General features: G+C 39.6%; 13 protein-coding genes across 30 annotated transcripts; 7 read left to right on the top strand and 6 right to left on the bottom strand.

Moving 5' to 3' along the window:
* Nucleotides 1-2,550: 2,550 nt before the first annotated feature.
* On the top strand, nucleotides 2,551-13,578 carry LOC120557548 (high mobility group protein HMGI-C-like). Of its 4 annotated transcripts, none has more exons than XM_039797995.1 (6): nucleotides 2,551-2,729; nucleotides 4,827-4,947; nucleotides 5,465-5,548; nucleotides 8,062-8,112; nucleotides 8,245-8,280; nucleotides 10,097-13,578. In XM_039797995.1, exons 2-6 carry the CDS (start codon nucleotides 4,843-4,845, stop codon nucleotides 10,178-10,180), a joined length of 360 nt encoding a protein of 119 aa, XP_039653929.1. In that variant the 5' UTR covers nucleotides 2,551-2,729; nucleotides 4,827-4,842; the 3' UTR covers nucleotides 10,181-13,578. The 4 variants fall into 4 exon arrangements, with proteins under 4 accessions (XP_039653929.1, XP_039653928.1, XP_039653926.1 ...); XM_039797994.1 differs by having other exon boundaries at nucleotides 4,824-4,947; XM_039797992.1 differs by having other exon boundaries at nucleotides 4,778-4,947.
* A 38-nt stretch (nucleotides 13,579-13,616) lies between these two features.
* Nucleotides 13,617-24,927, bottom strand: si:ch211-161c3.5 (calglandulin). 6 transcript variants are annotated; one of them, XM_039797991.1, is made up of 6 exons: nucleotides 18,332-18,748; nucleotides 17,066-17,497; nucleotides 16,791-16,816; nucleotides 15,664-15,793; nucleotides 15,229-15,263; nucleotides 13,617-14,215 (listed from the first exon to the last, which is right to left on the bottom strand). In XM_039797991.1, the coding sequence occupies exons 2-5, from the start codon at nucleotides 17,324-17,326 to the stop codon at nucleotides 15,258-15,260; spliced, it is 423 nt and encodes a 140-aa protein (XP_039653925.1). In that variant the 5' UTR covers nucleotides 17,327-17,497; nucleotides 18,332-18,748; the 3' UTR covers nucleotides 13,617-14,215; nucleotides 15,229-15,257. The 6 variants fall into 6 exon arrangements, with proteins under 6 accessions (XP_039653925.1, XP_039653924.1, XP_039653921.1 ...); XM_039797985.1 differs by lacking the exons at nucleotides 13,617-14,215; nucleotides 15,229-15,263; nucleotides 15,664-15,793; nucleotides 16,791-16,816 and adding exons at nucleotides 19,635-19,735; nucleotides 20,027-20,171; nucleotides 22,565-22,739; nucleotides 24,845-24,927 and having other exon boundaries at nucleotides 17,384-17,497; nucleotides 18,332-19,152; XM_039797986.1 differs by lacking the exons at nucleotides 13,617-14,215; nucleotides 15,229-15,263; nucleotides 15,664-15,793; nucleotides 16,791-16,816 and adding exons at nucleotides 19,635-19,735; nucleotides 20,027-20,171; nucleotides 22,565-22,739; nucleotides 24,845-24,927 and having other exon boundaries at nucleotides 17,384-17,497; nucleotides 18,538-19,152.
* gnb1b (guanine nucleotide binding protein (G protein), beta polypeptide 1b) lies at nucleotides 24,863-38,011 on the top strand. Of its 3 annotated transcripts, none has more exons than XM_039797982.1 (11): nucleotides 24,863-24,995; nucleotides 31,265-31,364; nucleotides 31,532-31,570; nucleotides 32,137-32,243; nucleotides 32,561-32,624; nucleotides 35,417-35,579; nucleotides 35,684-35,750; nucleotides 35,865-36,066; nucleotides 36,201-36,417; nucleotides 36,586-36,701; nucleotides 37,352-38,011. In XM_039797982.1, the coding sequence occupies exons 2-10, from the start codon at nucleotides 31,308-31,310 to the stop codon at nucleotides 36,690-36,692; spliced, it is 1,023 nt and encodes a 340-aa protein (XP_039653916.1). In that variant the 5' UTR covers nucleotides 24,863-24,995; nucleotides 31,265-31,307; the 3' UTR covers nucleotides 36,693-36,701; nucleotides 37,352-38,011. The 3 variants fall into 3 exon arrangements, with proteins under 3 accessions (XP_039653916.1, XP_039653915.1, XP_039653918.1); XM_039797981.1 differs by lacking the exon at nucleotides 24,863-24,995 and adding an exon at nucleotides 25,153-25,291; XM_039797984.1 differs by lacking the exon at nucleotides 24,863-24,995 and adding an exon at nucleotides 29,354-29,376.
* A 2,855-nt stretch (nucleotides 38,012-40,866) lies between these two features.
* Nucleotides 40,867-46,002, top strand: tardbpb (TAR DNA binding protein b). Of its 4 annotated transcripts, none has more exons than XR_005638980.1 (6): nucleotides 40,867-41,630; nucleotides 42,246-42,409; nucleotides 42,504-42,644; nucleotides 42,725-42,913; nucleotides 43,006-44,069; nucleotides 44,738-46,002. XR_005638980.1 is itself a non-coding variant. In XM_039797976.1 (6 exons), exons 2-6 carry the CDS (start codon nucleotides 41,390-41,392, stop codon nucleotides 43,495-43,497), a joined length of 1,227 nt encoding a protein of 408 aa, XP_039653910.1. In that variant the 5' UTR covers nucleotides 40,867-41,177; nucleotides 41,294-41,389; the 3' UTR covers nucleotides 43,498-44,675. The 4 variants fall into 4 exon arrangements, 3 of the variants coding, with proteins under 3 accessions (XP_039653910.1, XP_039653909.1, XP_039653911.1); XM_039797976.1 differs by lacking the exon at nucleotides 44,738-46,002 and having other exon boundaries at nucleotides 40,867-41,177; nucleotides 41,294-41,630; nucleotides 43,006-44,675; XM_039797975.1 differs by lacking the exon at nucleotides 44,738-46,002 and having other exon boundaries at nucleotides 43,006-44,675.
* Nucleotides 45,720-50,763, bottom strand: cenps (centromere protein S). The gene is made up of 5 exons (XM_039797980.1): nucleotides 50,625-50,763; nucleotides 48,932-49,055; nucleotides 46,386-46,419; nucleotides 46,182-46,248; nucleotides 45,720-45,971 (listed from the first exon to the last, which is right to left on the bottom strand). Exons 1-5 carry the CDS (start codon nucleotides 50,652-50,654, stop codon nucleotides 45,861-45,863), a joined length of 366 nt encoding a protein of 121 aa, XP_039653914.1. The 5' UTR covers nucleotides 50,655-50,763; the 3' UTR covers nucleotides 45,720-45,860.
* Nucleotides 50,764-50,819: 56 nt separating this feature from the next.
* On the bottom strand, nucleotides 50,820-52,523 carry rbp7b (retinol binding protein 7b, cellular). The gene is made up of 4 exons (XM_039797979.1): nucleotides 52,398-52,523; nucleotides 51,871-52,049; nucleotides 51,592-51,693; nucleotides 50,820-51,341 (listed from the first exon to the last, which is right to left on the bottom strand). The coding sequence occupies exons 1-4, from the start codon at nucleotides 52,468-52,470 to the stop codon at nucleotides 51,288-51,290; spliced, it is 408 nt and encodes a 135-aa protein (XP_039653913.1). The 5' UTR covers nucleotides 52,471-52,523; the 3' UTR covers nucleotides 50,820-51,287.
* A 14-nt stretch (nucleotides 52,524-52,537) lies between these two features.
* LOC120557543 lies at nucleotides 52,538-54,318 on the top strand. Its single transcript, XM_039797978.1, has 6 exons — nucleotides 52,538-53,031; nucleotides 53,152-53,214; nucleotides 53,314-53,393; nucleotides 53,497-53,627; nucleotides 53,707-53,773; nucleotides 53,866-54,318. Exons 1-6 carry the CDS (start codon nucleotides 52,781-52,783, stop codon nucleotides 53,943-53,945), a joined length of 672 nt encoding a protein of 223 aa, XP_039653912.1. The 5' UTR covers nucleotides 52,538-52,780; the 3' UTR covers nucleotides 53,946-54,318.
* Nucleotides 54,319-54,994: 676 nt separating this feature from the next.
* On the bottom strand, nucleotides 54,995-63,185 carry h6pd (hexose-6-phosphate dehydrogenase (glucose 1-dehydrogenase)). Of its 4 annotated transcripts, none has more exons than XM_039797971.1 (5): nucleotides 63,129-63,185; nucleotides 57,685-58,351; nucleotides 57,463-57,580; nucleotides 57,064-57,333; nucleotides 54,995-56,944 (listed from the first exon to the last, which is right to left on the bottom strand). In XM_039797971.1, exons 2-5 carry the CDS (start codon nucleotides 58,324-58,326, stop codon nucleotides 55,599-55,601), a joined length of 2,376 nt encoding a protein of 791 aa, XP_039653905.1. In that variant the 5' UTR covers nucleotides 58,327-58,351; nucleotides 63,129-63,185; the 3' UTR covers nucleotides 54,995-55,598. The 4 variants fall into 4 exon arrangements, with proteins under 4 accessions (XP_039653905.1, XP_039653907.1, XP_039653906.1 ...); XM_039797973.1 differs by lacking the exon at nucleotides 63,129-63,185 and adding an exon at nucleotides 60,774-60,949; XM_039797972.1 differs by lacking the exon at nucleotides 63,129-63,185 and adding an exon at nucleotides 59,192-59,336.
* An 8,544-nt stretch (nucleotides 63,186-71,729) lies between these two features.
* Nucleotides 71,730-85,061, top strand: epha2a (eph receptor A2 a). The gene is made up of 17 exons (XM_039798757.1): nucleotides 71,730-71,921; nucleotides 72,790-72,857; nucleotides 74,327-74,963; nucleotides 79,055-79,210; nucleotides 79,320-79,652; nucleotides 80,276-80,403; nucleotides 80,506-80,683; nucleotides 80,802-80,904; nucleotides 81,181-81,233; nucleotides 81,358-81,483; nucleotides 81,596-81,781; nucleotides 81,892-81,953; nucleotides 82,049-82,258; nucleotides 82,457-82,606; nucleotides 82,885-83,078; nucleotides 83,716-83,871; nucleotides 84,233-85,061. Exons 1-17 carry the CDS (start codon nucleotides 71,846-71,848, stop codon nucleotides 84,339-84,341), a joined length of 2,925 nt encoding a protein of 974 aa, XP_039654691.1. The 5' UTR covers nucleotides 71,730-71,845; the 3' UTR covers nucleotides 84,342-85,061.
* Nucleotides 85,062-86,491: 1,430 nt separating this feature from the next.
* On the top strand, nucleotides 86,492-88,080 carry LOC120557361 (heat shock protein beta-7-like). The gene is made up of 3 exons (XM_039797620.1): nucleotides 86,492-86,594; nucleotides 86,773-86,906; nucleotides 87,926-88,080. Exons 1-3 carry the CDS (start codon nucleotides 86,516-86,518, stop codon nucleotides 88,058-88,060), a joined length of 348 nt encoding a protein of 115 aa, XP_039653554.1. The 5' UTR covers nucleotides 86,492-86,515; the 3' UTR covers nucleotides 88,061-88,080.
* A 1,300-nt stretch (nucleotides 88,081-89,380) lies between these two features.
* cplane2 (ciliogenesis and planar polarity effector 2) lies at nucleotides 89,381-92,436 on the top strand. The gene is made up of 5 exons (XM_039797619.1): nucleotides 89,381-89,523; nucleotides 90,387-90,539; nucleotides 90,632-90,756; nucleotides 90,898-91,037; nucleotides 91,147-92,436. The coding sequence occupies exons 1-5, from the start codon at nucleotides 89,409-89,411 to the stop codon at nucleotides 91,331-91,333; spliced, it is 720 nt and encodes a 239-aa protein (XP_039653553.1). The 5' UTR covers nucleotides 89,381-89,408; the 3' UTR covers nucleotides 91,334-92,436.
* Nucleotides 92,437-92,484: 48 nt separating this feature from the next.
* On the bottom strand, nucleotides 92,485-96,992 carry si:ch73-15b2.5 (rho guanine nucleotide exchange factor 19). Its single transcript, XM_039797618.1, has 12 exons — nucleotides 96,495-96,992; nucleotides 96,256-96,414; nucleotides 96,103-96,167; nucleotides 95,736-96,001; nucleotides 94,503-94,663; nucleotides 94,258-94,410; nucleotides 93,780-93,909; nucleotides 93,613-93,687; nucleotides 93,344-93,436; nucleotides 93,045-93,190; nucleotides 92,796-92,951; nucleotides 92,485-92,717 (listed from the first exon to the last, which is right to left on the bottom strand). Exons 1-12 carry the CDS (start codon nucleotides 96,692-96,694, stop codon nucleotides 92,672-92,674), a joined length of 1,650 nt encoding a protein of 549 aa, XP_039653552.1. The 5' UTR covers nucleotides 96,695-96,992; the 3' UTR covers nucleotides 92,485-92,671.
* A 1,199-nt stretch (nucleotides 96,993-98,191) lies between these two features.
* ddi2 (DNA-damage inducible protein 2) lies at nucleotides 98,192-106,995 on the bottom strand. Of its 2 annotated transcripts, XM_039797617.1 has the most exons (11): nucleotides 106,867-106,995; nucleotides 106,538-106,711; nucleotides 105,628-105,757; nucleotides 104,631-104,927; nucleotides 104,412-104,538; nucleotides 104,012-104,139; nucleotides 103,447-103,575; nucleotides 102,853-102,956; nucleotides 102,514-102,706; nucleotides 100,506-100,554; nucleotides 100,111-100,193 (listed from the first exon to the last, which is right to left on the bottom strand). In XM_039797617.1, the coding sequence occupies exons 2-10, from the start codon at nucleotides 106,673-106,675 to the stop codon at nucleotides 100,544-100,546; spliced, it is 1,257 nt and encodes a 418-aa protein (XP_039653551.1). In that variant the 5' UTR covers nucleotides 106,676-106,711; nucleotides 106,867-106,995; the 3' UTR covers nucleotides 100,111-100,193; nucleotides 100,506-100,543. The 2 variants fall into 2 exon arrangements, with proteins under 2 accessions (XP_039653550.1, XP_039653551.1); XM_039797616.1 differs by lacking the exon at nucleotides 100,506-100,554 and having other exon boundaries at nucleotides 98,192-100,193.
* Between the last annotated feature and the right edge of the window lie 8,771 nt (nucleotides 106,996-115,766).

The raw sequence follows: 115,766 nt of genomic DNA, 5'->3' as shown, positions 1-115,766 counted from the left end.
AGTGGTAAATAATAACGAGCAGTATTTGTCAACAATTGTAACTCCTCCTTCTTCATGTTTGAAGACATATTTTACATTATTACAACTGTGTTTTTACTATATATTTTCATTCATCATGTACAGCAGCCTTCACTTATGGGGGCCCACTGGAGGAGTCATAGTTTTTCACAAATACATTAATAAACACTGCTTACACTCACACTTGCACAGCTACTTTATAGTGAATTATCAACCATTTATTAAATGTGTATATACTGCTTATAAATGCTAAATGTGGGGACTTAAAGTAAAGTGTTGTCAATTTTTGTTATTTATTCACCCAAAAAGGATGCAGGGGCAAAAACTAATTGTAGCAGAGGAGAATAACTGAGAGTAAGTGACTCCCAATAAGGTGTGTGTGTGTGTGTGTGTGTGTGTGTGTGTGTGTGTGTGTGTGTGTGTGTGTGTGTGTGTGTGTGTGTGTGTGTGTGTGTGTGTGTGTGTGTGTGTTTGTTAAGTTTCTAACATCCCCTGGAAATGCACCCTTTACCACAAAACTGTACGCCTCCCCTCCTCTCCCTGGCATTGAATGGAGCTCTGAAATACCTTCTTTGCCCCCAGCCTCTAAAGAAATCCCTCCTCTCCTCTGTCTTTTGATGCCTGCCCCCACCTCTAAAGACATGCCTTTGTGCCTTATGCAGAACTGTATGCGCTGCACATTCTTTCTATTTCTATAGGAGGATTTTTGTAACCCGGTCCTGATGAGCCCACGGAATTCAGCTTAAATAAACCTCAAGATCAGAGTCCGACCGAATCTCAGATACACCAGCCTGCAGAGGGCCACTGAACTCACACATAGACACACACACAATTTCTGTCATGGAAACCCTCCTCCCCCCTCTCTCTCTGTCTTATTCCCCATTCTAGCTCTCTGTTTTCTGTTGCTTGGACATTTTCAAACCAAAAAATTTTTTCAGAAGACATTTTATCTTTTGCAGAACTAATAGGACTAATAGGACTGAAGTGTAAAAGGTGTTCCCTTTAGCTAATGATGGCAATTATCCTCCTGCTGCACACAGTGTTTGAAAATGGCAGGTTGACAGTTATGATTTCAATGTCATTCTGCTCACTTTCATTTAGTAATATTTATAGTGGATGACTAATCTAATTCATATATGACTATGGGTTTTCACCAACTGTTAAAGCTTAAAGTTCTGGGAAACCCGAATCAATTTGTAATAAATGCTGCCACAGAAATATGCAAATAGTTTCTTTGTTATTTTGTTTTATGCATCTTATGGTAATGGCAAAAATGTTTTATCTTTGAATGCAACATTTGATTATGATTTTTATCTCAATGTAATGTCATGTAATTCATGTTTCACAGGATATTTAATATGTGAATTTCTGAATTACATCATGAAATTTACACTAAAACTCATTCAAAATGATCCCTGTGCTTTATCTTTGTAACTTAAAGCTTTATATTTTGGTCCCATGCCAGCACGCTCACCTGACATGACTCTATGAGTGGTCCGGCATTAGCCGTCCCTGGAATGTGTATTCACTGTAGTTCAGACATTTCTGTCTGTATTTATCAGTTTGTGCAAAGTTACAAAATTACCTCTTGAAAATCACAAAGACAAGATTTCTATTTTTTTTTTAGACCTACACCCAAATATGCAACAAAAACTACAATGGGAGAATTTAATTCCAAAAATACTACGTCTACTCTAGGAGGATGTGATTTTCAATTTTTATTTCACTATTTGAAAATAAAGAGAATAGCTGATTGGAGGATAAAAGAATAGAAGAATAAAAGACTAGAGATGGTGTCTAATAAAAACTTTTTACATCTTCTATGTAAGAAAATTGAAAGGGAAATTTGCCCTTTTGCTCACATATCTGTCACATCTGTTTTTTTTTTACTGTTTAAATGCCCCGCATGATTAAATGTTTTTTTTACATTTGGATATTTCTGTCCTTATTTATGACAGAATAATATATCTAAATATCTAACACTGTAGGTGTGGACCTAACAAAGAGAGAGAGAAAGAGAGAGAGAGAGAGAGAGAGAGAGAGAGAGAGAGAGTGAAACCTCTGCTCGAAACAGTCTAGACATTCTGATCTCACCAATTTCTACTGAACCTTTTTCTTCCCTTCTGTGGGGAACTTCCCAGCCCCCGGACTCCACTTTGGGAACCCCGGAACCATACTACCCTCCTGTCTGATGCCCGTCTCTCTCTCTGTCTCTCTCTCTGTCTCTCTCTCTCTCTCTCTCTCTCTCTCTCTCTCTCTCTCTCTCTTTCCTTCTCTCAAGTGGGTGGTCCGGTGAACTTTTCGGGGCGGGGTCCTCTGTTTCAACCTTCCTTCCCTCTTTCCCTCTTGAAACATGCTTTAATAGAGAAAGTATGCAATGCATATACTGCTCAGCTACAACCCCCAATTATACTGCAACTGGGGTATTCGTGACTGGACGTCTGGGGGGGATCACACACACATTTCCGATTAGAGGAGGAGAGAGGGAATGTGTGTGTGCGTGAGAGAGAGATAGAGAGAGAGAGAGAGAGAGAGAGAGAGAGAGAGAGAGAGAGAGAGAGAGAGAGAGAGAGAGAGAGAGAGAGAGAGAGAGTTTACAATTTCAATCCAACCAATGAGACGGTCGATACACTAGGATTTTCATAGTTGTGCAGGAGCACAAAGTGAGCTGATTGTGTGAACTTCCAGGTAAAACTGCAAACCGTCTCAAGGTAAGTTCAACTCTCTCGGCTCTCATTGTTGCATTTGGCGCTGCCTGCATGAACAGGGGCACTCAGCCTGAACATGGAGCCTATAGCCTGAATGTATGTAGCCTATGTGTGTGTGTGTGTGTGTGTGTGTGTGTGTATATGTGTTTGTGTGTTCATGGCTGGTTTGATAGGAGAGCTTTTGCACCTGTGTTCCTCGCCTTTGTCCTTCTTGGTAAAGTTTTTGCAGCTCTTCGGTTCGTCCACTTCGGCGGACCTGTTATCACTGCAAAACCCAACACATTAAAGATCGATTGCGCAAGTGATGGGAGAAGGGGGATGTTGTGTAGTGAGAGCAGACTTAAAACACTGACGGTGTCGACTTGTATGGCGTTTTACGTGTGCCAGTTTGTCAACCCAAAGTCGGGAAGGTTTGAACACACGGGCTCGCCGCACGAGCGCTTCGCGCACCTTCTCTAAAGACTGTAAAATAATGTGTTTTTATGGTTGCAATTGCCGCCCATATGCAAAAAGTACATTCAGTCCCAGTACTTGACTGCCAGACACAGAAGCGGACGGTCTTCCGCTGCAGAAGAAGTGCAGGACGCTTGTTGTGTTGCTCGGGAAATCATTTTAATAGCGACGAAACGACGTAGTGCGTCTCGTTTGGCTTTAAATCTTTTCAACGAGGACGTAGATTTCTCAAATGACACCAACTTCCTGCTTCAGTGCGGCCGTTTTGATAGGCTGTGTTGGCAATTAGTGTTTGGCACATTCTTTACAGAGCTAGACCTTATGGTAAACGACCAACTTGGGACATTACATTACCAACAGCCAGTTTAGGGTTGACATTTGTGGTTTACTCTCTTAATAAAAAGTAGCCTAAATATTATATTTGGCTACTTTTTCGGAAGTTACCAGAAATATGATGTTATAAAGGCATACTGTTGTTTACATCAACATGGATGCTATTAATCAGACCACTATTTGTTAATTGATTGATCGTTTCAGTCGTTTTCAAGCACAAAATGCCAACTGTTCCCTAGTCTCAGATTCTCAAAAGTAAGGCTTTGCTGTCTTTCTTTGTCTTATGTGATAGGAACCTGAATATACTGTGCGTTTGGAGCACTGTTTTCTGACTGATTCTGTTGATGGACAAATTATCATTTAAGGAATTATTGACAGATTAAGACATTTTCTTGTCAAATCAGTTATTTAAATGGTCTGTAAAATGTCAGAAAATGGTGACAAATGTCCATCTAAATTTTCTAAAGCCCAAGATGATGTATTTTTTGTGACCTACAGTCAGTTTACTTTAAGTCAAAAAAAATCATCAAAACTGAGAAGCCACAGAAAGTTTGGCATTTTTTCTTGAAAATGTCTGAAATCGTTTAATCAATTATCAAAGTAGTTGCAGATAAATTTTCTGCCGATTGACTGATCGACTAAACATTGCAGCTCTAAAGTTCACTGTAGGCTTAAAAAAAAGGCAGATTTGTCAATAGTTTTTCATGTTGTCATGATTCTTTCCATTAAGATTTTGCATTTAGTAGTTCTGTTTGCATCTCATTCGCACAAGTTTTAGAGTAAAAGTTGTCGCAGCATCAGCACCCCTACAACATGCACAACCCCATTGAGAAATACCTCACAGAGGGCAGATGGAAAGGCAGCGTACAGTAGAGCAAATGCAGATTTTGGATGGTAGATTGAGTTGTGAATATCTGTGCTACTTTTAGTCGCTGGACACCACTCTCATGTTTCCCTGCGTCTGCCAGACCCCTGTTTGTGTTCCGATGAACCTGGTGCCAAGGCTTATGCATAAGCAGTTCCCACGCTCGCTCTTGGAAAAGGATCCTGTGTAATTCTGAATGATCCTTTCAGTGATATTAAGCACTGATTGAAAGTCACTGTGGTAATTGTGCAAAAATAAATGAGATTTGAAGTGGTATAATAAAGCTGATTATCCCAGATTCTTCAAAGATGATTCCTGTAATCAAAAGTAGCACTTTTTTTCTTCATGTTTCTTAGCTCACATCTCCAGCTCATGATACTCAGGTCTTCTCCTCTTTAAGCCCTCGAGGCTGCTCCTCCAGGCTTTGATGCCCTCACTCTTTGAAGCAGGTGGACAGACGCAGGCATGAGTAACAGTGGGACCAAAGAGCCGTCTCCCCAGCCGAGCACTGCCCAGTCACCTCCTGAGCCTCAGCGCAGAGGCAGGGGTCGGCCACGGAAACAGCAGCAGGTAGGACTTCCGTCCAAGAACAATTTGATCAACATTACCCCTTGTGTTGTCCGTCTGTTTTGCACATATGAAGTATAAACTATCACATCTTTTTAGCCAACTTCATTCCAACTTATTACCAGTTTATTTAACTTATTACTAGTTTTACACTTATTTTTGGATTGAATGATCAATAAACCTAATTCATATTAAATTATACCTAATATTTGAGTTAAAAAACTACAGTAATTATGAATAATCTTGACAGATCAGAGAAATGTATGTTGATTGATAATCACAGCCTGTTTTGTGTATGAAACCATCCGTGTTATTTTTGGGCAATTTTGGTTAAAAGAATCCCATATTTTTTTATATAGAAACCTTGAAAACAGGACAACAGGAGGGTTAAGTATCTAATGAAAAGGTAATTCTGAAAGACAAAGATAGTTAATGATGTGTCTGTTTTCTGGCTGTAGAAAACAGCTCATTCAAAGAAATGTTTTTCACTGGTTAGTTATGGCTCCACATTTCTCTACAGGAGCCTGTTGGACCACCAACTCCAAAGCGCCCGAGAGGACGACCGAAAGGCAGCAAGAACAAAGGCCCCAGAACTGCACTAAAGGTTGAAACTGATCAGAGGATCTTTATTGAACTTTAATTTCAGAATTGTCACACCTTGTGTCTGCGGTATAGTACTAAGTACTAAGTAATCTAAGTACTAAGAATTGTTATTGGGAATTTATGGCAAACATTCTAATATTAGAAAATATTTAAAGCTTTCGTGCATAACTTTTTAATATTAATGAACGTCCATTACATCCAAGCCATTGCCAAATTAGTTGCTACAAAGCTAATTAATTTAATAATAATAATAATTTATACTGTTCATTGATCCCCAGTGGGGAAATTACAATTTACACTCTGTTTTTTTTTAAATCACTACACACAGGCCTGAAATACACACACAGACATGCTCAGGACCTATTCATGCACAAATGGAGAGATGTCAGAGTGAGTGGGCTGCCAGTGCTGGACCAGCGCCCTGAGCGGTTGGGGGGGTACGGTGCCTTGCTCAAGAGCACCTGGCAGTGCCCAGGAGTTGAACTGGCATCTCTCCAGCTACCAATCCACACTCTGTACTTTAGTCCGTACTGGGACTTGAACCGGCGAAAAACTACGCTACAGCTTTAAAGAAAGAAATTATCTTTAGTAAATTTTGATGTATCTGTGACTTCTTAACAACCTTGATCTTTATGGCTCCTGAAAAAAGAAACCAGTACCACACAACATATTTGTCTTACAATTGATGGCAGAACTTTCTATTTGAGTATTTGTACATCGTACATTGTACTTTTACTTAAAGGATACTTTTCCCGCCAGTGTGCTTAAAGTGACAATGATCAAGATCATTCTTACCAATTGGATCTCATTTCCAATCAATAAAAAGAAAGCATTTCTAAATTCACTTATAGCCTAAAAGCTCACTGACAAATACACTTTTCTCTTTTGGTGGTGTCTTTTGGTGTATTTGTGTGATTTTATAAAGCTTACAGGCATTTTGTGTGCCATCGTTTTTTAATGACAGCTGTTCAAATAAGAATTTACTGTACACCTGTGCAAACATGCACTCAGATATATCATTATCAGCAACATTGCTGTTTGCATTGTTATTGAAGAATTTGTTAGTATACAAAAAATTAAGATACCCATTGTAATTTTGCTAAATCTTCTCTTAAAGTTAAACGTTGAGGATTTTCAGAGGCTTCTTGTATCCATAGACAGTATATATAGAATGGACCAACAGACCCTGTTGCTCTGGACGGAGACCAGTGAAGGATATTAGAAGCACTTTTCCGGTGAGCGCTGAGCGTTACTGCGCAGCCTCCAACTGAGCCTGAAGACGCAAATGTGACGTGAGCAACCTGTCTGAAAGTTGTAAGTCTTCTGGTAGCTGTGCCAAGAGAAATCTCAATCATTCCCAATCTTGCAGAGACGGAGAGCGTAGGTATATGTAAGGAGATAACATAGGCACAGGCTAATTATTGCTAACTAAAATGCTAGTTAACATTAGTAATTAAACTTAAACAGCTAATATTAGTCGAAACTGCCTGCGAGCTTCTCCTGTACTATACGGTAATTCCTCTACTATGCGACAGTAAGTCGCGTGGTTATGACACAATCGTTAGCCTATTTTTACAAAAACGTCTGCTACAGAGCCATAACGTGAGGTACAAGGTAATGGAGCCTTTTATACATTGTCGTGTTTCTTTAGAAATAAACAATGGACAAATAAAGTCTTTAAACGCTTCAGATGTAAAGTTATTTGCTGTCAAAGTGACGTCAAAATGAATGGCAGTCAATGGGATGGTAACAGGGGGTGAGTGCTTGTTAGCATCAAAATGGCGCCATGGGAGATATTCTTGCCAGACGCTTGCTTACCCCCTTGCTTGTATCAGGAGAAGAAGTTGTTGTACTGCCCCTGCTGGCAGTTTTCCAGTTTGCTTGTACATTTGTAGCATGTAGTTGATGTATAACACTGTAAATCAACTAGTCTTTTTATACAAATGTGAAACCTTTTTTCACACTCTTTTTTTTTAACATTTATTTTGTTTTGTTGGGAGAGCTTCATCACTATTTCTGGAGACAACTGACTTGTTCAACTTGTTACACCAAAGCAGAGCAACACATATGAGCCTGTAATTAGACATGCCAATCTCACAAATCAATTGTTTGTGTTTTGAAGTTTGGGAAAATTGAACATTTCTCAGAACAGTCAGATATGAAAGCAAATATGCCATAAATATGTGCACTTAGATTTTGATATTTTACTATCCGAGCAACACACAGTAAACACGGTTGCGTGTGCAGGATTTTATGACATACAGCTCTGCAGGCACTGCACATGTTGACATTTCAAGGGATGATTTGACTGAGAGGAAAGCTATTTCTGTCCCTGTTTATCACTAAAGAGTGTAGTTTTGTTGCAGTTCTGTTTTTTCTGCTCACAAAGTCTTAAAAATTACAATACTCAAATGAAAACGTATAAGCCCTTAATCTTAGTTAGTGATTAGTGCTGTATGACAGGACTGTTGAAATGTGAAACCTCCTTTTAACCATTCATTTGTTCTTTCTTAGAAAGTGGAGCCCGTTGGGGAGAAACGACCACGTGGGCGACCAAGGAAATGGGTATGGAGCAATTGTTGACAGTTAGAGACATCATGGTGTCCAAAGCCTCGGATGTCTGCTGGAGCTTTACAGTTCGACACAGGGTGGCCTTTCTTTCATGTTTAATTCATTCTGTTTCCTCTCTTTCCACAGCCCCAGAAAGTAGTTCAAGTAGCTGAAGAGCAGCAGGTGAGGAAAACCAAATCTTTAAAAAGTTGTCAGAGCTTTGTTCTGATGTAGCACTTTGAACCGCAGATTCCCTCGACAGAAAACCTATTGTGATTTAGTTGGTTGAAATGTCTTATAATGAGCAGCGGTTTGTTGCAGAATCTTTAAATCATTACAAAGCATTAAATCCGTTTAGCCTCTGAACATGTGCCCTCCTCAATTTAACAGTCTTCCACTGCAGATTTACCAAATTATTTTCAACAGTTTTTTTTTTTTTAAGAGATCACTAATTAGTCATTACATCCAACTGAAGCTGAAGTCACTTTGAGAGTTTGTGAATGAAGAAATGCAACCTTCAGTTGAACAGAAATCTCAGTTTGTGTCACACATTTTTACCTTTTGACTAATATCAGTCACATTTATGATAAGGGATGTGTAAAGGCAGAGCTGATCTCATTTAACTATTCATGAATATCTTATGCTTGTTAAGCACAGGGCTTATGTACATCAAAACTAAACTACATTCAAAAGCCCTTTGAACCCATTATAGTGGTGCTGCAGCAAACAAACCATGGCCTTCGGACCACTCTATCCTTTGCTAAACACTCAGTTACCAGTTTATTAGATATACCTAGCTAAGACTGATGCAGTTCATTATACGGAGAGGCATGAGGAGGGTGATGACATACAACAAAGTCCTCATCTTAGCTACCAGGTTGCTGTATTACAATGCAATAATTAAAGATGAAGTAAACCGGCAACTGAGTTTATGCTATTACATTCATATACGTTGTCCTAATTATTATTAGACTCACTCACCCAGAATCATACTAGTCTAAACTATTCCAGGTTCCATGCTCTGGCAAATGCCTCCACACCCCACAAACCCCACCAGACTTAAGAAAAAGCTTCTTTCCTCTGACCTCTGTGCATCCTCCAGCTTGTACATTGTCTACAGCAAATCCTTTGCACTGCCCTGCACATGGCATATACGTATGCACATGTGACGTATGCACATGTAACTATTTTGTATGTATTTATATTTTTTATTTCACTAGTCTTTAGCACATTCTTAGGAGCACGCCACATTCCATCTTAGTACATACTTACTTGTGTTTGTGAGAAATATATATTTGAATCTAGTACACCATGTGTTATGAGACAAATATAAAATTGCTATTGCTTCGGCACATTTGATGTAAATAGCAAACAACCAATGCACATGTTCCTTGCGCTTTACGTAAACTGACTTCATGAGGATATGAGGAGTTCTTGGAAAAATGCACAGATGGCGGTGCTGAATTCTCCAAATAACACCTCCAAACATCCTTTTGCGACATCCAGTTTTTGTGAAAGTACGCCGAGAGTTTCTGAGAAACGTTGGTTCTTTTAGACACATAGTTCGTTTTTCAAACAAAAATCAAACAGCTGTCACCAAAGCGGGCAGTTTTCTTGATGCCCCTCGTCTGCCTTATCGCATCATCTCCTCTGAGCAGTTTGCCAAGATGCTTCAAGAACTGAAACTGTTGAGACAGACTCCCTTTTTTCAGATGCACGCACATGAAGGGGAAGAATGAGTCAATGTAGAGAGGGGAAACCTGATCTAACTGTTCTCTTCCTCTGTCTTCTTGGTTTCCTGACATAACCGTCGTCTTCATCACATTTCTAGGTCTGACAGCTGGACCTACTTCCTCGCACGCAATCGCTCATTCTTGTATTCTCGTGCTCTTTCTAGTATTGATTCATTACCTTGTGCACAATGAGTCACTAGACTGAAAGAGATTAGACAATGACAGACAAAGTGACAAAGGTGTTTTTTGTCCCCCCAATGTTCCAGGGCTCTTCAGAAGAGGCTGAGGAGGGTCCCTCGCCGCTCGAGCCCTCAACGTCTCAGGTTCCAGCGCAGGAGGAAGGGGAGTAGATAGGATGCCTCTCTACCTACCTCAAGGTTTGGCCTCAAACAAACAGGGATACTGTCTGGCTCCTATCTGTGACTGGGATTCATAAACAAACAAACACACACACACACACACACACACACACACACACACACACACACACACACACACACACACACAAAATCATTGCAGTGGTTTCTTCTCCCGACCTGATACTGTATCCTGGTTTTATTGGTTCACTCTAAGAGTTTGGTGAACAAACTCTGTTTTAACATTGAATAAATTGATCTTTGGACATGTTTTTTTTTTAAGGGAATAGTTCGACATTTTGGGAAATACGCTTATTCACTTTCCGGCCGAGAGTTGCATTAGAAGATTGATACCACTCTCATGTGTGTGCGGTAGAGCTATTGTCAGCAGCTGGTTAGCTTAGCTTAGCACAAAAACTGGAAACAGGAGGAAATAGTTAGCCTGGCTCTGTCCAAAGGTAAAAAAATCTACCTACCAGCACCTCTAAAGCTCAGCTCATTAATTAACAAGTTATATCTCATTTGTTTGATCCGTACACAAAGTGGAAAACCGACAATTTTTTGTTTACTGTTTACAGAGGTCATGTGCCTTTTTAAAGGTGCTGGTAGTTGGGTTTTGTTTGTTTCCAGTCTTTATGCTAAGCTAAGCGTTCTACATTGTATCAATCTTCTCATCTAACTCCAGGCAAGAATGCAAAGAAGCATATTTACCAAAATGTCCAACCATTGTGTTAAGGATACCTGCTTGATGGACAGGCTTGCGGGTTAAAATGAGAGAGTGGGGTGGGGGGGGTTAAAGGAACCAACCTGAACCGTTTTATTGAAACATGTTTTTAAATCAAGTGACATGAATCCTCACATGAAATGGGAGCAAGATGGTGACATTTTTAGCAATGTCACAATATAAACATGGTGCGCTGAAGTCATTATTATGAAAGTAGACGTGAAGAGTTTTCTTCCAAAATGAAATATCCAATTTTGGAGGGGAGAAATATCTTATTTTCTTTGCTCAGAATAAAAAATGCAAAGAATTACTTTAGCTTGTCAGTGTGACAGTTCAGATTAATAATGTCAATGTTTTTTTTCCTTCCAACCAGCAGCAAGAAAAAAAGCACCCAAAGGTTTAAATGGATGTCTCATTTTTGGAAAGAAACCCTTCATATATACTTTAGTCAACAACAGTGACTAAACATTTTACCACACTCAGGATTTTACTATTACAGTGCTTTTACACCATATTGAAACCTCAGGTACAACGCTATTCAGGAACATGTCAGTCTACTCAGTAATTATTGTGCTGTGTTTGTTGTGCATTTCTGATCTGTATTTGACATTACCAGTATGCCTTGACACAACGACCTCATTTAAACCTCAGTTGTCCTCAGCTTCTTAATCTCTCATACTACCTCAGTAACACAAAAGATCTCCAACAAAGTAACTCTCCACTCCCTCAGCAGCACACATACACACACTCTCTCTCTCTCTCTCTCTCTCTCTCTCTCTCTCTCTCTCTCTCTCTCTCTCTCTCTCTCTCTCACTCTCTCTCACTCAAACAAACACTCAAACAAACACACACACACACACGTTCATGTGCAGATATATAACACAGACAGGCAAAGAGTTTTCAGGCCTACATACAAACACACAAACACAATCGGCAGAGGATTTTTACTATGGGTGTACAGATAAAAGCCTCAGTGTCATTTATTTAAAAAAAAAACTGTATTTGTTAAAAGCTGAAGTGAGACTTGGTTTATTCTTTTGGGAAATAAAATGCAGCCAATAGTTTACAAGAACTTGATAAAATACTTTCTTTTAGGGTGTAGTTCCTTATGAAATACTTTTTTTTGGGGGGTTGGGGTGGGGGGGAGGGGTTGTTACTCATTTCTCATTTTTACTACTTTATGTATTTTCTGACTCTTACACTGTAAATTGTATGTGTGACACTCTTTAATTTGTGTGATTTGAAAGGAAGGGCAGCAAATTACCACACAGTGCTGAAATACATGCCCCTTATGGGAAACAACAAGACAACAGCACCACAGATACCTTATGTATGACATCAATTGTGGAAACGTGGTTAATACTAAACACTTCATCAGTAACCCTTTGTTTTACCAATTTATGAGAGAAAAGGGTCCACGTTGTTCCTTCCTTTCCTATTTGGCTATTAAAAGGTAGTATGAAGGATAAATTCAAAAATAGTGTAATATAAGCATGAGTAGAAATAAGTTGTAAACTGACTTAGTAAAAGTTTTTATTAGTAACATTTTCCTACCAAGTGACCAAATGAGGCTGTTGCAGGAAACCCCCTGACAATGTTGACTTATAGTGTAAAATTGTGTAAAAATAGTGTACAAACCCACACTTTAGGGTTAACTCATTAAAAAACTAGTATGTTTTATCTGTAATGAATCAGTAATAGTATTTTTCTATATATAGATTACCAAATTCTTTTGTTTGAACATTTTTCAAAATAAAGAGGATTCCAGCCTCCAGTCTGTTTTCACTAAAATGTTTTTGAGACATTGTTTGTCTGGATAGTTGCACTTAAACTGACAGACAGCCTGTTGCAAATACTTCAAGCTCCTCAGATTCATTCCTTGTGTCATCATACGTGGTAGCCATTTATCCAACGTGAACTACATATCACTTACTAGTTGTTTATTACATGACTTGAATATCGCCCATCATTTACTGCATGTCAGGTGTTTCCTCCACGATATGTTGTATCCCAATACTTTCATGTATTTCTGCATTGTTGACTAAATTTGCTGCCAGAGGAGCTTAATTCATTTACATACAGGTATGTTTTCTTGTTCAATTGCATTGACTTTACTTTTTTTGCCATCTGGACTACCTCTGAACTCACAAGCCTTGGACATCTCTGAGGAAATGAGTTAGTTAGTTGGTTGTATCTGACCTTTTCCATCAGACCAGGCGATGTGCATCATGAAATCTTGAAATAACTATCAAACTAGTACTGTTGTAGTCCACTCATCTCATCTCCCTACATTCATTTCACCATAATGAATGAAAGTCAGCCTGAAAGTTGCCTCTTAATTGAACTACAGCTGGGTCAATGTTTGTTATTTACACAAGCTGCGTCTGGATATTTACTCTCTATATGGGGACGTTGTTCTTACTGATAATGATAAATAGTTACATACAGTACTTGATCCATTTTCAGCTATTGAAAAGTTGAAGTGTAACTTGAGAAATCATATTTTATGCCTTACTTTTAACACCATTTTGTAGTTATGTTATTGATGTGTCCTCCACTTCATTAATACAACTCACAAACCTGTGATATATATTTTTGTTATGATCCTTTACCATGTGATTTGTGTTATTCTGCTTCTTTATCGCGTATTAATAAAATATCGCACCTATCGACTCTCTTTTGTTATAGATTTGTACAACAACACTCTTTTTCAAATTGGTTTTAATGTATACAGACGGAAACAATCCTTCATTGCTCAATAAAGAAGAAACAAAATGGAGAGGGACAGTTCACTTAAGGATGGTAACACATCCGGAGTTCAAGCTTGTCAGAGACGAAAGAACACAAAATCAGTATAACACTCTCTTATCAAACATGGAAGTAGATATTGAAGCTCAGAATAACTTCACTGACAAGCTACCAAACATTTTAACAGCAATGACACAACATGATTCAAGAATAGTGCATTGCACTGCATTTGTGCGCCAAATGACAACAGTGCAAGATTATATGTGAAGCTTCCCGTTATGCTCCCTTATGATACATGCACCCTACGTTTGTTTGTTGTTATTGTTGAAAAACACGCCCATTTCAGGTACTGCGTGGTAGTGAGGAAAACGTTCACCAAAGCTCCAGTTGTTCCAAAAAATAGTCCAGTTGTCCCTTTGTTTTCCTTCCTGAGAGACAGTCTGTATATCGATGGATCAACTAATGGAAGAGAGCTGTTAAGCGTTGAGAGCTTTGGCTACATCTGTGAAGACCAGACGACTGGGCCTCTGCATGGTCCCCTGGGAGGTTGTGAGAGTCTGCAGAGGAGATGGGCAGCAGGACGGATGGGAGATAAAACTGTTAGTGACATTAACTCCAGCCTTGGATTGTAATAGTGATGACAGCTAGTTGTTCCAGTGCGACATTCTGTTTTGTTCATTTTAGGACCATCAAAACAGCTAAATCGACCTACAGATTTAGAGTGTGATTGATTACTTAAACCAGAGCCACATGTCTAAAACCATAGTATGCAAACTGTTTAGGGTATGTAATAAATTCACCAGTATTATTAAAAATGCCAACCTGCATTCTAAAAATTGGTTGATAATTGTAGTGCTGATGGACACATCATTGTTTTGCAATGCAATGCTCAACAAGGGTTTGACTAAATAATCTTAACCAAGGTCTACTTTCTAGCTATTTTGCATGCTTTCAACGGCATTACATGTACTTCATCAATGAATGACGTTTGCTCAGTTTGTTTCAGTTGCAACTTGTGAGATGCAGTTGAAAGCTATGGAAAAAGCCAGTAAGTGGGCCTTGAGCTTGTGAGCTTACGTTCGTCTTATGAGAGTTTGGCTAGGGAACAAAACATTTAAAAATTAATAAAACTGCATTTATAATTTAGCACATCACTCTGAATGTTCTCTACCACTGGAAGTCTTCAACATGCGATGGTATTAAACACATGAGTGGAAGGATTTGATTATTTGAAAATGAAAAAGGTGGTGTTTTGCATACTTTTTACTTTTTGTGCATGTGGCCCCTGGAAAATGTGACGTTAAAGTATTAAGTTGAAGGAACACAAAGGAAAGGATGAAAGATAATATAGATGTAGGTTCAAAGGTAAAGACTTTGATTGTGTTGGTTTGTGTCTCTGTTAGCATACTTTGATATAGATTAGTTTATATGAAATGACAACCATTACACATTACAAACATCTAACCTACTGGTTATTGTTTGAGATACTGAAATAATGAAAGAATGAGGATTGTGGGGAAAACAGAGGTTTAAAAGAGATGGTTCAAAAGACACTCAGGTGGTACTTTACCATGTTTTCCTGTTACCATTATGTCATTGTCAAAACTTAGAAGAAATCAAAGAAAATAAAGATATTATGACAAAAAAAACAACAGAAATGGAGAGTTACAGATTTACATCTATAAATGGAACAAAATAAACGGATGATCAGTAGCAGTAGCCTAAAATAAAGCACAGATGTACTGTGATATGGCAAAAACAGAGACTTTATAAAAAATAACAACATATGCAGCAACAACAACAACAACAACAACAACAACAACAACAAGCCAGAAGAATCGCTTCGATGCACCAACTGGAGCATTTTGATAAAAGTTTGTGTTTTGTTATTGACGATGTCATGGCTTTTGTGGTCATCAAACCATTCACCACTTGTGGTCTGAATGGGAGCACTTTCGTTCTAGTTAAGCCAGCGGAGATACATTGGTTCCTGTGAGAAGCTTACCTTTGCATTGGGACCTGTGAGGCTGCCTTCCCGGCCGTGGTCCAGTAGTTCCTGTTCCAGCAGGTCATCTTGTTCTTCAGCCGGGTCAAAATTGTACATGGGCATAAGCTGGTGCCTCAGCTTCTCCAACCTGTATGACAAGAGTTTCGAGGTGAAGACCAGTCAGCATGAAGAAATTAAGCCTCGTTGCAAATGCTGGATTACCTAGTTGGTTAAAAATGGGCAAGAATTTGCTGGCCCCTACTAACCCTCCATCTATGGAAGTACTGTATGTACACTGTTGTCTCAGTACACTTATGATGGAATAATACAATAATATAATACACTGTTTGTTTGTGTAGCAATATGTACCATGCTTTGGACACAAAATAAACTAAAATAATATAGCTTTTTAAACAAGATTTTGACACAGGCCCCCTGTCATGGTTGTGGTTTTCAGTTGTAGTTTTTCCTGTTTTATTGTGTTAATTTATTCCCCGTTTCCTTGTTGTTTACTGTCTCCTGTATTCTCTGTTGTGTTTTACCCTGTTCCATCCATGTGTTTTTTGCTTCAGTTTTCTGTTTTACTTTGTAGTGTCTGTTTTTTCCTGTGCCGTCTTGTTTTACTTCCTGCCTTGTGTTTTTCCCGCCTCTGTGATTGTCTGCCCTGCCCTGATGTGTTCCACCTGTTCTTCAGCCCTCATGTCACCTGTCTCTCCCTTTTACCCTCCTTACCTTGTGTATTTTAGTCTCTGTGCTTTCTTTGTCTGTTGTCAGATCATTGTGTGTGTTTGCATCCCTGTGTCGCTGCGTTCCTTGTGGTTTTGATGTCTTTAGTTTTCTCAGTTTTTTGGAACTCGTTTTGCCTGCCTGCTTGTCTCAGGACTCCCTTTGTTGTTTGCACCGTTTATTTTTATTAAATCCTCAAACAATCCACTGCCGACTCGTCTCTGCACTTTTGGGTCCAAGTCCGCTATTGCTCACCCACGACACCCCCTCTACAGGACAGGGTCACAACATAACCTGCAGGACTTGCCTTGTCCTTGATATGTTTTAGTGGTGCAAATTCTTGGTTGAATTACTGAAACTAATTGGAATGTTGTAAACTAAGGCTGGTTGTGGGAAAAAAAACATCTTTGTAAACTTACCGCTTCCGTTTCCGAATATACAGCATCTAGGATGGAGAAAAGACATATAAAGACAAACAAGCAGTGCTATTGATAGAACTAACTTGTCAAAACTAGATGACTGAGTGACGTATATGTTACATATGATGTGTCTCAAGACAAATATAAACACATGTAAACATATATATATTGGGGACAGAATCCAGGAGGTCAAGACATTCCAGTTCATTCATAGAAAATATAATTTCTATTGATTCAAAAGCTATTTTAGGGACAATATCTAAATGATTCCTTACAATTGCCACTGCCAAGCCAATGACAGTGATGATGCCAAAGGGTACGAGCACCATTCCCATTCCCGAGCCCTCGATCACCGCCTTCGGAAACGTCGTGGCGTTGAAGCTGGTCTCGTTTGTTGTTATAGTAACAGTCATTAATGATGTTCTGGAGGTGACATTGTCTCTAGCGCTTTTGCTCGTTAAGAGAAAGGGGAGTGGGGTGGTCGTGGCAGTTGTGGAGAGAAAACTTGTAGTTGTCTCAGCTGCAGTCACAGCCATGGTCAGGTGTAACAGTTTCAACTGAAGGATGTATTTTCAATCTGTGTGTGGATGTTGATGTATCGCTCAGCCTCTAGTGCGTCTCATGGTCATCGCAGGTGTCTTTCCCTCTGGTGTGGGGTCTGCTGAGGCATTAATGATGCTTTGGCCATATGAGCTGGATGATATAAACTAAAACAAAAGGATAAACAGTACATGATTGACAAATGGTTATTGTAGGGGTCATCAATACAGGTGAAGGGATTATTCTTCTGCCAAAATGCTAAAATAAAATTTCCAATTTGCTTCTGTGCGGTGATTATTTACTTAAGCCTTTGTATTAAACAAAATTCAAACTTTTGAATTTTGGCACATATCACCCTTTCATTTCATTCAAACCACGGTTGATTGTGCCAGCGGGGTTGCGGTAGGTGTTTTGGGGCAGGATGTGGGTAGCAAAGGCACAGGAGAAAAGTGGCATAACAAACTTGATAAAATACAGAGGAATACTAACCGCTCAAACTGTACCTTGCATTGTGAGGAAATGTGTTGGCCCACACACACACACACACACACACACACACACACACACACACACACAGCTTCCATAAATATCTACTACATTCAAAACTCAGTACATGCACCTCCCCGCCCACACACATACGCTGTACACATCCCATAAGAGAGAAGAGAAATGTATCCTGAAGATTTACACATATTGTGAGTTTTAAGAGATCCATTCCTCTCTCCTTAGTGCATTCTGTCTGTCTTATGTGCCCTTAATGAGGAACATGTGCAGCTGAAGCAAACAACCAATGAAAACCAAAGGCTGGATTCAGTCATTACTGTTGTCTAATTAGCAAGACTTCGTTGTTTAAATGATGTTATGGTCTTATTACTGCGTTACTGATACACAGCATGTTATTTTTAGTCCTGCTCAAACAGCTGAGCTTCTAATCCTACCAACGTGACCAGGTCCTACAGTAGGCCTACTCCTCTCAGATTAGAGATGCATACGTAGCCTACCTTAATATACAACAGGCATGACTTCAGATGTGATCTGCGGCAGGCCGGGGTAGCTAGAGAGGGTAAAATTTCATTGGAAGAGGCAGCATTTCCTCCAGCGGCTGCCCCTCCTCCTCTTTTGCTTCCCCCTTTAGCAATGCAGGTACTGCACAGGCTGTTTACATTGACAAAACAGCCATCTTTCTGTGAAGATGGACTCCACACACCAGAGTTACCCTATCCCGGCAGCCTCCACAATATCCCCTTCCCGTTCTCCGGTTGGTTCTTCGTTTCGTCCCCCGGTCTTGCCCTTTCTTGTATTTCACACAACAGGGGCTGCTTCAGGGATGCTGCAAACAGAGTCCGCCCTCCCCCGCCAACCTCCAATTGGTCTAATGGCTTCAAGATGATAGATGCGGTTGGCTCTCTCAGCTGTCTATTTGGCTTTGCAGGGATGAGAATAGGATTGAATGGCTCTGCACACCAGATGCTGTCAGACCCATGTGAATGACTGCATCCGGGTGGCAGCTCTGAGGAAATTAACCCTATGGTGTCTTTTCTTTAACTCTCAATTATCTGAATTTATTCTTGAACAAAACAGACAGAAACAAATCACAATTTTACTGTAATGTATTGGATTTGTTATTCACAAATCACATGTTATTGCACACATTTCCATTTGTACAACTATAAATGTTGAAGACCAAATATACTTGTCTTTTTTTCTTTCTTTTTTTTTTACAATTGTGTGTAATTGTAACACATGTTCACAACAGCTGCAGAATATCCACAAGATCTTCAGCTCATTTTGAACGAGTCCCCAGTCATCATGGCCACAAATTCTGAAAGAGTTCAAATCAGCAGTAAATATTTTTGTAATTTTCCTTATTACCCTGTCATCCCATTTATTTCAATTTAAGGACACATTTTTGATATTTAAGCGTATTTGGACATTTTTAATTGAACCCCCAAATGTAAACAAATCCAATGTAATTTGCTAATGCACAACATTATTTGACAGGTTAAAGAGTTCTGGAGTCAATCTGGCTCCAGTGGTCAATTCAAATGTCCACATACATACATACATAAATTGTAAAAACATAAAGGATTTATCTTGTTGAATAGTAATTACGTTTTGAGCTAGACAATTGATGACCTATACTGAATCGATATGACAATATGTATACGAAACAGAACAGCAATGCAGTACTGTCAAAATGTACACTCTGATAATTATCTTCCATTAACATTTCATTTATATTTTCAACCAAATAAAGGTTTTTATAGAGTTGTTATGGCCAGTCATTGAAATATACATTCAAACCTTCATAATTAATGGTTCCATCTCCATCTTTATCTGCCTCCTTCATCATCTGCTCTGCCTCAATCTCATTGAGTGGTTCCCCTGCGTTCATCAGTACATATCTGGAAATGAATATTAAACATGAAGGAAACACTGAAAGAGCATTATGACAAAAATAATGTTAACACTGAGTTAACAAAAACAGGGTGTGAGTTTTGTTTTTGTTTTTCATTTGTTTTATCTGGATTTTTATTTGGGATCAAAATAGATAATTATTTTTCACCTAAATAGTTGACATTGTAGTGTAATCCAGCATGCAATAGATCAAATTAAGAGTTAATAATAAGAATGTACTTATTCAGTATAAGGGAAATGTTTATGCTTTGCTTTTCCATCACTTCTGTTATTCTTACTTGAGTGAGTTCCAGTCGATGTATCCTTTGGCCTCTTTGTCAAATACTTTAAAAGCAGCTCGGAGTTCAGCATCCTGGTTCTTGGTTCTTTCTAGGTACAGTGCCATCAGACCCAGGAAGCTGTCACAGTTAAATATCCCTTTACCTGGAGTGTCATAAAAAGAATCTGTTTAAACAAACAGCCTGTGTGCAGCACAGTAACTTTTGTTAGTTTGGTGGCTAGACATATTTATGTAGACACAAAAAAAAAAAGCATAGATATTGTGGGATTATATTGCCAATGAAATTAAAATGAATCAAGTACAACATCACAGCCTTTACTACAATTATCCAACCCCAATGATCTGTATCCCAATATCTCTGAAACACCCTAGTGGTCACAATGTCCTGAATTGTCCTGAAAAAAAAATTGCTTTCAGGAAGAGAAATTGTTGGGTGATATTTTAAGGACATCTTCCGTTTTTAACCAAAACATAGTTTCTTGTATTTGGATAAAAACATAAGTTTTTATAGGGCTGAGATATATAAATCTAGCCATGTTTTACAGCTAGAATTGAGTTAGTATTAATCATTATTGTCAAGCAAAACATTTCAAGCAATACATCTTTGACATCAAAAGGCCAAAATAGAATTAATAGAAAAAGGCAGAATTATATTAGTTCTTTCCCCTTTTGCAGTTCAGAAAGAGGGGGGAGGCATAAAGAGAGACGGCTAAGAGTAGGGGAAATAAGAAACAAGAAAGGAAATAGCAAATTAGGGCAGCAAAAATGTCTGCAGACCCCTCACATCCTGGTCACAAACTGTTCAACCTCCTTCCCTCTGGTAGGCGATTCAGGGCACTGTTTGCCAAAACCAGCCGACACAGAGACAGTTTCTTTCCCCAAGCAGTCACTCTGTTGAACACTCAGAAATAGCCCCCACCCTTACACTGAACAAAGTCAATCATACTGTTCTGCCCATCTACCTCATGTCTATTTCAATTACAATATTGTTATTAATATACCACCATTGCTCTGATCTGCCTTGCAAATTTAAATCCTTAAATCTCAAGATTAATAATAATAATCAATAATTCGGTCAATAACCTCAAGACTATTGACCGATATTGCACTATTCCTTCCCTCTCTTTTTATTTTTTGTAAAATTGTAAATTCTATTGTATTATTATACTGTACACTAACCATATTATTATTATATATATATATTTTTTTACATTCTTACCGTCATCTCTGTTTTCATTCTTAATATGATAAGTGTTGTACTTTGAGAGCAAAGATTACTGGAGTCAAATTCCTTGTTTGTCTAACCTGGCCAAGAAAGCTGATTCTGATTATAAAATGTATCAGTTAAGGTTAATGTACAGGGGAACTTAATTTAACATAAAATGTATTCAAGAAAAAGTCCATTTAAAAGATGTCCTCCTTAAATTAGCTGAAGGTAGACAATCATGGTGCATTGCTGGGCACTTAATGAAGCCCCTGTTCATGTCACATGACTTCTTTCACAATATTTCTTTTGTTTTGTTTGTTCTTTTATGACTTTTCTGTGTGATTAAATGTCATAGTTATGACAATAAACTATTTGTTATTATTAGGGAACTAATGTGTGTGTGTGTGTGTGTGTGTGTGTGTGTGTGTGTGTGTGTGTGTGTGTGTGTGTGCGCGCGCGCGTGCCTTATAAACTAAAGCGCATTATACACAATTCACATATAGGGAAACACTGACACCTACTGATTAATGTGGTAACCTGCAGTAAAACAGAATACTGCAGTATTAGATAATGTTATGTTTTTTTATAATGCATTTTGGAAGATGTTACACTCTTAAAAAATTGCGCTAAATCCTAAATTTGTGTAGATTTGCAACTAAAATCCAGATTTGATCGGCTGCAAAGAGCAATTCCTAATGCAGTATGTCTCGGATTAATTGATCTCAAGCTTATTAGGACAAGTAGCAAAAACCCATTTGATCTACTTTCCTATACTTTATCTTAATAGAAAACTTTAGCTGATGTGAAAGCCAAGCTTTTATTACAGAGTCTAACTGAGCACATTATTTACTGACTTGGTTCGGGCTGAACTTTAGACAGATAAAGCTTCTTCTTCCATCCTCACCTCCAGGTGCAGCTCAGAATATATACAAGGCATTGCTAAAGGCATTGCTAAAGGCATTACTCGTTTATGGAAATAGAACCATCTTACAATAGTAACAGTCAAATACACCACCACCACCACCACCACTGGTCGCAAACATAGAGTTGAAACAGCTTTCTAACACATAACCAAAATAATTACCATTATACGCTTTAAAAATATCTGATTTATGGCAGGGCTGTTGTACTGGATTACATTTTATTTCACATATATACTTAATTAAGAGGAAGTTCAAGTGATATGCTGTCACGGGTGTGTGTAATACCTATAACCTATTATTTTAAACTTAGTCAGTGGCCCATAAAGGTTAAAAAAGCCAAGTTCAAGTGTTTTAGAGAATAATATTCCATAGTATGAGCTTTACTATCATTGCAGTTTATATTCACCATCTTTGTCCACATCTTTGGCCATCTGGCTGAGCTCTCTCTTTGTAGGATTGATCCCCATTAAACTCATCAGCCTCTCCAGCTCCTGTGTCTTCACATCTCCATTCCCCTCTTCATCGAACATCTCGAAAACTCCTTTGTACTCTGTGATCTGCTCTTGTGTTAACTTGCTGGCCTGAAAGAAAATAAGGGAGTTGTTTAGGGAGTTGCATTATTATATATATTATCAGTCTTCAAACAGATTTATCAAGAGGAGAGTTAGATCAGCACAGTAAAGCTTCTGGAATTACTTTATGTTGAATTTAACAATGTTAATTACTTATAATAGAATAAACATTTTTGTTTGTGAAGTTAGTTCCTTAATAAGATTCTCACCATTTTTTCTGGTAGTCCAAACACGGCTGAGGACAAACACTGTGGCAACACTTACTGTCGAATGAGAGGATGCCTTGGCCAAGTCATTACTACACTTCTAATGCTCTTTCCCCAGGGTTTAGAGGAACATGCTTTGTGGCCTTTTATGGCGCTTAAAGGATGGATTTGCTAATCACCCATGAGGAACATTTGGTTACTGATCTCAACTAACAAATGGTAAACAGCATAGTTAAACTTCAATATAATTTTGGAAGATAACTGGTTTGGTAAACTTGTAATTAGTTAAAATATGATGCTGTTCTCAAAGTAACCAAGACAGAACAGGAGAGAGATAAGATAACAAAATGTGAAAACTATCACATGCATTTTCTGACCTCAACATCACATGGTCCACTTATGGGAACTGCAATTAGCTTGCTGTTAGCCATTAGCAGGTGTCTGTGCAGCCCCTAGTGACTCTCATGAAAGCAGACAACCAAATAAGGAGGCACTTAAGAAGTTATTTCCAACATTACAGTGGTAACATTAAGAATGTCCCATTTGTTAGTCAAGGCAAGGGGAAGGGCTATGAATGCCACACACATATGATACATACAAGTGAAACAACTTCATCAAGGTATTGGTACATAATATTTACATGATCTGATAGTCAGCAAGTTAATCAATAAAAAACTATATTGTTCTGTCCTATATTCTATTTTTGTACACTCATGTTTAACATTTTCATCGTTGGGTCGTAGTTTGAGCCACAAAATAAGTCATTAAAGACAAAACTAGCCATAACAGAAGTTTCTTTTAGACATAATAAAGTTTGGATCAATGTTGTGGAAGAATGAATGAACAAATGAATGAATCAAAATTATGGTCAATTTAACTGGCTGAAATGACCAGATTACATTGATTGGGCTCCTTCTGACCTACAACTCAGTGGAAAAAGTGGAAAAAGTTTACTTGATACACCACAGGGTTTAAAAATTAAATATTAAAGGCAATGGCAGTGTTGTTGGTTGGTTTGCATACAGGTGCAGTGAGAGCTTGTGAAGGCCTATCTACAAAGCAAAATGGTTTATGATTAGGCAAAGCAATGCAGAAATAATGTATTCTTTCTGCTTCTACATCTTCAGTTGCAAGCCAATTAATTGTGAATTTTTTTATTGATTGCAGAAACGAATTGAAGTTAAAGACACTCATTCTTACTGTATGAGGGATTTTAACATTCTACTTTTTTAATAATAGGACTACTTGTTTTCTGTGTGATTATTGCTGTGTGTGGCCGAATTGTCTTGTAATGTTGTATAGCCATGTAAGTTCTCAGGTCTCTTGCTGATCTCAGCAAGACTTTCAGCACAAATAAAGCTTATCTTACTACCTATTTGTTTGAGGTATTGTACATGCTGTGACAACAAACAACAGCACATAGATCATTTATGATCATTTTGTGATATTTCAGGGGAATTGGTGATGTTTAACTGTGACAGCTTCCTAGAATTGCACCACAAAAGGAATAATAACTAGTTCTGAAGTGTCTATTATTTGTAGGCTATTCTGAGAAACACACCGAGAAAACAAAGTAAACTGCACTATACACATTAACATAAGAACACACTATTTCCTAATTACCTATGGCCAGATTATGTTGTTGTTGACAATGCTAAAGAGTCCTTTTAAATCAGTAATAGCCTACCACCACTTAGCCTACTTTAGGAACCAAGTTTGGGCCCGATTGACTAACTGACTCAGCCTTTCACTGGGTTGTAGGAAGATAGAAAAACGAACACCATGTGCTTTGGCTTTACAGTCCACTCTGATGAAATGCACATATACAAAATGAGAAGTGCTAAAACATTGTTCAAAGTGATTGATAATCTCCAGCTGTATATAAAACATCAATAGATGGTTCTCTACCCATCGCTGCTGCAGCGTGGGGTTTCCCAGCGCTGACTGCAGGGTTACCGCGCCCATCTCGTCGTTCGATGGCCGGACGAGAGTGTTACTACGGAAAGGGCAGATGTTAAGCTTGGCAAAAGGGAGACAGTAGGCTGTCTTGTTGAATGAGGTATAGTGACTTTAAAGATTAGCGTTTTTGTCTGCCTGGGCAGTGTCTACAGTACAAGGCTAGCTAGTGGGTGTGATTTCCCCCCCCTCCCCTCTTCGGTTGACTGAGGTTGTCAAGCTCCCTATAGCCGTAGCCTGCTGCGTTCGGGAAGGGCTGCTCCTCGGAAAACTAACGCTAGCTGGCTGGCTAGTTGGTAGGCTACCGTTGTGGTGTTCGTTGATGCGTGGATCGGAGGTATACGCCGTCTTGCTTTCCAGTCAATGCCAAAACGCAAAAACAAACGCAAATTGAATCAGGTAAGGTGAAAAAAGCGACAATCCTGCTGCTTCCACATCTTCCAGAGTAACTATGAATATCATTAGCTGATTAATTGTGGCGGAATTGGACTCTCCGGGGGTGGGGTAGCGAGACCTAGCTTCTTATCCATTTAGTTAGCTGCGGTTAGCTAACGTTGCGTTCGCTATTTTATCACGAGCAAATACAAGTGGCTAAGGTAACGTTACGAGAGTCTCTGCAGCGGTGGACCCTTGCAATCAGTATTTGCGATGGATAAACCGATTGCTACATAATGCTTTATGCATTCAGTCAAGTGAGTTAGCTAGCAATGTTAACTGTCAATGTTCAATGAAAGCTCCTGGCTGGCGTTGAAGCAACGTTAATGTTGGCCAGTGAGGCTTGATGTCAGTGATGGCCCTGCGGTGGTACGTCTTGGCCTAAAAAACAGGACTTAAAACAGTACTTAAAAAGTACTGGGTAGTTAATGGGCAAAAGACACTAGTGATTTTTGCACTTTTAAGCTTTAGTTGCTTTGTACTCGAATTGGTATATTTCAAGATGTTGCTGCCAGTCGATGACACACTGGGTTGGGCTGGAACAATAAATGTCCTGTAAACAAATGAACAACAATTGTTTTTTTGGCAATGGCAGAACAGCAAGCATCACTAATTAACGTGACAAGTGCACACTATACATCAGCTACGTGTTATGAACGTGAGTTATTGTAGCCGCGTTAACCTTATTTTTTTATTTATTTTTATTTTCACAAGCCGAAGTAACAAGTTAGCATAACGTTATTGCTGCATCCTGCAACGAAACGGCCGCGCCAGTGCAACGCCTTTAACTTAGGTTAGTAACTATCGTTCGTTATTTATCATTAGTTAGCTAATTGGCAGTTAACGTTATGCTCCGATGGGTGATAGGTGGTCATCTACTTTATGTAAAATCACCCACATTTGTTATTGCATTTGTTGCTCCTGAAGTCAAACAGGCCACCGCCGCCCGACCTTGCAGTTTTGTTACAGGCTCAGGTCCTCTTCAGGATTAGAGGACCAAATAAATACACTGGAACGTTGTAATCAAATCAACTGTGCACTGTCAGGTTTAACGAGATTGTTAGTACGCAAGTGGATTTCTGAAGGCCAAGCAACCGCCGGGTTTCTAGGTTTACCCACACTATGTTGGCTTAAAAGCTAACTACATGGCACTCCATGTAATTGCGGAAGAGCAGCTGAGTCTACCCTTAAGTGGCTGTGACTACGTTTTTTTTTGTTTTGTTTTTTGTTTGTTGCATTATTTGCTATAAGTGTTTGATTTCTTTGTTGTAACATTCAGCTTACGTTGTCTACTCTACTTGTCTACCGGACATTTGTTAAATCACAAGATAAACTGTTACTAATAAAGTGACCGTACATTGCTTTCTTTAATACTAGCTAGCTAGCTCTGCCCTGCCTGCAGGCCTATACTGGCTAGCCTGCTAGCAGGCTAACTAGCGGACAGCAGTCTGCAAGATGGCGTTTAGCTGCATCTTCTCAGATTTCCATCAGTGTAAGTCATATTTATCATTACACTGTGCAGCGTTAAGTAAATGTAGAAATTCGATTAGACGTAGTCGGTCTAATCCTCAGTATTCTGCCACATTATGGTGCTGAATTGCAACAAATTTTCTTCTGAATTATGTGTAGAGCCTCAGTAGCCCAACCCTCTAAACACATTAGGGTAAAAAAACTGACTTAAACCGCTAACCAGCAGCCATTCAAATACAATACAAACTAGACTACAGTTGTAGGCAAATCACAGTACTGCACACAGTGACAAAGTCAACTATCAGTACAGCACATACAGAGTTGGGTAAACCTGTGCATCATTAGAAAATATACATGATAGGTATGTTGATTCTATTACTTTGTGCTGTCATATCTTCAATCTGTCTGCCATACAGTAGCTTAATACATTATCTTTACTTTGTGCCAATTGTGTATGTAATTCTCAAATTAATTTAATATATACATGGCTTCCGTGAAAATGCAACTTCATCCTAGTTTATTAAGAATGGTACTAATTGTACAGTAGCTGGTCACACTGGACAACTAGAAGAGAGTGACTGTATTAGGCTTGTGATTTCACTGGCAGCGTGAAAATCCAGGCACTTGCTTTAAGCATGTTGTGTGTAAAAGAATTAAGATTAAACTCATCCTTTTATGATTGGGAAAACATATTTCTAATGCCTGGGCTGGCTTTGCCAGCTGTGTATGTTAGTGGACATGGATAGGATTAGAGACTCATTGACGGAGGTTTTAGCTTTTAGGATTATGTAGTTGCTCAGTGATATTGCTGGTTATGGCTTTTTCTATGATCCAGCTTTAGACCTGTGGAACATTGCATTATCATCTTTTAACAGTACAGATACACAGACGAACAGATGTAAAATATGGCAGAGAGGTAAAAAAAAGAATTTACTGGAAATGTAGGAGACACATTTTTTGAAAGTAGCAGGCATAGACTACCCTTAAGGGACCTGAGAACAGCTAGTGAGCTACAACTCCAGGCTGTTTGCCATTGCTCATTGTCTATCATGCAGTCAGCTGACCCTGATCAGGCGCTTTGAAAGGAGAAGTGATGAGGGAGAGGAACTCCTTAACTGTAAGCATCCACAGAGCCCTCTGTGGCCCTCTATGTGAAATAATATTTCTAACTGTGGAATAATTAAAACATGGGCCTGTAACATCACTCCAGGCTATCCCACTTTTGGATTTACCATAGCAGTTTTAGGGTTTGGTATAAAAACGGTCAAGAATGAAAATGAATTGCATCTTGTAATTTGATTGAGAACGAAGTGTGAATTATATCACTAGAGATTTATAAATTAAATTTGATTAATCAGAATTGCATTTTAAAGCTAAAAATGACTAGTTTAATTTAGGTAGCATTATTTTGCTAATAATTCATTATTGAAACATTCAGTATATTTTTATACTGTAACATTGTTTATAACTTCACCCTTTTTTGTTTTGCTTTTGGTTAAATACATGTTAATACATTAATTATACTGTGTGTAGAGACAGAAAACAACATATTTAACGTACACTACTTTGGGCATTAGTAAACTTTATTATCTGAAAATGCATATCGGCACAACTGATTCAACTTTCATTTTCTCACAGAAAAATAATTTATCAATTTGACAAAAGTTGAATATTGTTTTTAAATAGCTATCAACAATATTTTCAGAGGTTTTCAAGGTGAAAATGGCATTCTGCTGTCACTTGATGATACTGCGTAATACTTACAATTCATGACACGTTTATTTATAGATTAATGAGTGTAAGAGAATAACCGGTGTTAAAATGGTCAACCAATAAGGATAACTTAGTTGGGTAAAGAAGATTTTCAGTCTTGTCCTGAAACCCCAGTGACATAGGCCTACACCAGGTAAAGCAAAGTTGGTCTAGCTGAATGGTGCATTGCTTGCGATCTGCAATAAATCTGAATTAGATTGTAGTTTTCCTTTAGTCAGTTTATCACGTGTGCCATCTTTCTTTGTTCTTTTTCTTTAACATTCTAATATTACACTTTGAGCCGCTACTCGCATAATGTAAACATAGGTTATATGGTTTGTTCTTTCAAGATACAAGGGGGCAATACGTCTCTCATGGAAGACAGCTTGCACACACTCTTTTTTTTTTTTTTTTTTTTTTTAAACTACAAGTGATGAGAGTCACTATGTACTTTAAAGAATGTGGTTACTGGGTTGTAATCTCCCACTGTCATGTAAAATATCTCCGGAAAGATGCCTATTTTTTTATTCACTCAACAGTGTTCTTACTTAATCAGTAGAAAATCCCAATTGATGTTGCATTTGGTCAAATTTGTATGTGCATACTCAATTTTTGTTTGTGAGACAGTTTTCTGGGTGTAGTCTGTGTATGATTAAGTACTATAAACAAATCTGTACCATTTTAAAATGCACACACAAACTTGCACACATTAAGAGTATAGTTACACTGTTATTTTTTCTTTTCCTAATGTACTTCTGTACACATTTGAATAATTGATTAGATGGATCGGAGCCCATGGTTATCCATTTCCCGGAATGCTAGCGTTGGTAAGCAATCAGTGACTATTTCAGAAACAACTACTGACCTTATTCAAAATAAGATGGTTTATTCAGTAAGCTGTTCACAACTGTTTGTGGTCATGTTGCATTGTGCTTCCTTTGCAAAAACTATTTTATTGCTTTAAATAAGTAGACTTGGACTGTGCATGTGTCATCAAACAGATAGATTGCCATATGTGTGGCAGTATCCCTGTTTCTGCTGAATTATTTTCCCCAGCAGGGACGAAATGTACCCCCTCCCCAATGCTACTTCACCAATAGACCATATATTATATACCTAAGATAGAAGTATTTTAAACTAAGTAAAGCGCTGTAACGTGAACAGTCTATAGGGCGATAGAACAATAAAATCCGAGCGGCAGTTGCTAGAGGAGTTCAGCAGCCAATAGGTGACTGCGAGCCGGCTACAGGCACCACCAGATGACGGTCCTTTCAGGGGCCAAGGTAGAGGAGTTTAGCCGAGAAAAAGTGAGCGTCATGCAGTGACGACAGCAAAGTTAAGGCACCAAAACGACTAGTTAAGTTTAGGAAAAATATAGTGTTTTGGATTAAAACACTCCTGAGGAACGAACATGCGTATCCTGGGTGAAAGTATTTTGTTTTTCGCCGGGAAGTGAATTCCGCTCCCCTATCTTGAAAGCGCTGGGTTTTATGTTGACACCACGTTGCGCTATTTCATTTCAGAGATTATTTTCCATTGAATATTGAACTTCATAAATAAGTGTTTAGCATGCCTGGCCAAGTGGCTTTATCCATGGTTTTGGAATGGAATTGGATTTAATTCTTGCATGTTTTGTTGTGCATGATCAAAAAACATCCCCCCCCCCCTCTCTCTCACTGTTTTTTTCACACCCTGAATGTAACTGAAATTAGAATACTGGATTAATTTGCTTATTCTTAGTAAAAATGTTTACTTTTTTCTTTTGGTTTAGGAATAAAAATACGGTTTCCATGGAGTGTTGTTTTGTCCAGTAATTGTCGTAATACAGTTTTTATTCTGCTATCACAGTCCATGTAAATAAACTCAGTGTCTTGGACATCACAGGTCAACATGGCTGGGGGATTTGTTATGTTTCTGGCTTCCCTATAATAACTGTCATGAAATGACTTGAAATAATGTATTCCTTTTGATAGTGAGACTTGATGTAGTTCAAGATATCGTTATTATATTTGGAACATGTTATTTGGATCATGACTTTAAAGTCTTTCATCTAATTTTATTCCATCTTGTGAAGGGCTCATTGCATGGGTATTTTAGTCTTGTCACAAACCCTACAGTAGGCCTCGGATTGTTTTTGAAGGAGATTTATATTTGGGACCAGGTTCTACCTATGCAATGAGCCCTTCACACGATAGAATAAGCACAGTACACTTGAAGTATCAAAAGGGCACATGCATGTGATCGCCACAAAGAGCCAGCAGCGCTTCTACTCCATTGTCTTCTCTTTCATCTAATTTATTTTATTAGATGAACTTTGAGAGGGCCTCAAGGCTCTGTATTAATGGCTTATTGGTTAAAACTTTTGAGTATCCCAGGGATTGAGGTCAACAGGATAATGACTGTTTTTCGGATCATTGGGAAGTCATGCCTTAACAGGATTTGTCCGGCAATCTAAATAGTGGGTCAGGATTATGTTGGCGACTCTAAGGTTGAACCGTTACCTGTACATTGCATGTATTGTAGGTAAACCATTTAGTTGATTGAAAAGTGACAGCAAGCTGGCTGAAAATCCTCCCCTTCCCATCTGTGGTTAAGAGATTTGGTTTTGTCAGGCCCACTTTGCTTACGGTTGAAAGTATGACCTTGAATTTAAAATGAGGAAGATTTACTTGAATGATTAAAGTGCTTCTCTTTCTTCTTTTTTTAATCAACAAGTGCCCCAGTAGCTGGAGTAAGGTAATTGAAAAAGCAGAATAAAATGAGTGAACTGGACCAGTTACGCCAAGAGGCAGAGCAGCTCAAAAATCAGATCAGAGTAAGTAACAAACAGGTTGTTGTTTTTGTTTTTTTTAAACACTTTTTTATTTATTTTCCATACCATCAGTTATTAAAAATGCCATTTACAAGTTGAGTCAGAGTTAAGCCTATACAACTTAAGGTAGATGTGAGAAATCCTGCCCTAAATATTTTTCTTCCTTTCAGGATGCCAGGAAAGCATGTGCAGATGCCACACTATCACAGGTAACATTTAACATTAGGATCTTTGTCTTGGGTTGAAAAGCAATTGGTCTTAATATCACCTTAATATGTATCTGCTGCTATCAGACTGTACAACAGCAGTGTGAACCACAGACTAACAACACACAGAGGTGTGTGTGTGTGTGTGTGTTTATCTTACACTAAGTTATACTATATACTACATTAAATTGCTGCACTATACTTATACTCTTGTTATGTTGCTGCACTATACTATATACTGCTATATTGTTGTATTATACTATACATTATTAGATACTATTATTACACTACTGCACCTTACACTCTCATTTCCCTCACTATTTTATGATGTACCATATTATACTATGTTAATGCTACATTGACCCTTGCAATATATTGTATTAAGACTCTGCTGATATTAATCACACCACTGTCACTTTATCAGCACCACTCACTTTATCGTGTCATCTGTCTCCCAAATGCTCTATACTTATCTGTATCTATCTAATCTATGTTGTTAATGTTGTACTGCTGCAACAGCCGAATTCTCCCGCTCGGGATCAATAAAGGTGTATCTTAATGTTTTGCAGATCACAGCTAATATTGACCCCGTTGGACGAATCCAGATGCGTACAAGACGAACGCTGCGGGGTCATTTGGCTAAAATCTATGCCATGCATTGGGGAACAGATTCCAGGTAACCCAACTGCCAGCGTTTATGACTTATGGTGTAAAAGGGAGAGTTGTTACGTTCTGTTCATGCTTTATGTCAAATGTTGAGCAATGTGTAAAAGTAAGATGATGCCTAAATGTAAGTTGTTACACTGATGCAGTGAATATTGTATTCATACATTGTTTTTCAGCAGTGTGGCAGGCATCTTTTTTTCCTGCAGTCCTTCTTTTTTTTTTTTCTTTTTCAGTTTTTGGCTTATGGTTCTAGATAAAAATAGATTTTGTGTGGCGACTCTAATTGATGTTGTGTTGGTGTTAATATTGCTGTTCTCATTTTTGTAGGCTCTTGGTCAGTGCCTCTCAAGATGGCAAACTCATTATTTGGGACAGCTATACCACAAATAAGGTAAGTCATGTGTTTTTTGACAGGGATTAATGAGGTAATGTTTGAATCATGGCAATCTGTGTCATCTAATTGTAAAGCAAAGTAATAACCGCAGCAGTTCAGACACGCAGATAAAGGCATGTCAAATGTTGACATCTGCATGCAAAGTAATAGCTGCTACATTTTTTAAAACTTGAGGCAGGAAAAGCAATCTTTTTTTTTAAAAGCTTGTTAATATTGTTCCTGATGCACTATATTTTGCGGCATGCACCTATTTCTTTTGTGGAACTCGTAAAGGTTGTACTAGAAGAACAAGGAGGGAAACTAACTAACTTGACCGATGCTGCATTCATTTGGAATAAATTCAAAAAGTTTTTTTGTGGCCTTTACTTTGAGGCTGGTGTGTCTGGTGTGCAGTGAGTGAGTGGGATGGGTGGAAGTTGCAGAATTATGTTCTCATATATTGAAGAAGACATTGAGCTTGATACAGTGAGCAATAAATCCAACCAGGAATTAAAATCTCTAGACCTACTGAGAAGATTGCAGGCCAGATTGAGGTCAGAATTGTTTATGGGATACAGCGATGCAACGATAATAGATTTTGTTGGTACGATTATCGTCTGAAGAATAATCACGGTTTCACGATTATTATGCATTAATTTATTTCACTATTAATGTATAAAATCCCACAAACACTTGAATGTGTTATGCATTGCTGCCTTTTGAAACCGTTATAACACAGTAACAGTTTTGAATGTTTTGAAAATGATTATACGATCAACCATCAACTTTTTTTATTTATTTATTCAAATTCATCTGAAAATATTAGACTAGAGGTGACTCACTCACACCACAAACAAAGGCCAAATAGGCAACAACAGTGCTGTCCTTCGGGCCCTCAAAGAGCTAGAAACGGCCCTGCTAGCTGGTGTTTCTAAAAGTTGAAGGAGCTGCTAGACAAGATGCACCTGTCACAGGGAGATGCGCAGCATGTTGCCAAGGAGGAAATGCGATAGAGATCCGTTTGCAGCCATATGTCCAACAGGGGATGAAGAAGAGAAAGTAACGTCAGGGATAACGTCAGTGACATGATTGACCTGTTGCAGAGTCAGTGCACTCACTGTAAATGCAAACGTCGGCTTGTGCTGACTTTTTTGATAGCGCTAACTGTAACGTTACCGTTGACATTAAACAGGCCAACGTTAGCTAACTGGTAACGTTAACAAGCTTAACAATGAATTACGTTTAAAACGATTTAAGTCGCTAGCAAATTTACCAACTTGGGGTTGAATTCCCCCCCTTGCAGCTACAGCTGTCGTGAGGTCAGGGGCTGGCTCTGCTCCGAGTTTTCCTGCAGTTTGTTTACTTGATGTAACGTTAAAAAATTGCAGCAGTATCCCGCCACGGGACGCCGTTGTACATCACTCTGACAGTCAATACTTGCGGTGACAGGCATCTGATGTGCCACTGTGCGCACACATGTGTTTTTGTTGTCAACAAGGTTTAATGAGAAGAACTGCACACACTGCTACACATAACTTGCAGCCAGTTAACGCTCTGTGTAGCGGAGCCTTTTACGATTTAATTAACAGTGCCGTTTTAAAGCGCGGTTAACAGTGAGATAGGTTAACCGCTGCATCCCTAAATACCTTAATGCGTATAGGGTCTCACAAATGGACACACAAACACTGCTAGTTTCAGCTTTTGTTAAATTAAGCGGCCACATTACGCTGTCTGTGAATGCCACTGAGTGGCACTGCAGCGTATTGATTGATGTATACGATTTTTTTTTTTCTCCATCAAAATGGTGCTTGACTTGGTGACCTGGCCGTGTCGAAAAAACAAGTCTGGGGTGGACGGGTTGGTTCAGTGGGTAGAGCAGGTGCACATATACTTGCCTCGACGCAGTGGTCCAGGGTTCGAGTCCGACCTGTGACGATTTCCTGCATGTCTTCCCCCTCTCTCTCTCTCCCATTTCTCACCTAGCTGTCCTGTCGATTTAAAGGTGGAAAAAAAGCCAAAAAACAAGTCTAGCATTGGAGTTAGTTAGACCTTGAAATGTGTATATCGGACTAGTACCCACAGGTTGTTAGCCTGGAAATCTAGTCGCACCCTAGTGGCAGCAAATTTATTTGGCAGCCAGGGGGGTCTAGGCACTCTCCGTTGGCTTGCAAGCTAGAAAAACCAAACTCTGGTCAGGCCAATCACATTGTGTATAGAGTCGGTGGGCGGGCTTATGGTTGCTGCTGCTGGGAACAGCGGTCTTCTGGAAGACTTGGAGTTATGCTTTTCTTTGAGAAAAGAACAAATAACGGCACAGAAATCATTCTTTAAAAAAGAAGATGTGTTCGGAGTTTTGCCGGCCGGATACGGCAAAAGTTGAATCTATCAACAAGCTTCTATTCCTTCTTCGTTGCTCTGCCTGGTTGTAGTGCTATCCTATTACGTGCAGAGGGAATTTGAAAGACAACCGTTTATCCTGCCCATTGGATTGAGCCCTGTCAATGGTGAGTTCCCAGACCCAACATCTTGATGTGGGTCTGGCTTGTCAGGCTAACAGGTTGTGACATATGTGTATATTTGATGTGTATTTTACATCAACAGATCATAATGGCATCCTGGTATTTCCAGAGTGTTAGCACAGGGTGTCAAAAGTAATATTAAAAAGCTTGCGCTTTTTTTTTTTTTTATTTTATTTTTTTTTTTAAAGTTACCAGACTGGTAAAACTAGCTATCTAAAAATACTGACTTTACTGTACCATGACGTTTTTAAGGAAATTAACATTTGTGTGTGTGTGTCACTTTTGTTGTAGGTTCATGCCATCCCACTTCGATCTTCCTGGGTCATGACTTGCGCATATGCACCTTCAGGAAATTATGTGGCCTGTGGTGGCTTAGACAACATCTGTTCCATCTACAACCTCAAAACACGCGAAGGGAATGTACGTGTGAGCCGTGAGCTCGCTGGACATACAGGTATATGATCTATTCTGCTAGTTACCTTTCTACTGCTAGTTATATATCTGACATGAAATTCCATATTAATAACTCTCATTTATTATTTTTGTTTTTAATATCAGGATACCTGTCCTGTTGTCGCTTCCTTGATGACAACCAGATTGTTACAAGCTCTGGAGATACCACTTGGTAGGTAAAAGGATGGCCTATGCCTACATTGAGTTCAATCAAAAATGTTGTGCAAAACCTAGGATGTTGGAGAAATGGCAAACGGGTATCCTAATCTTGTATTTTACTTCATAGTGCACTTTGGGACATTGAGACTGGCCAGCAGACAACCACATTTGCTGGACACACAGGTGATGTCATGAGCCTGTCATTGGCCCCTGACTCCCGGTTATTTGTCTCTGGTGCTTGTGATGCCTCTGCTAAACTCTGGGATGTTCGAGAGGGCATGTGCAGACAGACGTTCACGGGCCATGAGTCTGACATCAATGCCATCTGTGTAAGTTATTTGTTTTAGTTGAAATTGCACTTTGGGGCATGTTTGTGTTTTAAACAACTTTTATATAGATGTACTTCTTGTTTTTGTGTCTATTGTGCGTTAACGATTTTCTTTTTTGTTGTTGTAATTTTCAGTTCTTCCCTAATGGCAATGCCTTTGCCACGGGCTCCGATGATGCCACCTGCAGGCTGTTTGATCTGCGTGCTGATCAGGAATTAATGATCTACTCTCATGACAATATCATATGTGGCATCACCTCTGTTGCATTCTCAAAGAGTGGCCGTCTTCTTCTGGCGGGATATGATGACTTCAACTGTAATGTGTGGGACACACTAAAAGCCGACCGTGCTGGTAAGTAGTTGAAGCATGATCTCCAATAGCAGCCCAATTTTTGCAATATGAAGGAACGTGTTACAAAATTGCTCTTGGGTCGATAATTAGACAAAGCGATAAAATGCACTTGCTTGCTGTTTTGTTTTTAGTCTTGTCGACTAAATTACAACTGTTGTACTTGTCTAGGTGTGTTGGCTGGACATGACAACCGTGTTAGCTGCCTGGGAGTTACTGATGATGGCATGGCAGTTGCAACGGGATCCTGGGACAGTTTTCTGAAGATCTGGAATTGAAGCCTGAAGGTTCTTTTTGTTTTTCTTTTTTTGGGTTATTACTGTTTCTTACATTATTACCTAAGGCTATTCTATTCCTAGTAAAGTAATAGTTCTAAACCTGTAGTTGCGCGTTTGTTGAAGCCTAATCTTTTGCTTGGCTGGAGTGGATACTAATGTGATCTTGGGCTACTTTTGTCCCTTATAGGTTTGAAGAGCGTTGTGGGTTCAATGAATCATTTTTTTTTTTTTAAGTGTTTTTGCTGGGCTGCATATTTGAGACACCTGTAACATTGAATGGATCTTGGAATTCTCTTGACTTGGTTTTGACAAACATTCTTGCTCCTACATTTTCAGCAACTTTGAATGTTGTGTTTACAAACAGTAAGGGACAATTCCTGCATATACTGTATGTAGGTTTAATATAATTTCATTTTTCATTAGACTAAATTCTTTCACCAAAAAATGGATGTCTTCATTTTGGTAGGCTCTTCAAAAGGCCAAGAAAACAAATTGCTTTGTAGCTGCAGGTTGCAGATGTACCTAATAATGAACACAAGCAGCCTCCTGCATTCTGATGTCTGTCTGTGTTATTAAGTCTTAAATTACATTTGACAGTTGGCTAACTGTAGATCAAGTTAGACAAGGTACATTCTAAATTGCATTTCTTTGTTTCCCAGATGTTCTTTTTAACTCCAAAGTTGACTGGAAGACCATTACAACTTCAGAATGTTCACAGCATCTTCAACACTGTTTAAACTGACTTGGACACCACAAAAACGAAGGGAAACCAATGCCTTTCCTACACAAAGAAGAGCACAATTGTTTATCACCTAGTTAAGAAAGGATCTCCTGTGGTATCGAATCAGAAACTTGTGCATTCCTTCTTGGACCATTTTATGTTACCTTGAAAGAGAAAACAACACTATCATCCCATGCAAATGTGTGAGTCTTGAAAGCAAATGTTGGAGTGTAATTGTACAAATTATTTAACTTTTTTTTTTTAAGAATTCTATTCTGATGTTTTTTTTTTTTTTTTTTTCTGGATGGCTTTCCTTTTGTCATATTTCTTTCGTGGTTTTAGATATGTTTGAATTACAGCTTGTCTTTCTAATCCAGTTAAATCATATAAGACCGATGAGAGAAAACATGCAGCAAGAAATGCGAGCAAAAGCTTGGATCATATTACACGAGCAGCTTTCAAAATGTCCATTATGTATTTATATACTAGCTGTTTTTGTTTCATCACAGCCTTTTGCACATGAAGAAGCTTTGCCTCTCAACTAATACTATGTTAACTAACCAAGCACATGCTATAAGTTATGAATGCTCATTCCAGTACAAAAAAATAAAGGAGTTTTGTGGGGGAAAAAAAAATTAGGTTGTTTTATTTATTAAAAATTTTTTATTTTTAATTTTTTTTTTTTTGGGGGGGGGGGGGGGGGGGGGGGGTGGGGGTTTCCGAGGTAGGTGCTGAGATAATTGGGGCATGGCTGAATTTTATTATATGGATGGGGGTTTGTGTTTAGTATCCACTTTGAGTGAAACCCCTCACCTGACTAAATAGACACTTCCTTTGCTTGGGACTGCAGTTGCAACTCTGAATGAAATGTACAAATCAATGTCTGAAAATAATGGTCTGATGTTTTGAGTTAAAACATTTAATTTTGTCTGCCATGAGTTAATTTAGATGTGCATGCTGTAGACTTGCTTTCAATGGTGCAAAATCCTAATTATTATAATTTTTTTTTTTTTTTTTTAAGTTGTTTCTGAAAAGGAGAGTAACCTATTGATTGAACCTAGAAGCCAAATTTTGTTTTGGCTCAAATTCTGCATAAACGTGTACTAATACTGGTAATGCTATGCACCAGAGTGAGCAAGAATGGAGAGACTTAATATTGACTGCATACTCAGTGTAAATGATGCTTACCAGTTCTATTGATGCCAATTTTTTTTAAATAATTATAACAATCATTGTGAGAATTCAGTCCTTTTTTTTAAATTTTTTTTTTCCTCCTTCAAATCTTCACACTCGATGGAACAAAAACACCCTTGCATACTGTCCATACTAAAACTTTTGTACTTTTTTTTTTTTTCTTTTTTTCTTGGTCTTAAATTTAAAATCAGAGCATCTGATAACATTTCACTGTATACAGAAGCACTTTTGTTAAAGTTGTGACATATTTTCACTTTTCTTTTTTCTGCGATGATGTACAATAAATGTGATGTATTTCGTGTGTGGCCACAAGTGAAAATGCAATTCAACTGAGATGGATTCCTTTCTCTTTCCATTAATATTATAGAGCTCTGCACCCTTATGTACCTTTTCACTTTTGTATTTCATTTGTCTGTTGGTGTTACACGGTGAGCTGGATGCAAGATAGATACTGTACTAAATTGTACTGTTATTGATTGAAAAATGTAATAAAACGCTGTTTGAGATCTCTCTTTGTTGAGTTAAATCTAAAAGCAGTATTTGGATGTTTATTGTATACATGTCATTCAGATTTAACATTCCTCTGCTTTCTGACAAGTAACTTGTAGTTGTACGTGATAGCGTTTTCACTATTGTTCAGGGAGGACAAAAATTAAAGCGAGATAACTAAACTAACCTATGACCAAAAGTAAAAAAACAACCAGTTGATTGTAGGTATGCAATTAAAGCTTTACTTATTTTAGATTCTGAGACCTGTGGGTTGGCTTCCTAAATTAAGACAATAAAATTCAGCCAATTAGATTTTGTCCTGGTCTATCTAGAACAAAGTCTAGCAAACATGACACTGGAATACAGTAGCTACTATTTTGTGAGTGTAATGAATTATAGTTTTGCTGGGTATTGCTCTCTGCTTTTGCCTTGTAGCGTCTCTCGTATTTTTACCACCATATACTTTTACAAGGTGTCTCATTGTCGACAAACAAGCACTACAAAATACTGTAGTTTTAGATTACATACTGTAAATCTGTTTCTGAATCAAAACTTAATCATGTCAAATTGACTATTCCATGTTAACTGTATTATATACTGTGTACAGGATTTTATTTCTATGTTAAAAAAAAAAGAAAACCGCTGTACAAGTAAATGACAATCTTGTTGGATGGCTTGGAACACATTTACAAATTATACTGACAAATGATTTGATATCTTCCTCTTTATAAACTTATTAACGTCTAACGTCTACTTAGCACGGACTTGCAATTCAATATATAATCGTTGACGACAAAATCGCCAGTCTCCTCTACATATCGCACAACTGCCGTTTGGCAACAATAAACCATCGACTCTTGACTGTCAAAATGTTTGAAGATGTAGCTCGAGTTATGCCTCATCATGTCAATACTGTTACTGTTACACATCACATTGTTCTCGTTTCAGAGAACAATGTGATGACACACGGCGCTGATTCAACAATGCAATCAATGTTTACATTTATGTACATCTGAAAACACGCATCGTGATACAGTCTGTGATCGTGATGCAGGCAGCGGTTATTATTGTTGAAAATAAGGCGATATAACAGAAATGAGATCATTTCAATTTAAGGTAAATCCTTCTGGTCAAAATAGTTATTGAGACATTTGCGTCAATGTGGAATGTAGGCCCAACTGTACAGATCTTTCATTCAAAGTTAGTACGGTAAACTTGTAGTAATGTTAACTGTCCCCATCTCTGCCATAGACTATAGATACAGTGTATAATGATCTCTGGCAACCAATGCAAGCTAGCTACCTAACGAAGCTATTGTGTTGTTAGACGTTATTATGTTATGTAACCCACGCAACTTCTAGGAAAGGCCTGCCGTTCAATAGCATTCACACACTACTATTGGCCAGGCGTCCTATCCCCTGCCCAATCGGCTATCCTAACCTTAACCACTCGAGGTCTATGCCTAAACCCAACCAATCGAGCTGCATCGTAGGGCGGGCCTTTCCTAGAAGTTACGTGGGTTTGTCATAATAACGCGTCATGGGTGTAGTGGACGTACTCAACCTGGCCTACCATACTTTTTTACGGGGGTAGGAGCTAAATAAAATTGATTATCAACAATACAACTAATCGAGTTGAATTACGTTCTATACAAATAATCACATTATTATTACAACGTTATACTGATGAATGATTTAGTTACTGCTTATATTAACGACACACCTCCATGAAATGAAACCGCCCAATCCAATGACGTACTTCCTTTTTTCGCTTAGATAAAGCCATTTTGGTAGGCCGTACATGGTGGTTTCACATTTCGCCTCGTGGAAAAAAAAGAAATATATTCCCTTACTCTGCGTTTGAGACGAGACGAGCCTTTTGTTCCGGTTGGATAACGTTATCAGGCTCATTCAAGCCATTTGGAAAAAATCTTGTTGTTGGATTAGCTACATTAGTTAACGTTACGCAGTTTTAATTAGCTAGCGCGGTCGTCGTTCAATTTTGACGACACAGATCCCCGTCCCCGTCTCGAACAAAGGAACAGAAGGCCGAGGCACGCTTGTTGGCGCGATCAGAGCGAGGTATTATCTATGAATTAATTTAAAATTAAACCCATCCTAACGCCTGTTTGTGTTTTATAGTATTTAAACTTGAAACGTTTTTTTGTTTTTTGTTTTCTTCTCAACTATCACTTTAGCCTGACTCCTTGCTATTGTGGTCAACTAGCGAGCTAACCGTTAGCTTTAGCATTGTTTTGATATAGCTAAGCAAGAAGTTTTATTTTTGGGGCAAAATGGCTGAAGTATACATTCGAGTAGCCGAGGAGGAAAATGAAGAACCCATGGAGATACCTTCCGAGGACGACGGCACTGTTCTGCTTTCAACGGTGGCAGCTCAGTTTCCAGGAGCGTGTGGCCTACGCTTCAGGAGCCCCATTTCTCAGTGCATGCGAGGAGTGCGTCTTGTGGAAGGGATTCTACACGCGCCAGAAAACGGATGGGGAAATGTCGTGTATGTGGTGAACTATCCAAAAGGTAGATATGAGCACATTACATACAATTTTTTATTTTTAACGTTACGTAACTCCCAAACCGAACAGGTGTGGAAGGGTATTTATAATTCATGATGTAGCTTCAGCACACTGAAATAGAAGACAATAGCGTGACCTGCAGTTTGTCCACGCCCCAGAAGTGCGCTTTGAGACATGAGCTCCATTCACAAAAAGAACTACAGCTTAAAATATTGCCATAAAGTTAAATTGACCCAAAAGAAAAACGTTGCTTTACAAAAACTTATAAAACAAGTTGCGTGTGTTGTATGTTAAGCTAGGTTTACCTAATAAACGATGTGCAACTTAGGTCCTGACAACTGCATAACCATTCATATTAAATCATGTGAAATGCATGCATGTTAAACCCCATTTTTTAATAATTGGTTGGACATAAAAAGTAACTGCAAAAAAATATTTGCACAACAGTGGAAACAATGGAATATATTGTGTATATTTTGTTGATAAAGTGAATTTAGTTTTGCTCTGCAGTTATTTACAGTCTAGAGAGAGAGTAGTGATGGCAACCAAAAGTCGTATCTCATAGCTGTAAGGTTAAAATACAATGAATTCCTTCCTCTGTTGATCACGTTTTTTTTAGACAACAAAAGGAAAATGGAGGAAATTGACGCCTCCTCTGCAGTGAAAATGAAGAGAGGGGACATGAAAACATCTGACCTGATTGTACTGGGTCTTCCTTGGAAAACATCTGAGCAGGACCTGAAAGACTACTTCAGCACATTTGGAGAAGTCATCATGGTTCAGGTATAACATTGGCAACCATAATTAAACACACATTGCTTTGGGTTGTATGTGGTGACAATTTATCTTCATTGCTGTTTTTGTTTCTTTCTTTCAGGTAAAACGAGACACCAAGACTGGAAATTCCAAAGGATTTGGCTTTGTGAGGTTCACGGAGTACGAGGCTCAAGAAAAGGTGGTCTCCCAGCGTCATATGATTGACGGGAGATGGTGTGACTGCAAGCTTCCTAACTCAAAGGTGAATTTGATAATGGCAGTGCTTATACCCATACAATATGGCAATACATGTTTTTGTTGTTAATACTCTATAATCTGTAGTTCCCTTTTTGGTTACAGCAAGGTCCAGATGAGCCAATGAGGAGCCGGAAAGTGTTTGTTGGCCGTTGCACAGAAGACATGACCACTGAGGACTTACGGCAGTTCTTTATGCAGTATGGAGAAGTTACAGATGTCTTCATCCCTAAGCCATTCCGTGCTTTTGCCTTTGTTACATTTGCGGATGATCAGGTATACTGTTAAAATGTGTGGAAACTACTCCCTGTTGTAGTGGTACCATTGCCCTGATTCATATCTTTATTTGTTTGTTTTTTTTCTCCCAGGTTGCCCAGTCTCTCTGTGGAGAGGACCTAATAATCAAAGGTGTCAGTGTTCACATCTCAAATGCTGAGCCCAAACATGGCAGTAGGCAGTTTGATCGTACGACACGGTTTGGGAATGGTTTTGGAGCTCAAGCGTTTGGAAGCAGCCGTAGTGGGTTAGGGAGCAGCACTAACAGTAGTCTGGCTAATTTTGGTTCCTTTAGTCTGAACCCTGCTATGATGGCTGCTGCTCAGGCTGCTCTGCAGAGTAGTTGGGGGATGATGGGTATGCTGGCTAGCCAGCAGCAGACATCCACCTCAGGCAGTGCTTCCAGTGGAACAAGCTCTAGTAGGGACCAGAGTCAGTCTTTCGGTACAGGCAACAGCAACTACGGCACCAGCTCAGCAAGTCTCGGCTGGGGAACAGGGTCAAACTCTACAACCAGCGGTAGTGGGTTTAGCACAGGTTTTGGGTCTAGTATGGAGTCAAAGTCATCTGGGTGGGGTATGTAAGTTAAGTGTTTGTATGGTAAGTATTGTGACGAAGATGAGTCTTTTTTCCAAATTTATTTCTGGTGTTGATGCGTATCTGAAAACTTAACACTTTTGTGGAAGATGTTTTGTACATTTGGAAAAAATGCTAAAGATTTAATTTAGAAAGTGTTTAAGTGAATTGTTTACCAGGATGTCTGACTAAAGTGCTATTTTTGATGTCTCATTTGTTATTATCCATTTCAACTGGATTCTCTAATGCATGTATTGTGAAATGTGATAACCATTTTGAAAATGCATGAATGTTTGTGGTTCACCATTATCCGGCTTTGTCATCGACTTAAACGGCAATCTTGCATTGGAAAGAATCTGGTTGAAACCTAAATGTTTTTAGTACAACTTTATTTGCAGTAAAGTACTGTGGAAAAGCCTTCATTGAAATCTCTTCTGCAGTTCACCTCTCTTCCATTTTCCTGTGAGGAAGCTCCTCTTTGGCAGCATTCTTGGGGTGATATCGGTATCATTCTCCCTCTTCCCACCTGTAAATGCTATGCCATCAAAGAACGGCTTCACTCCGCATGTTCTAAGAGACGGTGGGTGTTTTCACTTTTATCCACTTTTAAATGGAAAGAACTGCGCAACTGACATTTTAAGAACTGATGAGTGCGATTGAGGATGGCTTGTGGCGAAGAGTGAAGCGATGAGTGAGCGAACGGAGAGACGCGTGAAACGGACTGGTTGTGCAGTGAAAGAGCCCAATTTGACTGCTTTTTGAATGTGTGAGTGGAAGCTGCAGATGCTACGAGCGCCTCCCCCTAACATGGACTTTCTTTAATTAGTACTTCAAGAGATTTTTTTTTTTTTTTTTTTAAATCTTTGCAAGTTTTTCCTTACTCTTTAAGTATGTCGATCAAGTGCAGAAATATCAAAATGTAGTGGAATGTTGTGATGAATTTGTATTGCTTATATTATCTGATTTGAATGCTGTATGGTGTGTGTGCTTTCATGTTATTGAACTGATCTGTAAGTGTGTACTTGATGTGGATGACACCTGCTGAAGACTCTGGGGGACGTGAGTGATAGTGTGAGAACGTGGAGTGGTGTGTCCAATGATTCCCAGTAGCTCTTGTGTTGTTTGAGGTGTTTAAAACCTGTCAAATGAAGGGAGTTCTAATAAAGTTCATTTGAATAGATGCTTAGTTGATATTACTTGGGTCAGTTTGTCAAATAAAAAAACATCTAATTCGATTCACATATCTAGGGACCTTGGGCTCTGCTGGTCGAGGTCTCCGTTTGAACCCTGACTGAAGTCTGTTCTGAAGGACGAAGACGGAAGTTCCAACACTTTCAGTGTGTGGCCTTCTCAGACATGACATGGGGTAGTACCTGTCTTTTTGCTGCTTTTGATGGCTTGTCTGAGTGAATGATCCCCTTTTTGACTATCCACAGCTACTTTTAAGGTGGGGAGGGGAGAGTTATTTTAACCTTAAATAGATGAGTTCAACAATGTGGCATCACCTCTCCAAACTGTATTGTCTGTCCCTACTCTGGCTTAAGTAATAAGACCACTAATGGCATGTTGCTGAGCTTAGGAATTTATTTCACTTAGTGGTCACTTCATTAGGTACACCTGTACAATCTATTGCAAATCAAAAGTTTGCCATAAATTTTACCTTCATGAAGTACAAAATGCTATTTTGTTAAATGTCTAACATTAACTTTGAGGTCATAGTTGTTGTACTGGACTAAATTATATAGATGCATGTTTCCAATTAAAACTTGACCTATTTACATGAGGGGGGGCACAATATTAGAATCACCACTGAATATACTGCAGACCAGTACAACGCCACCACTAACTATGCAACTGTCATAGTTTATGAAAAATATCAATTAGGCAGGTGTATTGAATAGCACTGGATTATCCAGGTTTACCTAATAAAAGTGGTCACTGAGTATGTTAGTTTGCCTGACAGTCTTAATAGTACCTTTATGGTTTCCCAAATTGAAAAATACATGTTTAGTTCAGAGAAACGGCAGGTATATAATTTAGTAGTTGTAGTCCGTCACTTTGACAGAAAATAGCCTTTTTTGACTCAGTTCATACATAATCTTTATTGTATGTCAAACCAGTGCCAAATGCACTTATCACCTGACATTGCATCAGCAGGTCCTAAGTTATTTTCTCCAAATCATAAAACTAAAGTAATATAAAAAAAAATCTCATGCTGTGGAATACTTGGAAAGTTGAAATGCATCATTTCCCATAGCATCCTATGGCACATTTTATTACACTTAACTTATTGTCATGTATTAGTCAGCCTTCATGTTTATTTTAATGTTGGGCACAAGTGAGACACTGCAGGCCTGCCTTTGTCTTGTCCTTATTCTCTGCTCTCCTCCGTGTCTCTGCTCTTCCTCTTCCCAGCATTCTTCTTTTTCAAATCCCTCTGCTCCTGGTTCAGTTCTTCACTTTTATTTTGTATGTAGATGGACTGAAATAAATAAAGGCAAATTAAACATTAAGTTTGCTGTCTGCTGTAGAATATATACCCCTACATAGTACCAGTATGTTATATTATTAGGATGAAATGTTTGAGTGGTTTACATTGACTGGTATAACTTCATGTATTTGATTTTGTCACATTACTTGACGACATACATGAAGAGCTGTATCATTTCTGACAACAGCGGAAATAACTCACCAATGCAGTGCTGCGACGGGCTACAAGCTTTACATCTTCGGAAGACACTGTGCTTCTTTTAGCATGCCTGAAATCGAAGTTGAGATTATAAATCGGATGTATTATGAAAAAGATAATTATACTAGTCTAGTCCTATTTTATAAATTAAAAAAGGCAGTACATGGTTAACTCGTCCATTAATATAACAAAAATAAAGATTCTCACCTTGCAAAGGCCTCCAGGTCTTTAGCAAATACATCTGAAAAAAAAGTGAGGGGATGTTGAGTTTAGATTGACACACACAATTTTGGGTTCACTCAGAAATTTCCATTCCACTCCATTATAGACAGAATACCAGCTGAGATCAGCTGCATTGTTTTTTTTAATCAGGGCAGCAGTTTTTAGATTACAGTATGTGCTTACATAATTGCAAAAGGGTTCTCCAGTGTTTTCTCAGTTAGCCTTTTAAGATGATATCAGATTAGTAAACAGAATGTGCCTTTGGAACATTGGATGAATGGCTGCTGGTAATGGGCAGTGTAGATATTGCATTAAAGATCAGCCACTTCTTTCTACAACAGTCTAGAGTACACAAGTCAGAATATTAAAGTTCTTCATAGTCTGGATCAACGGAAGTACATTTCCAGGATAATAGACTTTTCAACGGCAGACATGTTGACATGTCATAGTAGGAAAAGCACAGGTGTATTCAAAACCATTACTGATGGCTGCATTCCACTTAGGAGAGGCCCTGGTATTGTGCATGCTGACTCACTGAAACAGCTCACTGGGACACTTGATGGAATTGAGCCATCGATAAGGTTATCAATTTCAGCTGTGCTTTTCCTACTATGACAAGTCAAAATGTCTGCTGTGAAAAAAAGGTCTATTGCCTGACATGTCCCTCACCTTCAGCTCTGTGTGTTGCCGTTCTCTAAGGCCCCGTTTACACGAAGGGAAGACACAGATATTTTCCTGCGGTTTGGACTCTCATTTACACGAAAACCCAGTTTTTAATCACAGAAAACGATTATTTCTAAAAACTCCGGTCAGAGTGGAGATTTTGGAAAACTTTGTTTGCATGTAAACTGACACAAACGGAGGTTTAGGCAGCCGAGAAAGAGGAAGTGATTGGTTGCTGTTGTTGCTATTGTCGGGATTCTGATTGGCTAACGTGGGCTTGCTTCGTTACAATGCCACCTACAGGTCTGGCATGCTCTTGACGGCATATATACACAGATACATATAAACAAACACTTTTCTGAAAACAGAGGCTGAAATGTCCGTTTATGAAAATAGCCGGCCACGTGTAAACGTAGCATAACACTGTTCGCTACGTGAAACAACCAACTTTGAGTTAGCAAGCTATACGCTGAAATGGCAAGTTTTGAAGAAAATTTGGATAGTGCAATCAGGCAGGTCTGCTTGGTTCCTTCTGGGAATAATAATTTTAAAGAATATGTTTATGGCGTTTACTATCTAACTGGGATGTTTTGGGAACGATTGGTGGTGATTGCTGTGGACGAAGTAGTCACGGCGATACACTGGTAAGAGCAAATTACGTTTACCCGTGTATCCAGCTAATTCAAATAGCTCACATTACGGGATTGTGTGAACAGTTAATATTTTATGTGGCGTTTGCTTTTGTGGGGTGCAAATGTTCCACCAAAACAAGTTCCTTCCCAAGGCCAATAAGTAAAGAATCCGTCGCTACGTCTGGAACTTAGACAAGACGACTGTGATAGGTTTAAAGAAATGCAAACAACCCAGACCGTTTTTATTGTTTTTCCTCCTATTCCAGAATATATGTGTGGAGTAGCCAGACCTCACTCCACAGCGCTGTGTAGTGGTAGAATGAGTTGATGCTGAGAAATATATATAAAAAGGTATTGGTGTCATTAGGGCATTCTGGATGGGAGATTAAATTGTTGTACCGAGCTGCATGCTGGTGGAGAACATGTGACAATTACGTAAACAATTATTTAAAAAGAAAACTGCATACACTACAATATAATCCAATTCAATGTAACAACAAACCTATAAATTATAAGCTTTAAAAGGTATTACATATTTCCAGTGGTGGAATGAGGTACCTTTCATGAGTATTTCCATTTTATGCTACTTTATACTTTTATTTCACTACTGTCAAAGGGAAATATTGTTATTTTTACTGCACTACAATTGATTTGATCTAGTTATTAGTTACTTCGCAGATTCTGATTATTAATACAAAAATATCAACAAATAAAGTATGATGTATTGGTATAGATTACTGTAACTTGAAATCAGCTCCATTTTTTCCAGCTGCAACATTAAAGTGATGCTTACACATTAGTGCATCACTAATTATAATCCAATAATCTAAATGACATTATTCTGAAATGGGTTATTCTGCATAGGGAGTGCTTTTACTTTTGGTACTTCAAGTACAGAGCAATTATTGGATTGCACAAAATGTACAAATGTACCCGATAAACTTGTAACTTAGATTCAGGTGACTGGATCTGCTGTAATGATATGGGAGTAAAATATTTAGCACACGTTGCACCTATAGAGATTTTAAATCCCTATGGTTCAGTTGGACAGATAACACTCAACAAAGTTTGCTTAACTGAACAAATATAAAACAAAAGAAATCAATCTATCCAAACAGCAAACTAGATGTGATTCATAAATTGAAGCTGTACACTTGACAACAGGATGCCTAGGAGTTTTACCATTTGGTATGCACTGCATGTCTCTGCTGGACTAACGTTAGTTGCGACACCCACCACACTGTCTGAATGCTGTCTCGGCTATCGCTGCTATGACTTGTCGACTGAACTCTCTCCGGTGGTCCTCTCCCATCCTCTGACACAGGCGTCCCACCGTATAATGGACTGCTGCCTTTAACCTCTGAAATTCAAAACATGAAATCAGATTACAAGAAATCAATAATGTATTAATATACATTAGGGCTGCAACTAACAATTATTTTCATAGTTGATTGATCTGTTGAGTTGTTTGGTCTCTAAAATGTCACAATGGTGAAAAATGTGAATCAGTTTCCCAAAAGTCCAAGATGACATCCTCAAATGTCTTGTTTTGTCCACAGCTCAAAGATGTTCAGTTTACTGTCACAGAGGAGAGAAGAAACTAGAAAATATTCACATTTAAGAAGCTGGAATCAAAGAATTATTACTTTGGTCTTAAAAAAAATTACTCAAACCGACTAACCCACGTGTCAAACTCAAGGCCAGTTGGCCAACTCCGGCCCCTTGCAAATTTTGATCTGGCCCTTCATTTCAATTTAGGTTCACAGCTAATTTTGCCCCAACTAGTTGTGCACCATACCCCCCCCAAAAAAAATAAAAAATAAAATAAAATCAAGAAACCGTTTTTCATACTGTAATTATGCGACACTGCCGTGCAGAATTTGACCAACTTTGAGACTCAGAATCCCCCCAGAATAAATATAAATATTAAGGCTGTGGTTGTTGTGAGTCGGCTGGGTGGTAATGTTTGTTTTTCATGACTTGCTAAATTCTACGATGGCTAAGAAACTTTTTTACTGACTTTTTTTAGGGTTTTATGTCGACCAAACTGTGTGGGAGAAAGCTATATGAGACATGCATACAAAGTTGATAGACTTTTTTTGTTAAATAAAAGCATGTCACTAAACTCAACATGTCTGGCCCTTATTGTGATCGTCATTTCCAGTGTGGCCCTTAGTGAAATTGACTAACCAATCGATTATCAAAATAGTTGGCGATTAATTTAAGAGTTGACAACTAATTGATTAATCTTTGCAGCTCTAATATACATTATTTTACCTGTCTGTTGCTCAGTGGTGGAACGTATCTACTGCAAGTACATTTACTCCAGTACATTACTTAAGTATACATTTGAGGTACTTGTACTTTACTTGAGTCTTTTCTTTTCATGCCACTTTCTACTTCTTAGCCTACTCCACTACATGTCAGAGAGAAATATTGTACTTTTTACTACATTCAACTGATAGCTTACTAAATTACTTTACAATTTAAGATTTTTGCATACAAAACACGTTTATAAAATACGACGTTTTGTTAAAAACTAAACTACGCAACAATATATAGCCTACCCTACAATTAACGTTAAAGCTGAACTGATTAGACAATTCATTAATCACAGGAAACACATTTCCAGTTTCTAAAATGTGAGGATTTGTCTGCATTGAGTACTTTTACTTGTAATACTTTAAGTAGGCCTACATCTTCCAGATGACACTTACATACTTTTACTTAGGTAACATTTTCAATGCAGGGCTTTTACTTGTAACAGAGTATTTTTACAGTGTGGTTATTAAAGGGTCGGAATAATTCTTCCACCAATGCTGTTGCTGTACCTAACCCCTAACGTTAAATCACAGGCAAACGGAAATATAGCTAGCTGGCTAGCTAGCTATATTGTTATTAGCCGCACAAATTAAAATAACGTTCTTACCTGTTGCGTCTCGTCTTTATCGACTGACATCTTCTTGCGGAGAAACTTTCGACCACAGTGGCATCAATTAAGTAACAACGTTGAAAAAAAAATCCACTAAGGTGTGAGAAACATATCATGTCAAGTTGTTTGCTTGAAGCTAAAACTAGAAAACAAAAACTCGCGGCACAAATTCACCAGCAAACCAACAACTCCTGAGTTTAAGTGCATGTTTAATATACAGAACCACCTTGTGGCCCGGAGGAGGTACTGTAATGTTTAAGAATTTAATCCATTGACTGTAGATATTAAAATTAACAGTCTATGATTTGATCAGACTCCTAGTCTATTACACTCAAATGACATGCTCTTTATAAAGCATATGAGACATTGTGTGGCTTATGCCAACTCATTTTCATTCAATACTGTGAATGCATTTCTCTGAAGTCTGACATGGTTTTAAAAAAACAAGATCACAAAAGAGGAAAAGAAATTAAATTTTGAAACAATCAAACAAATCTAGAGTACAAGTTATACTTAAAACACATCAAGTAATTGTTCATACTTGCATTTGTTAAAACATTTTGTGATTGTAATGAGCGCTATGTCAACTGGAAATATACCATGTTGTGATTGTACTGAAGTGAAAGATCAAAATAAACACAAAATAGAAAAAAAACTAGATCACAGAGTCCTTTTATAAACTTGCTTGCAGACTTGATCCTCACAAGTAAGTTCCTGAGGAGAGAAAACATAAAAGTTGTACAATTTTCCAACAAACAATGCTAAAAGTGAGCATGTGACTGAATGAATTGTATCAGTTTTCAGGGGAGAGCAAAATGTTCTAATGTATAGAACTAATTAACATTATAACTCTATGAAGCCTTTAAGTCCACACAATAGTATACATCAGCATATGACAAAGTGTTGATCACGAACACTATCTGGACTGTCAGGTGCCACCAGAATAAAAACTGCAGAGTCATACCAGATGAAGCTCGTCTCCCTGAATCCAGTGAGTCCACCCTCGGTTCTTCTTTTCTCCTTTCTGAACACACACCAGCTTATCATTTTCCCAGTTCACCACAGTCTGATAGAGAACAAAAATGAAATAACAAATAAAAGCTACATAGGCTATAAATATGGTTATGTTGCAGTAGCCTACAGCCACAGAAAAGTCATTTGCTTGCTTTTATTTTCTTATATTGTGTGGTAGTGAGCACACATTCACATACATTTTGTGACCACATTTTACTAATGTGATTACCTGGCATGACCTGTTGTCCATCCCTTTAGTCACTTCTGTGACCTCTTCTCCAATTTTGAATGAACACTCGTAATTTCTGAAAGTAGTGAATGTCCTGATTGTGAAACTGTCTCCATCTTGCTTAATCACTTTCTGAGGCTTCAACATCGAGGCAATCTTGCGTGTTGCAAAATCAATGCCTGAGTGTAAAAATCAGATGAATTTGTTAACTTTACCCTGCTACCACATCCATCATGTTCTGAGCAGAAAATAAATGAACAATTACTTGTTTCGCACAATTATAGACAGACAAGACAGTCAGACAGACACTTTATCGTCCTTTTCTTAGTACATTTTTGTCACAGTCTGAATCAAGTCTTTTCCATCTAATTTATAAAAATGATGCTGAGAACAATTTTACATTTACAAGAGATAAATACTCGGTCAACTAAAGGCCTACATAAGGGTTTTCATCATATCATAATTTAACATTCTTTGAAAGACAAAGCTCAAATATCAGTGTGTATGAAGAAACAGTGTCCACTTACCAAGTGAGACCATGTATCCCTCAAAATTGACATTGCTGACAATGTCCCATGTCCCGCTGTAGTTGACAGGCATCTTTAGATGTTTGTGTGACTCTCTGGAAGACTCAACAGCACCAGGAATTAATGGGTGGGATGCTTCAATTGTGTGTCAATATGGGGCAGGGGTGATATGTGGCCGGCTGCAGATATTTTGGACACACAGAGGAGCACTGGAGGGCGGAAACAGCACTTTTTACACATAATATGAGGAAACTATTCTGTTCCTGTTAAGCATGCGCCTCTGCACAGGGCATTATTCTTAAATCGTATGAGTAAAATGTATCTTTAACACTTTAATACAGACAGCCAAAGGCATAACAAAAATAATCTTCCAGCTTAAATGTATGTGGAGATGTTGGGCTTTCAGTGAATGTAATGCAGCAGCAGTCTTTGTACATGTGCAGCGTGACATACAATCCTTCCTCCTGGTCACATTTGGAGCTGATGGCAGTTCTTCAGCTGAACACATCCCACCATCCGGAGTAGCGTTACAGTATAATCTGCCTGAGTGTGTGACACCCATGTTTCTCTACATGCTAATCTTTATGGCGTATCATAGCAGCAGATGGATACCGAGGAATCAGAGGCTAAAATTGTAAGTTCTGTTTTCATAAGTCATCAAAATGTGTTAGGATCGGATGTCTGTTAATTTAAACATTCTCATTGCAATGTTGTTGTTTTTTTACTCAATACTGATGTTTTATTCCATTTGTAGTCAAATAGTGAATGCAGTGTTCACAGCACTTGTCCTGGTCCCTCAGTTCTACGTCATGGGAAGGTAACTAGGACACAGGTGATGGCATTGAGCCGTAGAGCTCATGGGTCATTTATACAAGAGGGAATGTGGCATTAATCATGGCGTCCGTTTTGTTTAAAGGCCCAAATCCTCAAGATACTGTAGGCAGCCTCTTCTGAATAACCTGTCAGCCTCAATTGCCTTGTCCTTCATAGCTTCAGGTAAATCCCATCACATCAGACACATTTCAAAAACACATGCATTACATACTACAAGCAAAAAACAAAGGATTAATATAGACATAACTTCCAACTCTTCCAATAGGGTTTTCAGTGATATTCACATTGATAGACCCAGTTCCTCAGAGCTTGTGGGCCTCCTATCATGTGTTTGGGCTGCTGACATGTGGACAAGGACTATGCACGACCATCCTGACTCTGACAGCAGCAGCATGTGTAAGAAAAATACTGAAGAGTTATTAAGTTCTATAGAGAAACTGCAGCATCAAAATTATTCATCTTTGTACATTTACAGGCCAAAACCACCCCTGAGCTGTACTACATTTCCCTGACTTTAACTGTCGCTTCTATTTCAAGTACAGGTGAAGCACATTTCTTATAAATTACAAGGGGCGATTCATACACTGGATTTTCAGTTCAAAGAAAGGAATAACACATGCTTGTGTCTGTTCAGGTTTCTTCATGGTGAGAGGAGCACTCTGGTTGACTAACAGGAAGCTTGCGCCGGACCCGAGCAGAAACAATGAGCAGTGAAGCAGTCCAGCTCTCCCATGTCGACATCTGATACTCCACCTATTAAAATTTCATGTGGTTTCCATGCCACTAGCAGCTGGTAACTTCAAACCTGGAATGTGACTTAATCCTTCTCACGTTTTAATGCTCACTTCAGAAAAACATCACAAAGCAGGTGTTTGTCTCAGCTGTTTGCTTTTATTTGTTGAAAGTGATATTTCATTGAAAAAGTACACTCTAAAACAACTGAAAACTTATAGTAAAAAGGAAATAATGCAATATTAGAGCTGGGCAATATATCGATATTATATCGATATTGTGATATGAGACTAGATATCGTCTTAGATTTTGGATATCGTAATATGGCATAAAGTATTGTCTTTTTCTGGTTTTAAAGGCTACATTACAGTAAAGTGATGTCATTTTCTGAACTTGCCAGACTGTTGTAACTGTTCTATTATTTGCCTTTACCCACTTAGTCATTATATCCATTATATATTTATCTAAAATCTCATTGTGTAACTATTTTGTGAAAGCACCAATAGTCAACACTACAATATCGTTGCGGTATCGATATTGAGGTGTTTGGTCAAAAATATCGTGATAATTGATTTTCTCCATATCGCCCTATATTACATCCCATGGTGCCAATGTGATGCTTCTAAGTGCTCACCTCAGAGTGCATGAAAAATATATTTTGTAGATGTAGTGAGTGTACATTACAAACACGTTTTCAGTCTCATTTCAACTTGTTCTTAACAGACCCATAATGTTTGTATTCTAAGACCGTGATGCAGGAGAAGGTCTCCTCTCTTCAGCTGAAATCAAGATGGATCAATCAAGGACACAATAACACGACTGCTGAAACGCAGTTGCTTTAAAATTTAGTAAGAAGGCAGATAAATCAGCCAACCTATTGATTGAAATAAACCTTCTCCTGTTTGGACTCTGTGTCTTAAAAAGCACGGGTATCAGATATTTTAAATGGAATGTGAATGGGTCAGGAACGTGAAGTATTGTACCAAATATTTTCAATTACCATGAAATTAACATGAAACATGTCAATAACAAATGTTTGTGTTTCTATTATTAGCGTACAAAGAAAACAATACAAATCAGTGTGTAGTTTACACAGCAAACTGCATATTTGCAAATTCACAAAATCACCTGAGATCATACAAGATCAACAACTTTCGTAGAAATTGGTTTTCTGTACCAGTTGTTTCTGACATCAGATATGCATATACTGCTATACATACCTATGTACATACCTTGTACTTGTAAATGCGGACATGCATACTTTATGTATTTGTCTAGATTGTCACTCATCTCACACAATTAGGTTAAGATAAACTATTAAAAATAAAAGTCTGCATATGCATCACACACCCCCACAGAAAAAGATTTGAATGAGGTTTAAACTTCCAATTAAAAAAAAAAAAAAAAAGGACCATACCAGTTGTTTTACCTCATTAACTACAAATTGCAAATACAAAAAATTCCTGCCACAAACCTGATAATGTTGCATAATGTAAAAAATTGCAGCAGTAATGTTAATGTGATTTGTGGTTATAAGTTAAAACTTGTAAACCCACTGGTCCTTAAGTGCTGGCTCATACTTTCCTTTCAACCAGCCAGCTGTCCAAAAACATCTGTCTGATAGGAATGTAATTCCTACCCTAAAAGTGCATCATAATCTATATACCAAACGAGTCTACCGTCAGCAGGCTTCACCCCGGTGACAGGCCACTTGTCTGGGTTGTCCTTCACTCGGCTCAGCTGGGTGATCAGTTCATGCTTGCCTTTGCCCATCACTAAAAGAGCAACCGTGCGAGCACGGTTAATGGCACTGAAAGTAAGGCTCATGCGTTGGTGAGGCTTGACAGGGCTCTCAGTGAGGGCCACCAGACTTTCCCCATGTTCATCCAATCTACTACCAGGGAACAGAGAGGCTGTGTGGCTGTCATAGCCGACTCCCAGCAGTACAAAGTGGAAGCTGGAGCCATTGACAAACTTGCTGACCTCTTTCTCATACAGCAGGGCTCCTCCATCCTCTTCCACACATAGACGCTGGTTGAGCTGCACTGGCATGGGGTGGATGTTGTAATAGGGTATCCTCACATGTTGCAGTAGATGGTCATGCATGCCGTGGAAGTTGGAGTCCAGTTCTGTCAGTGGCACGCAGCGCTCGTCCACCATCCACACGTGGGTGTTCCTCCAGGGGAAGGAGAAGTGGTGCAGGGCCAACCTGTGGAACAGAGCAAGGGGAGTGGATCCACCAGAGAGGGCAAGATGGAAAACGCCGCCCTCATGCACTGCTGCCTCCGCTGCTTCCTGAATGTCTGCAGCTAGCCTCTCCACCAGCTCCTCAGTCCAGGCCGACACCATGTCAGCACCACGAAATTTGCCTTGCATCACTTGGAAACCTTTTGCTGACATGTCGCCCATCTGATCAGGGCTGATTATCACCACCTCACTGTTGTAGCCAATGTCTTTCCCTTTCACACGAATGTCCAGAAGGTCTCCGTTGTCGGCACCCCCGGGGTAGATGCGGGGAAAGGAGTTGGCTAGGCTATTGAGTAGTGGTGTCCATAAGCCCCAGGAAGCCAGCAGGTTTTCAGTACTAATGAAACTGTTCTTACGGCCAGCAAAAATGTGGGAAATAAGTTCGGAATAAGCTTCTCTCTGCTCTGTTGGAGTTTGCACATAATAGTCTGAAATAGGCAAACCTAGAATATTGACATCTGTAGGCTCGGTCACTTCCTTCCACTCACTGTCCATTAAAACTGGCTTGAATAAATTCTTACTGACAAGAATTGCTGGATATTTAAGGCTGCCATGCCCAAAGTAGAAAACTACCTGTTTGGGCTTGCAGTGGACACTGTTGTGGTTCTGAAGACAAAAGATGTCATTCTTGAAAAGGATGCGTGCATATCCCACACGCTCATCCAACATCTTCCCTGAGATCAAAAGAATTGGCACACCTTCGTACTGGGCATCATCGATGTGGGCCAATACAGCTGGTAAGACACAAACAGGGTCACTTATTACTAGAACAACTACATTTGTTGTATAGCAAGTGTTTTACAGCAGCAAAGAATACATCAAGTCATAATGAATAAAAAGAAAAAGCGGTCACCTGCAAATGTTGGTGTCAGACAGACGTGATCTTTTGTCTTATTCAACTCCTGCTGAACTGCGGTTTTGTATGCTTGGTACTGGCCGACCACAGCTTGACTCTTCCCTAAAGGCAGCATGGAACTGAAGATCTGCAGCTTGTTTTGGAGGACTTCCTCACTGCTGCTCAGATTCATGGGAAGCCTCATGGTCAACTGGGTCATGACCTCAGTCATGTGGTTCTGGAGCACATCTCTGATCACCCCGTATTGGTCATAGAAGGGAATACGACCTTAAGGATCAAAGGGGGAAAGGGACCCATGATTATTGCATCTCAGGAATTCATATTACTTTTTACAAATCTGAAAAGGCTTAATTGCAACATCAATAATGGGTTTTTTTTCGTTATTTTTAAAATCACCTTTCACATCGAGGGTCTCTTTCATTACGATCTCCACTCTCTCGATGTGGTGCTTGTTCCAGATGGGATCCAGAAACTTCTTGTTCTCTATCCTGAATGGAAGTATCTTTGCAACCACCTTTTCACAAATGCAGAACAAAAACAAAAAACATACCATGAAATCAAAACATCTAAATTACAGAGTTACGGGTGAAAGGAACATACTGTGTAGGATTTTCTGACCTGCTTCCCCAGGTAATGGTCGATTCTGTACATTTCTTCATCCTTCAAGCAGCTCCCGAGCTGAGATGCAAGTACCTGAGCACTCCGGAAGTCGTGTCCGAAAGGTTTCTCTAGCACCACCCTCAGCCACGCCCCGTTGGTCGGCCTGCAACTGTTATTTATCTTTTCAGAAACATCTGCGTATGCAAAAGCTGGTACTGAGAGGTAGAAGAGCCTCCCTGCCTCTGTTATCCCCTCTTGTTGAAGCTCTTGCTCAATGTGCTTGGCCAATTCCTGGTAGTCCTCTAGGCTCTTCAGCTGCCGATACTGTGCGAGCCGCAGGTATTGATCTTTCAGCAGAGCGCAGCGATCCTGCGATACATTCCTTGAGCAGGACACCGCCTTTAGGATCTCAAAGAGGACCGGTGTGGCCGCGTCGGCCGGTGACAGTCCTCCGCCGTAGAAGGAAAAGGTGTTTCCACTACTGACCTGGTTAACGTACAGCTCAAAGAAGCCCTGCCACAGGTACTTCTTTGCCAGATCCCCTGTGCCTCCTACTATCACAACTGAGACATGGCCGGGTCTCTGTGCCTCCGCTCTCTCCTCGCCATTTCCTCTCTGGGCACACAGAGTGACCAGAAGCAAGAGCACAGTCACAAACATGCTCTGGTCCTAACCTTCCAAACTCCTGTATGAACACAGTAATGAGAGACATTACATGTAGGCAATTATCTAGAACAACTGAGCAATAAAGACATCATATCAAGGCTAAATATAGGATTGACCCCAAGCGTGAAAAATATGTTTGTAGGGTTGCAACTAACGATTATTTTTCACTATTGATTAATCTGTTAACTAGCCTATTTTCTTGATTACTTGTTTGGTCTATAAAATGTCAGGAAATAGTAAAAACAAAAAAAAATTGCCTATTATAATTTCCCAGAGCCAAATGTGATATATTCATACGTCTTGTGTCTAACCATCTGTCCAAAACCCAAATATGTTCAGTTTACTATTACATATGACAAAGACAAGCAGCTATCCATCTGGTTAAAAGAGGCAAGAACCAGCAAATATTTTGCATTTGTGATTGAAACAATCCATTATCAAAATAGTTGCTGATCAATATTCTGTTGATAAACTATTGATCAGCCAATCTTTTCAGCACTACACGTTTGTGATAAAAGGCTAAATAAACGTTAAAGACGCTCTGTCCCTAAAACTAAATGAAATTAACTGAAAAATATTTGAAATTTGCCTGAAAAAAGTCCCATTTACATTTTTAACAATGCACACATAAAACAAATAATTAATATATAATAAACTGCTGTATTTCTTTTGTAATGTCAGAATTTCATTAACATTACAAGTTAAAGAGGTCTGATTTAAAAACCTAAGCACCATTACAGAGACATACTTTGAATACTAATGTAAACGAATGTAAACTAAAGCAACAGTTTATATAACCTTAAAATACACTGGAACTTACACAAATCTCCAAAGACAAAATAGATAAGCAATAAATTACTTAATAATGTCTCTTTCTCCAGCTGTTTTAATGTCCGTGGAGAGCTGGTTATATGGTGCAGGAATATTGTCATGAGTGTAATGATCAGTGGATACTGGTGGAGACTTTGCACTTTGCTCAGGGGCATTTAGCTTCCCGTACAAACGTTCTGCTGTTGATAGTGTGCTGGGAAAGTCCGACCGACTTAACGATGGCTTTGCAACAACATAAAAAAAAAAATGTATTTAGCAAGACAGGAAAGGGTGCAGCAAAGGCGAAATCGTCAGTCAGATATTGAGGTATAAGAGGGAAAAGGGTTTTCAGTAGGCCTAAAACACAGAAGAGTTGTAAGGTCTGTGCGCCAAGACAATTTGTGCTTCGGTGCACAGAACTGCCCACCGCAAGCATGTGTGCATTTTGACTATCAACAGTTTAGTAATAAATCAACTACACACCCAGTTTTCATAAGACAAGTGACAGAAACACAGATAATTTCTTTAAACGTGTTACACTAAAAAAGACCTGACCAGATGTGACCACCAACAACAGTAACACACTGGTTTATATTTAATCAGCGATGCTGCAATTTAAACAGACTCATTTACCTGTTTAGTAGGTCTGAGAGTGATCAACTATGCATGGTGTGCAGGATAAGCCACAAGCCCAAAACCTACTTGTGTGCTATCTGAGGACCTTAAAATATCTAAAACCTTTGAATGCCTTGTGACTTAAAAAAAATCTCAAAAAATATTATTTCTGCATTTCATTTGGCAAGCAACCAATACAGAGAGGCCAGTGCAAAGCGAGATCTAGTCAGTGTTTGACAGGAAAGTAAGATTTCATGGGCACTCCTCAATTATTAATATAATAATAATTAAATTAAACTAGTGTCATTTATTATAGGTATCAGGGTCCCAATAGTTTCAAAGAGTTGCAGCCTAAACTATGTGGACACCCTGTCTGCATATACAGTATATAACTTAATATTTATAAAAAAAACAACCTTGAATGTACGTATGTGCACCAAATGGCCCCGGCCCCTTTAAGAAAATGGGACACCAACACACATTTCAAATCATCAGTGTCTCTATGTAGATAATACGTCTTCTTTTTTTACATGAAAACAGACTCTAAATGTAAGGAATCAAAGCTTGTATTAGTAGACATGCTGCTCTAGCAATACAGAGCAATAGTTAAACAGAGGCCTAGATGTTATAAAGCTGATTAATAACAGAAAACATTTTATCCCCCCCCTCTAGGGAGACTGAAAATTGTACACGTTGAACAGAACACCCACAGTATAAAGCTCATGTCATGACTGAGTGAAACATCTGGTATCCCTGCGTTCATGTTTACACAGTAGCAATGCAAACAGCAAAGGCCACCTCATGAGTGCTGACTGCTTCAACAACACCTGGATTTTAGGTCTGATTTACTTTGTTAAGGATTACTGCAGTCAAAATATGCATTTATTTCTTAACAATAACGTTTGCCACATCTTATATAAAGATTAACAAATTCCTAAAACATGTACAGAGCAGCTGGAGAAATTATACATTTGCCAAACACACTTTCATTTAATTGCTCATTTTAAACTACATACCACTAGTATATCTATTTTTCTATTGACTTCTGGGCTTTTACTTGTTCTGCTGGTTTCCCCACAGGAATCAGTAAAGTGGCATATCATCTGAAAAGACAGACATCTTCATTCAGCTTTTGACTTCATTCTTCCTCCTCAGAATGTATCCAGTTAAGTGGAACACATGATTCCTCCTCAGTCACAAGCTGCTTTCATTTTCTATCAACAACATATCACACCACATACAAGCACCAACTTGATTATTCCGGTTGGGAGGTCGCGACTCAAAAAGGTTGAGAACCACACTGTTCTGACGTAGCCTAGATATTAATCTTTAGCAGTTTGCCAGCTCCCCCCCCAAACATTGCAATATAAACAATATAGAAAAATATATACAATACACTAGCGCTGGGCGATATAGAGAAAATCAAATATCATGATATTCTTGACCAAATACCTAGATGTCGTTAATTGCGACAATATTGTATGGTTGACCATTGGTGCTTTGACAAAATGTTATTTACACAATGATTTTTGATAAATAATCTACAGAAATTATGTAATGACTTAGTGGATAAAGGTAAATAATAGAACAGCTAGAACAGTCTGGTAAGTTCAGAAAATTAAAAAATGGGAAAATGGACAGACAAAAATGTCAAATTATGTCTACCAAACATTTGCTTTGTTTTTCATACAATATGGCATATCTGCTGAATTTGAAACATGGTTTAGCAAAAAAAGATGTGCAGTATTATCCTTGTGAATAGCTTGTGTACGATAAAGGCAGGCACCAAAAACCTAATTTCTTTCACATAGTGAAGATTGGAAAAACTTTGTTTGGCAGTCAATTTACCTGCCATCAGCACGTTTTCCTTTTCTGTGCTTCTATGCAAATCAAGCTGAGATAAAGTTCAACCTCTTGGTTCAGTTTCAATAGTCCGTTAAACTCAACACGTGAATGAGAAGGTGAAGACATGCAAACATAGCAAACGCTCAAACTGATAACACTGAATGAGCATGGCTTCCTGTAGCTTCAGTTTATTATTCATTTTTACTTACTAATGATTAAAATGAATTCACAGACAAACTGATTTATGATAAACACAAGCCAAAATTTAAAGGTCATTGGACATTTCCAGACTTTATATACTGTATTCATTTTATTTTTTTCAAATTGCACAACCGAATTGCCAGACACAAAAATAAGCAAGGAAAAAGGGCATAGCTTACAAAGAAATAGGTTTGTGAAATAGGTTTACATTTTTTTAAATATATTTCAACATTTTTGTTAAATTAATATTTGGATTATATGTGAAAATACCATTTTCTTTTGCCCAGCTGTTCCAGTTTGAAATATTGATTACTTTTACAGATTTGATTCTTTCCATTTTTGTGTTGAGTTTTCATGTGCCAGAAATGTTTTCCTCCATTTCCAAATAATCATGTGTTAAGAGCAGCTTAAATCTGTGACTCAAATTTAATTATCAATAAAAAATGATTATTCAAACTTGTGCAAGGCTTGTTAGACCTAGTCCATAAGTAAACATTTTTTAAATGTAGCGTACTGTCATTTTTCTAAACACTGCATGTGTGGACGGGATTCTTTTTTTGGGAGAACAAATGAAGGAAAACCCCCATTTAAAAAAAACAAAAACACACGTGTATGTGTGTGTGGACTAGTGTCTGAGCCCCTGACCCTCACAGTGTGTGTGTGTATGCCACTGCTGCAGTTCATCTTAAAAACACAAACACAAATCCAGTTTCAAAGGTTCCCTGAACGCATCCAGTTTGCACGTGTTGCGCTAAATAATGTACCCCCTACAAAATGTGTTTCCCTGTGACTGTAGTCTCGCTAACCAGGAAACTAAACATCACAACTCATGAACTGGGGGGGGGGGAAGAGAGAAAGAAGAGAGAGATTATTTCTCGGTGAGGTTTTTCAAACGTTTGAATGCAACGACATTATCTACAGGTATAAACGTACCAAACGTAACGTTAGCGCTCGCGAACGTACGTTAGCAAAGTTAATGATTATATCTCAAACACAAGAGTCAATGAACTGTACATATACTGTCAGTTCGTATATTGAGCTAGCTATATATTGAGCTACTTAGACGAAGCCCACTGGTTATTTCCATTGACATATATATTATTTCTAACGTTACAGTCATTCCCCCGTAACGTAGATGAACGATTCCACCTGCTGGCTGTCAAACTTGACTTCCGCTATCGTTACAAAATACACAATGCTCCACAACCCGTTTTCTAACGTATACGACTGCAATATCGATAACAAAACTGATATACGACTAAACTATAAAGAAACACATGTAAAGGCAACTGACAGACTGTGCAAAAAGTTAATTAGATACGAACCTGCCCCGTAGCATTAACCGGCTTGGGCTTGAACAAATACGCCGCTTCCTGTACCAGTCACGTGGTATGGTCCTGCTGCTGCTGAACATCGATATATAGCCTATGGCTGCTGAACATACCGCAGCTGTGTACCGCAGGCCACTGTCTGATGCAGAGGTTATAGGCTACTACATTTGTACTTTCAAAGAAAGATATAGCTATAATAGCATGCGTTAGATGGATAAAGTGTAAAAATGAGAATAGCATTTGGGACTAAGTCTGGGGGAAAAAGGTGCGTTCCGTCTACTTGAGCTGCAGATACTCTAGTGACTAGGCCTATCAATGCATTACCAGTGGTGGTCTCAGCCTAAAGTGTACCTAAGTGCAAGATTATCAAAAGAGGGAATTTCACAAATATAAGTTGTGTAGGTTAATTGTCAGTCTTGAATAAAAAAAGTAGTCTTTTTACAAGGTGAAATATATCAGTAAAGAAAGACATTTTCTGGGTTTCTGGCCAAAAGATGCTGTGGAGGATAACTCAATTTGATAATACAGTAGGCCGGCCTATATGACACATGGTCAAAGCCCTGACTATTATAGGTCAGGACCACTACAGCTAATGACTATTGTAAACCAGCTTGCTCTCTTCTCGGTGAAAGTAAGAATTAAATTGTTAAAATATAGGCTATCTTTGAAAGATTTCAGGTGCAGAGGTTGGTCCTCTTAACAACGGATGTTGTGTTGTAAAGTAGCCTAACCATAATGTGTTTTGTCCAAAATATGATACAAATGTGTAAACGTGACACAGTCTGTTTAGATTGATAATTGGTGTTATATACGATGTATATATTAGATTGGCAATTGATTAATACTTGTTAGATTGGACGTGGATTTAAAGTCATGGACTGAGTTAATGGATGTGGCCCTCGATGCACATGGGTCTCTCCGCCTTTTCATCCCATCTTTCTCTGCAAAAATGTAAAGTCCATAGGCCTACTTGCAGGGAATATGCAGAATAATTAAAGTCAAAGCAATATTACAAAATGCTTTGCACATTTCTTAGTAAAAGAAACATTTTTTTTCACGATAGAGGCCAAATGTAATTTTAACATAAATGAAAAGGGTTAGAGTATTGGATTATTAATCCCTGTTTTGTTGAGTTCAATACTTTAACAGAACAGATGACCTTTAGCACATTCAAATTCATTTACTTATGTAATGTTGATGAATAATTGACCACCTTATACAAGTCTTATATCAGCTGTAGTTAGCCCTGGCTGTTGCCTGTCACTTGGGGGCAGCTGTGTAGACTACAGTGTATTGTCCACACAACAGGGACCTCTGTTGGTGTCTGTGTGCTATAGCTGCTTTCTACTTGAGTCATTGACTTTTCACAGTCGGAAGCTCATCAATCAAATGCCATCAGCTCTACATGCTCCTTCTCAAACTGAAAAATAACAGCTGGCCTTCATGATGCCAACAACCATAGTCTATACTGACTGTATACAATTTTAAAAACAGGAATTCAAGGGGCGGCCTCTAGCTTACCCAGTAAGAGCACACAAGAGCATTCGCCCCAAGTTGGCTGAGTCCTGCATCGGTGCAAGGTTCGAATCCGACCTGCTTCCCTTTGCTGCGTGTCATCCCCCATCTCTCTCCCCCTTTCATGTCTATCCACTTTAAAAAAAAAAGAAGGGAAAAACCCCAAAAAATAATCGTAAAAAAAAACAACAGGAATTCAAAAAATCTGAATAACACAACCTGCTGACTTTGAGGGATAACCATTAGCTCCTGTTTTCTCTGCATTGTCCAGTTGTCTCATGTCAGCACCCTCTGTATCCAGACCTACCTCAAACAAAGCAGGTGCCCCTTTGGCCAAATAACGATTGTTGTTGACCACACTGCCAGCCGCCCTTCTGCTCCTTCCTTTTCCTCTACTCAACAGTTGTGGTCGTTACAGCACAGACCTTGACTCAGCAGCTCTATGGTCCCATCTAATACACATAATGACACATTAATGTTAGCAGCTTTTTTTTTATCCCAGCTGGAAGGTTTTGAATTGTTTGAATTTTCACATTTTATAGGAGAAAAATGAACATTTAGTGGAACAGTTTGTTATAAAACAATATCACCAACAGGTCTATTTAGTATCTATTCTGGAGCTTTCAATTGCATTGCACAGTCCTTCTCAAATGCTGTTTCCACAGTCAAGAATTACCTTTCAAGCTCAATTTTTAAGCCAAGAAGTCCTTAAAGGGCTCAGAAAAAGTGTATATTTAAACCTCTATTCAATGACAACTGGGAAAATCCATCTACTGAGGAAGATGTTGTGATATAATCGAAAACTCCAGAATAGCTATTAAATGGACCTGGTGGTGAGATAGTTTGGTCAACTGCTGATTTCAAAGGTTAGGAATTACCTTTTCATCTCAATGTGTTTTAGTTTAGGTCCCAAATTCTAACATGGGCTACCACACACACACACACACACACACACACACACACACACACACACACACACACACACACACACACACACACACACACACACACACACACACACACACTATCCACACCACTACCTTACAGACAGCTGTAATGCCTGTGATCACCAGCCCTCCCAAGTTGGTCGGCCACTGTGAAATGTAAACAGTAAACAGGATGGAGCATCCTGTGTGTGTGCGCTTCTTTGAGTGTGTCGGTGTGTGTGTGCGCGCGCTTCTTTGAGTGTGTGTGTGTGAGGAGGGGAGGGGAGTGGAATGGAGGGGTTGGCAGCTAAAGAAGAAGAGAATGAGCCCATGCAGAGCCTGCTATAGTCCAGCTGTCACTGCTATAACTTCAGACTTGAGAGACCAGACCACAGGATGCAAGCTGGAGGGCCACTGTGTGTATGTGTTTGTGTGTATGTGTTTGTGTGTGTGTGTATGTGTATGTGTTTGTGTGTGTGTGTGTGTGTGTGTGTGTGTGTGTGTGTGTGGTGTTGTCGGCCCACAGCCCCCAGGCATTCCCCACAGCCCCTGGCTTCCTTCCTCCCCTTTGTTAAGCATGCGAGGCAGACTTCGTCAAGCTGAGCACACAAACGAATGCATATGAATGTGTGCTGTCATCTTTATTAGGCCCCTTTGCCAACACCCATTACATTTAACACGGATCTTTAGTCTTTAGTGAAGGAGAATTCACTTTCAGCCATGCCCTCGTCCCCCCACTCTTACTTGCCAGACGAGGAGGATAAATAGTGACCTCAGTCTGGGATAAATTTGAATACACATCCTATTACTCACTAATAAGAGAACATAATACTGAGCAATGAACAAAGGCTGATTTTTTATGGTTGTTTTATTTTAACGGTGGTTTTATATTTCAGAGGTGCATGGGACAATCTTTCTTTGGATTCTTAGCAAAATATCTGTCTATACCTGCAGTGTTCACTGCTCTTTGATGAGGTCAGTGCCAATGCAAGCAGCAATGAAAGATCAGGGCGAAGCCACAAATAGACTTATCCCATGCAAGTATGACTAATGCTGCGTGTTTTCAACCACATTCTCGCATTTCTTCTCTTCATAAGACAAAAACTTGTTGAAGCGTGTTCTCCCTTTTGTTTCTGAACGCTACACCGCACACAACATAGCCCACATAGACAGCAGACACCCACCCTCAAATTCCAGTGAAGAGAGGTAGTGTTTTCAGTGTGTTTAGAGGTGGCATGTGGAGCTTTTAAAAAAAAAAACGGGATTACTGAGGACATGGAGGGAAAACACAACAATGCACAGGCTTTTCAGTCCAGACAACAGAGCACATAATAAAGAAGCTTCCACAACACCCATCCTGTTTGTGAGGAACATAAAAGCATGGTGGTTGGGCATTAGTGTAATTATTAGAGCACACAGATACTTTACAATATGTGGTTGTGTGGTTTTTATTCAGTTTTGCTGAGGGACTTTATACTTGTATTGAATTTGCAGAGATTAGGGACTTCAAATCTGACTTTCTGTTGTAGTTTATTTGCGTAAAGCTTATCAGTACATGTTTTCATATTGTGTCAATACAAATCAATCAACCAAAATTTATTTATATAGCACTTTACAAAAACCAGCAGGTATCCAAAGTGCTTAACATCAGAAACACATGTCATACAATAAGTACAGTAGTAAATTGAACAATGTCGTGTTTGTTGGGCTGAGATATCTCGGGTTTTTGGCGTCACATCTGATTGTTCTTGCCTTGTTATCAGAAGGATTACAGACTCCTTTGTGTGTTAAAACGTCCCACCTCACAGGATTATCTCAAAAATGCAATGTCTTCGTTAGTCACGTTCCAGCTGAATCAGGACCCACATGTCTGATTTTTTTGTCAGTGATTCAAATCCAGCTTGATTATCAGGCTAAAGTCGCCAAGTTTCTTAACTCTTGAAAATTTGGTTATCACTGAAAAGCTATGTTTCTGCAGAAAGCTCTCCATTATTTCACTGCAAGTAGACTTTTAAATACTGTGATTTCTATAACAATAAATCTCAGATGAAACCGAAATAAAATAAAAGAACAAAAATTAAATGTACACTGGATAGTCGTTTACTTAGGTGCTGTACTTCAGTACAACTTTAAGGTAGGCTACTTGTAATGTTTTTTATTTTCATCCCACTACCTTTATTTAACAGTTACACTTTTCAGGTTAAATGTGTTTTTTTTATACAAAACATATGATCATTTTACAAATGATGATGCATTGATATGGATTTAACTAGCCAACAGTAAATGAAATAGTTAAAATTAGCTCCACTTCCACAACTACAACAATAAAGAACTGTTTGTTTACATGTTAAAGCATGAATAAAAATAATTCCATTGGCCTAACAATTAAACACTGACACTCTATATAATGAACACTTTTACATTTGACACTTTAAGTACATTTTGTTGCAAATACTTCTGTAATTTTGGTAAGGTAAAGACTTTTACTTGTATGGAGTGTTTGCTTTTGGTTATTGTTGCTATTTTACTTAAGTAAATAAGCTGAGTACTTCTTCCACCAATGATGGTTATAGGCTTTAGTCATCCAAACGTATAAAGAATGGTGTGAATCCATCATTTCTTAACAAGGGTTTTGGGGGGCCTCGCTGAGATGGTGGAATGGTGGAAAACAGTAGGTGCACTTTATGTTGGCAGTCTACAAAAAGTCCCTTTCAATAGTGTCCCACCTCTCTGTTTGCTGATACCACGAGAAGTGTAAGGAAAGCAGGGGGTTGTGACGGGAGCAGGGTCTGAATGACATGGCGTTGGTGCCACGGGCTGCTATTCACTGACCCACAAAATGCAGGCCCAGCCCCTGGTGTGAAGTACTTTTGTGTTGTCATCACCCACTGAAGCCAAAGACCAGAGGGAGGGGTGGTGGTCGGGTATTTGGGCTGATGTGAGGCCGCAGTCTGCTCTTCAGCAGCACACATGCACTGTTGTAGGTGAATAAAAAGAAGCCTGTATTGTTATGAAAGCATTTGCATACTTGTGTGTTAGAGAGGGTGTTAGCCTTTGACACCTTCGAGAACTGGATGACAACAGAAACCACTTCTCAGAGTCTTAAGCATTAACACACTCGAATTAAACACCTTAGCGTACCTCAGTGTGTAAACCAATACAGAGAGGCTTGAGTGCTTAAGATGGAAGTTTCCTTCAAGTGGCAGTTCACACTCAAACCAAACTGTGTGGGATCATTTGAAAGTGAGAGATACCTGGATCTTAAAGTGTAGTGGCAGGTCTTTATGGGATTGAAAATTTAAAAAAAATCTTCTCAGGAGAGACATAAAACTGGAATTTGGTTACTAAACAGAACTGATATATGAGCAATGAACAAGAACTATCTGTGGAAGCTTAAGTTGACAAACAGTATAAGAAAAGAGAAATATAACTTTTTTTTTGCTTGAGGAACTGTCTTGAAAATGTTTCCTCTCTCACCATTTAGAGAACAAAATTCAACTTGAAATGCATCCGTTAATATATATATATATATATATATATATATATATATATATATATATATATATATATATATATATATATATATATAAAGACAAATTAATTCTCATTAGATGAATATGTTTCTTCTTCTTTTCCCATCCTGTTGGGATTATACTTATGCTTATGTTATACTATATCACGTTAAACTACAATTTGTGTTTGTAAGCAATTGAAGTAATTGTCACTTGAAGGTCAGAAAGCCATAATTCAGCCCACACTTAACTTGTTAATCTATTATTTCACCAACATCTTTCACTCTGTCTGTTGTGTGATTAATGTCCGTGTATGGTAACGTTGGACAAGACAATGTCCGCCTCTTCAGTTGATTTTTTGGGGGTTCTTTGTCAGAGTGGCTGCCTGTGTTTGGCTCTGAAATCGAGGGGCTCTTCTTTCCAAGTACACGGCGCTTCACAGAGAAGACTTGACTCTGAAATTCCTCCAGATAAGAGTTGCTAGGTGATGCTATTGTCAGATCTTCTTTGTGGTCACATATTCATACCCAAATTGTAAGGTTCTTTATGAGGAGTGTCTCATTAGTAGTCATATATTCATACCAGACCACCCCCTCCCACTTGACCCCTCCTTTACCAGTCGTGGGAAAGACAAGTCCTGGACGAGAAGTGGAGGATTCAGGCAATTATTTGGAAGACAGTTCAAAAAAGATTGTCCAGCTTAAACACTCTTTCATTTTGAAAGTCTAGAAAAGCCAAGATGTTTGTACTGTTTGAAACATTTAAAACCAGAATGTAAGATTCCAGCACAGATAAAACATCCAAGAAGGTTTCGAAATGTATATTTAAACACCAAGTGCAAATGTACCCAAGCAGGAGTAGAATGGATTATTTACATCCATTCTATCGTACATCTTGGTGCGCTAGCTTTAATTAAATTCCTATGCCATGTGCGAGACACCAAAGCTACAGTTCATACAGATGCAAAGAACATCAATGGAAGACTCACATGAAATCTGAAACACTTCATTTAAAAACACAAACAAATGCTTCATTAAAAAATGCAGTTCAACATTTGACAATGCAACTGAGTTCAGTTAAGTGTATTGCCGCACATTCTCCTTGCAGCCAGGTCCATGAGAACATGTATATTAACTTGAATACAATCCACAAAAGTAGGCCTATATGTAAAAGAAAAGCACAAGACACACGTTTTAAAAAATACTATATTACTTCACCAAGAGGAAATCATATTTAAAGCTTTAGTGCATAACTTTTTGATATTATTGTACGTCTGTTACATTCAAGCCATTGCCAAATGAGTTGCTACAAAGCGACTATCAGCTCCACACAACTCTCTCTCTGTATTTCTCAGTAAGGCTAAGTTCAGAAGATTGTGTCGTCACGTGACTTTCCCGCACAGAAGTTCGAGTGAAGATAATTACCTCTTCTGAGTCCACCATGTTTTTTTTAATCCTTGGCTACTAGCAACTGTGTGGAGGAGGGGTGGGGGGCGACAGTGTTGTTGTCATTACTTAGAATTCTTTATGAGTGCGACAGAAACTACGCACTATAGCTTTAAAATGCTTCATATTTATTTTAATATTGTAATAAGTTTTAAACTATAATGTACTGGTTACTAGTGGTGGAGAGTAACTACATATATTTAGGTACAATGTTGTGGTACATGAATTTTACTTTCCATTCCCATTTAAGTACTGTATGGAGATTCATTTATTCATTTAGTAGCATTCTTAATTTAGAGTTGGGGTTCTTTACAAATGTAGGTACTTTATGCTTGTACTCCATTATATATTTCAATGGGAAATATTGTACGTTTTACACCACAAAATGTATTTCTTGCATATTGTAGTTGTACTATACTAGTTATTCTGCAGAATAATATTTTATTTAGAAAACTGACGATCAATTGCTAAAGAATGATGAATTGAAACTACCCAAAAGTATGTGAAGTACTTAGAATTAGCTCCACCTCACCAATGCTGGATACAATGCATATGTAATAAAATCTATTAGGCCCATGTGTTTTTAGCTAAGTCATTTTTTTCATTTGAGTGTTACACTGTGGTAGTACAACTTTTACTTAAGTAAGGGATCTAAGTCTACCACTGATTAAATATAATGATATACTTTGGGATGGTTAATTTGCATAATACAAACTTGAACATTGTGCTGATAGCCACCACTGTAGCCTACATTTACTTTAATAGCCTACTTAAATGCTGGTTTACATTGGAGTATTTCTACTTTTACCTAAGTAATCTGTGTACTTCCATCACAGCTTGAAACACTTGCAATATGTTTAATTAGGCTACTTAATCTTTTGCATTTAGCTTTTGTTGTTGTTAACAGGAGTTAGCTGGACTTTCTGTGTGATATGTAGAATATACATAGAGTTTGATTTGACGTTGATTTACTAATTAAATACAATATCGATGTATTCATTAAGCAAACGTTTAAAAAAAATCAATACAATGACAGTTTAGTTAATGAAGGCCTAGGCCTACATCCTTCTCAATGAAACAGGTGCGGTCGAACAGGTCTGGCCCCGCCCCCTCATTACCATATTCGGTGAACACATTCCAAAGCGCGCGGGGCGGGGCGATGACGCCACCTGTTTCTCAATGGGCTGTGTGCTCGTGCTCACTCAGCCAGTAGAGTGAAATATTTGGAGAAGTGGACTCAGTGAGACAGACGGAGGAGAGAAGAGAAACTTTGGGATATAAAACCACGAGTTATATAAAGTTTGTATGGAATCATGGAGCTCCGTCGGGTTAACTTGTTCTCGTTTTTATTCATCAGTCAAGTGTTTATCAGCCTCCAGTCGAAAGAACGTAAGTACTACTTTTTCACACGTTGTGTAAAGAAATAAAAGTGTAGCCTAGCTTAACCGCACATCGTGAGTCAGGAGGTTGGAATTTGATAGTCTGCTTTTAAGTTTTACTTCTGTTTTAAATTTTTTGTGAAAATTGCTTAGCCAAATGGCTATACAAGTTTTCTTTTCTGTTTTTCTTTCATTCTGTAGCCTACATAAAACATGATATGCCTCTTTTAATTAATCCCTTTAACGTTGTCTAAACTAAAATAGTTTAATGATCAAAGAGATCGGGTTATCACTTTTTTTTAAATATGCATCAGTTTTTTTTGTTGTTGAGTGAATTACTTATTTGATTTTACTGGCCTTTGTCAATTTAGGGTTAAAGGGCACCTGTGAGATGCCTTAACATGTCAGACGATTTGTTTCACTTGTGGTGCCGATTCATGTACTTCTCTCGTCATGGCAATTGAACTGCCCACGCCTTTCTCAGACATTATTAGTCCTGTATGCTGGACCTGGAGGACACGGTCAATGAAGTTCTGAATCAGACCGACATGCTTGATTAGACTGTCAAAGCATGGCATGTGCTCCCCATAAAGCTGTTGGCCCCGGAGATCAAGTCACAGAATTTAATTGTACAGTCAAATCATAGTCATTTTATAATTATTTAACAGCCTTATAAACAAATAAAAATATATAGCCTACCTTGTTTGGGCCAGAGGTGTATTAGGTCTGCAAAACATAAGCAGCTAAATGTTATATGTTTAGATAGATAGATAGATAGATAGATAGATAGATAGATAGATAGATGGATGCATCAGGTGTCATTAGTTGCTTCTGTATTTGTTGTAACTATGTCATATGTTTTCTGTTTGTTTCTGTAGAAGTATTGCTGGATATGAGAGCTTCAGGATCCGAGTTGGGGTGGTTGACGATGCCATTTGAGAACGGAGTGAGTATTTATACCTCGACAGGCATTTTTAAGACTTCAGGTTCAAGACTTGAAACTTTCTTTCGCTGAGTAAGACAACAAATGAAAAAAAGGCAGATTAGGAGATTAGTCGATGTGAGAAATTGAATAATATTTAGCAACCATAACCTAAGGGCCTCTTTCTGCTCATTCAGTCTACTAAAAAAGTTCTTTGGGAGAAATGGATGAGTGGCAGCACAATGAGGTTTGGCAGAGCTCAGCTAGTCTTGTGTTAATGCTACCCTTTCATGAAGAACTTGATGAATGCCATTAAAATGTCATGGTTTAACCTACATTTAAATTTACAGTATTGATGTACATTTTACACAGTTGCGTTTTTATTCCAACACTAAACCATAAGACAGCATTTTTAGGATTTCCCTGTGATTCCTCTCAGAATTTAGAAATAACCGCAGCAAGATGATCTGTCCAGTTGTGGGTAGACATAAGTAAAAGAGAAAAAAAAACTGGTCCATGTGTGGAGAACCATCCCTCTATCTATAGTTCAGTGGCTTTCCATCTAAAAAAAGCCACAGGACATGGCCACTTCCACTGTGGGCCGCGTTTCTTCTTACGTTCTCAAAGATCTAAGGTTCTTGTTTTATCAGATAGGATTTCCCCTTGTCAATCAAGCTCTGCTTTGTTCTAATCCAACTTTCTCACACTGCACTTAAATTTGTACCACGGATGACTATTTGCAATATGTGGTCGTGGCTTCAGCGTGAAAAAGTATTTTAAACGATTTATGTTATAAATGCAGTGTAACCTGTCTAAGTGGACGATTGAAGTTTGGATAGTAATTATTAATTGCCGGAAATGCAGTATTTAATTTGGATAAAATATAGAGGAGCTAAGATGTGAATGACGATGCCTCTCTTTGAATCAATGCCAATGTTTTTGCTTCTCTTTTCTAACAACGGGTCTGTTAAGCATTGATTTATTCCTTGAAACACACCAGTACTGCTAACACATGAGGTGTTACATTTTAATGTTAAATGGAGGCTTTTAATCTTTCTCCTCGTCATTGCTTCCCTCTCTTAAAAAAAGTCTTAATTGCTGCCACTGTGCTTATGAAGCTCATTTAACTGCCATAAATGTTGGTTGGTAGTCTACAGTAGCATTTGCTGGATTTGTGTGCGTCTCACACACATGCACCCTTGTGTGTTAGTGGAAAACCACACACGTCGTGAGCACGACACATGTCCAGGCCAATAATCTTAATTTGTGGAAAAAAGCTCCAGCTCACTTCTGCACTTTGAGCTTCTCAGTCAGCATGAAAGAAGAGGTGTCTCATCAATAAAACGGGTTCTCAGCAAGAACAAAGCCTGTGAAGCCTCTACTTATTCCCTGAAAATCTTTAGTTTCTCCTTTTAATTATTGTAGCTTGGTAACAGTGACTTTTGCCCCTTAAACTAATCCCTCTCCTCTCTTATTTTTTTTCTGTTCTACAGTGGGAGATAGTCCAGACGGTGGTGAACGGCTCACTTTTCTATACCTACAGTGTTTGCAGCATAGACTCTACTGAACAGGACAACTGGTTACGCACAACATTCATCCAGCGTCGCCCGGGGACGACCCGAGTTTCTGTGGAGCTCCGTTTTATTGTGCGAGACTGCAACACTTTTGATGGCGCTTCTGTCGCCTGCAAAGAAACCTTCAACCTTTTCATCTCGGAGGCTGATGCCGACGTGGGAACCAACTTCCGCAAAGGCCAGTTCCGCAAAGTGGCCACCATTGCTCCTGATGAGGTCACGCGGGGCCGCTTGCTGAAGGTCAACACTGAGACGAGGACCATGGGGCTTCTGTCTAGGAAGGGCTTTTACCTGGCTTTTCAGGACATGGGCGCTTGTGTGGCGCTGCTGTCTGTCAGAGTGTACTACAAGACATGCCCATCCACAGTGCAGAGCTTGGCGGCCTTCCCGGAGACTGTTGCGGATGCTCTCAGGGAGGTGGAGGGAGCCTGCGTGGAGAATGCCGTCAGTCAGGCCACCCCACGCATCTACTGTACAGCTGAGGGTGAATGGGTGGTTCCTGTGGGCCAGTGCCAGTGTCTCGCCGGCTATGAAACCACTGGGGACTCCTGCCAAGGTAAGCACACTGCCAGAAATATGCCACGCACTCAACTGAGACGTGTTTGCGTTGCCAGGGGAGTTGTAGTAAATTAAACTCTTCCAGTCACTACTTTTGGCAAAGTGTGTGGAATGAGCGCAGAGGAATGTTAATTATGTCTGGTTTGTTTGGAAGTCTTTCACAAAAACACTCTATCTCTGTCATATGATTTATGTGTTGAAGTGGGTCAGGTACAGCAGGATGAGCATTGGAAAGGGAGGAAACGGGGAAGATGTCTAAACCTGTTTGTTTTGTTTGGATTTTACAGCAACCACAGATCGCTCCAAGTGATCTAGATAGTCTCCCGTCAATGCCTCATCTCTTTACCTGTTGGCCGATAGCTCATTCTCTCGGCTGCCTTTTTCTCAGGACTCAGGAATGGGGCTGGGCCGAGGTTTTATGGATAGGGCGATGCCTGGAGGTGATAATGTAGAGTGTCCCAATTCCACAATTCACTGCTCAGTAGAAAATTCAAGAGCTAATTTTAAAGCTCGAAAAAAGTTTAAACTAAAATAATTGAGTGTTAAATCTTCGTGAAAATATTTTAGTTTTTTCTTTTGGAAGAGATTTCAAGTTTACAGCACCTTTCCAAAATGACAAAGTACATTCATTTCTTGCATACAAACCGCACATGCCGTGTACTATGAAGATTAGTGCATATCACATACTGTATAGTATTGGCATGTAGTATGAAATAAGGAAAAGGTTCTTCTTTAAAATGACATGAGGGCACACTTTTAAACCATTCAGATAATTATAGGCAGGTAGTTTAATAGTAACTAGCTGCCTTTTTAGTAAAAAAACAAATATACATATAATTGAAAGCTAATAGCAATTTGGGAACAAACTGTTAAAGGTTTAAGCTTTTGTCTATTCATATGAGTGACCCCTATAATAAGGTTAAGTATGCAAAAACTTTGCAGTATGTACTGCCCTCAAAATAGACCTGTGAGTAAATCTAAAAAACAAACAGATGTGTACAGTAAAAGACATAACTGCAGCGCTCCTACTGTATGTGCTCCTACTTTTTGTGTGGAATTTGTCTTTGGCTTTCTCGGGTGTGGTGTGTGTGTTGAGCTGTCGGGAGGAAACGTGGGAGGAGAGAGGGTACAGGGAGAAGAGGAAGGAGGGAGGAAGGGCACAGTATGCTGCGGGGACTTCTGAAAGGAATTCTTTCAGCCTCGCGTCACCTGCACCACTGATTGACTGAAGGAAGGGGCCGTGTGAACGTGTCAGAATAACTACCTGAGTGGTGCGTCTTCTCTTTGCATGTATTTATTTTGCGCCAGTTGCTAGGGCGACAGGAACCACAGATTACAGGGATGGGGCCGACACGCCTATAAGAGGTTAGACTGAGTCAGGCTGCGGCTTATGACTCCCGATGGTCCGAGTCACCTTGACTGGCAGAGTTTGGTCTCTTCTAGGAGTCATTTCCTATGAAACAGCTTCGACCAGCTTAAAGAATTGAGCGATTTGTTGGAAACTATTTTGATAATTGAGTCATTGTTTAAGTCCTTTTTTTCTCAAAAAAAGAAAAAAAAGATTTATTGATTCTAGTTTTTCTATTTATAAGGATTTTTCTACTTTTCTTTTTTCTGACTCTTCTGTCTCTTAGTCTTTTGGACTGTTGTTCAACACATTTGAAGATGTCACTTTGGGCTTTAGAAAGTTATGACAATAACTTCACTATTTCATGGCTTTATATACACCGAACGAATAATCTGTTAGTTGTAAGATTAGGCTAATAGTTAATGGAAGTTATTTTTAATTGCAGCCCTGCATACCATTGATAGATAAGTACAGTGCTTCAAAGAGTGAGTCTTGTACTGAGGTTGTAAAAATGAAGACCGATTAAATAGGGAAAGGAGGGGAGGAAGTCATGGCAGAGGAATGTTTCACTCTTTGAGGTTTCTGACCACAGGTGGACTCTGAGCAGAGCACCTGAAGCGGAAGTTATAAGAGGAAGACAGGAAATATTTATGACAGGAAATATTTATTGGGGGGGGAGGAGTGTAATTCCAAAGTCTGGAGGATGACCTCAGTATAAGAATGCAGGAAACCTGTTTTAATACATGGGTTTTAAACACAATTATTATGCTGTTGTTTGTTCCAACTCCCCATTTCCATTTCACTAGAGAGAGTGATATCCTTAGCCTGCATGTGCATTCCACCGAAGAGCACAACTGTTGTGGGGAAAAGGAAGTAAAGCGAGATGAGAAGGAATGCTGACTGACACAAATAAGAAGGTTGTCCTTGGTCTGAGTCGGAGGGTGGGGAGTCAGTTGACAGTTGGTCCACGAGGGTGGTTAGTTTTGAGGGTGGTGCTTAGTTAGGTGTGGAGTGTAATTTAGTCAAGAGGATTAGTAGAGCAACAGGACAGCTGTTAACCAATGACATACCCCGCTTTGCCTCCATTTGCCTCTTTCATCCGGTCGTTAACACACGCAACGAGCTCCCTAATCCATGTTCCCAGTCATTAGAACAATGGGCCGACACAAAGAGCACAAAACAGATTAAATTAACAGATGCACCGGTGCGGAACATAAGTCCTTTTCATATGTGTGTCGTAGTCGAAAAGGAGCGTGGGACAATTAGAACAATTTCCATCAAGATGGGAAAATATGAGTTGGTTGAATGTATATATATATATATATATATATATATATATATATATATATATATATATATATATATATATATATATATATATATATATATATATATATATATATATATATAATATATATATATTAAATTGGATTAACAAAATTATGCTAAAAACTCCAAAAGTAATCGTAAACCATCGTTTTCCAAAGTTTGCATTAACAAAGTTTGTTTTCCCCATGCCACCATTTACGAGCTGTATAATGAGTAAAGCAACATATTTACGGCACCACTCTGTCCAATCTCAGAGACAATAGATGAATGGGGCTGGAGTTTCTTTGGTACGTGACAGAGGTCCTGCTGCTGCAGCTCAAGATGAAATGGGCTGGCCCCCTTTTCTTATACTGAAAGGCCTCCGCTACACCCCCACTGCCGCCAAGTGACTCCCCAGAGAGAACTTCTGTTGGTGCTCCAGACCTTTACCCCCATCCCCCATCCATCCATTCATCTTTATCCCGCCTACTCAAACTCAACCTGCTCCTTCTCCTCCATTGCGGCAATACTTGGAGTGCAAAGGTCCTTCTGCCTGAATGGCAAAGTAACGCGACCACGTCTTAAATCCAGGGTTCACTCGACCTCATCTCAACGGCCACCAGCACAGGGGCCAGATGAAAGGCTCCTCCCTAGGGAGACAGCAGAATGAAAGCAGAGAGAGGAGATCTTTCATAAGATCCGTTCTTTTACTGTGCTGGAGCCCTTTTATCCCCCCGCAGAAAGTATGTGCGTCTGTTTCCATAAACACACTGAAAATCATACTCCTCTCCAGCAGCTTTTCCTCTTTCCTGATTCTCTCGTCTTCTAACTATTCAACCTTGGATGCTGTAATTTGCGACTGGTGTCGGGGGTTAGCGGAAGAAAGGAAGGAAGGAAGGAAGGAAGAAAGGGAGGAAACATCAGCCTCAGACTCAATTGCAGCTTGTGCGCTCTGGTTTCTGTCCACTCTGCACGTTCATTAACCTCCCATGCCCTGGAAGGCTGTTTATCTGTGTGCTGAAATGTCCGTCACAACTCTCTACCCGTGTCCAAGGTGCCATTTCCTTTGGCAAAAACAGATATATTATCTGCCAGAGAATATGAGCTGGGAGTTCACAGGGGAAAGGCAGATCAGATCACCTGGTGTCATCCGGTTGACGCTGGCAGTGTGACCTGAGATCGGGCCTTCAGGCGAAAACGGCGAGTGGAGGCAGGTCGTCTGGGAAATCCCTTTTTCATTCGTCTGGATACAAAGCCTCAGTGATTATAGGTTACTTAGAACAAATGCTTCCTGTCAGTTGGAACGGGCTGGTATTACAAAGACCGCTTCATTGTTTGCATTTAGATGAGTCATTCCTTCCTGCGTTTGTCTGTTTCACAGGTCCTCCTAATGTCGAGCTTAAACTAACACACACCTTCTTTCTCTCGCACAGCTTGCAAACCAGGCTACTTCAAGCCATCTGTCTCGAGTGAGTTATGTCAGGTTTGTCCTGATAACACTAAGCCCTCCGCAGCCGGTGCCACCGAATGCCAATGTGAGGAAGGTTTCTTCCGCTCCCCTTCGGACCCTCCTACGTCACCCTGCTCTGGTAACAACCACACTCACTGTCACATTACCGACAAAGTCAACTTTTAGCTCATTACAGGCAGGTCAGAAGATCAGGCTAACTGGTCTGTGTCGTGTACTTCCTCCCCAAGCTCCACCCAGTGCCCCTCGTGACCTTACCGCCACCACCCTTTCATCAGAGGGCCGGCTGCAGCTGTCCTGGAGCCCGCCGCTGGTGACCGGGGGCCGCAGAGACCTCACCTACAGTGTGGTGTGCGAGCACTGCGACGGGGGCTCGTGTGTCCCCTGCGGCGAGAAGATCCGTTTTGAGCCAGGACCTGCGGACCTGCAGGACTCCACGGTCGTCGTTAGTGACCTAGATTCTCATCTGAACTACACGTTCACAGTGGAGGCCCACAGCGGCGTGTCCCAGTTCGGAACTGACCGGCCCATCGCAAGAATCACTACTGCTCTGGACTATACAGGTGAGCTCGGTCACATGAAAAGCTTTTTTTTTTTTTTTTTATCCTTTTGCTTTGATTTAACCTTGTGTCCTGATCTAATTGGCTTTACTTCCTAATCGTTTGGGATCCCACGGACCACACTGCTGTATGTGTGATAATGATACTTGTGAAATTGAGCAAAAACCTTTTTGAAAACCCAATATGTAGAAAAGTATTGAAGTGGTAATCCTTCCCCTGGCCACAAACTGAACGTGTACATGGCAGTATACATACAACTTCATTATTTTTCTGTACTGGTCAAAAATGTCATCTGTTTAAAATTATGTTTTATATGCATTTCTCATGAAATTAGAAGTCAGGAAGTATCAAGGTGATAAAACAATTTTAATGTTTTTTTGAGATGTTAAAGAGGGTCTGTTGTCTCCAGACATTTTGAGACATGTTTTTCTTTTTTTTTTTTTTTTTATATGTAAGATTGTATTTGTCAGTAAAAACTATTGTACAAAAAGAAGGGCTTACTACACAAAGAGGAATTCAGTGTGACCCATTAAATCCCAAAGGCTTCCATTTCCAAATGTCCTTTTCCAAAGACTATGATTTGTCTCTAACCATTATTTTGCTTTCTGTCTCTCACCGACCGTTAGATCCCCCCAAGGTGACGTTGATCCATCTGGATGATCGCGGCCCCACCAGTCTGTCTCTGTCCTGGACTCTGTCTCGCAGGCCTCCAGCCCACATCAATCACCGCTATGAGCTTATGTACCGCAGAAAAGTAAGACAGATTGCTTTGTGCTCTTTTTGCCTCTCCTTTCCTCGTTCAAAGTTGTAAATTATTCCAACCTTATTCTAATCCACCCACTTTTCCTCTTCGCAGGATGACGAGGGTGAGCGTGACGTGACCACCTACACAGTCCTGATTTTGGAGAAAAGTTCCGTCCAGATAAATGACCTCACCCCAGACACTACTTACATGTTCAGGATCCAGGCACTGAGTCCCGAAGGACACCCCGGCAGCTACAGTGTGGAGCACGAGTTCCTAACTTCCCCATTAGGTACCAACTAAATCTACAGAAGATGCAACTATTTTCTCAGATGTCTCTCTCACTGTATGAACTTTTATTTCACACACTTGTGATGATGAAATGTTTCTCTTTCTGTGACTTTGCGCAGCTGAGTCTCAGATCCAGAACAACTCGGCCATGGTGACGGGAGCTGTAGTCGGGGTAGCAGTTATTCTTCTCGTTGTGGTGGCCGTTCTGCTGCTGCGTAGACGGTTGGTAACAACATGCTTCATATCCACATCCAACGCCTGTGTCATTCAGATAAATGTTGTCTACACACCTACAGACTGTGTGATTATGTGCCACAAGCTCCAGTAAATTAAAGATATTCTGCTATGACCGCTCAGGGAAGGTTTATCAGTAATAGCTGGTGCTGCTATTGAATACAGCCTTGGTCTTTTTCAGCAGAGACTGACCTGCAATTACTAAAAAGCCAGTCTGTATTCTGTTTAGTCCTTTAGTAGTGATTCTTCTTGTGTTCCTTTCAGAAGACTGAGCTCTCGTGGCAGGGGAGGACCTGAAGATCCCTACTTCTCAACAGGTTAGAAAACCATTCTGTACATGCAACTGTAACTGTAATAATAATAATAATAATAATAATAATAATAAACGTTCATTAAGTCATTATTTTGCCTAACAAACTGGACATTATTTCCTCTCCTTAGATCAGCTCAAGCCTCTGAAGACTTACATTGATCCACACATGTATGAGGACCCTAACATTGCCATCCAGAAGTTTGTCACAGAAATTGACCCCAGTGCCATTAGCAAACAAAAAGTCATTGGTGTTGGTAAGTGTTTTTTTTATTTATTTTTTTATTTTTTTAAATCACCGGTCTTCCATTTAATAAAATGTTGAGCACAGTTTCTAATGTTTGCTCCTGCTGTCCGTCCGCCGATCAGGAGAGTTCGGGGAAGTGTTTTGGGGCGTGATGAAGACTCCCAGGCGAGGGGAGGTGGCCGTCGCGATCAAGACCCTGAAGCCGGGGTACTCCGAGAAACAGAGGCAGGACTTCTTGAGCGAGGCCAGCATCATGGGTCAGTTCTCGCACCCGAATATCATCCGCCTGGAGGGAGTTGTCACCAAATGTGAGTTGATAATCTCCGCGAGGAGCCAAACGATCCTTCTCAACTTATTGGAATCGACTTCTTGTACACTTTTCTTTCACTAAACATAATGTTTTGTTTAAAATTTTCAGTCAAGCATGCCATGATAGTGACTGAATACATGGAGAACGGAGCTCTTGACACATATCTGAAGGTAGGTGCATGCATTTAGTCGAGGAAGGTCAAATGACTTCAGACACTTAAACTTGATATTATGTATTCATATGTATTTTTCCCTGTTTTTTTTAGGACCGTGATAGAGAGATTTCGTCATATCAGCTCGTGGGGATGCTGCGTGGAATAGCTGCTGGCATGAAATACCTCGCTGATATGAACTACGTTCACCGGGACCTGGCAGCAAGAAACGTTCTGGTTAACAGCAACCTGGAGTGTAAAGTGTCTGATTTTGGGCTTTCTCGTGTGCTGGAGGATGATGCTGAGGGCACATACACAACAAGAGTAAGTCTTAACAGCTACATTTCACAGCCTAAAAGCATAGAGTGAACAACCCTTGTTTTTTTTTCTAGTAACAAATGCCAGACTGTTAATGGTATTTTCACTCTCAAGTGTCCAATCTAAAGTGTTGGTCTTTCAGCGCCTTGTGTTTCCATTCCCTTCACCCATTAATATGATTTGTTAATGTTTCTCTTCTGTCAGGGAGGTAAAATCCCCATCCGCTGGACGGCCCCCGAGGCCATCGCTTACAGGAAATTCACTTCAGCCAGCGACGTGTGGAGCTTCGGCATCGTCATGTGGGAAGTCATGGCATTTGGAGAACGGCCCTACTGGAACATGAGCAACCATGAGGTATGTTTCAGATATCACGTTGTCTTTCTAGCTCTTAACAGTTGAGCTGAAGGATTGTTTTGGCCTTTGTAGGTCAAACTTTAATGTGTGTATAACCACAGAGTCTGTGCTGGGTTGGTGGTGATAGAAAGCTGCCTGACATCCACAGTAGTTTCCCACCATCTTCTTCAAATGAACTCTTAATGTCAACATACGAACACAGCAGTTTTTCAGACCGAGTCTGTCACTACACTCATAAATATACTTCAGATCTAAGCGCTGCCTTCACTCTTCCTCAGGTCATGAAGGCTATCAACGAGGCCTTCAGGCTTCCTGCTCCAATGGACTGCCCATCCGCTATCAACCAGCTCATGCTGCAGTGTTGGCAGAACGACCGCTCCAAACGACCTCGCTTCTCGGACATCGTCAACATTTTGGACAAGCTGCTCCAAAGCCCAGAGTCTTTGAAAACCATCGCTGACTTTGATCCACGGTATGAACTATAACTATATATATATATATATAACTGGATAACAACAGTTATCCAGCTGTGTGTGTGTGTGTGTTTGTGTGTGTGTGTGTGTGTGTGTGTGTGTGTGTGTTTTGTGTGTGTGTGTGTGTGTGTGTGTGTGTTTGTGTGTGTTGTGTGTGTGTGTGTGTGTGTGTGTGTGTGTGTGTGTGTGTGTGTGTGTGTGTGTGTGTGTGTGTGTGTGTGTGTGTGTGTGTGTGTGTGTGTGTGTGTGTGTGTGTGTGTGTGTGTGTGTGTGTGTATATATATATATATAAAAATACACACACACGCGTCCATAAACAAAATACATTACATACAGCACAGTTAATCATTAGTTACTGAAGCATATTCCCCTCTCAAAGGCATGAGCTCCTTCGTATGAACGATATTTTTTATTAAAGGTCATGATTTGGTAACAAAGTGAAAGAGTCAAAATTAGAAGAACTACTATAAAAGAAACTAATCTTCTCGGGAGAATAATGAATTCTGTGGAGAAATACACAATTAGATTACATAAAAATTACACATCTTCACATGCACTGGGTGTACATAATGTACAGTAAAGTAAATGTCAGCAGTAAATGATGAGTAATCCAAAATCGACGTTGTTCCCCCGCAGCGTGTCCATCCGCCTGCCCAGCACCAGCGGCTGCGACGGCACTACGTTCAGGTCGGTGCCCGAGTGGCTGGAGTCCATCAAAATGAACCAGTACAGCGATAGCTTCGCCCGCGCTGGGATCACGACCATGGAGCAGGTGCTCGCCTTGAGGCATGAGTAAGTGTGCACACATGGCACAGGTGCAGCCCTGCCTCACTGCGCTGATTCATCTGGCACCAGGCCACATGTTGTAGTAACACAGAGAAAGCATTCAGCTCTCAGCTTGAACATTTGTTATCCAGTTTGTGAATGCAGAAATTACTCCACTCCGCCTCTGCCCATGTCATTCCTGTCATTCTACTGCCATAACTTCTACAGCTCAGTCAGATGAACAAGATATTTCAAGAGTTGATCCACAACTTGTAGCTCACTATTTCAATTGGTAATTCATTAGAGAGAGTCCATATTGTTTATTTTGTTGTTGTTGTTTTTTAGCCCACTGAAAAATGGTATCATTTATCTCAACGTGTCCTTTCAGAGACATCAGGAATATTGGAGTTCGGTTGCCCGGTCACATGAAGAGGATAGCATACAGCATCCTGGGTCTGAAAGACGAGACAAGCTCCCTTAGCGTGTTTAGTGTGTGATCTAAGCATTCCTCCGAATCAAAGCGCACTGACCAGCCATGCCACTTCACTCACGCACGAGGAGGACTGAAGTGGGGGGGGGGGCTGAAACTGAGCTACATTGCAGGGTTGTTTTGTGGCGCGACTGAAGAGGACCCTCCAAGCCACTCAGGACTGAGATCAAAAACACTTATGTACTTTATAATAACAAGACAAATAATTTATCTTTTATGTAAAAAATGTTTTATATGTTGAACATAAACAACTTGTGTGATGTAGTAAATAAAACAATTATAAAAGTAAGTGCAAAATGTGAGACAATGTGAGAGAGCTTGGTTTGTATTCACTGAATGACTGACATATTTAATGCTCTTTATGATTTAAGGATGTTTTCTTCCAAGCACTCACTTTATCCTGCCAGTGTTTCTGGATCCTTAAATCTGTTTTGTTTTTCTACATTTTGTTATGATCAATGAGACTTATTACATTTGGAATGATTATTCCACTCAGGGCAACGAATCACACATTCTTACGTTTAGTAGTTAGTCCCTGCATCCCATGATGCGTTTTCTTCAAGTCTTTTGTTTGTTTACATCATGTCTTATTACAACTGTCCATTTTTATTTAATATTTATTGTATTTTGTATTTATGTCATTTGTTACATAAGAAATAACTGATCTGGCGCATATTTGTCAGGCAGTGTATTTTTGTGTTTAAATAAAATCGGTGTTTCCTTGTGACTGGATTACTTTCTTGTACTTAGTAGTCAACAAGTATTTCTTTTTTAATTGGTCCGGACTGAAATATCTCAAATATCTCATCTTGCCATAAACTTTGGAACAGACATGTATTGTCCCCAGAGGATGAACCCCACTGGCTTTGGTGATTCCCCTGACTCTTTAGCGCCAGCTTGTCAACTATTGGATGGATTGCCATAAAATATGTTACAGACATGTAGTCTTTGTGAGCGTTGGTGACCCCTGACTTTTCATCTAGCACCATCATCAGGTTAAAAATGTAATTTGTGCATTACTTCGGTTTGTGACCAAATACTTGTGCTCATTATCAGCTATTACGTGAAACTAGGATGGTAACGGTGATGAAAACACTGATGTACAGTATATGACAGCCATTAGCTACAGTTGAATTACTTCTAGCCTAAATGTTCAGAAAAATTAAAAAACAGAAGAGGATTAGGGCCACATGAGTTTTGAGTTTAATCTCAGAATTCTGACTTCTGAATTAGAATATTAGAAATTGAATATTTGTTTCTTCATAATTCTGACTTTAACGTCAAAACTCAAATACAATTTTGACACGCGGCCCTAATCCTGTTCCGTACATCTCTCTTAGCTCACTTTTCATATATTTGCTACCTCAACATAGATATACATGTGACCTAATATGATGACCTTTTTGCTTACACCAACCTCTCACAAATAAAATATGCAATACTGCCACGTATAGCTCTTCACACTTCCCTGCTCAAAACAACATGATGAACTCTTCTGACATAGGTTGCTTAGGGCCTTTCTTCTGACACCACCCTCTGGCCACTTACTACGTTTACTTCACCACGACTGGTGCAAATCAAAAACAAATTTCATCTATCTTTTTATCTATCTTAACAGTTTGGTTTTCTTTACAATTGTTTTGGTGACGCCTGTCATCCAGACGCAGTTGATCAACCTCAGTGACTTTGCCACGGTGGAGCAGAATGTCACACCTACACACAACTTTGCTCCATCATTTCACAGTCACACAAGGTTTTCACTGAAAATGCATTAGTACAGTGTCATTTCCGTGACAAATCCTGCTGATTTAGCCTTAAAAAGCCCAATTAAATTTGATCTGAAAGCTACTTTATTGCTTCATATTGACACATTTAGCAGTGAATGACAATATCAGTATCGCACCTGATAATTATAGCTTATTCCTTCACACAGAAACAGCTCCACACCCTTTCTAACACACAACCACAAAGACTTATATGCTGCCAGTCTGGGGTGTGGCTAGACATTTTGGACCTTCTGACAACAGTTCAACATCCGTTCTAACACACTGAATATCTACAATCCGTGTTATGTTCCACTGCAGCCACACACACACACACACACACACACATATATATATAGAGATTAGAATGACCTTTCTTGGATCCAGACCGTAGATACACAACACCTCCTCAGCCTCTATGGAGAAAGGTCAAGGTATTTTCTCTGAAGATTCAGGATCACTGCCTCAGCAGACCTGTAGAGACAGCAAATTTACAGGTCAGATTAACAAAGATTGATAGATATATATTCGTTTTTTTCCCCCTTTTTATATAGCATGTTTGACCAGATTTTTTTGTGTGTAAAATCAGTGAATTTTAAAAACCGGAGGACTGGCCTCTCAGTTTGTGTCATGTAATCATCAAGATTTGAGAGATGGAAATTATTTCTCTTTCAGGCCACTCATATCCTACAGGGAAGATCCAGGTCATTGGAGACATTTTTCAGTTCACAGTCGATGTGAGTGAATTTTGTCCGGAAGATGTTATCATCACAACTTCCAACAACCTGATTGAGGTGCATGCGGAGAAGGTGAGCCATGCAGTCAGTCAGCCTGCTTTAGTATATGGCCGATCTGTAATATACTCAGCTAAAAAAGAAACGTCCTCTCACTTTCAACTGCTTTTATTTTCAGTCAACTTAACATGCGTAAAACTTTGTATGAACATAAAAAAATTCAACTACTAAGACCTAAACTGACTAACGTTTCACAGACATGTGATTAACAGAAATGGAAAAATGGTTCCCTGAACAAAGGAGGGTCAAAATCAAAGGGAAGACGTTCTCCTCCTCATGTGGTACCCTTCCTGCAGGCTCATCCTGACATGACCCTCCAGCATGATAATGCCACCAGCCATACCACTCGTTCTGTGCACGATTTCCTGCCAGACAGGAATGTTAGTGTTCTGCCATGGCCAGCGAAGAGCAGTACTTAATGCAGCTGGTGGCCACACCAGATACTGACTGTGACTTTTGATTTTGACCATCCTTTGATCAGGGAACAATTTTTCCATTTATGTTAGTCACATGTCTGTGAAAAATTGTTCAGTTAAGTACTTAGTAGTTGAATGTTTTTATGTTCATACAAAATTTTACGCATGTTAAGTTGGCTGAAAATAAAAGCAGTTGAAAGTGAGAGGACGTTTCTTTTTTTTTGCTGAGTATAGTAACTTAACCACAAAACATTAAAGTGACCTGTTGTTTGATTGCTGAATTAGGCTTGAGAGGAAGTATATATTAAGTAATTTAATAGAAGTATTTTGAATTTTGGCTGTAGAGTATTCTTCACAGCCAACATGAATGCAGATAATATCAACATTTAAATGAACTAAAGTACTAATATTATAGTAATGGCTTGAATCTAATGGATTACTGGAGCTGAATTACAGAACAGGTCAAAGTGACTTTAAATTAGGGCCTAAAATTTGAGTTATCAAACCCTAATTTTCCCCTGCTTAAAATGTAAAGAAATAAATGTGTACAAATTCTTTGAATGTAACTTTTCCACACCAATAATTTACGCCTTCCTTGTGTTCTCATACATTATGCAGCTGGGAGAAGATGGCACAGTCACAAACACTTTTTCCCACCAATGCAAACTACCATCGGGTGTGGACCCCATATCGGTGACCATGACGATGGAGAGCAGTGGGGCCCTGACTGTGAGAGCTCACAGGGTGTTATAATGCCTCATATCGCCTCCCTGCATTTAAGGATTCAATGCTGGAGTTAAGCGCCCTCTGGTGGTGGGCAAAGCGAACCAATGCACCATTCATGTACTATCAGAAATATGAAAAATCCCCTTCCAGTACCCTTGAACCCAACAACAAGGCAAATGATGTATAAAAAGTGGGATTTTCCATGATGCTCTTGTCAATGTCATGTGAAAATCAAGGCCAAACAGCAGCGGACGGCACAAAAACATGAAATATTTACACACAATCTTTGTTAGCAGATTAACTGAGCCGTTATCAACAGTCTCCTGCAACTCTATGAGGCTTGATATCTCAAGTGTAGGCCTACTCACAGCCGTGACTGCTTTTTTACAGTTTCTCTCAACACACTGTTTACACACTGACTACAACCTGTAACTCCTGTAGCAGGCATACCAGCCCTCTGAACAAGTTCTGCTCAAATAAAAGCTCATTTCCTGTTTTACACCCAGATTTCAGTTCTGGGAACCAGACAAATCTGCCATGCTCAATGCTTCATTTGCTCTGGCAGATACGGAATTGCGAATTTGCCAGGCTATTTCTATTTATCTAACTATTTCACTTTTGTAATTAGTTAAGCAATCTATTGGATTACAAAAAAATTTAATCTAATCTGAACAATTTTGGAATACTTAAAAATCAAACATTTAAAACATTGCACCTTATACCAAAAAAAAAGGGACAAACATTTGCATGTGCTTGTTAGTTGCAGGAAATACAGTATGTATGAGAGAAAGGACAGGAGGAGCAAATAACATACACACTGCAATCATTTACATATATAAAAGACTGCAATGTGGTGAAAGTGGACGAGGCGGAAGATGCTTCCTAATAAGAACAGGACTGATGAGGAAAATCCGGGAAAATCCCATGATACATCCATGGCACTTCTATTGGGACATTCTGACAGACTGGACACTGTAGCAGTTAACTAAATCCAGAAGATGGCAGTAGTTCAACATTAAGGATACAACTGCCTTTAAAACCCAAACCCAAGGAAGAAGAAACAAAGCAAAACACGGAAGTTGACGTGACGACGGCGGCGGTTGTCAAGGGATGCCTTTTTCTTTTACTCTTCTAGCTACTTTATCAGGTGGTTGCAGCACTTTGAGATTAAAAATGCTATTTTCCGACAATAGTTGTTATTAAATCGCTTTATGGTGAGAAAAGACTGTTTACAGTATTTCAATACTAACACCGGTCTTCCGCTACAGTTCTACAGTCTGACTTTTTTTTTTTATTATGAAAAACTGACCTTAGCAGTGTGACGCTAACGTTACCTTTAGCTAGCGTAACTAGCTCGCTAGAGATAACAAACAACATGGCACAAGTTCCTCCTTCCTCCGGATCAATCGTAGTAGCTGACTGGCATCGATGTAAAGACAGCAAAGAATATTTCAGCAAAATTCTACACAAGAAGAGACGCAAACACTTCGGTATGGAAACGTTACCATTTTGGTTGAATCACTGAAAACAGTTTTCAAAAGCAGCACATGTTTAGTATGTAGCTAACAGTGAAGCAGGCTTTGATTATACAACAAAGTATTTCAGGAAACGTGTTCTACTGAACATTTTTGAACAAACTGTGTGAATTGTGTATGAAAAGTGGCTGGTAGGTGCATTTCCAATAATCTCCACCATGTCTACCAAAAAAAAACTTTGAAGAAATGATGTGGGTTTTGTCATTATTGGCTCTAGATGTAGGGAGAGTGGGTAGCATTTGTAAACATGACTTTTAATTGTCTTATGAGCCTATACGAATATTGTCATAACTTATGTTTGAGTTTGAGGTTGTGTAAAGAGAAAACTGAATAATGTAAAGAAAATGACATGTTACAAGCCCGCCTCTATAATACCCTGTACTGTTTCACTGGACAACCAACACAAAAATCACTAAAAACAAGATGGCATAACAAAACCTAGTGTTTTTTTTTTTTTTTTTATAATTTGTGATGTCTAATGTAGATGTAGGAGATTTCTAAGAGTGGCATACACTTGACATATACAGTAACCTTGCTCCTTATGACCTCATAAGGCAGATCAGGATTCCAAGGGCTTGGTTTACACCTATCACCATTTCTAGCCACTGGGGGACCATAGGCAGGCTGGGGGATAACTCCTATTAATGCTAAATAAACCTCAAAGTGACATTTTCATGCCATTGGACCTTTAAGACCTTTAAGTGACAGTGATCTTTGACCAGCGCGCCATTTTGACGCTGTCATGACTGAAAAGTATGAATACCAAGCAGTACACAAAAGTAACTATTTAGACGGCCCTTTTAAAACTTGTTTTACAGGCCTGTTGGAGTCTCCGGTGATGCCCCCACACGTAGCTGTGGACACAGTTCACTATAAGATATTCATCTGTGGCAAGAGTGGAGTCGGGAAAACTGCTCTTGCTGCACGTCTTGCAGGCCTGAATATTCCTAACATGCACTATGAAACCACAGGTAGGTCTAGAATCAATTGCTTTTAGAGTAATTTATACAATAAGGGTAAATATGGTCACAAATATTCATCCAATTTATCGCTTGTTTAAAAGGTATTGAGACGACAACGGTGTATTGGCCAGTGAAGCTGAGAGAAAATGGCAGAGTGCTTTTCTTCCGTCTGCAGCTGTGGGACTGTGGAGAGAATGTCTTGCGTAGATTTGACCATTTGCTGCCAGTATGTTTATAATATAAAGTGTTTTCACACAGCACATTGCATTGAGTTATTAACTAATGTGAAACAGGAAAAAAAAAAAAAAAAGTACCACAACACCATCACACCAGACGTTTCGTCAAATCCCCGATCCTTGTCTTCCAGGCCTGTAAGGAGCAGGTGGACGCCGTCCTTTTCCTGTTCTCCTTCACTGACAGGACATCCTTCGATGATCTGTCAAATCAAATTGCTAAATGGACTGGGACACCTGAGGGTCGTGTTGTGAAATTGGTAGTTGGCACCAAGTATCCTTTTGTGTTCTTTAAAACTTGAAAGTTGAGTATAAAAATGTTTTGAGGGCTTAGTGTATAACTTAATACAGAGATGGGCATTCATCCTTAATGTTCCCTCTAGATTTGACCTTTTCATGCACTGTGATGTGGCTGAGAGAGACGTGAGGGACTTCCAGGAGACATGGAGCTTACCGGTGCTGCGTGTAGGCGGGGAGGTCAGTGACGGGCTGGGTGATGTAGCCCCCCTCCTCAACTGCCTGGCAGAGAGCCTGTGGCATCAGGACTGTGTTTCAGCCAGCCACCATTAACAGCAGGAGACAGAGACTTTAATACCGAAAATGATTTTAAAGAGGCAGTTGAGGTTAACTGGGAGGTTCACCCCTGGGTGTCTGCCTTTGAGGGATTGCACTTAGCAGCCGATCTGGGAGTGCTTCCGATTTCTCAGGATGAGATGGAGGCTGCTGTTGAGATAGATGGACCATTCCCTCTGACACTAGAATGACTGCTGTCAAGATGGATTTTTGATTCTGAAAGGTCTTAAATTCTCCCGTGCTATGTCAGCAGGGTGTTGAATCAATCGTGTTACGGGTATGTCCCATAGCACTTTTGCCACACAATTGCCTCCTTGAAGCCTCCACTTGCTTCCCTTCCTCCTGTCAAGAGGAGACAAGTAAGTGTTTCAGAGGGATGAGACGTCCTTTCCTCTGAAGCGTCACATGAATTTGTCAGCTGTTGGGGCGTTAGCAACTTCTTCAGCTGCACGGCTTCCAGGAAGGCTGCGCTCGTGTGTCCTCGCCTCGATGCTCGGTCCTCGGTGCAGCTTTGAGACAGCCTTCACCGAGGAGGGACAGAACAACTTCCGGTTCAGCCGAGGAATCGGCGAGCTAACAAATAAGGGTGATGAGATTCAGCCAGTCTGGGACTTTGGTTATATTAACATGCAGAAGTTTGCATTTTTTGTGTTCTCCCTGCCATTGAGTGCCAGTTAAGTTCTCACTTTTATGCATTAAATAGCACAAAAAAACAGTTTCACTTTGTTTGAGACACCCCCCCCACAGATTCCTGTTAACATCTAAAAAGCACCAAAAATGTTAAAACAGTGTGTTAAATATTTTTATGTCAGAAGATCAGGGACTGTTTTTTACCAGCTTCAATTGGTGTAGTGGAATGGCTTCGAATGACGACCAAAAATACTTGTCTTTTACTGTGAACAGTTATTGTTCACTATGCTGCAGTTTTATGAACAAGAAACAACTTAGGCCTGGTGGACACGTTTTTGGAGGCATTTTTGTTGCATTAGGCTGATCTAACAAAGTCAGACCTTTGTTTTATTAAAAAAAAATATATAAAGTGCACATTGCTTAAAAGAAGTCAGCATTTTAATACAAGTGTGTGTAAAAAAAAAAAAAAACCTATTCCCAATAAAAAAATAAAAATAAAAAGTCACCTTCAGGCTGTGTCCAATTGTGACATTCAGTGCATGTTTGAACCCTTCATGTCTTATCAAGTGCAGTCAAGTTAAGATACATTTTTAGAGTGAACCAAATGTACATGATGTCAAGATGTACACATTAATAACGTGCAAGTTAAAACAACCAAAGTTTGAATTATAAAATCAAAAATAATCTCGCACAATAACATTTCCATCACTGCTTTGACGAAAGCACCTTCATCCACGCCTCTTTATCTGATCTGCAATTTAAAAAAAATAAAGACAGGAATCACAGATGGATTTTAGTCATAAAAAAAAATAAAGATGTCAACTCGTACCTTGTGTGTGCAACAAGTATCATGGCGGTTGGTTGTCTGGTGTGACTTTGAGAGAGATGCAACAGGAAGGAGTCTGGGGGTAGACCCAGGACCTCAGTCTTCAGATGCTCAACGTGCACACGTTCAGCATGATCCACGACTGTGAACCTCTGGTCCCTGATATGCGGAGAGAAAACCGTCTGGTTCAAAAGGCAATTCAATAATAGGATGGTTAAAAATTGGTTTGTGGTGTTAAAAAGATGAAGTTACTTTTTCGAGGAGATGATCAAAAGGTCATTGAAGAGGTGGAGGTAGACGCTGACGAATGTTACTCTCGAGTTGCAAGCGGCCACAGTCAGCCGTCTCATGGGACCCTGGTGCACCAAAAAACGCCCGCTCACGATCAGAGGGACTGACTGGATGGAGGAAGAGGCAGTCAGTCAGAATATATAACAGACTTGATTTTGTTGTGTAAACCTGCAGATGGTAAAATATATATTATTTATTCATTTAAATTTCTTTCTATCCATCCATCCATCTAGTGAAAAAGAAAAACACAAACTTGTCACCTTAACTTTGCCAAAATCCAGCAGCATTTCCAGGCAGACCAGCTCCTCGATTTGTTTCAGTTTTCTGACCCGCTTGTCACACTCGGTCACTATCTGGTCAGAGTAGACAGTAATGCCATTTTTGAAATTTTTAGAGTTGACTTTGAAAGCCATCTACGTACATGGCAATTCCTATTCATTTTCTCAGCCCCCTTCCAACAACAAGCTCACTCCCCTGTTCAGAACTGTGAATGTACAGATCTGAACACTTGAATATAAAACAATATTACCTCATGGATGGCTTCAATTGCTTTTTTGAGATTTGAAATTGAGGCAGAGCCTGGGTCAGTCAGTTTCAGGATGCTCTGAAATGACAAAAACCCAACTTTAATTGACTTCTGAAACGTGTCATACAAGTTAAAAAAAAGAAAAAAGTATCATCACCAGATGCCTTTACCTCTAGGATGAGTTTAATACGAGTAATTCTCTGGAACGGAAGGACAAGGAATGACTTCAGGCTCTGTCTTTGACACACCGGGTCACGCTCAAGCTTCTTGATTTTAGACAGAAAGTCCCTGTTGTGCTGGCTTTAAAATAAAAAAAGAGAAATGTTTTATGAAAAGTCACTGGTGTACCAGCAGTGGTATTAACCCTTGTGTTGTCCTTCGGGTACTTCCGTTTACTTTGTTGAGAATTGCTCTCTAAACCCTGTTTCTTGTAAAGTAAGTAAGTAAAGTTTATTTCTAGAACAAAAAAAAAAAAATTAAAGAAAAAAAAAAAGCTAAAAAAAAAAAAACAAAGGTGCTGTATTAACCCTTGTTTAGAGAGCAATTCTCAACAAAGTAAACGGAAGTACATAATCCTTGTGTTGTCCTTCGGGTCACTGGGACCCGAAGGACAACACAAGGGTTAAGTAGGCTACAGAACAGACTTACAGTAGCTGGTTGAAAAGAGTCTCTTGGTACATCATGTTGGTCACATATGGCACATAGAGGCGGTGAAACTCAGGGCAGTGCTGAAGCACAATGTCTCCAACCTGAGATAGCAACACACTCTTTCCCAGTCGAATTTCCAGAGCCATAAGAAACCTAGAAGAGACAGACACCAGCTCAGCATAGACACCAACAACCAGTAAAAAAAATAAAATGTATAAGGAGGTACTGGTATGTGAAGCTCTGACTTTTCACTGGCTGCCATCACATGGCAAATGTTGGAAAACAAAATGTGATGCTCCCTTTGATTCAGAGTCCGCTCCAGTGCCTTTGACACATAGAAGTGATTGACTGCAAGTCCAAGGCTCCTTAGGTAAGACGCTTCAGAGCCGATCAACTCAAACGTCGACTTCAGAAGAAGGAAACGAGAACAAGGATTAAGGGAGAATGTCACACTAAACCTTAAAAAAAGCATAATAAAACCGTTAACAGATGAGGCTGATGATTCTGTTTATGGTCAGCAAATCCCATGAAAAACCACAACCGAATTGGTCTATACGAACCAAGTATTGTCTGTGTATTCAATTCCTCTTTGCCACAAACTATTGTTTTCCAAAAACTATTAATGCAAAATTTGTATTATCTCACGGCTGAAAATAGTTCACATCTAATGCACTTTTAACTACTGTTTGAGGAAGTTTTCCAAAAAACTATGGTGGCCAGCTGTTTATGAAGTTAATGAGCCTTTAAATATTTAACACTATACGTTAGTGACTCTTTAAGAAAGAATGGATGCAGAGGCCGAGTGCCCAAGATAGAGCAGGAATCATAAAGTATTAGGAGACATACTTAAGTCTTTTTTTTTTTAGATTTGTTGACAATAAGAACATATATAAAACAGTTATCCTTCAATACACATCAGAACAGCCTGTTTTGAGATTATGTGAACATTCCAAGCTAACATGCTAAATGTTTAATGCTACACATTACAAGTAACCCCCCCCCCAAGTTACATGGAACATTTTGGTATATAAAAAACGCATTAACTACATGTTCACATGCTAAAAATGCTAACATGGTGAAGGTTACATAAAAGTTAGATGCAACCAGATCTAACAGGTAATCTTAGCACAATAACATGCTAAATGCTAAAAGAATAACATGCCAGTAGTCTGAGAGAATAACCCCTTCTGATTTAGGTAAAGTGTTCATCCTCTTGCCTAACTACAGTTTGGCATAGGCCTACTAATCATGGGCCTACTAGACCACAGGCCTACTGGTAAATAGCATAGTTGTCCCTCCATTTTCCAGTCTCTGTTGTGCAACAAGCATTAGTGAACCAGGCCCAATCATTTTTGCTACACTTCTGTCTTCCTCTGTGATTTTAACGTCATTTGATCCCAAATTGGTTAAGCCAGCTCCAGAGTGGAGCGTGTTGATTATCGTGACGTGTAAAGTGTGAAATAGAGAGCTTTCCACACCTCCTGAAGGAGAATCTCTCTGGTTGTCAGGCTGCTGAGCAAGCCGGACGCCTTCACCTCTTCTAGATCTTGCCAAAGAGTACACGGAGTCACCCTGACTGGATGAGATGGAGGGGAGGATGGAGTCGCTTCAGGAGATGTAGCCTCATAGCCAAAGTGACGGCGCTGCGGACCCTGGGGGGTTATCAGTTCAGACACACAACTCGTGCTCAGTCTGCGCAGACTGTGCGTTATCGCCTGTACACAGTAGTCGTGATACAGTGGGACTGCAGAGCAAAAGGAAGAAATGCAGACAAGGTACTTTACATTGCTGTAAATGTGACTATTCAAATCACTGACAAGGCCGGAGTTGAAAGGTAAAACTTACAAAAATGAATGTACTTTGACTGGAATGGTACACTCGGCACTTCCTCCTCGGCTGGGTCTGCTGCCCTGGGTTTTATTAAGCAGGCCACATAGTTAAAAGTGTAAAAGATTATAAAAGCAGTATAACAATTTACAGTCTCTCTCTCTCTCTCACCCTTCTGCAGGTTTTCCCTGATCATCTAATGGAGATAAAACTGGACAGTCCTCAAGTCTAGGTAGTGACAAGGGCTCGGGCACAGGGGAGTGCTTTCTCAAACCCCTTGTCCGCGTAAAAGCCACCGACCTGAGAGCTGAAGATAGGTCTATAGGAGGACTAAAAAATATATCTTTCATCATCATTATCCTACATGCAAAGTCTACTCAAGTGTTCAACATGCACCGTGTGGTCCATACCTGCAATCCTCAAGCAGGTTCAGGGAATCAGCGCTCCTATCAAGGCCTCCAGTGTCCAGCTGCTCTCCTGTCTTTACGGTTTGTGTTTGTGAAATCAAATCATTCACTGGATGACTATGTCCAAAGTAGGAGTGTAGATTAGCGATAATGTTGCTGCTCCAACAGTGGTTGTTTTCATCTGTGTAGCCAAATTGAGCCATAACGCTCGAGTCTACTGCCGCCACCAATGCTCTATTTTAAAACTCTGACCAAGGTGCAACTGTGGATGTGTTTATCTACTGAAGCATCCTTGGTTTGGTGCAGAGCCACTCCGATTAAATGATCTGGTGGATGCAGTTTGAGATTTACTGAGCTGCAATCACAAAAACTAGAACCAGGTGTGGCTTTTTTTTTTTTATAAAGCTCAAGCTAACGAGCTGTGTCCCAGTACAATATATACCAATCAAAATTGAATATTTTGAGTTTATAGACCGTTGGTTGAACAAAACAAGCAACTTTTTAACATCACTGTGGCCTCTGGGAAATTAAGATTTTTAACTATTGTCAAACATTGTATAGACCAAATGATTCATCCAAAGAAAAAAAAAAAAAAAAACTTTGCAGACTAACTGAAAATCTAAATAATTAGGTAAGTTGCAGCCCTAATTCTTACCAGGGTTTGAGTAAGTACTGTGTCCACATTGGTAAAATATGTTCAAAAAAACCTAGTATGCATACCTAAGAAACATTTTCCCACAATGTATTACACAAAGGAAATAGAAAAGTTTCACACAGGGAGGGAAACAAAAGAAAAAACTTGGATGGTGGTTTGTGAGCTTTGTGAACACCTCAAAAACAACACTATTAATGTTTGGATAAACATTTTTGCTATACGATTTTTTTTTTTTTGGTGGAGAAAGCACCACTTTCTGCAGTCAACTTTTAATCTTTTTAATCATTTTGCTATCAAATTAAATTGGCAGTGACAACAAATTCAAGGTTTTACCTACATTTGTGCACATTTTGTAGCATTTCCTGTTGTATCAAACAGTTGATTTAGTTAAGTACATTGTGTTGTTGTTGCTGCCACTGTATATATAGAAACAATTTGATGACTTTATTAAGCTGCAGCTCTAATCACACTGCGTTTACCAACGAAGTACAAAATAATTTCGCACAGTGTACAAATACTTGTTCCATTTTATTTGCAATTTAAAATGTCATACAAGATAAAAGTAGATAATTCAATCTGCCTGAACATTGTTGGTATGACTCAAATAAAGCCATTAAAATTCTTAATAAATGATGTACTGACATGGCAATATTTTAATGAATTACAAAATGAAAATGGGTGTTTTTAAAAAGGTACACACACTATTTTGATTTGACACAAAATAAAAAAGATCCTTTCTGAACGGGAGCTACGAACAGTTTTGTAATCTACACATGGCAAAGCTTTCAAACTGTGGAAAATAATACACACAGTACAAGATACCTTCTGTAATACACATACTGAATTTAAAAATGCCAACAAACACACGTGTGGCTCACTTGTTATTTTTGTGTGAGAACAGCCGTGGCTAAAGGGGGTTCCACTCTCCATCTGGAGACAGTTATTTGTAAACTTGATCAAAAATGTTCAACCCTTCTAAACTGCAGCAGTTCCCACGATGAAGCGTTTGATTTGTGAATTGTGAATTGAAGGGGCTACAAACAACAAAAATCAACATGGTGCTTTATTTATCAGCAAATTGCTTCAAATATCCATATTTGTGCTGAATGATATAAAGCTCACCAGACAGAGCTATTCTGGAACGGGGAGTAGGAGTAACCCTACTCAATTTTGAGATTTTCTTTTTTTATTAAATTTTTTTTATTGATGCTCCACAACAATAGTTTTAGGACATATCGAAAGGGGAAATTATAATAATGTTTAATGGTTAAAGAATCAATCATACGTTGGGCATTTAATAATGTGTCAACGATGGACGACAAAACAAGAAGAAAATCAATCTACCATACCAAATCTCTAAAAACCAATGAGATGGGTGGCCACCCAAAACATCTGCATGCAAACACACCTCACATATGCAATATCCAGAAAAGTATTACTAGTTGTCCTGTTTGTTCTTAGATATTCTGTACGACAAACCAAAAGGACAGCATTTCCCTGTGTTTATACGTGCTCCCTGCTTTTAAAAAAAAAAAAAAAAAAGGACTGAGACATCTGGATCAGTAACAAGGTATAAATAAAACAGATGCTGAGTTGGGAGGCTGGGGACTCGTAGGACTAGTTGGGAGTCTAGGTGGGCACAGTGATACTGCGGGCTAGTAGTGCCAGTAGAGCTAGCTCCACAACCCCGTGGGCCTGTTCCAGTGCCTCTGCCGCCTCCCCGGCAGAAAACCCTGCCGCCTGGATTCGCTGGATGTGCTCGGCTGGAAATGGTTCTATAAAGGGATGCGGAGGCGGGAGAACAGGGGCTGGAGATGCAAGCTGGGGAGCCTGAGCAAGAGGAGAGGAAGAGGGGGAGGACGTGCCAGAGACTTCCTCAGGTGAGCCCACTGCCATAGACAGCGGGCTGAGAAAAGTGTGCTCAGTCTGGAGGCCAAGAGTGTCTGGGGTGTTGGTGCCGGAGGCTCGTCCGTCTGCGACCCCTCTCCCCTGCTGCCCCTCAGGAGGTTCCCTGAACTCCAGGTCCCCTGCAGGATCAGGAGGAACCTCGGGCTCAGGCTGAAACCTGCTGATGTCATTTGCTTCATCTGGCCCACATCTACCTGCCCTCCTCTCCCCGGGGCCGTCTGGACACTGCGCTGGTCCTTGTCCCTCCAAGGTCTCTGCTGTATCCCCGCCTAGATGCTCATCGTGGCCAGAGAGGTCCGGCACAAGACACACAGATGGTCCCTCGTCAGACACGGCAGCAGCATCGTTGGCTTTGGCGTCGCTCGGTTCTGCACCGGCTGCAATGGCAGCGGAGGGGATACGCTGGGTGTTTTCGGGCATTGGGGTGCGTGGCTCGGGGCCCGCTTCGTCTGAGCAGGAGGCGCTGTGGTTTTGGGACTGAGATAGGTTGTTGGACACCAGCAGCTCGTGAAGCTCCATCAGAGCGGCCGCCAGCGACGGGATGCTGTCGGAGCTGGAGCAGTGCTCCCCTTCAGGCTGGTCCCTCTCAGAGGACGCCGCGCCCCGCGAGGCAGTGGGGGACTCCATTTCCACCGAGTCCCGTTTGTCAGGAGCACTCGGACGGGCTTCCGTGGCATCAGCGGTGTCAGACTCAGTCGCCTCCTGCTCCATGGGTTGAATGGGGGAAAGTTCCTCTTGATGGGGGAGCACGGGACTGTTCATCGCCTCATCTGATCCATTACACCCCTCTGCATGTCCAGGCTGGACATCTGTTGAGGGACTGGGTACAGGGGACACTTTGTTGCTGGAGTTGCTATGGACAGGCAGAGGGTGAGAGTGGACCTGATGAGGTGCAGAATCAGCATCCTCTGCTGAGGACGAAGTCAGAGGAAGCTCCAGGAGGCCAAGGGGGTCCCGGCACAGCCCTGGTGCTGAGGCCTGCTCCATGGCGGCCGGTGCCGACTGAGAGCGATCCAGGGTTTGGGGCTGGCCAGGGGAAGGGCTTTGGGAAGGGGAGGTGGATGAGGACATTTGGTCTAAGGTTCTGGGTAATGTAAATGGTGGGGGCTGCGGTGAGGTAGTTTGTCCATCTGCAGTGTCTATTGTAAGAGACAATATAACTGGGAATGAAACAGCGTGTGAAGACATCTGGAAGCATAATATGCATTTAAGGAAACAACCGAAAACACACACTTCCTTACTGAAACTCTTGTAAAAATTCTTGAATACCCGCTGCACATATCGTTTGTGACTTTTGACAGTTTTTAACAGTTATATGTATTCAGAATAAATACGTAGACACAAAAAGGTACAACATAAATCAACCAATTCAGCAGCAAAATAACAGCAAAATAAAAGCCAGAAATAGCAATGGGCTTAGCACTGGCAATGGACTTGTGAATTTGCAGTACCTGGTTGGTAGGGCCCTCTCCAGCGGTCTCCAAATGCATCAGTGCTGTCCTGCTCAGGGGTTAGGGCGCACACCACACACATCATGCAAAGGGACGGAGAAAGTTAGCAGTCACACACACACACAGAGCATGCAACAACCTATCAACCTTTTCACACACAGATGTGAAAAGTGTCATCCAAAAACAACTTGAGCCTATGTCCTGACGGAGAGGTCACAGTGTAATCACATAACCCATCACTGAACCTCAGAAAACTCAATTGAGGTCACGTCAGTAAGACATTTGATCAAAACCCTTAAAACATGATTATCAGGACCAAAATTGATTCAACAGCTGATTGATGCCTCTTCTCTAGTGGAGGATTGCCTCATTTCGGCCGCTGCAGTTCCCACAAATCCATTGCATCTCTGCTGCTGCTTATATTGTTTGAATTCCACTCGCAATGTGCAGCCATTACCGGACATGACTGGCTGATGGAAACAATGACGACGACTAAGTGGATCAATGGCAGTAGCACAAATGTTAAAAGCATTGAAAGGGAAACACTAACATGATTATGTTTTGACAATCTCAAATACTAACACACCTCCAACTGGTGGAGAAAGCAGCACTTTATGCTTACAGTTAACCTCGGGACGGTTACTTTTATACCCGTGTAGGAGTGGGAGATGTGGATAAACTCTTCTATCACAGAATATATAACTTCATATCATGACCTTGTTAGTAGTGATGGAACCTCGCTTTCATGCTTGCTGCTGCGATAGCTTACTGATTTACTGTGGAAGACAGTCCTGCTCACACCAATAACCAACCACGTTTCTCTATTGGCACTAGATGTCCCTTTCGGTTAGTCTTTGGAGAGGGCTTTAAATGCGGTTCTCACACTCTTTCAGAGATCCATCTGCACTGTTGGCTAACAGAATCTGACAAAATGTAACAGTCCATGCTGAACACTGCAATAAGACACACTCAGTACTGTTGATCAGCAATGATGACTGCATTAAGTGTTAATGGAGGCAAAAGCAATTAAGGGTTTTCTCCAAATTTCTGCTTAATATAGGCGTTGAAATACACAGTAAAGACTACAAGATCACACCCACAAAAGGCAGCTAAAAAGTAGGCAAACGCATACAGAAGAATGCTCTGTTATGTCTCCTAATGCAGTACAGGTGCAATTAAAGCTTTAGTGTGTAACCTTTTTATAACAATTAACGTCTGTTACATTCGAGCTACTGCTATGAGATGATACAAAGCTAATTGAGACTCGGCTCTACAAAACTCTGTATTTCTCAGCGTGGCTATGTTTAGAAATCGGTGTCGTCCGGCGACTTCCGCGCGCAGAATCTAAAGATAGTTACCTCTTCTGAAGAGTTCATCGTGTTTTTTTAATCCTCCGTGTCCTCCTTGGCTACTAGCAACTGTGTGGAGGAGGAGTGGGGGTGAAGCGCGATCACGGAAGGCTTGTGTCATGTGAATGCACCGACGGAATTGTTGTCATTACTTAGAATGGGACGAGACAGAACAAACTATAGCTTTAACTTTCATATAGTAGAAACAAAGGTTGCTAATGCTAGTAACTAAGTTAGCTTAGTAACCACCATATAGATATAGTTTCAAATCATAATAATACATTTGGTTTTAAGTGCCTTTCACATAACCCAAGGACACTCTACATACAGGAAAAAAAAGCATCAAATAAACCCAAACCTAATCATGAGTGTTTCCCTTTAGGCCCAAAAAATTAACTAATTTATCTTCTTTTATTATAAATGCTTACATTTGCCTGATAGACCTCTCTCAATTTCCTGACCTCATCTTATTCTGAAGTACATTTAATTTGCTGAGGTGATGACATAAAGTGATCATGTGACTGAAAATTCAGATGACTGCATAAATGGTGCTGACAGTAAGAAGCTTTAAGTGGCACATGCAAATGTGGTTCTAACTGAGCTGAAACAAGCCCAATGAAAAACAGGCTGAAGCGCAGAGATGGGAGAATGTATCTTACCGCTTTCCTGTATGGACCTCTGAAGTGCCTCTGCCAGTTCTCTGTCACCAATCTCATCTGGACGGGCGTCTTCACGCCCCTCTGCTCCGTATGCCAGCCGGGCACACTCTGGCAGCTCGGCCTCAGACAGGAAGCGAGTCTCGGTGCCTGTAGTGCCTATTAGAAGCACGTTCTTCTTCAGGTCTATCGAACACTACGAGAAAAACATATTCAACAATATTCTTCAACCTTCCTTTACATTCAGTATACAGGGACCAAAAAAAATGGAAATATTATGTAACTAATTCCAACCCGACACTGTAGTGCACACTGTGATCAGGTAAAAAAAGGGTCTCACACCTGATGTCTCTTCAGCATATCCAGGCCAAGCAGCATGTCCATTGGCTGGTCCTCCAAGATGGAGAAAGAACAAGGAAGGAAGTCCCCCTCTATTTGGACCTGAGCTACATGAGCACAAGGAGACAACACAATTTAAACTACTCTCAAATGTCATGCAGAGGCTTGAATATGGATGCAGTTAAAGGAATAGATCAAGGGGAACTTATTCTACCTACCCAGAGTCAGACAATCTCTGACACCATTGTATATCTCTGTGTGCAGTTTTAAAAAGGTATGTTGAATCGTAAGGTAGTTTGTGGATATCTGCAGTAAGTTACTTTGTATTTGTACAACTAGCGTTGACAGCGTTTCTTACAAAGCCATTTCATAACCACACATTGAACAAATTCACAACACTGGAATAACGTATTTTAAACCATAACTACTGTATGGGTGAGAGTGAAAAGGAAGTAAAACATCCAGTAATTGTGCTAAGCTAGGCTATCTAACCATTCAGCACATTTTAAAACTGCATGCAACGTTTGTCTGATGCAAACGTTCTGGGAACTAGTCTGACGTTATAATACAGTGTTGCTCTAAATACCCAACACTCACCCAAATGTACTCTGCCAATGATCTTCTGGGTGCCAACTCCTTTGGCAATCCCGGCCCAGCGACGGTCCACCAGCCGCATGATGTTACAGCGCTCAGCACATGCTTGGCTCATGATGGTCATCTGGGCTCCTAAAAACAAAGAATGTCAGAACTCTACAAAAATGTTTAATGCTAACCAAAAAACAAAAACAAAAAACAGCCTGTGCAATGAAAAGGGGAATAAAGTGCTGTGTAAATCCAAATGGTACAGCATGTGTATCATATTTCTGTGCTCCAGGATAAGGTTACTCTTCCCCATCTTGGCTGAGACATACTGGTCTTGTAAAGATCACAAGGGGAATGAGATCACAGATAGAACCGGCTGAAATCGATTATAATTGACACACGTGCAGACCTGTGTGAATCACATCAGAGAACTAAAACACATTTTGCTCTCTTGTTTATCGGTTAAGCCACAAACAAAAACTAAACCACAAAGTAGCACACCAACATCTCAGTAGCATTCCCGTACATGGCCAGAAAATTGTAACTACTACACATGGGATCAGGATTTAATGCTCATTACCTGAGTCAACAAAAGCTTTCACAGGGTGCCCATTGACTTTGCAGTTAATGTAGAGCATAACCACCTGTCCAAAGCTTTCTGGGGCCTCCTCCATTGCAATGGTCATGTTTTCTTCCACATTGTGCTGCCTGGAATATGCACAAATCCAAAGAGTAAGACATTTTTTTTTTTAAGAATGAAAACCTGCTGCCTAACTTTGGGGAACAAGCTGCCATTCTAATGTTAGCTCTAAATAGTACAGTCAAAGTCATGAAAATTCATTATATTAAAAATGATTACACCACAATATGTGGTTATGGAAGTAAAGCTGAGCTGTACCATGCTGAAGATGAGGGGTGTTATGTGTTGTGCTATGAATATTTACAAAAAGTCAACAAAATCTACGGTCTCTGCACCATACCTGATGTCCTCCTCAATCTTAGCTTGGGCATCCAAATCAAAAGGATCAGCAGTCAAAAGCCTGATCCTCTCCTGCTCTCTCTTGGCTCGATCCTGCTGTTGCTCCTGCAGCACTTTGGTGAAACGCTCTGAGGAAATAGACAGTTACACTAACATGATCGATTCAAATCTGCCATGAACAGAAATCGTGGCACGTCACATCAACTGCTTTTTTGTTTACCCAAGTCTCCGCTCAGCAGGGCCTCAGCAAGTGGAGGGTTTCGCTCCTTGAGAAGTGAAAGCTCATGTGGATTGGATAATAGCATTTGCTGGAGTAAGGCAGGGTCATCTAGCCCCTGAGGAGAGGAGCCACGAAAGGCCATTGGCGTGGAAGGTTGTGCCGCGCGCTGCGGCTGCTGTTGAGGCTGCGGCGGCGGCGGCTGCTGTGAAGCCTGTTGCTGCGGCCTTATGGCACCATGTTGACTAGTTGAAGATGTGCCAGGGATTGTGATGGAACGAAAGTCAATATGGGGCAGACCTAAGAAGCACAAAGGATAAATAGTGAGAGGTTATAACTAGGGCTGTCAATCAATTAAAATGTTTAATCGCGATTAATCACATGATTGTCCATAGTTAACTTGCGATTAATCGCACATTTTTTTAATCTGTTCTAAATGTACTTTCAGAGGGATATTTTTCAAGTTTGGCCGGTTTGGTGATCCCCTGGACATTATCACGGAGCATTTTACAGTTTCTGCTAGCCATCCGCAACATTACTGCTGCATCGCTTTCCTAATTTCCCAAATTATGGAGCGGCCCGAGGCCCAAATTACAGAACATGTTAAATTGTTATTATCGCGTTAATTTTGACAGCCCTCGTTATAATGCATAGATCTTTTATGTCTTTTGAATAGTGTTGCCTTGTGTCCCTAGATTTTAAGTCAACACTTTTCTCTTCCTGTAAACCTGCACTTACTTCCCTCATACTTTTGATGGTGGTCGCTAACTAGAACTACCGGCAGTAATACAGTTTGAATACATTTATTTGGATGTAAAACAACATTGGGAATATCAGCATTGTTGTTTTTGTCCTGCCTGTTTCTGAACTCTCAATTCAAGTCCTACACAAAGTCAAGTCCCAACCCATCATCCGCCTTCTTGCGGAAAAACATCAATCCACGGAAGAACCCTCAGAGCGATCTATCTTTCATATCATTTTCAACAAACACGTGTGTTACCTGGAAAGGCTGGCTGAGTTGGTGGGGGCCTTCTGTCAGCTTGCCTGAGAACCACCACATCTCCATCCTTAACACCATAGGTCCCCAAGGCACGAGTAGGGTCTTTTAGGGGCTGTTCTACATATGTGATCTGTTTATGGGAAAATACAGAATTAAATTGTATGTCATCACACAGAAGATTTACATATTATACTTGTGTTGTATTTGATGTGAATATTGAATCCCTGACTGAATAAGCTAAGCATGATAAGATATTACATTAGCTGAAGTTGTACAGTTGTTACAAAATGCTGCAGTCATTAGGTGGCACTTCCTTTTGCAAACTCTACTTTCCAGTAAGTAAAGTAGCTAAACCAGTAGTTTCACTGGCTGGCCAATGCAGTGGTCTTCCTGACTGCGACTACTACCTTAACCCAGAACTACAAGGTTATTTTACTTTGTGTCAATGTATTTGTTTCAGGTTTATTTCTCACCTTCACTTTCGGTTTCCCGAGTGCCCACAGACATATTTCATAACAGACCAAGCTGTATTAATTATGATATGGAAGACAATCCCCTACATGCAAAAGGGTTTTCCAAAAAAGCAAAGCGTTTTTAAAAGCGGTTCCTGCCGCCCGGGGGGAGTGAAAGGTTATGGGAAATGTGTTGGGGTAAAATGTCTTTGTGACCAGAATTTTATCTGTCAAGACTGACTTTCAGTTAAGTTTAGGCTACCCACTTAGCTAAGCCGACTGTTTGTAACCGTTAATAGCCGTCGGGGGCACTAGTCGGCAAATGGGTCTGCAGTTAATAAACGAAGTTTCGCAACAGCCCGTCCATCAAAACAGCAAAAGTACGATTCATGCTAGCAAGTCAGTTAGCCAGCTAATAGCTACGTTAGCTCTATGGCTACAGCTAGCCTGGGTCTTACCTGAATTTCCCCAGCTGGGATTCCTGATTCCAGTTCACAAAGTGCTATAAAGTCTCTCAGCTCCAGCTCTGGGGATACATCGAGGGCGAAGGTGGTTTCTGGGCGATCCGTCGGCGCGCAGAACACGGTGACCAGCATCGCTTCTTTTGGGGGCAGGATCACTAGACAAACCCGCTGTAACAGAATGCGGTTAGTGTAGATCCTTGTTTCACAAAGGAAAACCCAATTATTATTGGTATTTTGTACAGTTTTAAGATGTGTTTTAGTACAAAAAGCGTCAAAGGGTAAACTGATATTACACGGATAGACAGTGACTGCTTTGCACTTACTGGGTAAAAGCCTGATGTGCCAGTTTCTCTATTAACAACAACTAAACAACATCAAGTATTGCCCAGTGCCGCATTTCATCCAGCTTGTTTTTCGACATGTCGCATTACAGAATTTGCTGTCGTGATTCGTGAGAAGTTTCTTCTTCTAATCTTAAAAGTAGCTACTGCAAGCCAGAGTCCTATTACCACCATCTGCTGGATCCTTTGGAAATGACACACATTCAAGACAAGGCATAATGAAACTTGGAATAATTATACTATATGATTATTTTGCCCTTTTTTCGAGAAACGTTTTTGGTTTAGAACGGCATATTATATTGACTGATTATAAGGCTTTATGAAATGAATATAAAAAGGGTTACATTTGACAGGACTACACTGACCAATTTACAAACAGTGGTTGTCATTTCGTTTATTATTTACACAAAATCCACAGGTTACTTATATTATATTTCAGGTAGGTGAGTTCAGTGTCAACCTGAGGGAATATGGGTGATGCAGTTTCATGTACTGTCTGTAGCCTACTTTTATGAGCTGGGTAGGGGTGGGATGGTTATTAAATACTGTCATCCAGTGACAAAGTAATGAACAATGTTTTAAATGTAAATATTTTTTCAAAGCTGCAGTATTTTTGTGCTAGACACCACACAACCTAAATTGCATGAGTCCATTCCTATCCTGTCAATGTGTGTGTCCACTGGCACATTGTGTGTTTCCAGTGTTGTGCCCTATGAGTGATCTTGACAACCATTGTTTGGGTGGTAACTTAACCTACATACAGATTTCAGAAGTACGCACTTAAACAAAGGAACAAATAAAAATCCCAGAGCCACAAATACTTTCTCCTCAGCTGCGTACACCCAACTTTCAACACTAAGCAGTAGAAGACTAACACATTTTGAGGCCAAAAGCAAAAAAATTATTTTGCATACTATTCACAACAATGTCGCTTAACAAATGGTCGGACTTGGTCTCCCTCCCCTACAGAAAGTTTGGGGTTTTGGGGATAACAGCAGTTTTGTCAAATGTATTATAAAGCACTATGTTGTAGTTGAATACTACAATTGTGAAATATAATCTTCTTTGAAGCAACATAACTCTTAAACAATAACTAAACAAACTAATTTAAAGGACTTTTAAATCCTTTGAGGACTTTTGCTAGCTCAGTGTAGAAAATAGTTTTGCAATCACTGTGTGCAGTTTCAGTTGATGAGAACTGAGGACGAGAACTGAAAGTAAACGGTTTTTATAATTCAATGCAGCCATATGTAGATTTATGCATATTTAAGCCAAGTCAGAACACTAAATCTTTTTTTTTCCTTTTTTCTTTTTAGCTGTACAGGCTATATTTACTCACCACACTGAAACATAAAATGTTCTGTTTCAGTGTGGTGAGTAAAATAGTCCCAGTTTTCAGTGCACTGGTAATGAGGATGAGAAGTCTGAGACATGAGTCTTAGTATCATGTCGTACTGTCCATTTTAAGTTCTGTAAATACAAATTCAATTCCAGGGCACGAGATAAAAATTCCTAATGTATTTAATCAACATTTATTCCACATATGCTTAATCTTACTGCAATATTATGAGAATGCAAAAGTGTATGCTAATGAAAAAGCATATTAGAATGTGTGTTACGGCCCCACACACCAACAGTCAATCAAGCACAGTCTGATTAGCCCTCTTCTTAAGATTAAGCGGGCATTTACAGACTCAGTTAGACTACAGTTAGTTTAGGTGGGACATTTTACACCTTTATCATTATTATTAGTCCCAAGATTCATTAGTGACCAATGATTGGTTGAAAATTAAGTCAACCAACACTGCACAGTCACGTCACAATCTTTACTTTAATACTTCTATGGGTTTTCCAAAGCAAAGAAAGGAAACTTGCTATGTTGTGACACACGTTTTAAAAAGTTTGTTTTCTTTTGAAGCTTTGTCTCAGGAAACAAAATGTCTTTATAGAGAAAGTTAGAAATCACAGAATAAGCGGCCTGATTAAAACCTTCTGTGATGTCAGAAAGAGACAAACAATGGACTCCTCTTCTGATACAAATCTTGGCAAATATAGAAATTCACTTTGAGCCTTGGCCATCAAATAAACATAATTTCAGTGATGACAGCTCAGCATGACTCATCACATCATGTAAGCCGTTTTTCACTTTTTAGACTTGTTGAATTGGTTTATGTTAATAGTGTATCAAGATGACAACCAGTCACTTGAGCATGGACTTAATAAGAATTGAGTGATGCCCTAATTAAAGTGTTTTTTGTAATTTAACTGAGCAACAGCATACTATGGGCTGAAATATGTGCCACCAGAAACTGAATTTGAATCATTTATATTTGAATTGCTAAACTTGAATTATTGCATTGAAAAACTGAATTTGAATCATATAATTTGAAATTGTATTGTTTAATTTGAATCATTGCATTGAAAAACTGAATCTGAATAGTATAATTTGAAATTGAATTTATTCGTTTGTAACTGAAGTCCAATAAAATTTGATCCTCACTGAAAATTCAACTCTCTATATATTTTCACATTCAGTTCTCACAATTCAGATTCAGTTCTCAAAATTAAATTTCAAGTTACTGTGACAGACATCCGGGTAGTTGGAGGATGAAGGAAGAGCAATTGAGCGCAGATCGATAGATAGAGTTCAGTGGCGCAGATAGTTCTCCTGGGTTTCCCTTCCCTCCAGCCGAAATCTACATAAAGGTTGTCCTGGACTACGTGGAAGATCCTGCCGATCACCACTCTGTCTTTGGCCGGTCCCATATGGATCAGCGGGGACCGGCGCAGCAGCGAAGCGAAGCAGTGTTCCTGCCGTGGGAAAGAGACGCTGCCGCCGGGGCACGGAACTCTCCACCTCCCGCTGCCGCCGGAGCTCAGATTGCAGGTCCAAGGCATATATATCATAAAACACATTCTCCCACGTTATCCCTTGCTGTTTTTTTTATTTCGTTCCAACATCCATAGACAGCACAACAGTCTGGCATCTTTAGTGCTAATCCTGCGTCACTGAACTCTACCTATCGATCTGCGCTCGATTGCTCTTCCTTCATCCTTCAACTACCCGGATGTCTGTCACAGTAACTTGAAATTGAATTGTGAGAACTGAATGTGAAAATATATAAAGAGTTGAATTTTCAGTGAGGATCAAATTTTATTGGACTTCAGTTACAAACGAATAAATTCAATTTCAAATTATACTATTCAGATTAAGTTTTTCAATGCAATGATTCAAATTAAACAATACAATTTCAAATTATATGATTCAACTTCAGTTTTTCAATGCAATAATTCAAGTTTAGCAATTCAAATTCAAATATAAATGATTCAAATTCAGTTTCTGGTGGCACATATTTCAGCCCATAAACAGCCAGCTAAAACTTGAGCAGAGGTGTATTTTCAACATCCGTTGCCTAAAGCAAGCTTTGTGTGGTTGTATCTTGCAGAGTGATCAAGACTATGTGGTTATTTCCATCTGCTCTTTTACTCCATATGCAAAAGGTTCTTGTTTCTTGTTCATGTTCTTACTGGCAAAAAATATGAAGGTGCATAGTTTCCGATAGTTAAACCACAGAGTTCATGCCTATTTTCCTGAAAGAACAAAAAACAAAAACCCCAGATAAAGGGTAATAAACATACCAAATAAAAGGCTGATTTTGTTATATCTTCTGTTTCTGAAACAGAATGTTATAACCTATAACAAAAGCAGCCTTTTAGAGCTATTTTGGTATGCTTTCATAACATTTTTTATTTTTTATTTGATTTATTTTGGATTTGACAAACAACATAATCCAAAGGATAGCATGTTAAAGTGTAAACACTTATTTCCAACATGGTCCTTGGTGTTAAAACAAGCAACACATGACGAAGACCTATTTCAGGTCAAAGACAATAACAGGTTTGAAAGCATTCTAAAATCAGAGAATCATAAATCACATAAAATAATCAGTCTACTCTAAAAAATATTGGCTACTCTATTCCATAAAAATACCTTTACTTTGTGTCAAAAAGCCCCCCTGGTATTTACAATTTTGAGGGAAAGCGGCAGATTATTCCACAATGTTATACCTGTATAAAAAAAAGAACTTCTAGCTGCATTGTTGACTCTGGGCACTTTACAAGAACGGACACCTGCCCTAGTATTGTGATTATGCTGTGTATGAACTATTTTTATATGGGAATGTAGATATTTGGGAGCAGAGCCATTTATAACATTATACATGATTCAACTTTAACTGCTCCACTCTAACATGAACTGGCAGGAACCCTTTTAAAAGGTATCTCTACCAATATGAGTCTGGGGTGGTGCATTTAACAGGTAGCGAATAACATTATTTTTCATCACTTGCAGTCTATTTTTAAGTTTAACTGATAATCCACAGTACCAAGCAGAACATGCATAATGAAAATGACATAATGACATTGAATCAATGATATAACCAGTAATTTCTTGATAGAATAATCTAGATGCCTTGTGCGATACAGGAATTTCAGTTTACTGGCACCTTTGGATAATATTTTATCAGCAATAGATTTACAGGTTAATGACTGCTCTAATGTTAACCCCAGGTATGTAACACTTTTCTGAGACACTATTTCAGTGCCATTACATGTAACCTTAAGTGCATTTGTTCTAGACAACTTTCCTTTTGTTCCAAATAAAATGGACTCAGTTTTTCCCAGATGTATTGAAAGCCTGTTGTCTATAAGCCACTTACTAACACTATTTAATTCATTACCTAGAGTCTTCTCAATCTCGCTGATATCATCCCCAGAAACCAGTAATGCAGAGTCATCAGTATATAAAAGCAGCTTACATTTCACCGCAGCTGGCATGTCATTAATATAAACTAAAAATAAAAGAGGGCCAAGGATTGAACCATGGGGCACCCCAAAAACAATATCCAGAGAATCTGATATGGTCCCCTCAACATCACAAACTTGAGTCCGTCCAGTGAGGTAAGAGGTGAACCATTTCACAGCAGTATTTCTGAAGCCTATACATTGTAGCTTTGATAGTAGTATTGCATGGTTTACGGTATCAAAAGCTTTTTGCAAGTCAAGAAGAATCATGCCCACATACTTTCCTTCATCAAAGTTTTGTCGAATATAATCATATAAATGAATAAGACAGGTTTTAGTAGAGTAATGCTACTCTAAAACCAGACTGAAGTTCATACAATAGATTTTGTCTGACAAGGTACTCTTCCACCTGCTTATACACAAGACGCTCAATAACCTTCAATATGATTGTCAGAATTGATACAGGCCTATAATTACCAACATCTGATCGGTTATTTTTCTTAAAAAGGGGGACTACCCTGGCCCTTTTCATGTCGCTTGGAAAGATACCCTGACTTAACGATAAATTTATTATATGGGTAAGTACCCTAGAAATTACATTGGCACTATCACTCAAAAATCTGGACGGAATCAGGTCCTGTCCAGTGGCTTTGTTAATTGACAATGTAGATAAACACATTCTCACTCTTTCCTCTGAGACAGGGCCAATCTCAAAAGCATCAGGAGTAACATGTTTGTTTTTATAAAAGGAGTTTAAAAACGATGGGCCATATCTACCTGACACACTTGGCAACTTATCAACCAGACCGGCAGCAACTGTTGTGAAAAAGGTATTAAAAACGCAAGCAACCTGCTTTTTTTCCCCAGAAATCATCTTTATAAGTGTTGTTAAATATGTGCTGTCTTTATGATGCATAATTAATGCAAAATTCATAGTAAATTTATAGTTATATTCAGTCTCATACAGTAGGCCTAAATAAATAGGAAATGTGTTAATGTATGTGATGTAATAGTTAGATTTTAGTCCGTTGTGTTTTTTGTTTCTCTCGGAACTAAAGTTCTCTGTTGTGGTTTCCGCTGCTGCAGAATTTTGTTAATGGACCAAAGGAAACCTAACGTGTACACATGTTACGGCGCTCTGCTAATTAAGTTGGAGTTTCACTGTTGTCGGAGGTCAAAGCGAACTGTGAAGGATTTTCCGAGGATTTAAGAACCTCTTTTCAGGACAAGCAGCCAACGAGGTATTTAATCTTATATGTGAAACATTGTTTATATTCGCGCCAAACGGAATTTGTACTTTATTTTCTTCGATAATGTATAATTTGACGTGCTTACTGTGTTCATTCATGTAGTTCTCACGGCGTGACGTGGATGCATTAAGGACAGAAGAGCAAAACAATAAACGCCCGTTTCAAAGAACCAACCTGTGTCTGCGTTGTCGTGAAGAGATCTACAGTGAGAACTCGCCTGCTCAACACGGGGTAGCAGAGACTGCCAGGCCGCCGCGTGCTGTGCCGACTCAACGAGGGTCCCGCTGATCAGATGAGCCAGATTGTGAATTTTGTGCTTAATCAGAACTCTGCTGATGTGAAAATATTTCTTAAGTAGAGTGATACATTAATTAATTCATTTCTAAGCTCACCGATTAAGGTGTACAAGGTGCTTATCTGTGCCAAAGTAATGTCTTATTTTCATATATTTTTAAATTGATGTCAACTTGAAGTGTAGCCAAGTTTAAATTCTGATACAGTTTTCTTGATGCAATATTGAAGTTTAAGTTTGCCAAAGTAATGTCTAATTTCCATGTTTTGAAATTGAAGTCAACTTGAAGTCTTAGCTCTGATACATTCTGATACAGTTTTATTGATGCAATATTGAAGTTTAAGTTTAAAAATTAGGCTACTCATTTAGTCTTCACAAAGTTAAGGAATTCATATTGCTTTTAACCTTCCTAGTATCCCACATTTAGGCTTACTGTAGCTCACATTCACACAGCCTAATATAAATCTAACTCAATAATTAGGCTACACACACCACAGCCATCTCAAAATGTCAGACACGAGCACTGAGACCTGCCGTGAAAATATCCCATCACCTGCTCAACCCGAAGTTACAGACATTGAGTCTACAGAAGAAGTGGAAAGAATACGAAGAAGTGAAAGAACCCGAACACTAACAGAGAAAGGAAAAGAATTTCAAGAAGAAAGGCTGTACAGCGTCGGTACAGAATCATCCATGAGAAATGTAAGTATCATGCAAGCATAGGCAAGGAGATATTGACTGATGCGGCCTCTGAGGAAGAATTAAATGAACTGATTGAGAACATAAAAGGAACGTGTTCTGATGTACAGGCCATTTATGAAGAGTTACGTCAAATGCAAACTCTTGAACCAAGCCAGTCACGCAGAGTTGACTTGTGCATATCTCTTACAGGATTCATCATTCAAAGGGCAGAAAGACAACTTAAATGGCATACTGCAGATGAGGAGGATGAACCTTGGCCCGATGTCGGCTCCATCCTAGGCTCAACAGATTCTTTATCAAAGTCACGCTCTCGTCATTCAAAATGTGGATCTACTCGCTCTAGCATTCACTCAGTCAGAAGAAACGAAGCTGCAGCTGAAGCTGCCGCATCCAAGGAAGTTTTGGCAGTGTTGGATGAACAAGAAAGGGAAGAGACAGAGCTTCAAAGGCTAGAAGCTGAAGGTAAACCGCTCCTGGCACAATTTGAATCTGAGAACCTAGTTAGAAAACAGGCGATGCAAGACAAGCGTAGAAAGCTTGAACGTCTAGAAGAAATGAAGAAGTTGATTGCTGCAAACGCTTGAATAAAGGTCTACGATCAAGTCGAAGGAAGCATTGAGCCAACTGACTTTCTGCATGAAGTTGAACCAGCAGGAGAACTTCAAGTTCTTAACTCCACAAGTTCCCCAGTCATTCCTCAACCACTGCCAGTCACAACACAAGCCCTCCATTCCTTAAGTCCCTCCTTCATTCCTCAACTCCTGGTTCTCAAAGTCCACAATTTGTGCCACAAGCCATACCAACTTCAATGTCCATGCCACATGGGCAGAATAGCTCTGATCTGGTCAACATGCTTGCAGAAGCCATAAGTTCAAATCATCTCCCAACACCAGAGCCTGCAGTATTCATTGGAGATCCTTTGAAATTCAAAGACTGGCGCCTATCCTTTGAAACATTAATAGACAGGAAAAACATTCCAAAGAATGAAAAACTGTATTACCTAAGAAAGTACTTAGGGGGAGCTGTTGAAAGCTGTTGAAGGATTTTTCCTCCTAGGTACTGGTGTGGCATATGACTCAGACTGGCAGCTGTTGGAAAAACGTTTCGGAGATCCATTCATAATTGGGAAGTCCTTCAGAGACAAGCTGCACGGATGGCCAAAAGTAAGCTCTAAGAATGGTTGTGAGCTAAGGGACTTTGCTGACTTTCTCAAGAGCTGCGAAGCTGCAATGTCCCACATTAAGTCACTGGATGTTCTTAATGACTGCAACGAGAGTCAAACAATTCTGCTGAAGTTGCCGGATTGGCTGGTATCCGGTTGGAACCGCATAGCAACTTCTGAGTACCCTCCATTCAAAGTGTTTGTAGACTTTATATCGAAGGAAGCCGATCTCGCTCGTGATCCTATTTCCTCAATGCAAGCTCTTAAGAATATAGAAAGTGAGAAACCAAAGCAACTGCGAAGTCAAACCATTCAAGCAAAGACACTGTCCACAAACACAACTCAGAGCAACGTCTCATCATGCATCTTCTGCAAAAGAACAGGACACGTCCTTGCTAAGTGCAGGAAGTTTATTGAAAGGATGGTTCAAGATCGTGTTAAGTTTGTGCAAACAGAAAGACTTTGCTTTGGATGTTTGAAGACTAGTCATCACTCAAAAATGTGTGATAACAAAAGCACATGTGAAATATGTCAGAAGAGACATCCAACATGTTTGCATTATGACAAATTCAAGCAAAATCAAAGGTCAACACCCCGAAAAAGAGACGACAACTCAAAGGATGGAACAGATACCAAAGAAATGGCTGCAACAGTAACTACCAACAGAGTCGTA

Source organism: Perca fluviatilis, chromosome 4 (genome assembly GCF_010015445.1).
Source record: "Perca fluviatilis chromosome 4, GENO_Pfluv_1.0, whole genome shotgun sequence".
In the NCBI taxonomy this organism is placed as follows: domain Eukaryota; kingdom Metazoa; phylum Chordata; class Actinopteri; order Perciformes; family Percidae; genus Perca; species Perca fluviatilis.
This window is presented reverse-complemented; position numbering and strand designations above follow the sequence as displayed.

Excerpts from the sequence above, each read along its gene's own strand:
- LOC120557548 (XM_039797995.1), top strand. The coding sequence starts at position 4,843 with ATGAGTAACAGTGGGACCAAAGAGCCGTCTCCCCAGCCGAGCACTGCC. Across the intron at positions 4,948-5,464 it reads GGCCACGGAAACAGCAGCAG|GAGCCTGTTGGACCACCAAC; the intron begins GTAGGACTTCCG and ends ATTTCTCTACAG. Across the intron at positions 5,549-8,061 it reads GCCCCAGAACTGCACTAAAG|AAAGTGGAGCCCGTTGGGGA; the intron begins GTTGAAACTGAT and ends GTTCTTTCTTAG.
- LOC120557361 (XM_039797620.1), top strand. The coding sequence starts at position 86,516 with ATGGAGAAAGGTCAAGGTATTTTCTCTGAAGATTCAGGATCACTGCCT. Across the intron at positions 86,595-86,772 it reads TAGAGACAGCAAATTTACAG|GCCACTCATATCCTACAGGG; the intron begins GTCAGATTAACA and ends TTTCTCTTTCAG. Across the intron at positions 86,907-87,925 it reads TTGAGGTGCATGCGGAGAAG|CTGGGAGAAGATGGCACAGT; the intron begins GTGAGCCATGCA and ends TACATTATGCAG.
- gnb1b (XM_039797982.1), top strand. The coding sequence starts at position 31,308 with ATGAGTGAACTGGACCAGTTACGCCAAGAGGCAGAGCAGCTCAAAAAT. Across the intron at positions 32,244-32,560 it reads CATTGGGGAACAGATTCCAG|GCTCTTGGTCAGTGCCTCTC; the intron begins GTAACCCAACTG and ends TCATTTTTGTAG. Across the intron at positions 36,067-36,200 it reads CTGACATCAATGCCATCTGT|TTCTTCCCTAATGGCAATGC; the intron begins GTAAGTTATTTG and ends TGTAATTTTCAG.
- LOC120557543 (XM_039797978.1), top strand. The coding sequence starts at position 52,781 with ATGTGGAGATGTTGGGCTTTCAGTGAATGTAATGCAGCAGCAGTCTTT. Across the intron at positions 53,628-53,706 it reads CTCTGACAGCAGCAGCATGT|GCCAAAACCACCCCTGAGCT; the intron begins GTAAGAAAAATA and ends GTACATTTACAG. Across the intron at positions 53,774-53,865 it reads CGCTTCTATTTCAAGTACAG|GTTTCTTCATGGTGAGAGGA; the intron begins GTGAAGCACATT and ends GTGTCTGTTCAG.
- epha2a (XM_039798757.1), top strand. The coding sequence starts at position 71,846 with ATGGAGCTCCGTCGGGTTAACTTGTTCTCGTTTTTATTCATCAGTCAA. Across the intron at positions 79,653-80,275 it reads TACTGCTCTGGACTATACAG|ATCCCCCCAAGGTGACGTTG; the intron begins GTGAGCTCGGTC and ends ACCGACCGTTAG. Across the intron at positions 80,404-80,505 it reads AGCTTATGTACCGCAGAAAA|GATGACGAGGGTGAGCGTGA; the intron begins GTAAGACAGATT and ends TCCTCTTCGCAG.
- si:ch73-15b2.5 (XM_039797618.1), bottom strand. The coding sequence starts at position 96,694 with ATGGCTCAATTTGGCTACACAGATGAAAACAACCACTGTTGGAGCAGC. Across the intron at positions 94,411-94,502 it reads GTGATGGCAGCCAGTGAAAA|GTTTCTTATGGCTCTGGAAA; the intron begins GTCAGAGCTTCA and ends TGTCTCTTCTAG. Across the intron at positions 92,718-92,795 it reads ATACTTGTTGCACACACAAG|ATCAGATAAAGAGGCGTGGA; the intron begins GTACGAGTTGAC and ends TTTAAATTGCAG.
- cenps (XM_039797980.1), bottom strand. The coding sequence starts at position 50,654 with ATGTCAGTCGATAAAGACGAGACGCAACAG. Across the intron at positions 49,056-50,624 it reads ATAAAGACGAGACGCAACAG|AGGTTAAAGGCAGCAGTCCA; the intron begins GTAAGAACGTTA and ends TTTGAATTTCAG. Across the intron at positions 46,249-46,385 it reads GACCTGGAGGCCTTTGCAAG|GCATGCTAAAAGAAGCACAG; the intron begins GTGAGAATCTTT and ends CTTCGATTTCAG.
- si:ch211-161c3.5 (XM_039797985.1), bottom strand. The coding sequence starts at position 24,901 with ATGGGCGCGGTAACCCTGCAGTCAGCGCTGGGAAACCCCACGCTGCAG. Across the intron at positions 19,736-20,026 it reads ATCGACTGGAACTCACTCAA|ATATGTACTGATGAACGCAG; the intron begins GTAAGAATAACA and ends ATTCATTTCCAG. Across the intron at positions 19,153-19,634 it reads TGGAACCATTAATTATGAAG|AATTTGTGGCCATGATGACT; the intron begins GTTTGAATGTAT and ends GAACTCTTTCAG.
- rbp7b (XM_039797979.1), bottom strand. The coding sequence starts at position 52,470 with ATGCCTGTCAACTACAGCGGGACATGGGACATTGTCAGCAATGTCAAT. Across the intron at positions 52,050-52,397 it reads GGGATACATGGTCTCACTTG|GCATTGATTTTGCAACACGC; the intron begins GTAAGTGGACAC and ends TTTTACACTCAG. Across the intron at positions 51,342-51,591 it reads AGGGAGACGAGCTTCATCTG|GAACTTACTTGTGAGGATCA; the intron begins GTATGACTCTGC and ends TTCTCTCCTCAG.
- ddi2 (XM_039797616.1), bottom strand. The coding sequence starts at position 106,675 with ATGCTGGTCACCGTGTTCTGCGCGCCGACGGATCGCCCAGAAACCACC. Across the intron at positions 105,758-106,537 it reads TCCCAGCTGGGGAAATTCAG|ATCACATATGTAGAACAGCC; the intron begins GTAAGACCCAGG and ends TCCCATAAACAG. Across the intron at positions 102,957-103,446 it reads CATTGGCAGAGTACATTTGG|CTCAGGTCCAAATAGAGGGG; the intron begins GTGAGTGTTGGG and ends GTGCTCATGTAG.
- cplane2 (XM_039797619.1), top strand. The coding sequence starts at position 89,409 with ATGGCACAAGTTCCTCCTTCCTCCGGATCAATCGTAGTAGCTGACTGG. Across the intron at positions 90,540-90,631 it reads CATGCACTATGAAACCACAG|GTATTGAGACGACAACGGTG; the intron begins GTAGGTCTAGAA and ends CTTGTTTAAAAG. Across the intron at positions 90,757-90,897 it reads GATTTGACCATTTGCTGCCA|GCCTGTAAGGAGCAGGTGGA; the intron begins GTATGTTTATAA and ends CTTGTCTTCCAG.
- h6pd (XM_039797971.1), bottom strand. The coding sequence starts at position 58,326 with ATGTTTGTGACTGTGCTCTTGCTTCTGGTCACTCTGTGTGCCCAGAGA. Across the intron at positions 57,581-57,684 it reads ACCATTACCTGGGGAAGCAG|GTGGTTGCAAAGATACTTCC; the intron begins GTCAGAAAATCC and ends ATTTGTGAAAAG. Across the intron at positions 56,945-57,063 it reads TCTGACACCAACATTTGCAG|CTGTATTGGCCCACATCGAT; the intron begins GTGACCGCTTTT and ends GTGTCTTACCAG.
- tardbpb (XM_039797976.1), top strand. The coding sequence starts at position 41,390 with ATGGCTGAAGTATACATTCGAGTAGCCGAGGAGGAAAATGAAGAACCC. Across the intron at positions 42,645-42,724 it reads GCAAGCTTCCTAACTCAAAG|TTCCCTTTTTGGTTACAGCA; the intron begins GTGAATTTGATA and ends TATAATCTGTAG. Across the intron at positions 42,914-43,005 it reads TTACATTTGCGGATGATCAG|GTTGCCCAGTCTCTCTGTGG; the intron begins GTATACTGTTAA and ends TTTTTCTCCCAG.